We start from the raw sequence: 121,055 nt of genomic DNA on the forward strand, positions 1-121,055 counted from the left end.
TTGTTTGATCCCCTTTGGTTTCTCATTATAAACGCAAAATATTGTTCTATGTGTGAAAAATGAACGAAGCTGAAATGGCTCAGTATTAATGTCAGGAGAGAGACAGTAACGCAAGGAAAGGGAGTCAGACATAGATTTTTAAATCCACAGCTGATTTACTTTAGAATTCAGGCAAATCACTTTCTGTTCATTTCCATATTTGTAAGATCCAAGTCTTCTACAGGAGAATTAATTTTTAAAGCAAAATTTGAAGTACTGTCTAAAACCGATGGCTCTGCACACATTACTCTAAGGAACCTCCTGCTCCTCCTCCTACAGAGTTACCTGTTTATTGTGAAAGGACCATAACACTAGCTCTGTACCTTCCTAAATCATTTGGAATTGTATTCGTTTGGAATTGTCTTCGCTCTGTTCTTCGATCTTAGGATGCCTTCACAGCTCAGAGTCCGAAATCTTCCTCACCATGATTCCTGCTTCACCATTTAAAGAGATTAGCCAAGTATTTGGTGAAAAATCCATGTGCTGAATTGCATGTGCCTCTAAAGCAGTTTTTGCTTTCTGGTTTCTAGAACAAGAAGACAGACAGACAGCTTGGGGCTATACTAAGAAAGATGGAAGGAAGAAAAATACCTGCTTTAGCACAGTAGAGTCACTAACCTTATCAGCACAGAACTTGTCTCCAATCTGTTTGAAAACCAGACCTCAGCCACATCCTATTGCAGGAGACACAGGCTAGAGCATATGATTGGTGACAAGGACTCACCCCCAGCCCTAAGGAACAAACTGACTCAGAGACAGAGAGCAAGATAGGACTGTACAGGATATTAGCTAGTCTCATGCTGCATGCCGGAGGGAAGGCTCTGTGGCTGGGACAGAAGATGGCAACTCAGCTGATAAGAGGAAATAGTAGAGACACATACACAAAGCAATTTTATGAGGGAACCTATGAAGACACCAAGTTCACAGCTAGAGGCAAAACCAAATAGTAAACAAGTTTGCTTAGGTCTAGGGCTGCTGTGCTTTGGCATATGCAATTGCAATCCTTCTTTTTCAGTTTGATTACTTTGTGTTTCCTGCCCATGTGACTTTTTTCCCCATGGGCTGCATTTCTTTCACTGAAGACAGCTTTTTCCTGGCAGAGCACTGTATTGTGAAGTCTTTGGTGGCTCCTACAATTTAAACACGGTGTATTACAGACTGTCACCAAACACCTCCAGCAGACAGATGGGATGCGAGAGCACAGTGATACTACAAGCACTTACAATTGGTTTACCCTTCCCTCCCCTCCCCTCCCCTCCCCTCCTTTTTTCATATCAAGGAGCTAATCTCCTCTTCAAGTACAAGCCATTATGTTGTGGATTTGAAGTGCTTCTTCCTGATCTAAAATGCAGTATAGACTGAAGGTTGCTGGAGCCAGAATCCAGATTAACTATCAAAAAAGAATATTTACTTCTACTCCATTAACAGTTATTCACAGACAGAATTAAGCATCAAGCTGAAAACCAGCCATGCTGGAAGAAGAGGTTTTGCAGCAAACTGAGTGGCTCAGTCATTTGATTTTTGACGCAGATTACCACAGCAAGAATTGTTTCACCAAACGTCTCAACTCAATACCTTAAACTCATAACAAAGCTCTGGTTTGCAAATATTCACATACTTGTCCAAGTTTCCTAATATAAGTAAAAGAGCTGTCATATACAGCCATATAAAAGAACTGGCAACTGTCAGGCATGTGCACTGGTAGAATCAAGTTCATAGAACTTGGATCAGTTGGAAGACACTTCTGGAGGTCATCTACACCAAAGTCCTGCTCAAAACAGGACAAATTACACCAGGTGGCTCAGAGCCACATCCAGTCGAGTTTTCATTGTCTTCAAGGATTGGAGATACCACAACCTCCCTCAACTCCTGTTCTAATTTCTGACTACTTGTACAGTGATAATTTTTTCCTAAAGTCGTCAGAATTTTCTACACACCAATTTTTCTCTGTTGTCCCTTTCCTATCCCTGTGCCCTCTGAGAAGGGTCTAGCTCCGTCTTCTATATACCCTCACATTAGATAGTTTAAGACAGCAGAAAGGTCTACCTTAGCTTTCTCTTCGTAAAGCTAAGCAAAACCAATTCTCTCCTCTCCTACCCCTTGTGCTCCAGCCCCTGATCTTGGAGGCATCTGCTAGACTCACTCCAGCATGCCAATGTCTTTCTTCTACTGGGATGTCCAAAACAGGACTCAAAACTCCAGATGCAGTCTTATAATTACTGAATATAAGGGAAGAGTTACTTCCTCAACCTGCTGGCTTCATTTTGGTAATGCAGCCCCAGGTGCAGCTGGCTGCCTTTGCCACACAGGCACACTTCTGGCTCCTGGTCAACCTGGTTTTGAACAGAATGCCTATCCCCTTTTCTGCAAAATGTTTTTTCAGCCAGTACTACTGCATGGGGTTATTCCAACCCAGATGGAATACCCACTCACACTTGCCCTTGTTAACGAGGTTTAGTTTAGTTCATTTTTCTTGCTGTCAAGGCACCTCTGAGCAGCACCTGTGTCCTCCAGCATAACAAAACCTACCTGGTAATCTACACTACTCTTGATGGAAGCAGCTATTCTGAAAAATCAGGCACCTTACCTTTGTAGGCAGATTTTACAAAATGTACTGCTTCATTCCCTTTGCTCTGAACATGTTACATGCTTACATTAGCAGCTTTCTGAATGTCTTTTGGATACAGAAGTGTTGCCTCTATTTTCTTCTATGGGTTTGAGCTCCTTCTGGCATCACCCAGGCTGTATTGGCCCTCCATCTGACTGGTTTAGTCAGTGCCAGAGGGTAACATCAAGAAGTACCTAGGCCACAGAAGAGAACTTAAGACACACACTTGGACTAAAAACATCACAAGGCAAAGAGACAGTGCAGAAGGACACAGACTGATATTGAACTGAGACAACAGGAAATGTTACAATTCAGTTCAACAAATGCTGATGAGGTTCAGATTAGGAATGTTTAACTATTTTACATTAATAAGAAATCCTGGGACAAAGCATCATAATGGAAATCCTTTCCAAAACTTTGTTCCATTACAGATCAACATTTTTGTCTGACACTGGATGGAAACAACTTTTCTTGAAATAAGTTTCTCATCAAATGAGAATTCTTCTCTAGAGACTATCAAGAATAGTGTAATTCATTGTCAAGAAACATTTACCATGATTTCTCATGAGAGCTAAAAAGAGAACAAAAGTTTTGTCACAGAGTAATTCAAACAGATAAATCTTGTGACACATTTCAAAGGCTGACATCAAAGCAATTTTATGTAGACATTCTTTATACAGTAAATAGTTACATATAATATGCATGACAAAATATGACAGTTTCAGTATTTAATATCAAATCTAAACATAAGTATTCAATATTTTTACACCATTTCAGTAGTCACTTAGCTCAGTAGTTGGTTGCAATAATCCTTACTGTTTTCAGGAACTGGATGAAGCTATAAGCACAAAAACTCCCATTAAAGTTAATGCATGATAAAGTTCCACTGCAACCCTCTGAAAAGCAAAGAGTTATATTAAAAGAAATTCAGACACTGAAGTACATTGAAAGGTATTGTGTCCTACAGTAGAGTTTGATACAGAAACATGATGGTAACTTCAAAAGGCACTCTGAGTTAAACTACAGTAACTCCGGTTACAAGCATTTTAGAATCTTGGTATTGTAGAGTAGAAAAAAACCCCTATATTTATTCAATATAAATTGCTTTAATCTCTGTCCTAGCCTAGAGAGTCTAATCATATTGCACTTTTAAAATATTGTGTAGGCTGTGATAAAAATCTAATATTTACATGTTGTGTTTGTTAAAGAACAATGCATTACTTTGTAAAATATTTTAAGAACCAAGTTTTAACACTTACTCTTGTATTATTAATATAACCAGAGGCTACATCAAATATATATTTTTTTTTTTTATTAGCTCCTATTCTAGGAACATTTTTGGTCCTTCAAAAAATTTGTTATGCTGCACTTGATGATCACAACTGGTATCAATGTTTGCCTGAAACTGCAGTAGTTATAATATTTAAATAAATAAATACACCATTTCTAAAGAAGTAACTGCCTTGAAGTTTTGTAAACAAACTGCTGTGGAAAGTCTGTAACAAGACTCAGTTTGGCATGTTATGACTTTAATTGGCAATACTTTACAGTTATACAACCTCTGCCAGGGTAGAAAAGAGTTTGGTAGGCACATCTTATAAATCAGTCTGTAAAAAAGACCCCAAAAAATACTGATTGTTCCTTAGGTTGTATGAATAAATAAAAATTATCAAAGAGTAACATGATCCACTGAAATCAAAATTGACATTTATGTGATCCATAAGTGGAAAAAAAGAAAAGCAACTCTATTCTTTTTTAAATACAACCTAAAGGAAATCAACAAGCCATAAATGAGTATGTGATAACCAAGATGTACAGGACACAAAGGTTGGCAGAATAAAACAAGCATTATAAATTTATAGAAATACTGCTCTAGAAAGAACTGGTATCTAAGCTGCATCTCACCAGAAGACAATCATAATTAATTTTTCAATCCAAATTCAAAGAAACATTCAAAATCTGTGTCATCTAAAACAAATTCAGTGCAAAGCACTAGCTCTGATGAAATTTTGCTGACATCTAGGTTGTCCTACATTCCTGTTAAAATATGAGTGGTACCATAAAAGAAACATAACTACAGATATTCAGTTATTCCATTTACATATAAATACATGTATATGCATGTTCCAGAAATTCAAATGATGTCAGGAGGTCCATAGGCTGTATTGGATATGTTTTATATAGTACAGTTGTAGTTTACATGTTCAATTTCATGACATACCCAAAAGGCTCTACGCATGCATCCCTCTGCTTCTCTAGAGTTTTTTATTCCATATAAAATAGCTTTCTTTTGGTGTTCATCACAAAAACTGATGGTTTGAGAGAGCAAGGAAAAGCTACTCGCAGGCTTTTGTGGAAAACACAGGATTTGCTCTTTAAGATTGTTATTGATTGATGAAATGATTAAATGTTTCTGTTAAAAACCAAGAATCATATTGGTCAGCTTCCTGTTAGTAGAGATGAAGAGCTGTCACAACATCTAATCTAAAAGCCTAGTTTGTGTAGTTAATGGAGGCTTCAACAGGCAATTGAAAATCCTTCAATTCAAGAAGCCTACCCTTTCTCATTGCCCATAGGCATGTTTCTAAATGTGGTAATGAAACTTCCTTTCCTTCCCCTCCCTCCCCTCCAAAGTAGAGAATTAGAGGGATATCCAGTGCTATACCAAATTAAACCTCTGTCCCATCACTAATAAACTGCATACCTTACAAGCAAAGGTCAATGTTGTTTGAAAGGAAAAGAACAAAAATTAGCATCAAGAATTAATACAGTTCATTAAATAACTACACAATGTGATTTGCCCATAAGTTAAACAGTTAAGCTGCAACTGTACTATACTTTAGCATATACCTTACACTTAACCGTAACTGAGTTAACAGCCACATTTGCCTTTTTCTTGCTCCTCATTCAGCTGTTCTGTAGAGCTGTGCCCATTGGAGCGCACTACCCCTTCTGGGATCCAGGATTTATCCACACACCGTTCCATGCGCTTCATAATGAGGTCAAGCAGAGTTTCAATGGCTTTGCTTACATTATTTCCATTAGCTGCACTGGTTTCAAAATACGGTATCCTGCAGAAGACAAAAACCACAAACTTACATCACACAGTTTATATTCATAGGAGAAAAACAATATATGATTACTGCCACATAGTTAGAAATCACACAAATGCTGCTACTGCATAGCAGAAAGACATTAAGTGCTCAGTGGTCTGAAATGCAAAAGAACTTGACAAAATGGCTGGCTCTGTAGGTAGGGCAGAAGGGTAAGTCTTACTTTACACCATGGAGTCCACAATTTACAGAGGCATTGGTCAGTATGAATTCCCAAAGTTAGGTTCCTGAGGTCTGTTTTTTTCAATTCCATTCCCCACAAGAGATGCAACTACTGTATATGGCCTTGTGCACGTAAGTGTTCTCCTTACTGATTTCTATCTACATCAGCGAGGGTGTCATTGCAAGAGAGGGAATGCTAGTATGGATGTTCCCCTTCAAGCAGGGCAGTAAAGTCTCCTAATGTGGTACTCTCATTGCTACAACAAGCGACTGTTTCTTCTGTTGACACCCCAACTATAAACTCTCTTACATTAAAAACAAAAACAAAACCAAACTCACAACCACCCCTCAGCACTCAGATCACCTATGTCTTTGTTAACAAAAGTTTCTGAGCACCTTGGTATTGAAAATACATCACTAGTTTTCACGATTGTGGTGGACCAGGATGTTTCAATGGCGGGTCTGCAGGCTTTGACCTTCTGCACTGGGTGCTACCCACAGGGTGGTGCTGGAGTGGCTACATTAGTGTTACTTCCCAAGTGACTGATGTAATCACTTCATAGTTTTAAGTATTTCTTACTTAACTTGAAGATTCAATGAGTGGTCAAAAATATTATCATTCACCTACCTCTCCAGCTAAATGTCTGTGAAAATTTACTTTGTTTACTGCCAAGGAAAGACTAACCAATCTCCAGTGCAAGATTATTGCAATATTAAGTATGAGTTTTTAGGCAATGCAGCAAACATTAATCTCTGACAGGAAAAAGAGATATCACTCTGGCCTTTTAAGTGTTCTAAAATGCTTATTCTCACAATAATCTTTCAGTATACAGAAGAGGCATTACAGAAAGCATTTCATTCTGCTTCAAACACAGCAACAACTGGAAGGAAGTTACTTACCCATATTTTTCCGCAAGTTCCTTAGCCTCTTCTTCTTTCACCATTCTTTGGTCTTCCAGATCGCTCTTGTTTCCGCATAATACAATGTCAGGGTTTTCACAATATGCATGCATTTGTAGCTGACCTACCAGCAACAACATGAATAGGTGTCACAACTTAGTGTCACACATAAGGCTCACTACGAACACCACCACATTTCAGGGGACACAAAGTCCTTCAGGAAAGCGACTCTTTAAAAGACAAGAAATGTTCTCTGTTATCTCACGGGACTTCTGCTATTGCACTGAGGAGCCAGAGAACAGGTACCCATTCACTATCATGTTCCCAGTGAGTACACAGAAGCTGTGTATTTGGAGCTTAAGGAGTTTTGCTTGCCAAGCATCTTCAGTGAGCTGCCAGGAAAGGATATACTTCCCTCTTCTGATGGACGATGCGGTTTAGGAACTCCTTCGCCTACATACATCAGCCTAGTAACATTTGTCTTCCATTAAGTTTTGCTGACAAAGCTTCAGATGAGTTAAAATAGAGTTTTGCATAGGCTTTCCACATGCTTAAATTACTGAATATCACCAGAGTCAGGGATATGATGTTCTCTCAGCTTCCTTTATATAGGTTAAGATTCAAGTTCAGTAGGCAAAGCTGAATTTCAGGTAAGCACTAGAAGTCACCATTAGAAGCTATTACAATTATGAATGCAACATTTATTTTCTTTTACTGAGAAAGCTATAAAACCCAGTATTTTCAGTTCTATTTCTCAGTGACACTCTGTATTTACAAACATAGCCCCCTCCCCACCCGTGCAAAGAAAGAAAAAAAAAAAAAAATAAAGAAATGCCATACTTATCCAGTTCCTGACATTCAGAAAGCTTTGCTCATTTGTCAAATCAAAGAGTAGCAGAAACCCCATGGCATCTCTGAAGAAAGCTGTTGTCAAGCTACGAAACCTAGAACAGCAAAGTGAAATTAGGTGGCTCATCTGACAAGTTACTTTGAAAATATAATTACATACAGTCATAAAACTGAGGTAACTTAAGACTGAATTAACTAGAATGAAACATTCATCATAATTGTTTTGCTGATGTAGACTGGATAACAAGAATTGCTAACATTCCTATGGCCTAATGAAGGCCTAAGGAAGTCAAGGAGATATTTCACTCTCATGTGAGAGATTTAGATAAAGTCTTCTGCTATAAAGCATGACTGGAATTTCATTCTTATTTTAATTTCTGAATCTTGATCAAACTTTGACCAGAAATTTGTCCCCTATACACATCAGCTCTTGATTTTAAGACTATCAACCACTAGGGTGCAAGTCTTTTGATAAACAAATAGGAAAGAATCGTTTGAGGTGATTTCACCTGTCTGACTGTCGCAAGACCTCAACATATTTACAGAAATGTAAGGAAAACTGAATAAAGAAAAGATTTAAAAACATCTATATGCATTGGCTGTGAAAAAATAAACTGAAAGTTTCCAAAAGACAAAAAGCAACAATTACAGTTTTAATGATCTACAGTTATAAATCCCACTTGTATTTCAATGGATACTCATAGGAAACCTTCCATCACCGTTAAAATAAAAGTAAGTGCATTTTCCCATCGAGTTGTACAATTAAAATACAGCAATCAATGAAGAGAATTCACATACTCGGTTCCATTTGATTCTAGCTTGATAACAACTGCCTTACTTGCTAGGTGGGGGGTGGAACGTACCTTTCCTGCCCTGCAGTATCCCAGAGCTGAAGATGTATCCTCTGTCCTCGACCACCAACGCCATCTGGCCCATTAGGTCTATACACCTGTAAAAGGTAAATTGGCAAGACTGAGCGTTAGCAGCCCAGCCTCTACAGAACACAAAATAACTGACATCTGAAGTCATTAAACGCAGCCAAACTAGCACTGCTGATGCAAAGATCCCAAGTACAACTCAATCCCTCTGCTTTATAAGACAAAAGTAATATGGGTTGCATTTTAATTTTGCATCCAATTGAATATTTAAAAATAAGGGTAAAAGTGAAACTGGAAAAACAGTATCCAATAGAGTATGGACTCCAAAAAGATATTTAGAGCAGCCATTAAGTTTCCTTAGGCAAGCTTAATTTTAGTATTTTGATTTTCTATTTTTTGCTATTATCTTGTATCGAGTTCAAATTAAAATGTAATTATAAAAAAGCAACAATCGGATTATGCAATCTGGCAATATACCACTAACAGAACCTCATTAGTAAACAGAATATACTCATAAAGATAATGATATCTCGTCTTAGCTGCCAAAAGATTGCTGAAAAAGAGCTGAGGGTAGATCTTATCATATCATAACTAAAAAGCAAAATTGGATGACAATAATAAAAGCTGAAGAGTTTATTCAGCTTGAAAATAACAGATGCTTTGGAAGGATCAGATAAAAATAGATTCATTTATTGTTTAGAACACTTCATGTTAGGTTGTCTTCTTTAACTTCAACTGTCATTGTACCTAAGATTATCAGAGTTACAAACATCTTTAGAGACACGTAAACTTGCTGAATTTGTGGATTATATGATTCAGGTTGTGAAACCTGTATCTTATCCTGAGTTATCAAACATGCAGATCAAGTAAACCTACCATGTTTACTATGCCACAAAAAGCACACTGACTTATTCAAGAGACTAGTTTCACATTTCACTAAGATATTTACTCCTTCCACTACTGTGCTGCATGTCATCCATCAAAAGCCAGTCCGCACAATGCCCATTACACCAACCAGACTTCTGGACACAGGAAATCATCAGACTACTGAAATGTATTTAATACTTCTACATAAGAATGAAAAAAACTTGTGCCAGCTCAGTTTCTCAGTGCAGTAAGGACCAGCATCCAACTGGTTATCATAATGCAGTGCTCAGCTCTGCATCAAAAGTATGTTTGCCTAGTTTAATAATAATTCAGGGGTTCAAAAAACCCCTCTACCTTATTTTCCCCACTTCTCTGGTAGTGGTAACTGCTTAGGAAGCCAGATCAGCTCCATGTATCATGCTATCCCATTTCATTAACATGTTTTAAAACAGTTTTAAAATCAACACTGCAGTCTTTGTTCACTAGCCATTTCAGTTTACAAACAGCAAAAACATTTTTACTACAGCCCAATCCTTCCTTGTGAAGGGAGTTCAACAATAAAAGTGCTACTCCAGCTACTGTGTGCACAACTCACGGAGTAGGTACGCCCATCAACGCTTGCTGAGCAGTTAGAAGTGGTCGCTTACAATCAGCTCTTCTTACTTGAACTTTGGGGGAAATGAGGGTGACAACACACAACAACGATAAAAATAACCAGGTAAAACGAGATCGTTTCCCTGTCACAAGATTAAGTGCCCAGTAACTACTGACTGCACGCCTATACATAAGGATTGGCAGGTTAGATTTTTAAAAGACAGATTCTAGCCATCACTAAGACAGATACCATTTTAAAGTAGCACATGGTTTGTGAAAACTCACCACTCTCTTTTCCCGAAAGTCAATGCCCACTGTTGTGATAAATTTGGAATTAAATTTGCCATCTGTATATTGGTAAAGAAGGCTGGTCTTTCCTACTCCAGAATCACCAAGTGCTAGAAATTTTATGAGGTAATCATAGTCCCCATCAGACATAGTGAGAATTCAGGAGACACCTTAAAAAGCAAAGCAAAACAGATTAGTTAGTAAACAACTCTGACAAGGCTTCTTTTGACAAATGTTTAAAACACAAATCATTATTTGAACTACAAAGCATCCAGCAGTGGGACCAATTCTGTACTCTTTTATACTGGTTTCACCTTAAACTTTCAATTAAGTCAGTTATCAATATCAAATTCAGCTGTGAATAAAAAAAAACCACAGTTAATTTTATCACATTCCTCTTATTACAAAGAGAAGGCAAGACAATTTTAACTTCTTCAGGAAAGACTGAAAAATCAAGGTCAAAGTATTCAAGATATGTGGAACATGAACTGTAGAACTGTTTTTGATCTGCATGGAAATTGACAAAAGCTACTAAAATGTACCAGCAATGCTATTCTGACCTCACACTCACTGTGACATTATTAACATATGCCAATAATTTTTTTTTCCAGACTGCCCTCTATATTTGAATAAAAATTACAATAATTTTCTATCAATAGCTATTTTTCAGTCTTGAAAAAGTTTTTTCGTACCAGGAGGAAAAATAACAAAGCAACATTTTGTCATTGTTGGGGTTTGTTCTGTTTTTGTTTAGAGGACCAATATCAAAGTTTTTGAAGTTTTTATCATGATACTAGTTAATCATTTAAACTAAATCTTGATTCTGAATTGCCATTAAACACCACGCGCATTTTCCCATAGCCCATACACATTTAGGAAATTTCTCTCTCTTTTTCGTGCCTTTGAAAAGATAATCATATTAGATGTAGCCCGATCAAAGTGCAGTAAGTCAGAACATATAACAAAAATCACTGGCAAATGTCATATAGACTAGAAAGAAAAATTTAAGTGCAGTAGTACTTTCCTGTTGAGTAGCTACTGAGCCTCTCTTTCTCCAAAACAAACAGTAGAGAGTTGCCTTATGTTGTTTTCAAAGAAATGCACATGAAAAGATAAGCCTAAAATAACCATTGTAAAAGCAACAAAAAACTGGCATTAAATAGCCTCTTATGAAGGAGGGAAATAGATACCAAAATACAAAAAACAAGATAGATGATGAAATAAAATACAAAAAAAAAAGTAAAATCTGCTGTTTCAACTGTAAGTCAGTCTTTTCGGAACTACTTGTAGCTTGAACTAGATAGAATTATTCATTTCAAGTCAAACATTGCAGTAGTTTGCATCAATGGCAAAACACCAATTCATTTCTTGAACAGCAACTCACAGCTTGAGGTTTGGAACAAACTCGGTATCTCAAGTATGTGGGTGTCAATCACCATCATTAAGCTAAAACCGTAACAATCTTTAAAGCTTCAACTGTATGTATATACTGCTCTGGGTTACAAGCCAGAACTGTGCTCAGTAGGCTTAGCCATGACTGGACTGACCACAATCGAACGCAGACAACGGTCAGAGCTACACCCAGATACTCTCCAACTGAAGAGTCAGTGGAAAACCTCTAACGCTTTTTTGCCATTTCCAGGTTTGAAGTCTCCCTTTCCCCAGCCAAAGCATATTTCACATTATGCTCTCAACAACAGTAAAACCTTGCAGGAAAGGGGTTTTAGTTGACAGAGTTCATGCTCACCAGCACACCACAGACAGCTAATTCACTTTCCACTGTTACGTTTTAATACAAAGTTTTACAATAGAGTAAAAGATTGAAACAAGAAACCCCACAGAAAGAGTTATCAGTGAGCATTTTATATAAATTCACGACAACTGCAGGCCTGCATCAACCACGCAAGTCTGAAAGAGCAGAATTTTCAAGTAAGCAAGTTGAACAGGCAGCCACTCACTGACATAAGAATATTTTTAGAAGAAATAAAAAGCCCTGATCCATTAGACACACTCATATATACCAGCAAAAGGAGCGCTGGGGTTTTTGTTTCATTTTTTAAATCCTTCCACCTGATGGGGAAGGGAAAAAAAAGTAAAATCGGATCATCTACCTTGTAGCTTTTACAAAGGGTCTTTTCATTAAAATGCACTAGAAGAAAGGGAAAACATTTTGAAAAGAAAACTCAGAGGTTTTTACTAAAGACTGAATTTGATTTAGACTTCCATCTCTTCTATGGTGTTTCTTTTGCCCTCAGATGTTCTCCAAAGGCAAAGGGCTGTGTAAGCTCCCCCTCTACTGAAGTACATGTTCTTTCAGCTTCAATACCCTAAATTAATCGTTGCTTAAAAAGGCTTAAATGCAAATCTTAGGGCCAGTATTTTCTACAAAGACAAGCTAGCTTCATGTCTTTCACTGTGCTATTCCACTTGTACAGTATTTGCCTTGTCTAGTTGGTATTTTGTTAGCTAGCTATAGGTATGCAGAACATTTTTAATAAAAGATACAAATGATAATGCCACCCAAGCACTGCTAATTTGTGTTACGAGAAAGCTAATTAATCTTATGCCCTGTGCAAGGCCTTATGGAGGAAGAAACGGCGCTACAGCTCTTACTTGGAGCTCTGAGAAACGTGTTACAGTTCAGCTGCACCCTTCTGCTGGACAGAGCTGGCTGAAAGCTCTGGTTAAAACAGAAGGGTCAAGGTTAGACCCTGGGGAAGTAAAACCCCAAGGTATTCCTAGTGCCATACTTGATTTGTAGAGTATCTGTTTGGACAAACACACCGCATCATTCGGACCACTTAAACCTCGATTCTCCATATGGCTGGTGACAAACACAATTTGCAAATGACTCATAGAGGACTAGGAGCCCTTCACAGAAAGGGCATAAAATGCCTTCTAAAGGATTCGCTTGAGAAGGAAATTTTCTCCTTAGGCTTTTGAAATGCACACACCTTTCACTGCACCCCATAATGTCAATCTATTATTCAAATATCTCCAGGGAGTGGCTCTTGTGAAACCCTGCACAGTTAACCTATCCTTGGAGACATGCGAAGAGCTATTTTCAAAGCAGTTTCAAGCCTTGTCCTCCTCCCTGTACAAATATTTAGAAAGTGATCTCCACCCTCCACTTCCGAGACCTGCAGTCCTAGAGCCCAGAGAGATCCAGCTCCACACAACAGAAATAAGAATATATTCACAGCAAAGCATATTCATAGCAAAAACTGCTGGGGAGTTTTTAGAAGTCATGGCCCTGTTACTATAAACCCATCCCTTTTTTTCCTTACAATTTTACCTTTTTTTTTTTTTAATTAGGCTTTATAGCTTCACACCTTCCAGTCTTTCCTTCCACATTTCTATACATCGTATATCAGGAGAGTGGGAGGTAGAAAAGGAAAAATCAGAGAAAATTGATGATACAATTAGAAATCATCAGGTCATCAAAAGAAAAAAAAAAATCTGAATTCATTTTAGAATGATCATTCTCAAATCTTGCTTCTAAGAGCAAGAACTTCTCAGCTGAAAAAAAAATCACTGATGGTCACCAGTTTAGGCTCTGCATCAAGCCCTTCAGGGTTTTGCCTTTTGTAAATTCCTTCTTGAAGCCCGTTCAGCTCTGGCTTTGCACTTCACCTAGGATGCAGATGGACAGGGCTAGGAACAAGTGCTGGGAAAACTCCACTCCTTTTCCATTGCTGACAGGACCCCCACAGCCATCACTTAAGCTATGCCTGTAAGGCTGCCGCTCTGAAGCCTCCACATACACACGTCCGGATCGCGGCTTGCCAAGAAGGGATGCTCTGCAAAGCAAGTGCTGCTCTTGCCCAGTGGATTTCCTAGTCCAAGGTACTTCTACATTAACAGGCATCAACGTTAACAGGCTCATATTTTTGCCTCCAGGATACAGATATCACAACCCTATTCAAGACTATGGCAGTGTTGTTCCCAAATAAATTAAGGAAATTGGCTTGGCATGCAAGACTTCCCCTGTGCAGTATGGGGACAGGGAATATGGTTTCTGAAGAAACTGGCCTTGCGCAAAACTATGGTTGCTCCAGAGCTGATGGAGGGGAGAAAGAAGGTGGCACAAAGAGATGAAAAAATTAAAACACAAGCCAAAAAAAAAAAAAAAGCACTGAGCTGCAAATAAAAATGTGTACACACACACACAGAGTGTAAATTCAGGAAATCTGAACATGTTCTTAATCCAACAGTCCTCAAGCACATCAATTTAAAGCAAAGTATACCACTTACCCCAAACTCTGCCAAAGGAATACTTAGGGCACACTGGAGATAGTATTTCCAGTAGGGTTTTTCTAGCGCCACCTCTTCAGCACGCAGCCAAGAGGCTACGTGTCACCTGTTTGCATTCATGTTGATGGGTGCTCAGAGATAAAGGGGTGTGCCTCACGTCCCTACGTCTAAGGAGGGTGCTGCCTGACAGCATGGCTGAGAAACAAGTGCACAGTTCACATGTCCCATTTACTCCTAGAGGCATTTCAGAAGAGATTTGTGCATGACCTACCTAGGAGCCAATGCAAAGTATCTGCCAAATCACCCACACACCTTAATACAATTACACTGTTCCTAACAAGTGTCTTCCCACAAAAATGTATTAACAATGGAGTATATGGATCGCAGCTGTTCAGTTCCTTTCACAGCTTTAAAGCCTTCTCCCTGAGGTGCAAGGAGGATACAGCAGTCTCTAAGGCAAACTGCTGTTTTCTTTCTTTCTCTCTTAGAGTTGAGGACACCGTGCTGCCCATGGGTACCATGGTGAAAGCCATACTTACCATAGATTTCTAAAGAAGAGAAAAATTATTCTTTGGCAAAAATTAGATCATAAGGTATTGCGTCTGACATGATTTCAGACCACACCTGCAACACCACCCCATTTCACAAGGAAGCAATGCATATTTAATAGAGGAAGCTTTTTGGGGGTGGGGGGACTTCTCCCCACATTACACCACCTGGCCAGCCTTCCCAAGAGTGAAAAAGCCAAGTATTCTGTATGAAACTACTGAAGTAAAATAATTTGACTCAACCCACTCTTCACCCTCATACCAAGCGAAATGACTCTCTGTACAACTCAGACATCACCCCAGCATCCCAGATCTGCAGCATAGCCAGGCATAAAGCCAGTGACTACCATGGTAGGATATATCACACAACTATAAAAAGACATACTAATAGGAATTTGCCAAAACACAAATACTAGACCAATAATTAATTCATATTTTAAGATACCACAGGATTTCATCACATTATCCTTTTGGGGATGGACAGCAGATGCTTAAGGGCTATGGTTAACTTTTAACAGTGTCATTAAGTGTCACTCAGCTTCCAGGTAGATCTTACAGACAAAGACAGACGAGTTGTGTCTTGGCCTTGCCTTCTTTGCTTGGGAGAACCAGACCCCACTACAACAGGGGACATTCACTAAGCTGTGTCGTAGAGGTAGCAGCCAAACTGCAATGAAGTCTTCACATTCTCCCTGCAATGGAGCCCCAGCCCTCAATGGACGGAGGGAGCGTGGTGAAGGGGTGACACCCCTTGGCATCTATCATAGCATGAGCAGTGTACAATAGGCAAGACAGCTGGAGTCTGCTTAAGAAGGTTCCACTGTATTCATATATGATCACGCCATATTTGTAAATACACCGTGAAAAAGTCAATGCTATTTAGAGTTCAAAAACGCTTTTCAAATTGTTTCCCCAAATACCGTTTTATTCTTAAAAATCAAGATGAGGCTGCGTGCTTATGATTAAAGAGTTGACATGGGCATCCGGGGAAGAGGAGTCCAAATCCCACACAGAGAGGAAAGGAAAATACTGCAGGTGTTTTGATGGACAACATGTAAATACAGGTACCTGGTACATGCATTTGTACAGGTCTGATCCTTCTGCAAAGGCAAGGACATTCATACTAAAAAAGCTTCTCACCAGGACACTACACAGACTTAACTTCAATAGCTGTTTTACGTGTCACTTGATCTGCTACAGCAGAAGCACTGAGAAAGTGATCTGGACCTTGAAGGAACACATTCACTAATCCTGTCATACCAGCACTCCCATAACACTACAGCGAAGCAATAACCACATTCCTGCCTAGTGTGGGTGAGGCGTAGTGAACAGCCTCACCCTGCTCTAAGGCTTCAGCAGCACCTTAATGCTTGTGAAAGTGGTCACCTTCAGACGCTTGCCAGCTCTGTCGAAACAAGGGACAGAGCGTTAAACAATGTTCCTGCCTAGTCCACACTTTATTAGAAGTGCCTTTGGCTAAAAGCTGCCACATATGTACAAACAAAATATAAAAAAATTATGACAGCAATTTTTTATAAACTCAAGTAACTGCTATGCTGACAGAAGAGATTTAATAAATAAGCACTATTTTTTTCCTTAGGAAAATATATGACCTGGCTTGAATTTTGGCCAAAATGACACTTTCTGCAACTTCTGGGACTTTTCTGTAACACAGATAACAAGGAGGAAAACACTGCTTCCTCTCATGAATGAGAGGAAGAGATTCAGTTGCTCTGAGCATTTAATCTTTTGGTTACTCTTTACTTGACATTTCACTGTTATGACCTTTTTAATTTCAACCACAGAGGAATTCTCAGGAATTGTACGATCAATGTCTAAGGATTGTTTCTTTCTTGGAAGGATCCAAGTTGTTTTAAGGGTGTTTGGGATACATACAGGAGTCTGCAAAAATACATGCAAACGAATAGGCTATGAGGCTTTAGCTTCCAAATGCTGATGTCACTTCTCTCTCAGCTGAAGATGCTCTAGGACACTTTGTCAGCTGTCAGCATTGCTAGAACTGCAGAATTTTGCAGAGCAAGAAGAACTGACAGGCACACAAAGCACTCAGAGAATGAGTTATAATGGGAGGCGCCAGGCATAAAATCATGATCCTACCCAGAAAAGGAGCACAAAAGGGGTAAGTGAAGCAACGGGTCTGCAGATGTGGCAAGAACCTTGCACAACAGGCCAGGCAAGGAAACAGCAGATTCTGGATTTTGTTTCCACAGAGCCGGGGAAACTGGGAATGGAGAAGCCAGGAAAGGAAACAACAGTTAGTTTTGCAACTACATCTGCATTTCAGCACAACCAAATCAATGAAAAGGAGGCTGAATTTCAAAGGATGGCTCAGTTACATAAAGGAATGAAAGGCAGCATGGAACTGGAAAAAAATGGAAGATAAAAACGGGAATGTTGCAGGTGATACTGCAACATCACCCATACAGAAGGATCTCTGTGCAGTTTCAACTTCTCTGCAAAAAGCACAGCACCATCTCTTTTCCCTCATCAGTTTCTAACATTTTCATGCTTCGTGGTAAGAAAATACTGTAGATAAATAAAGATTTGCAACAATATCTGACGAAAACAGTTCAACTCCCTGAGAGGACCTGTCCCCTTCCTGGGAACAAGAGCGATTCATAGATTCATAGATTTCTAGGTTGGAAAAGACCTTAGAGATCATCGAGTCCAACCATCCCTAATCCCCATTAAACCATATCCTCAAGTAGATCATCCACCCTAGTCTTAAACACATCCAGAGATGGAGACTCAACCACCTCCCTGGGCAGCCTATTCCAGTGGCTGACAATACTTTTAGAGAAGAAATACTTCCTAACATCCAACCTGAATCTCCCCTGACTAAGCTTATGTCCATTTCCTCTAGTTCTATCACCCATCACTAATGTAAAGAGTCCCTCCCCTACCTCCCCACCATCTTTTCTCAAGTATTTATAGGCCGTAATCAGGTCTCCCCTCAGCCTCCTCTTCTCCAGGCTAAACAGCCCCAACTCCCTCAGCCTCTCCTCATAAGTTTTATTTTCCAGCCCCTTGACCAGTTTAGTTGCCCTTCTTTGGACTCGCTCCAGGAGCTCAATATCTCTCTTAAAGCGAGGGGCCCAAAACTGGACACAATATTCCAGGTGCGGCCTCACCAGTGCCGAGTACAGGGGCAGGATCACTTCCCTGCTCCTGCTGGTCACACTATTCTTGATACACGCCAGTATCCCATTGGCCTTTTTGGCCACCTGGGCACACTGCTGGCTCATATCAAGCCGGTAGTCAACCAACACCCCCAGGTCCTTCTCCGCCAGGCAGCTCTCCAGCCACTCTTCCCCGAGCCTGTAGCGATGCTTGGGGTTTTTACATCCCAAGTGAAGGACTCTGCACTTGGCCTTATTAAAGCTCATGCCATTGGCCTCAGCCCAACGGTCCAGTCTGTTCAAATCCCTCTGAAGGGCCTCCCTACCCTCGAGCAGATCGACACAGCCTCCCAGCTTGGTGTCGTCCGCAAATTTACTGAGGGTACATTCAATTCCCACATCCGGGTCATTGATAAAGATGTTAAACAGAACTGGACCCAGCACTGAGCCCTGGGGAACCCCACTGGTGACCGGCCTCCAGCCGGATTTAGCCCCATTTACCACCACTCTTTGGGCCCAGCCATCCAGCCAGTTTTTAACCCAAAGGAGGGTGTGCCTATCCAGGCCAGCAGTTATCAGTTTCTCAACCAGAACACTATGAGAAACTGTATCAAAGGCTTTACTGAGATCAAGGAAAACTACATCCACAGCTCTTCCCTCGTCAACTAGGCGGGTCACCCTGTCATAGAAGGTGATCAGGTTTGATTGGCAAGACCTGCCTTTCATAAACCCATGTTGACTGGGCCTGATCACCCGGTTAACCTGTATGTGCTCATTAATAGCACTCAAGATAACCTGTTCCATGACTTTGCCCGTCACCGAGGTCAGACTGACAGGCCTGTAGTTCCCCAGATCCTCCTTCCGCCCTTTTTTGTAAATGGGGGTAACATCCGCCAGCCTCCAGTCCAGCGGAACTTCCCCAGTGAGCCAAGACTGCTCAAAGATAATGGACAGGGGTTTGGCAATGACATCCGCCAGCTCTCTCAGGACTCTCGGGTGGATACCATCAGGCCCCATAGACTTGTGGGCATCCAGCCGGAGGAGCAGATCCTTGACCCGTTCCTCTGGGATCACAGGAGCTTCGATTTGCTCTCCCTCCCTGCTCTCAGACACCGAAGGCCAGCTCACCTGGGAACTACTAACCTTATTATTAAAGACTGAGGCAAAGAAGGCATTAAGGACCTCAGCCTTGTCCTCATCCCTAGTGACTAACGTACCCCCTGAGTCCAGTAGGGGCTGGAGGTGATCTTTAGCCCTCCTTTTGTTATTAATATATTTATAGAAAGACTTTTTGTTGTCCCTTACGGAGCAGGCTAGTCTAAGTTCCAATTGGGCTTTTGCCCCCCTGATTATCTCCCTACATGTCCTAACTTCCTCCCTGTATTGATTCCTGGATGCCTGCCCATTCTTCCAAGACTTATAGACATCCCTTTTTCTTTTGAGATGTTCCCAAATCTCCTTTGTCATCCAAGCTGGTTTTCTACCCCGGCGGCTCGACTTCCGGCACACAGGGACAGCTCGCTCCTGTGCCTCCAGAATTTCCTTTTTGAATAGTAACCAACCCTCCTGCGCCCCCTTACCCTTGAGAGCTATCTCCCATTGGACTTTGTTAATCAGACTTCTAAACAGCCCAAAGTCAGCTCTCCCAAAGTCCAGCTTGGCCGTTTTAGTGTTCCCCCTTCTAACTTCCCCTAGAATTGAGAATTCTATTATCTCGTGGTCACTATGCCCCAGGCGTCCTCCAACCTTCACATCTCCCACAAGACCTTCTCTGTTCACAAACAGCAGGTCTAGGGGAGCACCTTCTCTAGTCGGTTCACTGACCAGTTGTGATAGGAAGTTGTCCTCCACACTCTGCAGAAACCGCCTAGACTGTTTCCTGACTGCCATGTTATACTTCCAACAAACATCAGGTAGGTTAAAGTCGCCCATAAGGACAAGGGCTAGTGAGCGCGAGACTTCCCCCAGTTGTTTAAAGAATAGCTCATCAGTTTCACTGTCCTGACTGGGTGGCCTGTAGCAGATTCCCACTACAATATCCGCCTTCATAGGCCCCCCTTTGATTTTCACCCACAGACATTCTACTAGGTCATCCCCAACATTTAACTCTAAACAGTTTAGACCTTCCCTTACATACAGGGCAACCCCACCACCCCTTCTACCTCTCCTATCCCTCCTGAAGAGTTTGTAGCCATCCATGGTAGCACTCCAGTTATACGAGTCATCCCACCATGTTTCAGTGATGGCAACTATATCATAGTTTCCCCGGATAACAAGAGCTTCCAGTTCCTCTTGTTTATTGCCCATACTGCGTGCGTTCATATAGAAGCACGATTTTGCCTCCCACCATACCTCTTTGGTTGCTTTCAATTTGCAACAGTGAAGCAAACATCTATACCATGTGAGTAAACTCCAAAGTGGAAAAAATAAAATAATTTTGGGGTTTTGTTTTGTTTTGTTTTTAAAAAAAAAAAAACAGCTCCATACTACTTACTCCTTCCTCAAGCATTCGACTGTTCCTCTAACAAATTAACATTAAGCCACAATGCCTTGCAAGTTAACATGCCATGCATTTTCACTTACTTATAAACAGGAAATTCAAAGCAATGCCCAGCACTGTTCCTTGATGTGACAATTCTGACCGTTTTGGGACCCAGCTCATAGCTTACCCACAGCCTAACCTCAACATTTGTAGCTCATGACTACACTGTACCTACCCTTTACCATATCAAGGAATTATGAATGACAGTGTTACATGGATTTACACAGTTTCCAACTCTTTCAGTCTACTCAGGAGCCACCAGGATTTCACCCACAAAGCTGGTCGTATTCACAGGAGGAGGGAAACACCCAGAAGTTTGCCCACCCATCCATTCATCAACACTTCCAACTCCAGAAGGGCAAGGAAAGAGTACACTTCTATTTCTGCCCTCAGAAATAGCCCCTGAAAGATAAAGGAGAAGATAATAAGAATCACATAGGATCATAAGAATTGAGCATTTCTTTGGTTGAATTTTCCTGGAGATAATGAAAATCTCCAGCAGACAGCTAGAATAAGGAGACACACGAAGAAGCAGAAGAAGAGGAGTAAGAAAAGGTTAAAAAAATCCAAAAACTAAAAAAGGAAGCAATTTTATATGTTCAGTCAGAATATGAATGAAGCGACATCTCAGGGAAAACACGTGCATGTAGTCATGCTAAAGAAAGTATTACATTTTATTCTCTGCCTGTGTGGGTGGTTCAGTAGGCTGCAATACACATTAGTCAGGCCAGGTTCTTTGTCTAAGCCCGTTGAAGCACACACTGTAAACAGCCAGAGGAAAATATTTGCAGCAGCTTTAAAATTATTTTTTTTTCCTCTCCTCCAGGGCAGGAAAGTTCTCGGCTGCCTTCCACCTTGTTTTGTAGGACAGATACCTGGAATATAGACAATGCTCCTCCAAGAGGTCACACCGCCAAGCTCATGAAGGATACAAGATACATGCTGCATTAGAGGGAAGAAATCTGGCAAAAAAAAGATATCATTATTAAGTCAATTAAAAGTCTATGGAGAAGGTCAGGCAACAGACAACCTGGAGATACCTCCTAGTCACTGTTAGATAAAAGTGAAACCCACACGAGCATCATACAAACTATAAACCAAAACTGCATCGTTGATATAACAAGATGTGGGCAAGCGTATAAAGGGGTGAGGCAGCAAAGAATTTCAGCGCAGAATTTAATCCACCTTTTCACCCTTTGGATTGGGAAATATGTGCTTCTCTTGTTCTTTATAGGAGGTAAACTCTTCCTTGCTAACTCTGTTTTTTGATTGGAAGATGCAACAAAAGTTACTCTTTTTTAGCAGCTGCTACCATTCTTTAGCGTTATCGCTTTTCAATAATATTGTGATCTGTCCTTATTTTTGGTGCAAGTTATTTGATTTAGTTCAATAATAAATAACAGGGGGTCACAATATATAGAATTTCCTACATTTTGTTCTGGCTATTTATTCCTCAGGAAGTTAAAAGTTTCCTCATTACTTAGATGACACTGAAATATCCAAAGATTTTTAAGTCCATCAGAAGTTAGTCTGTCCACACCTGCCAAATGAAAACAGCTAACCACAAGGCATCACAGCCTTCTGGAGCAGGACTGATGTGTCAGACCACACTTCCAGCCACCAGTGAAAACATCCTGTTCCTCAGAAAACTGTCCTGGTTTTCACTAGGACAAAGTGAGTTTTTCTTTTTAGCAGCTAGAAGAGCTCTGTGTTTTGGATTTAGCCTGGGATTCCTTATGAGAAGAACATTGACAGTGCACTGATGTTTACAGTTGGTCCTGAGACATTGAGGACCTTTCAGCTTCCTGTCTTTTTGCCAGTGTGCAGGAGCACAACGGGCTGGGGGGGGAGCATGGCTGGGACAAAGGGTCTACAACTGCCCTTATGATTTGAACTTAGACTTAGGATTGAGGGCCAGATTGGCCAATGAAGTATTCTATATCATGCAACGTCATGCTCAGTGTATAGATGAGGGTTGACCGGGAAGAAGGGCTCTTGCTCTTCCAGGAACTCTCTTCTAAGGGCTCTCTCGGACTCTTGGAGTGCTCTCGTTCTCTTTTCAGTCCTCTTGTTCATCCAGGATTGCGGTGTTGGGACTAATCTGTTTTGGAATCGTTTACCAAGACAGGACAGGCGTTGGTCACTGGTTGGTGAGCAATTATGCTGTGCATCATTTGGTTGTATATATTATATTATACACATATATTCACATATTATTATTATTATATCATTAATACTTTAAATTTTATATTATTGTTATTATTAAATTGTACTTATCTCAACCCATGAGTTTCCTTCCCTTTTCCCCTTTAATTCTCTTCCCCATTCCCTGAGGCTGAGGGAGGGCGAGCGAGCGGCTGTGTGGCATTTAGTTGCCAGCTGGGCTAAACCACAACAAAGACTTACTGGTTACCAAAGTTATTGATTGAACAACTAATCAATATCTATTTCTAATGAGCTGGAAAATCTCTATGATCTATGAGTATCAGGCATGACATTAAGAATAATAAGTTATTTGTGGAAATATTTAATCAGAAGGGATTCTTAAATGGATCTAGCAAAAAGGGCAAAATAAATTTACAGTTACCTGTAGCAAAACAAGGGAAACTGACAGTTGAGAAAAACCCTGTCTAGTAACTAGAAAAGGTTATTCCTCCTACTCCTTAATCTCAAATCCAATGTGATTGGACTTGAAATACAAGCTACAGTCAGAGATGCTAAGCAGGGAAGTGGTGCACATGGATGGAGATGGAACAACGTATCTAGATTGATAAAACTGAGGCTCACAGCTAGCATTCACCTCTCCCAAACTTTTAAAGATCATAAAATCTTGACAGAAGCATCCTTGCAGGTGCCAAGCTCACTGGGTCTACTCCAGATCACGCTGGCAACCACTGCAAAGTGGAGACAGACAGAGCACTGCAGGCTGGCAGTGTGACGCTTCAAAGAAATGGAGAGACGGGTCGGTTGCGAATAATCTGCTCTTAAGAGGTCTCAAAAAGGGACTGAGCCTCTGATTGCAGAGTCTGTAATAGCTGCAGTCTGAGAGAGACATTTTCAGCTAGTACTGGACAGGAATTTTTACTAAATGTGTCTGGAAATAGTAAGCACATGTGATGTTTTCATGTTTCATAAATGCTAGGAAAAGGTTAGAAATAACTTGCTGAGAATACTCCAGGTGTAATTTGGCTTGTCCATTACATAGTAAAACATCTCTTCTGCCTGAAATAGAGCCAGGTGGTATTCAATAGGCCATGACCTGTTCTCTTCAGGAAGTTACTAATGTGTGACAGCAAAACAGAAATCTTGATCTGCGACAGCAAGACACAGTTATTTTGGAGCACGCTTGTGGCTCAGAAGTACCACTCAAACTCTTCTAAAAAAGCAAAGCTAAAAACTACATGTTGTTTGGGTTTTTTTTTTCAAGAATTGAAAAGTAAGCCCATACTTTCAACTAGTCACTGAATCTTCCACTTGAACAGCTCCAGAACTGCAGCATGTATTAATACCATCCAAGCTTTCTGTTGAGGCTCTGCAGTCTGCCAAAATATTGAGACGATGCTTTGGCAAAATGTTTGCTTCAGTTTGTATCCTAGCACAGCTTCTCTTCCAGAGCCTGAGGGAAAGGAATAATTCAGAAGAAGCACCGATAAAGCGGGCTGAACTGCACAACACAGCTTCCATTCAAAAAGACTGCTCAGATAAACGGCACAGCAAATTAGGATTTCTTATACTAATTCTGATCATGGAGGTACGCATGAGCCCTGCAAGGAAAGCAAAAAGAATCACAAGTCTAACGCTGCAGTTGGCCCATACTATTCATTTCAGTTATTCCCGGACTGAGGGAGGGCCTCAAGATGGCTGTAGAGTAACACCCTGGCTGAAACCTGGCAGCTCTTGTCAGCTTCTTATGCCGCAGATGCCTTCCTGCAGAATTCTTTCTTAACATTTCATGAAGACATACAGTGCCCTCAAGTTTCACTTTAACTGACCTGCAATAACAGGCAATTTCCTACTTCTCCCACTTCGTTTCAAGTGAAATCATTATTCAGAACGTTTCTGCTATTGCTAAGAAATGGCTTAGCAGCAGCGAGCTTACAGAACAACCACCTCTATAACCCAAGTTCCACAAAAAAAATATCAAGTTATTCTAAGAAAATAAATTGCCAGTCAGACTGCTCTAATTGATCCAAGCAGTGTAAGTTCCCTGTAGAAAACGGCGTCAAGGGAATGCATACGCAGTTTTCATACCACAGAGGATTCAGACTGCTTTCTTGACTTAACACTAAGTGTAAAGCTTTGCATACTTATGAAGAATCCAAAAATCTCTCATGAACCGACAAACCAACTTCACATAACGATTTGCAATGTTTTATGTTCTACGTTATGACTGAGAAAGGCATCGAACCTCTGAAACGAAAAATGAGATATAAAGGGTGAGTAGATATGAAAGAATCTATTCAGCTACGCACTTCTGTGCACAAGTCACAAGAAACTGGGAGTATGTGATGATACCGTCCGACAGGAGTTTCTATCTGAAAAGACTCATTAAAGTAGGCACTGCTGTTTCATCTTCTATCAAAAGACTGACTTTGGCTTGCAGTGGTTGTTTTGATTTCAAACCAGTGCATATATTTTCCTAGAGAAAGAAATAAAAATCCAGTAATGAGATTCCAGTAAAACAAACTCAGTATGTGAAAAAAGAAAATCTCAGTTAGCACTAATCAGTACAGCTGCAGTGCCTATAGTGGAGCTATGCTAACATACACCAACTCACTCACTCCCAGAGAATTCCCACCTCACCAAGATCCCAGTTCTGCTTCTGTTTATACCAACAGTTGCACCATAATGCATCAAAATGGAATTTTTGTAAAGAAACTTTATCCCTATGACACAGTGTTTACACAAAATTCAGAAGCAGAAGCTATATTATTTACTAGTTACGAAGCCAAACATTTTAGAACAAAGAAAGTTACTCTTAATTTTTGCTCCTTAAAAAGTTATTTCTACTTCCCTTTGACTAGAGCTTATTCCACTAGGATGTGTTCCAGGTCTTTTTCCATTAACTGCTTTTAAGATTTTTTTTTTTAGTTCATTCTTTAAATTTTGTATAGTTTCAGAATTTGTTGGTCTTTTTTTTCAATCTGTTTTTTTAAAGTAAAAAAATTACAATTTGTCTTTGATGCCACTCTTAGTGACATGTTTAAAGGATTCCATCTGAATTAGATTCCCAGTTTGTCTTTACCAGGCTTAATTAGTAAGGGCCTTTTGTTTAAGATAGTGTCATAAATGAAAGAGATGCTGGGAAAGAGCAAATATACTGAAACCCACTAGGAGTAGGGTGAGGGAAAGGGGGGCAGCACCACATGCTACAATATTGGTTTACACTGTATGACAAAATCCCAACATGATCAAAATTTAATCCTCAAACAACTCAGGCTATTAGCAATCACTACCCTAAAACGTGCTAGAAATTGTTTCTGCAACACACATTCAAAATGTACATGCAATGCAATAACTGAAAGGCATTATATTACAGTAAATTACAATGAAGCAATTAGGACAACCAATCCATCCAGCACTGCACAGAAAAAACACTCAAACATTAAGTCAAGCATCAATGTCTACAAAATTCCTGCCTCCTGGTTATTTTATATAAGCTTTTTCATACGCTGAAAGTGACTACAAGAAAATAGCACAAAAACATATTTGTCACTTCTTTCTCATAAACACAAGTCAAGGGGTGATAATCAGGACTAGAAAAATCATCTTAAGATACTCTATGCTAGACAACAATTAAAACCCTGGGAAAGCCTTGTGACCTTCCCACAGAAGTGGAGGAGAATACTGTTTTCTGTTCTCTGAACAACTCATCCTTGGTTATTTACAGTCTACAAAAACTGGAGTTTTGGACCATGATTAGAAAAACACTGGCAAACACATGGGCTAGAAAGGATGCCTGATTACAAATAAATGCTTGGGGTGGCAAGGAATGACCTAGTCAGATGGGCACGTACATTTTGAGTTTCTTCCAGAGGAGATAAAAAACACAGTAGTAACATCCCACCTCCATACTGCCTTTACCATAATTAGTTCAAACATTCAAACCATTACTATATGATTGAACAACGAATGTGAGCTAGATGAGCTCTCATGGTTCCTTGCAGTCCAATTTCTTTTGCTAATTAAAAATAACAGCCTGTGCAACACACCATTTTTATTCCTTTTATCATCAATACATTTAGCATACATGAGAACAAACACATTGGTGCACAATCAGGTTTAAAAAAAAAAATCCAAAACATTCTAAAGGACTGTTTTAGTAAGTATAATTTATCTTTATACGTTAATGAGAACATGGGAATAAATAGAGGTGGAAGAAGTTCGAGTAGTACAACATTTTAAAATAATGAGTTACTTTGTTCTGTATCACGAAATGTTATTTGCACAGTGCTCTTTAAAGTTCTAATTCCACCTTCTAACTGTAGAACAAGTTTGACTCAACATAGAAGGAAACACAGGCTGATGACTTGGGACTAGAAAGCACATCTTACGGTTAACGAATTCAGACGCTGGTCACTGCAGTCATTTATGATTATATAATAATATTATAATATTATTTAATCATATCGCTAAACTTACACAGGTTTGTCTTTAAATCTGGCTGAGATCTTTGTGAAAAGCAAACCAAAGACATACCAAAAAGCAGCAGTTCTGTCATTTAAACCCAAAGCCTATGTTTTACATAAGCCAGTATACTTCCCAGTTTTAAGTCTGCTTTTCCCTCCAGAACGTGAAGATACAGCAATGCTGAACTGTCTCTCAAAACATTTCAGGTAGTTTGTCAAAAGAACAGCAACATTGTTTCAAAGCTCTTAAGAGAGGAACAGCTGGCATACCACAACTGTCAGCTCAAGGAAAACAATGTAATAAATCTTATGGAAACAAAAAAAGAGAAAGCGTTTACATACCTATGCTTAACAGCTGCAAATGGATCTGTAGTTTTCCAACAGTACTTCAGTGACAAGTTTCCTGACACAGTTCGGATCTCTTGAACACCATAGTCATGGAAAAAGGGCCGTTTCTCATCTACAAGTAGCACCAGCAGAGAAAGAAAATAAAATCAAAATAGTGTAGCCCAGAATAAAAGCTCTAAAATTCGCACTGACATGCAAATCTGCCAGCCCCACACAAGCACCCTAATTACATTCAGCTGCTTGTCATGTGGTCTTGCTGACTGATCAAGTGATCTTTTTCCTCCTTTTAAAACTAAGCAAGGTAGTTAACCGGAGCTCCCCAAACCAGGTAACAGACATTGAGCCCTTGCTTAAACTACTGACCCTCCCCTCCCTTGACACAGGGAGAGGAAGCTGCAGTGTGTTTCATTACAAAAAATAGAAAAAAATACTGCAAACACAGTAGTCTACTACAGTGAAACACGGTGAGCACTAAACACTTGCAAAACCTAATGGAGAATTTCAGTTTTGAGCCTGGTTTTATTTTAAGCCTTTACAGGTAGCAGAAAAAAAGTTATTGTAACAAAATTGATGAAGACATCTGAGTGAGACCATATGAGAAGGAGCTGGAAGGATTCGGGTGGGCCATGGCAGTCGTACCCAGCGTTTTGAGGGCATCCATATCCAGCCCCTTCCTCTGAACCACTTCTGATGGCAGCAAGCTCCAATGAAAGACCAGAGTTACAATGTTGCCAGAAATTCTCTGAACCACTGCAGGCAAATCTGCAAGCCTCCCCCTCAATCCTGAGACATGTGCAGACATACACTAAACACATCTTAACAATTTCAAGGAAATAAAGTTACTGATTTAACACGTAAACCACCTCTTCCTCAACAAGGAGTCCATTCACCAGACACCCAACAAGCAAGGTTCCCGTTCCTGGCCACGTTACGGCACTGGTGTCTGCACCAAGGCACTCGCTGGACACAAGTCCCTGCACTGGGTCCAAGGGATGAGAGAAGATCTACACAGCCACCTGCAGTCACCAGGAGGCCTCATCCCCTCTCACAAACGCCCTTGACAGTACAGATGCTAACAGCAGGGGACTGAAAGGTATGGACAAAGCGAGTTTTGCATTCGCTATGTAAGATTTAGCAGACGTAAGCTTCTACAGAAGACGGGTTGCCTTGCACAACCCTTTCTTGTCTCAGTCTCTTTCCTCAACAGTGTTCAAGAGCAGAGAAGTAAGAAAAGAAATTAAGAAAGTTTCTAAGACTATTCTCCAGTCTTATGATTTAAGAAGTGCAGCAGACAGCCTGCTAAAACATTTAATGTATCCTTAATGCATTCGTCTACCAGTAAGGAAAACAACTGCAAAAGCATCTTAATTCACTTGTCTCAATTCTCTTTCTGCAAATCAAGGGAATTTTTATTGCCCATTCCCCAGTGAACATCTAAGTTCTGTTACACAGAGCTGGCAAACAGCTGTCTGTAGGGGAACACTTTTTCATGCCCTGCCATAGCGTTTGCCCAGATTTAACTAAAATCTGTTTCTTTGACATTTTGTTACAGGTTATAATTTTTAAAACTCTACCGATTCTCAGCTCATTCCATTCTTCTATAAATTTCACCACAGTTTCAGAAGAACATAGAAGTCCCTTTTTTGCTCCCACATGCAATAAAAAAGTTTGTGTTGAATCTTCAGCGACGTGAACATTTTTCATCTTTAACTGCTTCCCTGATCGATACCAGCACATCTGCTTACTGTGAGGAAATACTCAGACCTCAAGCACCCGAGAATTTATGGTAACTGCTCCAGAATGCAAAAGGAGGAACAGGATAAGAAGTGTTGACAGACAAAGCAACAACTCTGTTGCTGTGTTGCAAACAGCGCTTTGAGGATGACTACACACACTGAACACAAACTGCCTGTCTGGAAGTCTCAACCAGCAATGTAAATGGAGTTCAGGCTCTTCCACACAGTAAGATTTTTGCCATCTTTAAGGGGAAACCAATTAATAATTTCCAGACTACAGCTTCTGATTTCAAGACAAAATGAGGCTTCTTAACTTTCCTCTTGCCAACCTAGTGTGAGGAATAGCAACCCATCTCCACTTCCCCTTTCCAGGAAAGGGTTTTATCCGAAACAGCAAGACATCACTAGAAAGGTACAGCTGAAATAAAGCTTATTTTCTGAGGGTGAAGTTATGCTGATTTCAAACCGCAGAGTTAGTACCAAAACAGAGGGCCTCAGTTTAAAAACCGGGAGGACATCAATGTTTGGTTATTTAAAGTCTCTGGTTTTAAACAAATACATTTGCAGCTCTCAGCAGACGCTGCACAAACAGCTGAGCCAACCCTGCTGCAGTGGCAGGAAGCACACGCAAAGTGTACGGCAGCAGCTGGAACACGAACCGCTGCAGCCAGCCCAAGGTAAGCCTTCCTGTCGCTGCTACCTGAATCTTAGAGCCTTGGACATTTTCTCAGTTATGTACGGGATCAAAATTACAGCACTAAAGTCCTGAAACTGTTAAACGTGGTTTTGAAGCTACAGCTCTACAAAGGAATGGCCATCTATTTAGTTATTAAATGTTCCACTGTTCTTATGAACAAGATAACCTGAATGTATGGAATTTATGGCCTTCCTGTAAAATTGATCTATGCTATACAGATGTAGGAGTTTAGGAGGAAATTTGAGGAGAGTCAATCAGAGTGGACAGTGCGGAGCATTCTTCATCACAAGCATCAGAATATTTGCTTTCACACATTCCACGCTCTTGAGAAAAGCTGCAAATGTCCAAACTGTCCTGCAGCAGGTGTTTCCCCTAGAAGAAAATGCTGGATTGTTACCTGTCTGACCATAGCTCTTGCAGGAATTAAGACATCTGCTACTTGAGACAGAAATAGGGGAAGAAGAGGATCTAGCAACACTCCATTTCAGATAATGCTACAGAACAACTCATCTCTGTTTTCAAAGCCAACAGCTGTGAATTTGTCTAACATCAATGTCAACTGCCTCCACTCTCCCCACTCCCCAATTACCCAGTTCTACTGGAAGTCTTCTCTTCAGCACTCTCACCAGTTAATGTTTTTTTCCAACACACACAAAAAACCTCACCATGCCCTTACCAACAGTCACCGTTTACACATATGCATTCAACCAATGACTTGCAAGTCTACGGAATGAAAACCAAGCAGCAGGTAGCCAAGGGTAATGTTACTTGTCAGCCTCCACAAATCTTATCTGTGCCACAAAACCTCTACCGGCAATCAAAGAGGAAACTTAAAAAATGCAAGATGGGCAAAAGCAGCCACTGGGACACGCTGCCTATGAACTGATTCACATATATGGTGGCAAACTTCAAGAAGAGCCAGAGCACATGCTATACTGCAATTATTTCATAGTGAGAGAAATACTGTACAAGATACAAAAAGAAGAGGTGAGAAAAAAGTAAATAGGAAAAATATGAACACATTAATCAGTACAGGCAGATTCCTGCAACTGTAAAACAGAACTGTAGTTGTTGCCTTGGAAGAAAACCAGCTTCTCACGAAAAGACACTCTGGAAAAAATTAAAGGGGCTGATGGGATGTGCTGCAAAGGAAAATTGACCAGCTGTCATGTGAATGAGCTTGCTACTTACTGCTGCAGCAGTCCATAAATGCAGTAACACGCCACTACCTCAAGAGAGAACTAAAAAGACCTGAAAAGAGGACACAAAATCCTTTATATTGAATTTTTTCTGCTCTCCTCTCACCCATATCCCTCCAAGTTAAAAAGCAAGAAAAGACAACCCACACTCAGTATCCAATCAGCTTTCACACCAGAAATGTAATAGCTGAACTTTGCCAGCATCAAATCATGAAATACCCCTTCAGTGACTAAAATGAAAGTAGGTCAGGCAGGCCTTCCTGCTCACCAAAGGCACAGCTGCTAAATATTTAGTAATACTATAGATTAAAGTAAAACTTTCTTGTTTTGTTCTTTCAACTATAAGCTAATCTAAGCAGTTTCTAGCAATGGTGACAGTTTTCTTTTTGCATTGCAAGAGATAAAGTACTGGTATGTTTAAGGTCAGTAGCATTTTAAACAGAAAAGAGCTTCTTAAAAAGAGTCCCCTCCAAGCGCCGCTCTAGATGAGTAACTTGCAAGAGTTACTAGGGTCTCTTCAAGAATAAAAAAAAAAGTTAACACTAAAATAATCGACAAATTAAAAGCATCAATTTTGTTTTTATGGAACATTACACTGCCTAAAGACAGCAATCCTTCCCAGACACTGGAAACTCAGTATCAACACTATGGAAAACTTTACATCCAGAATCTGTCATTTTTTCACAGGAAAAACATCAAAATATTACTTTGCAAAATAAAAATTGCTGGTATCCGAAGAACCTGTTAGTATCTCAGAAAAGACTAGTAAAATTATCTCAAACAAACAGACCTAACTGACCTGTCAGTTCTGTTGAACTAAAAGCTCCCTGCCTCCACGCAACTTTCTATTAATGTCGGTGTAGGCACAGTTATCCTGAGGAAAGCCAAGATTGTAGGTGCTCGCTCTGAATGAAAATGGAAAAAAAAAAAAATCCTGAATTAAGTTCTCATTCGCTCAAAGTTCCGAAATATTATAAAGAAAATAATAGAAAAAAAATAGTGTCCATGTACAAGGTGTAAGATACAAAGAAACGGTGAATAAAAAGTTCTCTGTTTAAAATGGCAATAAAAGGTACTAGTGTAAGAACAAACATGATTATCTTGACTGAAATGAACAAATTTGATCCTTCTGCATGTAGGAAATGGTATTTTGGCAACAACCACGCTATTCAGATTGCATCATCCATACTTAAAAGAGGAATATTTAACCTAAAGATGGACGAATTACTCAACACGCTACAGCTCTTCTGTGAGACTTATGTTGGTTCCACGTTTCGTAACACTTACGAGGTGGGTGCCCGACTGCACGAAGACAGCACCTAGCACAGGAATGCATGCAGGTGGAGGTGTCCCTGCTTTCTGGTAAGACACTGTAGGAGCACGCAAATAATCTGATGTCTCTACCACCAGTCTGAAGAGCTACAAATCTCATTTTAGATCAATGATCTTTATCTATATACTAAAAGAGTTGATGAGTAAGTGTATTTTTTTCAATTAAAAACCACCGTAACTTTACAGGAAGCTGTTGTACCAATGTAAAGGAACATGTGCACTACAGCTTCCTTAGAAAGGACTTTCGATGTTTTACAATCCTATAATATTAATACAGTTTTGAAAGTTGCTTTGATACTTTTATTCATTCTTAAGCTTAATCGATATGCATTTGTTCTTTGCACTACATGATCCAGTATGTCATTGCCAAGTAAATGACACTGCTTTTCTTTAAAACTGATCTCAGCAGAGTTCCAATTTGGATGCAGCTGGGTTTTCTTTCCAGCACAAGACGACCCTGTTTGCATCTTTTGTAACTCTACTTAGTAGGACAAGTGGTCTTTCATTCTCCTCATAAGCTGACAACAGTGTCTTTTACACAAATTGAAAGACCAGTTATTTGCATTATTTGACTTATACAGAAGTATACCTCTTCTGAGGTACAGCAAAGTATTCCTTTTGTCCTATATTATCGTTTGATCTTCCATGTAATGAAGCACCGGAAACCTAACAAAACATCTGTGATGCCTATTTTTCTCCTCTACCATTTCTTCAACCATGAACATCACTAACATTAGAGCTCCTTCATTTTCACATTGATTCAGTGACTCCCTAAGTTAACTGACTGTTGATTTTATTTTCTCCAGAGTGAGCGAGAGGAATGGGTGGGCTTGTGAAGGTGGTGATTCTTGAGCACACTACCAAAGCAGGTCTTTCAGTTCCACTGGCCTTATTCCACTCCCTATGCAGATCCCAATTATGAAAAATGTTACCGCTCCCATTATTCATGATCCCTCAAGATGCTAGGCTGAAGAAAAACTCCCTGAGGCTCAACACACCACACTGGAGATTGCAAATGCAATAATGACTTCTTGGAGCAAAGCTCCGAATTTGCTACGCAAAAAACAAAGCTGAAATGAGGACATGCCTCTCAACCCGATTTCCTGAGGAAAAAAGCTTATTAGAGAAAGGAGCAGAGACATTGAATTTCTTTCATTTCTGACTTCTCCGCCTCAACATTTGAATCTGTTGATCGGTTCTCTGTTGATCAGTTCTAACGTTCCTTCACAGAGAGGAAGAAGCCACAAAGATATGAAGTTCCTATACACTTTGTGCAAAATCAGCAGCTGGATAAAGCAGTCAGATGCATGCATCATTAAAACATGGCAGTTACAGTTTTTCAGTTCTTTAAGGGGCACCCACTCGCTGGCCAAGTTGCACATGCATTGCTCCAGACTAGCTGCAGCACATACTGTGACAATCATTCAATTTTACATTTACTTTCAATTTGGATTTAAATACATTTTTTATTTAAAAGCAAATTAAATTTAAGCACGTCGATTATTGAAAAAATAAAATATTAAAAGAATAAAAACTCGTTGAGTTTTTAATCGTTTGATTAAAAAACCTACTATAACAACTCCAACTCAGGTCTACATTTATCCAAACTAAAATTATGAGAGTTTTGCTATCAAATTCAGAAGAAATACAAGTAAACTCAGACAGTGCTGTCTTCACACTTGGATGACATCATCTGTGTACACAGATGTCTATCCTGACACCATTCTAATGCAAGAAAGAATATGGAAAAATAAAGTATAGCCAGACTGCTCATGCCTCAGAAAAAAGACCTGTCAAGTTAAATCATTGTTAGAGGAGAAAGTCAGTGGAGCATGTGCTATTACCCACACAGGATCTTAAAGTGTCAGATGAGAAACACTCTGCTGCAAATGGATGATACCAGCAGAGCTAAAACCTAACCTGATACCTGTATTTTGGGTCAATTCAGTCATGCATAAAGTTTGGTTTGGAACCAAACTAGTAGGGGGAGGGCAATTATGATTAACATTTGCAATTGAAAAAAAAAAAAAAACCAACAACATAAAGAAAGCTATCCTACTTTTTGCTATAATCCACACTCTGAATGTTAGCTAGGCTTCTAAGTAGACTTGGAATAATAGATAATACCTATAGCAGCATTAATTAATCTCTCACACAAACCTTGCATAAAACAGCTTCACAGCACAAGTAACTCCCACAACTGCTAGCTTTGAGTGATACCCTGAAGTTTTTAAAATGCATCACACTCCATGTTAGTCATGCAATTATCAGCAGGGATTTGCAGGAGGAATGCAATTTCCCTCAGAAACTATTAATACAAAACACTATACTTGCAAGATTGGCAGACACCCACAAGAAAACCAGAAAACAACTTGCATTTTTTTAATCATAAAAATGAATCAACTTCTCTTTTGCTCCTACTCAACATACATGCTTTATTAGTCCTTATCAGTAACAGCAGCCTTTGGTCTATCCTAATATTCCCATTCCTCAAGGATGTTACTGGAACGAACTGTCTTCTTCCTTTTCAGTTCATAGAGCAACCTTTTTCATCATAGCTCTTTGGCTGAGCAGCTAAGAGACCTGAATGAAATACCCAACAGTTACAAAAATAATGAGTTAGGGCCTCAGAGTGAAACTTAGTTGACTTTGGAGAGCACATGATGTTCTGCGCAGCAGCTACCATGACTGCTGCCATTTTGAAGCGCTTAATTAGAAATGAAAGGATGCCTTTAAAACAGTAGCACTTCTGCAAGAGAACCTTCATCATCTTCTAATGACATATGCTGCCCCATGGGTTGATGAGCTTAACAGAAGTACTATAAAAATAATCTATCAATTGTTTTCAATTTTGTTTTGTATTCTGCTGTTTCTAATTCAAACCTGAAAGGGGCTTACATACCTGGAAGCTCATCTACCCTTTCCAACAATGTAAGCTGATCTAATAAAAGGCATTACTTCTACCCATGGAGCTCAACTTACCTACATCTTGAGTAATACTTAACTATTTTGCTATTTATTCTTTCATCCTTTTATCACCTTTTCAACTGATAGCTGTGCAGTTGTACTGCTGTACACAAGCAGTAAGATGGCCAGCTAAAAAAGCTGCAACCACAAACTCCAGAGTTAATCTGGAATCAGCTACTTGATTTGTGTAGCAGTTGCCCTTATATCCATCCACAGTTTTATCTGTATGTAAAATATTTCAGCCAGGTATACTCCTTACAGTCCTTTCATTCACGTACCTCTTTACACAAAGAATCACTGCAGAAGTGTAGAGTGATTTTCAAAATACTATTCGCAAGTGCCCACAAATCTCATTTAAAAACATTGTTCATGTATCTATCAGCTCTTTTTTTCCACTGCAAACCACAAATTTCTAGAAAAGCTGTACTCCTCCTCCTAAGCTTGCATCTTCATTGCTGCTTCCTGCCTCTTTCCTACGTTACTACCAGTTTTCACATTGACTTCCAGAAGTGTCTTTATCTAATATACTCATCAGTAGAAGCATCAGACATACAGAAAGGGAGTAGCTATGGGAAATGCGTTTGCAGACTCAGGAAAATAGCACTGCGTTGGTTTACGCTTTCAGAGCTGTAAAAGCAAAGACATTTGCCTTTTTTTTTCTCCCCTGCAGTAGTTTAAAATACTGAAGAACTTGTCAGGTTAGCTCCAAAATGCTGGCCAGTACATGAAGAGGATTCCAATGCCCGGTACTATGCAAAACTGCCATACACATATCAGAGTGTTTTCAACCTCTTGAAGCCACAGCAACATCACAGGAAAAAATTATGCTGGTTATATGTCATATTTTAATCTATATGCCATAACTTAATCTTCAAAGCTTGTTAGATTGGAAAATAAATCACAGGCCTTGAGACTACTTATTACAATAATCAAAAGTAAATTGTGTTGTATTATGTATGAAAATGAAACAATATAAGGATGTTCCAGGAAAGAAATTAGGGGCTAAGACTTCTCATTCACTATGGCTTTACCTCCACTGGAGATAAAAGGGCACGATCTCAGCTGATTTAATGTGTTTCAAGTTAGTCTTGCCTCCTGACAGGGATGCAGTTTTCAGACTAAGACAATCGAAAAATAAACGAGGAAAAGAAACCTCATAACCAGATGCTATTCCCAGAGGAAGACTGGTTGGGAATATTTTTGTATAAATAGAAAAAAAAAGGTGTTGCTGCTATAAAAAGCTGCCTTTTATCTAAGTATTTCTTAAACCATGCTGTACTAGAACAACTTTTCAGCCATGTTTTAAGTCAGTTCTGTAAAAAAGATTGTATCGCCAGTGTGAGTGGTACCTGCAAGACAAGAGGAGTAAGAGAAAGCCCTTGAGCACTTGACATGCTCAGCCCAGCAAATGCACAGCTAGAAAGATGTAAGTAACCCTTTGAAATTACTGAAGAACAAACACAACTATCTGCAGTGGAGTACAATAGCACAGCTTTAATACAGAACAGAGCATCTGATGATTAACTATTTAAATCAGAAGTTTTAAAAATTTTAAAAGCGCCTCGTTGTAATTATTTGCTGAGACATTAACAGGAGAAAAAGAGTTGTCATTCCGCATATTCCATCTCTAGTGCCAATTTTGCCCGTTTCTAAATTAAATTCTTACTAGCCCACTGTTGACTATGACAGGCTGCTCTCAGTAGTGGCGTTGATCTGCAAGTCCAGGGTTATATTGAAAACTGACAGACTAATCGATGGTCATTATGCCAGCACAGCAGATACCTGGCCGTAACAGAACAACCAAGACTCCAAAGAAGACACACAAGGATCACTGCTCATAATACTTGTTTCTTTAAAAGCCAAAAGCTACTTAAAAATTCTTTTATCTCACCAATCTTCTCTTTGACAGAAAAGGAAATGTGCAGCCAAGTGATAAAATGTGTTCCCACGTTTAATGATGGTGATGAAAACAAACTTACAGTCTGGTTTTAGATATCTGGTTGCAGATGAGAAATTTTATAAACTGTTTTATTTTTACAGTTTAAGTTGTAGCACGTTTCCCCCACCCGGAACTCCTCTGTGAAAGAGATTAAGTAGACGTAAAACTAGAACCCTGAACTAGAAACACAGGTACATGCTGTTCTTTCTTCCATCTTTTTAACCATGCTTTTGAGACATCCATTTAGCATTACAAATACTATTCCTACAATTATGCATCAACATTTGAAATGCAGGTTGTATTATGTGCCTTTCCCTGGCTGGAAAATACTTGGAACAGTCACAAAAGTAGTATAACTCTATGAAAAGAAACAAGGCCTGAGAAGACAAGTCTACGTAAGAATAAATTTCCAAGAAAAGAAAGGCAAAATAGATTTTAGAAACTGATTAGTGCTGCTAATGCATTTTATGCATGGAAAACAATAAACATTTTGTATTCAATAAAAACTCTTAGTATAGAGAAACACCACCTTGCCAACAGCACCTAGCAGAACGCCTAACTCCAAACATGCCTATGCGTTATCCCGATGAAACACTCACAAGCACTAATCATTAGGGAAAGCGTTTGAGGAGTCATATAATCAGAAAGCTCAAAATACACCTGATGCATCTCTACAGAAAGATAAAAATTAAAGTTGGGTGGTTTTGACAGTTGTAAGCATGTCCTTTATACTTTGCTAGTGCTTTAAAAAACCTACTACTTATCTATTAATATAATCTAGTTACTTATGGAGCTAGAAAAAACACAACATTTTTCTGATGGATTGAGCTTGCTTTAGATCCAAGATTATCAAAGCATTAGTTTAGCCCCAAGCATTGCAAATCAGGTTGAAGAGACCTCCTGAACCCTCTCAGCAAGCAGACTGTCAGACAAACATGCAGTGTTCAGAAAGAAGCAACAGATCTGTTGATACTCAAGTACAAGACTTAAATTCTGTCTAAACAGATAAAACACACTCATTTTTCTCCCTCAATAATTTACCATTTTAAAGGCCTTTTTTTTTTTTCAAAAAATCTGACATGCAAACCACTTTTTTACAAGAGAAATGCATGTCTCGAGCTGTGGGAAACTCGCAGGTCGTACAGCTGCTGCACACGAAGGCCTGAGAGGGATTATTTGTGACTTTGTGCTCACGGCAGCAGCTGGAAAGTTAAGCACACGCACGGGCAGCCAAAAGGCTGAGCCTTCAAACTCTTCCTCACGAAAAAAATACTTTCTCCGAACTTTAACCTCACGAATGAGACCCTCTTGTTAAGAACCAGACGTAGTCAGGTAGGAGAGGCGGCAGGTGGGCAGGAGGCCGCGGATGCAGAGCACAGCTGCCCAGGTGTGCCCTCTGAACTCCCGCCGGGTGCGAAGACCGGTGCCCGCAGCCCGCGGGCTGTAACACTGGCCGGCTCCCCAGGCCCTGCAGCCCAGGGAGATCACCTTTTTTCCCCAGTATTTCGCGTTCCCTGCCCAAACCACTCGCCCTGAGATTATTCACGAACTCCTTCTGCAGCGGAGACGTTTCTCCCAAAGCCTCCCCGCGCCTCCCGCAGGTGCAGCGGCCCCCTCGGAGGGTGACGGGGCGGCGAGAGCCCCACCGCCCCCCAGCCCGGCTCGCTGCCCTCCTACCTGCTCGCCTCCCCCGGCCGCCGGGGCTCCCGCCGCACCTGCCCTTTTTTGGGCTGCAAGCATGCGTTTTCCGTCAAGGCAACATCACTTCCCGTAAGGGCCGAGGTAGGGGCGGGCCGGTCCCTCCCGGCCCCGGGGCAGCCCCGCCCCGGCGGGGCTCCGCTCGGCCGCCGCTTCCCCGCGCCGACACGGCAGCGCCCGGCGGGCGGGGCGGGGGGGGGGCACGGCCCCGGCCGCGGGCAGCGGCGCACCGCGGCGATGCGATGGCTCCGGCCCTGCCTCCTGCTGCTCGCTTCGCTCAAATGCAGAATGCCGTTTTTAATGGAGCAGGCTGGCTCTTTAGCCGGACTCCTCCTCGCTTTTCTGAATGACCACACGCCGTTTAATAAGAATTTGAGAGGCAAAACAGGGTTTGAAGAGAAAATATGTGGAGCCACGTTACATCCACCACTGTGGACCTCCCGAGTTGTTTCTGCCGCCTGCTGGGTACCTTCCCTCTCAAGTGGAAAGGACTTCCTCTTCGCTCTCTCGATAGCTGCTCAATAAACCCACTTTAAATGCAGCAGTCTCAAGAATTCAGCAAGCAGAGTCTTAAGCTCAGTTGCATCAATAATCCCTTCTGTCCACATCAGTTCGGACATCCTCTTCTTGAGACTTTAAAATTAACTGCCATCTTTATGGACAAACTTCCAGCAACTATGCTTAAAAAGAAAGTGCCTACTAGATTTCAGTTAGGTCTTTTTAAAATAGCCTTTTCAATATATAGTGGTCTTGTAAACAAAGGCAGCTGCTGGAGTCACAACAGCTCTTTTGTGTTTGCACTCATCACTGACTTGTATGTCCATCACAGACTTGTCTTCATGACCAAACCAGATTTATCACACACTCAACTTCATCTCCCAGTCTACTTTCTACTGCTGTCCTCTCATCTTAGCTTCTGTAAAGTCCATCCACTGCCTCCAGCTGTTATGTCATTCCTGGCTTTAAATAAAAGCACATCCAGGGAAAGGATTTCTTCCCTCATGTTGTCCAAACAAGATTCTGGCTTAAAACCAAAATCTAAAAGTTCCTCCCAAGTTCTTCAGGTTTTGGTTTCTTTCTAGACTTACTGAAGTCTTAAAATATCTACTGATCTCCTTTCCCTGAGTCTCAGATTCTGTTCTCGTTGTCAGACTGATCCACACCTATTGCAAGGTTAATGCTGTCCTATTGACCTACACACTGAAGCACTTCACCAAGTACAACTTTTCAGGCAACCTTACCTATTAAATAGCCACTCTAGCCTCCTTCTTTCAGGAATGAGAGATGCATATATGCATGTGTCGTACATGTGTGTATGTGTATATATATACATATATGTGTGCATATATATATATATATATGCAGGCACAAGTGTAAGTCAAGGACACTGAAGCTGGGTGCAGTTCCCTTCTCAGCCATCAGCACAACTGCATTCCCAACAGAACTGAGGTATTAAGAACCAAAACTGTGACAAGCTGATTAAACCAGTATTCATCACTTGGAGGATCAGATCAGAGGCAATCCAAAAAAACCCTGTAGTGTAACAGTACGACGGTGACTTTCTTTTTCCAGTTCCCTGGTGGTTATCTAAACTTAGACGTGACGACATACGTTTAAATATTCAGAATTTTATGCGAATTTCGACATCCATGTCCCTACAGGCCGGTACCGAACAGACATACGCAGTTACACCTTCTGACAGGGGAGCGCTTCAGAGCACGGCCGGGCTGCAGAGGCGGCCGCTCGGGACCGCCACGGCTGGCGCGGGGCGCGGAGGGGACGTTCCTCGGCAGGCGACGAACGCTCCGGCTTCGTGAGAGGCGCGGGCGCCATGTCCTGCGCCGGCAGGCGCGGCGGCCCGGGCTCCGCGGCGGTGCCAGGAACGGCGGCGGCGCGGCTCACGCGACGCCCTCAGGACCTCTTCTCCGGCGCGGCGCCCGCCGGCGGCCCCACCGCGCCCTCGGGGGGCTGCTGGGGCGCGGGCGGCTGGAAGACGGGCCGGTAGATGTAGAGCCCGCTGGCCACGCCGAGCGCCACGGCCAGCGCCACCTGCGGCAGCGGCAGCCGCCCCCACATGCCGGCAGGCGGCGCTGCTGCGCCCGCGGACACGGGCACGGACACGCGCGTGAGGCGCCGCGCGCTCCTCGGCGGCACCTTCCCCCGCGGCGGGGAAAGGCGGCGGGGGCAGAAAGCTTCGCCCGCGGCCCCGAGCGGCGCCGTGCCAGACCCGCCGCCCCTCACCTGAAGGACGGCAAGCCACAGAGCGGAGGCCTCCCGCTCGCTAGAGCGACCGGAAGGAAGTGCCGGCGGTGCCCCCGCGGCCGTGAGGTCGCGCACGCGCCGCCGGCGCAGGCCCGCCCCGCGGATGGAGGCGGCCGGCGGGCTGCTGGCGCGGGCCCGCGCGCGGAGGCCGGAGGCGGTGCGGCTGCGCAGGCGGCGGTCGGTGCGGTACAGCGCAGCCGCCGGGCAGCGAGGCGCCGGTAAGCGGGGCGAGGCGGGGCGGGGGGGCGGCGCCCCTCGGAGCGGCCTTTCCCGGACAGCCGTCCCTTCCGCAGGCGCTGCCGGCGGGCCGGCGCCGCTGCTCGCGCTCACCGTGGCGCTGCGGACGCTCAACTGCTTCCTCGTGCAGACCAGCTTCGTCCCGGACGAGCACTGGCAGTCGCTGGAAGTGGCGCATCGCATGGTCTTCAAATATCCTTCGCGGTGCCGCCCGCCCGCCCGGCCCCCTCGCTGCCGCCGTCGCGTTCCGCGGGACGGCGGGGACGCGGCCCCGCTTCCCGGGTTTTCCACCGCCCCTGCGTGACCGGGGAGTCGCGGCCGCAGTGTCGCGAGTGGGAGGCGTGCTCGGGGAGAGGTTCCCACGGCAGCAGGAACAGGGATCCCGCTGCTTTTGGCCACAAGGGTAAACGTCTCGACTAGACACGTCTGAGATTAACACCGCTCGAGTGAAACTCTGCTTCAGTTGCTCATGATCTGTCCTTAATATTATTAATTATGGTTACCTGACTTGGGAGTGGGCCAACGGCTTAAGGGGCTACTCGTACCCACTGATCTTTGCAAGCATTTACAAAGCTTTACAGCTGCTGGAGAAGGACGATGTTCAGCTGCTGGTGAGTGCAACCAGAAGAACGCATCTGCTACTAAATTCAGTTTAGCAGCATCGTATTTAAATTCAGTGTATTTTTATCATTCAGCTGCCTTGAATCCGGCAGCTAGAAGTGTACGAGCAGAGACCTCACTGCAGCGTTTTGCACGGGTGCAGAACTCGTCCTTAGATCTCCAGTCACAGTACTGATGCCTGCGACTGCAGAGGGTTATTCTTGGCCTCTGTCCGTCTCCTGGAGTTTCATACTGATATCATTTGCCACTACATCATAATTGCTCAGTGGTTCATTTTTCCAAAGTGTTTAACAATACATATTTGTACTAAACTCAGTAACAACAGCCCCTTGTGACTTCAATTGCAGATGAACGGCAAAGAATTCTATTTTCAATTTCTGAACACTTTGAACTGAACTTTAGAGTTGCTTTGTTCTGGCAGAAATATTCTCTTGCTTAAGGACGTTAATATTAAAAAAAAATCATAAAAAGCTATAGAGACTACTCACTAATTCACTTGCTATTTTCATGTCTGAACAGTCATTTGCTAATTCAGTAGTCCTCTCCAAACTTGGAATTTAACAGGTTTGTGGCAAGTAGAATTTTCTCTCTGCTTACATAGATATGGGTCCCCAGACTTGCACAGGCAGTGCTGGCAGCTTTTGCTGATGTGAAGCTTTACTCATTAGTGCAACACCTTGAAAATGCAGAAACAGCAAAGTGTGTGGTGAGTCTCAGCCTTCAAAAACCTTTATGCATGTTAATAAACACTGTTGCAGTGTAAACAACAGCAAAATGACAGTAAGTCACACTTTGAAGAATAATCACCTTCATTTAAAACTACAAAATTTAACATTTCTCCCTATGCATCCTGTTGTTCGTAATTATTTTCAGTACTTCTGCCAGCTGTGTTCCTGGTTTACATGGTATTCCTGTACCAGAACTCTAACAAACACCATGGAAACTCTCCTTACCATTTTTGCTCTTTCCTACTATCCGATAAAAGGTTCCAAGATGGGGAGCAGGTGAGAAACTCTCTACTAACAGTACTGATGATTTTTGGCTTGGGATAACACCAGTCTACTGATACTGTTTAAAATGCTAACTTTTATCTTAAAATATAAGGCAACCAAAACCACCTCATTCGTGTAGCAACAGCTCCAGATCTTGGAAGGAACAGCGTTGTGATGTTTTCTCTAAAAATTTTTTTGAAGCCGTGATACAGCTGGTATATAAAATTACTGTTCTCCAGTTCCCTTACACAAAGTACCACTTTATGGGAAACTTTAATTTAAAGGACTGGAATTTGTGGTAACTTGGGAAAAGATAACAAAAGCTTGTTTGGTTTTGGAAATAGGTGAATTTGTGGTCACAACTTTTTTCACCAGCTATCTATTTACAAGCAAGTATGTGCTTCTAGTTAGCAACTCCATTGCTAATAAAGCAATTACATAGTTGGCAGCCTTCCAAGCAAAACAGAGTACCTGTACTGAGACAAAGTTATCTGCAGTATGAAGAACTTTTGGTCAGAGACATGACAGTATTTAAATTGTTGAAATGCCACTGTCTGCAAAAAAATTGACCAAACCCTTTGATAAACTTCTGTTTTTCTTATGTTCCCTCCCTCTAGTTGCAAATATTTATCTTTGGTAGCACTTGCAATTGTTATTCGTCCCACTGCTGTTATCCCATGGATACCTTTGGTCTTTAGTCATTTTTTGCAAGAACAGAGGAAAGCAGACCTTATCCTACGCAACTGCATTCCAATTGGGTAAGTTCTTTCTGAATTTAAACTCTTCAGTGCGTAGCTATACCTTAAGATTGATTTTACCACCGCAAAGGCAGACAATCCAAAAAAGCTGACTTCATGTGGGGGAAAAAAAAAAATATAGAGTCCTTTTGCAAAAGTTCAAAGGAGGGACACGCTTCCTTTAAATTAACATACATGCTGGAAAAAAGCACTAGGGATGATTTCATGAAGATATGAGGATAAGACATGAACAGCATTCCAGCGTAATGTGGGATTGTGCCAAGAATGCCAGATGATGGCAACTGGCCACTGTAAGACAGCCATGAGTATGGATACTCTCAAAAAAAGATTAGGAATAACTATTCAGGGAGTTTTGACCACTATTTGGAGAAGAGTAGAATCTGATACAAAAGTAATCCAGGCAATATCAGTGCAACTAATTTTCCATTTTTGCAGACTGGTCACAGTAGGAACCTCTTTAATAATTGACCGTGTGTTTTTTGGTGAGGTAAGTTGCTTTAAACTTGACTTACAAGAAAAAGGTTGGATTTTAGCATGGACGGATGTCCATCTCTAACTTCTGTTATTTCTGTGTCTGGCCTATGATCTCTAAACATATCCTAAGCCATAAATCCTTAAACACTGACTTCTCGGTTATTTTAAATGTCAGACTGTTACTTAAAATCAGTATGCTCAGCTCTCAGTAAATCAAGTTATCAACAAACAACAAAACTTAAACTGTGTGTAATTGCTAAATATAGCAAGTCTGTGATGAGTCTTAGTAGAAAAAAACGTAAGTATCAATAAAGATGCTGTATTATGTAAGGCCAGTGATGACTCTGTAATTAAATTTAGCTGCTGGTTTTCACTTTGGATTTGTATTTAACTTTTTCTAACCCCCTCCCCCTTAAATCTCCCAGTGGGTACTAGTTCAGCTGAACTTCTTGAAATTCAACGTGCTGCAGAATTTGGGAACGTTTTATGGATCTCATCCTTGGCATTGGTACTTCACCCAGGGACTACCAGTCATCTTGGGTACCCATCTGCCTTTCTTTATTCATGGCTGTGTGCTGACACCGAAAAGGTATCGCATCTTTCTAATGGCAGTGATTTGGACAGTGGTGGTATACAGGTAATTTCTCTTAAGCATAACTACTCCCTTTCATTGGTTGTGTTCTTTTTAAACCTCATGTCCTCTCTAGAACAAAAAAGCATAGTATTCAGGTTAAGTGATAGAAGACTTTAAACTATTCAAATACTCCAAGAAATGAAGTCAATTGTACAATAGTTTCTAGAATTTCATGTAATACTACTACTTGTATTATTACCGTACACATTTTTATAATTTATTCGACCCTTAAAGAATAAAATAATTCAGCATGAAATTCAATGGAAAAGGTAAAAAAAACCAAACACTTCGTCACCTAACAAGTGTTTAAGCAACAACAGAACTAGTTTGAAAACTGTGTTTACTGGGTGCTTATTAATGAAAATATCATTTCCTTTGGTTCTTTAATACATCCCCAGTAAGATGAGAGGGTCTTAGGCCTCTGAAACTTACTCCATTCACAAGTCTAAACACAGCTCTCAAAATTTATCATAGGACTGTATGTCTTATTTTAAGCTGAGAAGTAGAAGAGAAGGTAAGCTGTTTCTAAAGCATCAGAATTAATGGCAGATTAAACGAGATACTTTCAGGCAAGAAAAGATAAAGCAAATTAATAAATACTACAGTAATAACAGAATACAGCAAAACAGTAGCAAGGCCACAAATGCCATCTCTTCTTTCAGTCCAACTCAAAACTGGATATAGCTCTTTTGGTTTTAGGCCTTTTTTGTCTCCCTTAGTCTAGTAAGAACCTGTTTCACTCCCATGACACAAGTCTTGCAGTCATCCCAAAAAGGCCCCAGAAGTTGTCATGGGAAATTGTGTACATTTGTATTAGCAGAGGTGAATGTTACTTTGTTAGATACAAACATGTACTTCAATCTTAGCTTACTATCCACACTTTTTGTTCTATTACAGAAAACAAATCGGTGAAGCACTACCTAAGTTATATTTAGTAGTCATAGAACCAGACCACTTAATTGCTAGAGCAGTAGGCAGGTACTTTTATTAGTGCTTGGTATAAACTGAGCAAATAATCTTAATTTGAATGTACTTATTATGCTCTTAAAAAGTGACAATTGGCATTTTTACTCTAAACTGCTTCAATGCCAAAAGATTTTTAGGACATGCAAGTGCTTTTCTTCTAGTCCTCCATGCCCTAAAATATATTTTGTCAACAGAACTGATGCATTTAACTTTCTCACTGTAGTATTATATTTGTTTTATTACAGCATGCTGAGCCATAAAGAATTCAGGTTCATCTATCCAGTACTACCATTTTGCATGGTTTTTTGTGGTAAGCATTGGTTTCAAACATCTTGCAACCTTCCCTGTGTATGACTTTTACTGAAAGAGAGACTGTTAATCATCAATATAGGTATTTGACAAAAGATTCTTAGAACTAGCCTAACCTTTTATTATTGCTGGGGCGTACAGGAAGATGAGGAACACCAGGTCACTGATGTACAGCTGGAGAATCTTTAGCATGGATCAAAGTACTTCATGCAAAAAAATAGGAAAATTGCCTGAGTGACTCTAACTTTTCAGCAATGCCACCCTTACACTGAAGTTTGTTCCTTGGCTCCTTTGTAGTATTTTTTCACCTGCTTCTGCCAAATATGCTTGATGAATGCAATAAAAAAATTAAAGTATTCAAAACCTAAAATTATCCTTTTCTAGATTCAGGTATGTTAGTAGATAATGCTAGTTTTCTGTCTGCTTTTGACCAACCACTAGCTGGAGGCTACTTCCCACAGAAGTTTTACAGCAGTTCATGTGATGGCTTTTTCCTTCAGGCATAGTACAGCGAATTTGTTAAACAAGAATAAGGTCCCTAAACTAATGTGGTTAACTCAAAAATTTAATAGAGACAATCTGTCCACAGTTTGAACTAGAAAGCATATTGCTTATGCCAATTAAGATTTTTCTGATACTTTAACAGAAACTTTTAAAGTATTTACCTATTTTTCTGGGTTTTTTGTATGTTTTTTTCTCTGTAACACAGAAAAGAGCCTAATAAGGAAGTATTTTACATGTTACAAAACTAGCTATTAACTACACTAGTATATCTATAGGAAAAGTAAAATCATGATGTAAAGTCTAGCATGCTGAAAAGTTACAAAGGAAAGATTAACACTTCTAGAACAATGAAGCTGTATAGTTTTAGTTTAAATGCAAGTTCAAAACAGATGAATCAATGAAAATTGTCATTTTCTTTAATCTGTTTTGCTAGTCCGAACAGAAGCAAATCTTATTTCAATAATTTTGCTGTCTGCTGAGACCAAACATGTAGCATGTCTTGGCATAGTTCAACGTTCAGTTCAATAGCAGATTTAAGATCAATCAGTTCTCTCACATGAAGAAAAATTCCAATCAGATCACTTCCTTTATTTAATAATCCCTCTTAACTATCATGTCTATAAGGGAATGAGGTCACCTCCTCAATTTATCAACAGCTCATTATCATCTGTTTGGATACTTTAGTAAAGAAAAAAATGACAAAAGTTATTTCTGGTAACTCAGTGATTACAAATTGGTCTTTAAATTGCTCAAAACATTATAAATAAAACAAAAAAAAACCCACATGAATTTCACAGTCATTTCCAAGCACACTTAAAATTAAGCTAAGAGTGTCTCACAAAAGCAGTTAAAAAAAAAAAAGCTTATAATAGAATGTTTCCACCCGTGTTTAAACCACAGACTGATTAGTGGACTTTGTTCTCATCTGAGATAAAGATCTGCAATTTGTCAGAACAGACCAACTGAAGACTAATTTAACTTACTCATTACTGACTTCTGAAGCAGGCCTATTCTAACTTGTTCCTTGTGATTCAATAAAGGTGGTCACAGAGACAGGCTGCATAAAATATTTTTATCTCCTAATACTGACAAAGCACCTGACTTAATAAGGGTTTCCAGACTGGCTGCAACATGAAGCTGTGTTCTGTGCCAGGTTCATCTAAGTTGTGGTTGTGAGAAACAGGTTTATACAGCTATCTCTCACCAGGAGAAATGTCTCTTCCTATTACTGGCTCATTCAAGAAAAGCAGGGTAGGAGATGGGAAACAATGAAGGAGTAAGCTTTTCCAAGGATAGTAGCTCAAAAATTAGTAACAGTAAGGGAATGCTGTAGCTACCAGCATGTTGGAGAAAAAGAGTAACATAGCCATACCAAAGCACATGTAGTTATCATTTATTCTGGCTCTACTTGGACACGCATGAATCAGAACACATCAGTAATTTGCCACATATCATTCATCCAAACTACTGAATGGACAATTTTTTTCCCCCCACAAGACATTAAAATTAAGCTCTAAATTAGAGACAAAGCACTGGCTTTGAAATTGTACTTCTATACTTCAAAAGACAGGTATGGGGTTAACATTTACACTGTTAAATCCAAGAGTTAATAAGGGTAAAGTCTAACTTTTGAATTTCCATTTAAAGAGTAAAGATTGAAAGAACACTGTATTAAAATTCCTCAAAGCAAGGTTCTGCTATCAACTGAATAATAGTTTTCCAGTAGGTTATGGTACTTTCAAAAATACTGTGTGGAACTGTTATTATTTATCTCTAAAACTTACTGAAACATCTCTTCAGGATACTCTTTGAAACACCTGAAAGCATGGAAGAAATCTGCAGCAAGTTTTCTGCTTTTATCAAACTTACTCCCAGCCCTGTATACAGGCTTGATTCACCAGCGAGGCTCTCTTGATGTTATGAGTCACGTACAGCAACTCTGTGATACCTCTTACCAGTCACAAGCTTTTGTCTTCATCATGATGCCGTGCCACTCTACTCCATTTTACAGGTATTAAAAGTTAACAGTGTACTACATTAAAATCCATGCACTTAAGCAAAATTAATTTTTTTTTTCCCTAAGCTCAATAAATTGAGATGCATGGATGTATACAGGAAGAGTTTTGATTTTTCATACAGTTAATACAAAATGAATACGGGAAATAAGCCAAATGCTTACACCACAGAATAAAATTCAGCATCTAAGCTTTATTCAGTTTTTGTCAAACAGCTTTGTATGAGGATTTGCAGTAAGTCTTATGACTTCTGAAAGAATTCATACTGCTTCATTATGGTAACTTTTGTAGCAAAACTAAAGACTAATTGTTACAGTCAAAATGCATTAATTTTACCTTTACTTCTGCTGCTAGAGAGTAAAAAAATGTATTTACAGTATACAATGACTGAAGTCACTATTCCAAAAAGTTTGTAACAGATCCTGGCAAGTAAACAAAACGTTAAAGCAGATATAAACAGTGAGGCTGGTATGGAAAAGTACCTTTTCAAGAAACTCGTGTTACACAGATGGTATTTTTATTAAGATAAATCTGCTTTCTGTGAACTGCTAACAACAGTCACAGCAGTTTGGAGCCAACTCCACTTGTTCCACTTTTGCTTTCATGTGAAGTACAGAAGGGAAGAAAATACAACTCTGGGGGGAAGAAAAGTAATTATTCACTTTTGCTTTTGACAGAGGTATCTAAGTGATGAATGATTTCAAATCTTAGCTACTGTTCAGTTTATCCTGAAGTGTTTGTTTTGGTTTTCTCCTTAGTCATGTTCACTGTCCTCTAAAAATGAGATTCCTTCAGTGTCCCCCAGACCTAACTGGAAACGGAAGCTATATCGATGAAGCTGATGTGTTTTACTCTAATCCGCTTGGCTGGCTTAATAAGGAGTTTTACAATGATACGTTATTGCCCAGTCACTTGATCTTCTTCAGTGTGCTAGAACAGGTATGGTAACTGCAAGATGGAACAAACTATTTTTCAGGTCAAGTTACAAAACAAATTAAGGGAGAGTTATAGTTAAGATTGTTGAAAATTGTTGTCCATAACTTTTTAAAGCTTAAATGAAAATTGGACCTTCTAGCCCATAATATAGTATAGATACCATTCCAGTGATATATAGGCTTAGTGTTCAGGTATACCCTCTCCTCTGTGTGACTTCTACACGCCATAAAGTAATGTTTGATGGAATTCTGAAGCCATATTAGAACAAAAGTGTGGTCTGTTTCCAGAACCATATGCTTAAGCAACAATTACAAGCAAAAACACCTGCAGACAGAGTACCTTTTCATCTCAATTCTTTTATGAAGTCCATGTACTCAAACAACAGTGTCTGGTGAACATCCCCTCTGGACAGGATCAAACAGGATAGGTACCTCTTTTTCTAGCAGTCTTTCCTAAAATAAAGGATAAAACTTCCAGGGACAGTTGAACTGATGGTTTTCAGAAGACTGTTCTTATGCTCCCAACTACACTTTCTGACTAGAAACTAATGTATGTTCATTTACAGGAAATATCATCATTTCTAGCTTTAAGGGGCTATGAGAAAACAGCCACTATCTTTCACACTCATGTACCTCAAGGACGAGTTGGAAGCCATATCTACGTCTACAGGAAAAATAAATGAAATGAATCATACCTGAAGATCAGTTTCTAGACTTAAGACCTAATGAGATCAGTTTTGCACAGCATTGCTATGCTTAGAAGATCTTGTACTGAAGAAAGGAGAGAGTAGTGAGTCTGAAACAGGGTAAGTCAAATGGGGAGGTCTAATTGGACAGCCACTGGGTGCCTGGAAACACCGACACCTCTTCCTGAAGGCAGCTTCAGTAGCAGTATGGCAGGGTGGGGGTGTTGACTTACTTTACAACACCAGAAAACATCAGGAAGACCAAAGCTGCTATGTGACTACTTAAACAATAAGAAATTAGACAAGACTGGACCATTTTTATAGAACTGTACAGCTATGCTAGGTTTGTTTTATAAATAAAGACTTTTACCAACAATGTCTCTTTATTTTTCTTCTACAATATGCAGATATGCAAGATATTTCAAGTGCTTAAATCAGCAAGCTGATTAGAATGCAGCACAGCAAATTCTTCACAATTCAACAGGCTCTTGAACCCCACCCCAAAAACAAGCAGCAAGTATAGGATTACAAAACACTAACAAATACATTACCATAATATAGGCCTATTTTTTGAAGGATGAGATGAAGTTAGTCTATCAAACACTGGAGTTAATTATTGGTACATTGTGCATGACTCAAGCTTGAGCTACGCTAATGGAATGCAATTAAGCATATTTTTCATACACGAGTCATTGCATGCTTAGTTTCTGCAACAATACTGCTGGCACCCAAACTACCATCATTTCCAAAGAACAGTTAAAGCAACAGTACAGAATATGCAAATTAGAAAGCTTGACTTCTGCCATTTAACAAAAAGGTGTAAAAATCAAATTATTTAGAGAAAAAACTTGCATCTTGCTGCTTTGCTGAAAAACAGTTAGTTTCCGGAGAGGACGTGAATTATTAATTCTAATCTTATTTTTACCATAAATTACTCAGTATTTTGGATCAAAGGGTAATTGCCCCAATTCTATTTCAAGGTTTGCCATGTGTCTTCCATTAGTGCGACCATGTTTATGCCATTTACCTTCTCTTTTATTGCGGTGGTGGTACTTCTGAGCTTGTTTTTCATGTCTGGAATTTTCAGTTTGTGTAAAAGAAGGCCTTTTGGGTCGACTGCAAGGAGGAAACAAAAGCTTATTACTACTCTTATGAAAGCATCTCTCTAAAAGCATTTTGAAACACAACTACATTGTCAAGAACAGCTTTTAACATGCTGAGGTTGACTGAAAAGAAAACAGAATTAAGTCGTCCTTTCTCTTCTAAGCAAAATGGAGGTGGGGTTTATTTGTTTGTTTAAATCATCAGTAAGGTGAAATATTTGAAGTACAGCCTTTCTAAAAATAAAAATGCTTTGTAGCTAGTTGCCCAAAGTTCTTTTTAGAATAAAGCCAAGTAAACAGCTGTTTGATTATCCCTACTGTGACACTTGAGTGAGATCTCAGTCTATTTTTCAGTTATTCTATTACATTCTGCTCTATAAAAATAGTCAAAACTTTACAGACCCTTGCTTTGTGTAAACATGGGCACTTCAGAGGTTTTCATGTATACATTTACACAGAGAGAGGGTGCACTGACAAAGCACTGTTGCTCACTTGTTTCAGTTTTTGATGCAACCAGTCCCATTATGCTACATGCTGTTACCTTAGGACTAGGGTTTCTAGCCTTCTGCTAAGCTGAGTTAACGCTATTTTCATCCTCAGTATGATACAAACTTCTGTATAATACCATCATTAAATGAATTTGAAATTCTTGTTTTCTGCAAGCTGAATTAAAGCACTCAAAAATTAAGTAATTTTTTAAAAAGTTCATTTTAGTAACAATTGAGTAAGAAGTACTTGCACTATAAATAAAACCATAAAACCTATGTCATGTGTTTGCCAAAACTACACATTATGAAAGCTACTTGGTAGCTGATAATTGGAGTTATCATCCTTGTGGTTCAACTTTTAGTAAGAGAAAGTACTACCTCAGATAATATTTAGTAACCCCATTAAAGTATTCAGACTTCCCGCTGCAATAAAACACATGAAATAATAAACAATACAAGTCCAAAAGAAAAACTTGACTGAAGAACTGCATGCACCTTGATCTAAATACTAAATATGCTCTGCACTCAATACCAGCACAGGGAAAATTTCTGTTATGTCTACAAGGACAACTTCTTGTGTATTATAAACTAGTTAATATATCACACTTTTTCTTACCTGATCAGAATAAACATTAGTACAAGGGACTATACAGCCAATTTTGTAACAGCAATGATATTACAAGCCACATAAAATATAATCATAAGCTTTACAGAAAGAGCAAGTTCCACACAATATATTAAGGCTGCTTGCTTAATTTTCTTTCACCAAAGTCTGCGCAGTAGAAACAGTCCAACATATCTAGCTCCATTGGGCCAACCAGGCAGCATACCACAACCACTGCAGAATCCCTGAAAATGCCATTAGATACAGGAAAGTAACGTAGGAAACAATTCGTGCCAAGAACCTTTGTAAGCAGGTCTGAACCAAACGTAGTCAGGGTTAGGATGTGAACTAGTCTGCCATCTCAGCAGCTCCGCCTTGGGCATACAGACTCAGTATTACACTAAGCTAGAAGGGAGCAGGGAAATTCCTGAAAAGCCAGTAGCGAATACACGAGCCGAACAAGACGTTAGAAACTGCTCAAATACATCCCAAAACCTTCTCATTCAGGGAAGGACAACAAGGAAGTCACAGTTAATGCTCCTTCTGAGCCAGTTATTCATTCTATCAGATGGGCAATCATAGCTGTTCAGTCTAAAGTAATCCTTGCAGTTATGCAGTTTTCTAAAGAACTCGGTAGAAATACTAATTGTGCTATGTGCAGTGGGTCTGTAGTGCCTCCCAAACTAACATGGCACACACACAAAATGTATATAGAAGGTAGTACAGATCTACTTTTATATATATAAAACAATCTAGTATTTCCCTTGAGTCCTTCAGAAAGTCTTCTAACGTAGATATATGCGTATACACAAACGCATACACACCAGAAGACCACCTACTAGAACAAGGACACTAGCTGTCTTTACAAAATCTACTTCATTGCGTTGACAAGTTCAGGAAACATGGAAACAAACCTGGGTCCATACTGGGGTAGATTATCATAATGAAAGTAGTATCTGTAGATGTATTTGTCCAAATCCTCAAAAACCTTTTCATTATTATTTTGGTATTCCTTCATATCTTCCAGGTAATCCTTGACATCATTAACAAAATCAGTGAACAGCATCTGGTCGTGTATAAATACCCCATTATGAAAAAACTTATCGATGAAATTTTCTAGTTCTCTCCAGTGATGAAAGTTATGTACAACTTGTTGCAAATACTTTTTCATGAGCCGATGAAATTCATCCACCCTGATAGGATCCGACACTCTGTTAAAGAGACTAATGAATTCTTGATGAGCACATTCAAAAATACCAGAGCAGCCCTTTAGGACAAACTGATGTTTTCTATTACACAAGGGATCATTGAGACATTTCTGTGAATCTGTATCTTTTGAAAAAGCTGTAAACTGATGTTTTCTTCCATCTTTGAATTCTTTTGGCATGTTAGGTCCCCTGTAGTGCATGTGCTTCAGATTCTCATAAGAGTTATGTTCTCGGTAAAAAGTTCGAGCTTTTTTGTTTGCCTCATGTCTTTTACCATTTGACTTTTTTTCATCAAAGATGGTTTTTGTGCTATCTTTGAAGTGTCTGAATGTAGATTTTACGGAATCAGAGAATTTTTTCAGGTTTTCTTTCACTGCTTCTTTAGCCTGCTTAATCTTTTCTTTATGGTGCCTTACAAACTCTTTTGTGGAATTTTTCATGGCATCAAAAGTTTCTTTAACAGAACCAAAAAATGATTCCTTAGATTTCTTTTTCGTCTTACTTTGCCCTTTAGCACCTTTCTTTTGTCCCTTTTCATTCATTTCCTGTTTTTCAGTTTGGTCTTTCACTTCAACATACAGCTTCTCCCATAAGTCAGAGCGCTGTTGCTCAAAGTTTAGCTTTTTTTCTAGTTCTACTAGTCTTTCTCGCAGAGTTTCTATTTCTTGATTTTCTCTTAATGTATCACCATCAGCACTGTCAGGTGTTTGGCGAGAACTTAACCGTTCCAGTTCTTTTTTCAGAGCTTCTGTAACATGACGTTCTTTGTCCAGTTCTCTCCTTAACATCTGTGCCTCTGCAAAGAGTGTTTCCTTTTGCCTGAGAAAGTTGTGGTTTCTTTGCTTTTCCTCCTCCAAATGTTCCCTCAGTTTCTGATTTTCCATCACAATAGACTCAGCGCTAGTACCTTTATCTTCTAAGTTTCTAATTTGTTGTCTTAGCTTCCTTAATTCTTCCTGAAGTGAGGCCAAAGCTTTTTCTTCCTTCTCTAGAGATTCTCTTAAGTGCTGATTTTCTGCAGTAAGACTTTTTTTTTGAGATTCAAAGGATTTCTTCTCCACCTCAGTAGAGGTCAAACATGTGGCAAGATCTCCCTTGAGTGACTAATACAAACAAAAAAAACCCAAGCAAAAATACAGTTAGAATTGTTACAATTTCAGCTAGAAAGATGAAAGACCACAGTATCCCAGACAGAGTTTACTTATCATTTTGTATGCAGTGACACATGTTGCAGCAAGATGCAAAAATAGACCTAGTTTGTTTATCTCAGATATACACACCAACGCTTTCTTGGCAACAAAGACCATGTGAGAGGCTCCCCCTTCCAGCCAGAGGTCATCACTCCTCGCTTGTATTGGTTTAACTAGCTGAAAGATAGCACACTGGGTACGTGAATTGATCCATCTTAAAAGGAAGTGAAAATGTGCGTGTTTGCTGTTGATTTATGTTCAGCAAACTGGGTTACAGATTACGAAACCAAATACATTAGCAGAAGCAATGGCATTCAACAGTTCGGGCAGAAATTTAGAAACTGATTTTGAACTAAATTTGCTGCTGAAAATACATGTTCATGTAACTATATCCTAGCACAAAAGGATCTCCCCAGTCTCTTGGCATGCTTGACAAACTCTAGAACTAAACATACTGAATTATGTATAAATGCTGCTATCAGCAACACAAAAGAAATCTTAAAAAAAAAAGAGACACACACAGCATTCCCTAATCTCCTCTCAATGATCAAACAGTAAAAAACTAAAAGTACAGGTTAAGTATGTAAAAAATTAATAACCATTGACAATTTCAAAAGCGAATTCATAAAAGCTGTAGATTCAACCTGGAATAGTTTTTACCAGAATGTTCTACTTCAGCTGTTATGACAGCTGGCGTTGTCATAGGGAGAGAGAGTCTCTGTGTCCAGATAACTCCTAGACTACATACATGAAAACTGGTATGTTTAAACACATTCCAGTAACAAAATGGATCAAAATACAAAATCTTTGTCAAGAACTGAGGAGAAAGAAAAGTGACATTCTCAGAAATAACTTACTAAAGAAAAAAATGTAATGGATTTGTGTGATAAATTAATTTCACTTTGTGTAAATTACACACATAATGACAGAATCTAACACAGTGACTTCCAGCTAAATTCACACCTACCCCCACTTTATGATGCACTTCATCTCCTTGCTCTTGTTGGCACTGGTAAAGGTCATCTTTCATATCCTTTAATTCATGCGTCTTCATCACCAGCTGCTGACGTTTCTGGATCTGTATTGTACCTACAAAGACAAAAACCTTCTTTTGATAGTCTGACTTACATTAAGTAGTTAGAGGAATAGATGAACTTAAACATCACCTTCATTTTCTCTGCAAATTCAAAACCATTCTTACCTTGCAATTTCTGCCCAGTACTTACTATTAACTGTTCAGCTGTAACAAAATAAAGGTTATAAAACCAGATTGTTACACGCTATTCTATTTCTTCTGATGATAAACAATTTCTCGAACAGACACAAAAATTCACTGTCTTTTATTTGATGATAATAAATGAAGGAATTTTGGAACACTACATAGAAATAAGTTACATACAAACCAAACAGAAGTTATGCAGGAAAGGATACATGTGATTTCTTTGGTTTTTTTTAGTAACATGCAAGCCATTGAGCGTAAAAGGGAGACTATTACAGCATTTAAACTTTCATGCAAAAACATAATTATTACACATTGCTTGCAAAGCAGCAAGTATTTGCAGGCCCTATCTATTCGTATTTGCAGGCCCTATTCGTATCCACGAATATCCTATCTTTCAATTGTCAGAGAAAGACTGAGACACACTATTTTTCTGAAAAAAAATCTTCACTGTACTAGCCACTATTTTTTTCCATCAAGTAAAACCTCTTTACTGGTAATTCCCTACCTATACACGTTCTGTAAATCCTAACACTGATGTAGTTTTTATTTTTTTGCTTTTAAGATTCTCTTGAATTGACTCTACAGCAGATGGTAACAGCAAGTTTTAAGTATTTCTTCAAAAACTAATGCAGCATATGCATAGTTGTATTTCCATATTTAAGGGGGGGTACTATTAAACAGAAGCAATTCTATAAATACTATTATACTGATAAATTTTTTGTGCTCTCTTAATTTCTATTTAACGTATTGTCAAGAATGAACTTAAAACCAGACAATGCTCTGTTAAACCAAGTTGGACCTCAATAGTTCAATTCAGCTAAAGGGAAAACAATGTTTTTACAACAATGACTTAAGTTTGCAGAGTCCTAATGAACACTTAATGAGCACATATCCCTGCATACATGAATTTAAGGATACTGACAGTAAATTTGTTTTTCATACTTATGTTTCATACTTTTGAACTAAGTTCATTAATCCTAAGAATCTGAAGACTGCCTCTGAAAAATCATCATTTAGTGTAAAGTTTTCATATTAAGAGGAACCTGAGTTACAGAAAACACACACTTAAACTCTGTTTCTCTCCTTATCAAGAATCATAATTTAGATACAGTAAGGAAAAATTATATTTAGCAACACATAAAAGGATAGCAAAGACACTGAAAATGCACATAATGAGGTACCATTCCTCAGTAATTGGTTTGCGTTTCCAGCTGGTACTCTAAGTCACAGTATCCTTCAGATTCTTTAAATATCTGTTCAAAGCCCTAGCATTACAGCAATGTTCCCCTTTGATTTGGTTAAAGAAAAAAAATAAATATCTGAATGTCCACAAGGAGACACTCTTCTGGCAAGGGCTTCCTAACTTTAGCTTTTCCAGTTACCTATCTTCCTGGAAAGCTTGCCCTCTGTCAAATCTCTTTCCTACAGCATCATAAAGCCAGCTAACTCAGTTTAATACTGACTAGGATACAGTTATTGATTAAAATCTAATCCTAGTTACTTTCTACATCTTTCGAAGTCTTAAAGGGGACCTGGAGCTCTAGCTAACAGGAAAACACTATCCTGATACTGATGCAAAAAAAGTAATTTCATAAAAAGTAACCCTTTCCAATCCTCTAACACAACAATCAGCCTAGCATTAAAAGGCTGTTGCGGAAAACATTCATTCCGGGCTGAATCACAAAAATGCAAAGTAGTCCTCTAGGGAGTTGGATTTCTCCTTGCAAGTTTGTTGTTTTTTAAAAAAAAAAAAAAAATTGAAGAGGAAGATGGAAAGCAGAGTTTGATTTCCTTTCTAGTGGTAGAAAGATTAGTTATCACATAACCATGAAGAACTTTCACTTGAAGAAGCAAAAACCAAAGCCACACAATTGCTTTCTTTCTGCTGAGAATGCTGTCATCACTGTCATCAGTGATGACAATTTTTATTTAGAAATATAGATTCAATGAGTGAACGAGTCAAAGCGAATCCCTTAATAAAGATATGACACAGAGTACATTTCTAAAATCTATTTCTCATCTGTAGATCTCAATGTTCTTTACAAGGATAGCATTTATCATTAAATCCAATTTAAACACAGTAAAAAGATGAACAGAATTGAAACCTCAAGTTACCATCACAAAGCACTATCAAGGATTGGTCTAGCCATTGTGCTCCTCTCTGCTTCTGGCATGCCAATATACATCAGTCAGTTATTACACCAGCTACTACAAGCTGCAGCTGCTAAATAAAAAGTATTTTACATAACTAGATTAGTCATTCCTATAATCCTGCATACACTAGCAATTCTTCAGATTTTTTTTTAATGTAAGTATGCATACATATAGGGATGCATGTGCACACACACTATTTAAAAAGTAAATCTGAATGCAAGCACAGCATCCACAATACATCACTCATGACTCTTACCTTCATGTTTACCTAAGAACAAAAATAAAACAAAATCAGGGTTGAGCAAAAATTAGTATAGATCTCAAAATAAGTGTCAAATTTTAGACCCCTAACAGTCAGTCAAAACCAAATCCAATTAGAATCATACTCTCAGTCTCAAACTGAATCACGAGTCTTCTTATGAAGACACATTTTCATATAAAATTACTCAGGAAAAATTAGTATTAAAAATACACGCACTCTATCATGTAACACATGTATCTTAGAAGATCAGGATTGCACTACATAGATTTAGATCTGTAATTATTTCTGCTATTCTGTTAAACATAGTAACTATCTGTGTAATACTTAACTTTAGGCAACACACTGAACACATAAAAATGCTGCTATCCTGGATCCCCTAAACCACTCTGGAATTGCAAGGACAGCTACAGTGCATCTTTCTCCACTGAAGTTTTCAAAAAATATTGATACTATAAACTCCTGTAAAAAACGTCTTACATTTACCAGATGAATACATATGGGACAAAAGCCTGAAATAACTCTGAATGCTGCTGGGAATGATCAGTGCTATCACAAATTTTTTTTAAAAGAAAAGATGTGAAAAACTAAGAGTACACACTGCATTATAAGAACAAGAAATTTCCATCTGGAAGGACAATCAAAATTAATTTCTTTTTATTTACTTTAAAATTAAAGTAGTCTATATTAAATACAATTGCACCACTGAAAGGCCTCTCTATATTATCCATGTATTAGCAGTTGCTGTTTCTCATTTTTAAGTATAGATTGTTAGCAGAGAACAAGAGGGGAAAAAAAAAATAATCAGAGTCACAGTACAATGGTATTTGTTATGTAAGATACCGATTCTGTGTATTCTGTTTTCTATACACTCACCGTAGAAGTGTCCAAAGCCCATGCTGATTGCAATCACCAAAGCCAGTATGATGCATCTGTTAAGGCCGCTACTGAACTGGCGTTTGTGCTGCTCTTCTCTGGGAGGTTCAGACTCTGGTTCAGCAGGTGACCCACCCTCAGCCTCAGAGCTAGAGATCAGCCTCTTCTTAGCCCGACGTTTTCGTACTGCGGGACTGGACTGATCACTAGTTTCATCACTACTCGATTCTTCATTGCTAGCCTGAGATGAAAAAACTGAAAACCAACATACAACAGTCTTTAAAATGCATTTATTTTTTGCTTTAAAAATCAATTTGAGTTCTAAAATCCATCACATTTATGCAAAACATATTTGGCATTTATCTTAGAGAACATTAATTAAAAAAAAAAATCTCAATGTGACAGTTTATGCTGGATATTACACAAGGAATGCTTTATCTCCAAAGTTAAAAATTAATTTTTAAAAGGAAAAGATAGAGAATCAAGAAATTATCAGCAAAAAAAACGTATGGCGTTTCCCCATACCTTATCATTCATTCATTACAAAGTTTTTCTCTCAGACAGTCTTGCCTCTTAAAGCACCTACATGTACTGCCTCTGCAAATTCTTGTGAAGCAGAAAAGTTAAGAATTCAGTTTTCCTTCCCTTACAGATACTGAGACTGAACTATTTAACAACAAAAGAGCAACAGAAAGGCTTGCTAAATGAAAACCTCCTAAAAGACAGACATGATTTTATTATATGATCTCGAAAAACAGTGATTTACATGCAGCTGCAGACAAAATTCCATTAAAGTTCCATTAATGTAGGTATTACAAATACCCAAAAAAAGCCTTGCTTTACATATTTAAATAAATCTGCAGTTTGGTTTACTTTTAGTATCTACCCTATACTACCTATTAACATCTTTACCTACCTTTCAAAAAAATAATTTTCAACCACTACTGTACAGGAAAAGAACCACTCAGGTGCTTCTGTGTTTGTCCCTCTCTAACCCTCTGAATACAAAACACTTCTATCACCTGACCGAAAGGTAATAATAAGGTTGAATCAGCCACAATTTGAGAGAAGAACAAATTCTAATCATACATAAATATCTTCTAAATAGCATTTTACAGAAATGCTATATGATACCACTTTTATGTTCATGTTCCTGTGACCCAAAAGCCATGTATTATAATTGGGAAAACAACAGAGCTGTAATTGCTTATTGCTATTAGCGGTACGCATGCTTGCTGCATGTACTGTAAATAAATTTATATAATCCAGTACGTAAGTAACGATTATTTAATCTCCCTCCTTTGAAAGCATCATTTTCAAGCATAAGACAAACATCAAGGGGAAGCAGTAGCACTGCAAAAAAAGCAGCTTTCAAATATCTATGCTCATGTACCTAATTCACATGCCTGAAATAGATTCAACGTGACCAATGAAGCCTCCAGCACATGACAAAGTGCTCTTGCTCAGATCGCTCTAAATTTGATGCCTGCAATTACACAATGCTAATGCCCCTGCTAGAAATACGGTTCATTCCCATATCAGAGATCACCACTCAAATGTAAAAATATAAATACAGAGTTACTGTCCTTGAACATTTCACAACTGAAGATCATCTGTTGAGCAAAGCCGTGCACACATCACTGAATAGACAAGAATGCCAAGCAGTGCTAGCCATTACCTACAAAAAGCATTACCAGAAAAGATTCTTCTCTGAAAATAAATTCCAACTTCACAGAAGTGATTGCATCAACCCCAGAAAAGATTACCAATTAGTATCTGGAACACATGTCTAATTTCTGACTCCATGGACAAGCAACAGCTCTGCAATAAAGGTAACTTGCCCTCTTAGTCAAAAAAAACCCAACATTTTAGTCAGTTAATCAAAACAGACTGACCAAGCAGACATTGCAATAAAGACAAACCACTTAAACAGCTACTTGACATGCAGATTCTTAAATTAATTTATACAGCTTGGCAGAAAAGGACACTATTTTATAATCAGTCATTTCAGCAGATGTATACCTCCTCAACCCTGGACAATGAGAAATTAGTCAGGAGAGAGGTATTTTTACTAGAAGGTAGAGGTCAGACATTATAAGTGATTACATAGAACATAATTAATAAGACAGGTGTTACTATTGCTTATTTGGTTTGTAGGGTTTTTTCAACAACCAAAGAATCTTACACATATGGAATACCAAAGTGGTTAAGGAACAAGCTGCTTCCAGCCAAATGAGAAATTCTTTGATATACACTGGACAGCAAAGTATAAGAAACGGGGGGGGGGAACCAACACAACAAACCAGACAATCAAAAAGCAAAGAGAAAAAACTGTAAGACACTTGGAGCCATTCATAAGCACTTAATGGCAAGTTGTCTGGCATTACACTTTCAGGCAAGAATGACGTTACCTTACAGCTGCTCTAAGAATTCAGTACAAAGCTGTACTCTAACATTCACAGGATGAAAAGGAGGATAAATGACACAAAGCATGACTGCAGTAGCAGCCAAAAATTCTGGCTTCATCTACGATTCTGAAGTGTCAGATCTACACTAGAAACCAGATGAAGTAACAACGTCAGTTAGAATGTCATTTGCTTTGACGTTTCTGCACAGACATGTCTCAAGCCTAGATGCAGTTTATTTCAGTATGTGAGTGCTCCCACTAGTTAACTTCATTCATGAAGCAATACTGCAACATTTCTGTTTGCATGGTGAAGACAGCCTGAAGAGAAATTGGTTTGCAAGTAAAAGTGGTAGAAAACCCTTGTAGAATGTTTTAGTATGTACATTAGGAAATCTGAAGCTCATACTTTTCCAACAATAGAAAACTCAACAAGAAGTTGACGGCAAAGATTTCCTTGCCAAAAAGTGGCATGAAAATTTTGACTGCTAAAACTTTAGCATTTAAAATAAATGCAAAAGTACTTCAGACATTTTCTGTAAAGACAATCAAACACACAGCGCTGAAGACCATGCTGAAATCAGCTTAAGTTAGAAGGAAGAAATTCTTTTAGCCAGTCACACAGATTTGGAATCCAACAGCACCCATTCATTTAAACGGTCAAGCACACATATTAAGATGTACTACCAAAGCTTACTGATGCCCATTCCAAATTTACATGTAAGTGTAACATTTTCATCTCAAAAAAGCAAATAAAACACTGACAGCTTTGCCAAATTCTTCAGTGAGGACTGGCTTTCAGCATCTGTTTGGAATATCACTACTATAAGATCAAGTCAGATCACTACTGATAATTTTAAGAACACTCCATGCAAGCCATAAGCAATCAGCTTTACACAAGCTGATCAAATTTAATCACACCACCTTGGAAAGGAAGACTGCGAGACACATGCTCTTTCACCTCATTTCCCCATCCCCTTACACAACCAGGAATCTTCCTCAGCTTCTCCAGCCAACTGACTTTTGTGTGAAAAAAAACATGAGGGGAGGGGAGGGAAAAACAAAAAATAAACACCATTTTTAGAACTCAGCCCTGAAAGAAAACAGTCAACTACGTTTTAAATTAAAAATTAAGTCAAGTCATTCAGAAGACTTAAAGAATGCAACAGCTTTGTTACGAATCATCACTGGTCATAATTAGATGCTAAGCTGTCATTTTCTGATTCCAATGGATTGTAATATTTGAAATTACAAATAAGCAGCTAAACAGAATTAAAAGGAAGACTAGGGAACTACAGAAGAGTAACACAACATTAAGTTTTTTTTATTCAGGTTTGTTGGGGTTTTGTTGGTTTTTGTTTGGCCAAATATTCATATCCTTCCTCCTGAATATTATGTGTTGCATTTCTGCCAAGTACTGGAAGTATCATTAAAAAAAAAAAATATATATATATATATAGGTATTCTACATAGCTATGAATATAAGCAAAAAGATTTCATAGTCATGCTGCTATTAGTCCTCATGGACTCAATAATCGATTCTCTCCCAGCTGTTAGTTATTTATGCCAACTCTATAAAAGCCAAAAAAACTGTCAAGAGAAAACCTACAATTATTCTATGAACTAAAAGTAATTTTAATTCTCCAAAATATGCTAGAAGTTTACTTCCAATGTAAATAGTAAACACTTAACGGCAGAGAACGTTTTCGGATAAAAAGATTGCAGACGTACATTTGGACAATGTTTTAGAGTTAAGGCAACTAGAGTTGTCCTAGAGACTGCAAATACTGGGACACGTACTCAACAAGACCAATTCTCCCCCCTCAGCGGTGACATTTCTGCACATGGTTGCTTAGTAATTTATAGCTCTTACCAGTTTCTAGATGGGAAAACGCATATTGACTGCTAGAGGAGGAACCCATGTTAAAGTCCTCTGAACTTTGAGCTTCTTCACCGTCAGCTGGAGCTTCCTCCTGACTCTGAGTTTCTTCTGGTTTTGGAGCTTCAAGTGTAACAATGTCAGAATCATCACTAGCAGTTCCAATGCAGGATCCATCATCAGGGACTTTTTCCTTTTTTCCCTAGGGAAATGGACAATGTAAAAATTATTAAGACACACACAACAAAGTATTTTTTTTAAAAAAGAGCAAGAATTCTTAACACTTTAAAGAAAGGAAAAAATCAGTATCTTTATTTGAACGCCTTCAAAATGTTGATTGGCATTGTCAGATAGGGCTTACAGAAGCTTCTGAGTAGCAGTGTTGTTTACCTCTGGAATTGTCTGAGTTTCCTCAAAAGTAGAGAGACTATTATCTACCACTGGTATCTCTCCATCATTGCTGCACTGAGCTGTATGAATAAAAAGAAGAAAAAACACACAAACATGGGATTAAAACCAATAACTCCACAAATTATGCCTACTTTCACATAATGTATTAGTATGTGTAATCGTGACAGATTTCTACTATCTCCTCATACCAGGGAAGGTTTTCTAAAAACACACTAAATCTCATTTTTAGTGTCCCTCTAATAAACATCAGAATCCAATTTGTCATTATGTAATACAATGTTTTGGAAGATACTGAAATTCAAACGCTCACACTGATCATAATGCAAGTAACCTGTAGATGAAAAGCACAGTTAGATAAAACCAACACTATACTGTAAGTCGATACCACAGTGCATTTGTATGCTAGAATAATTAAAATATTTCCCAGATAGTCATCGGAGTTTGAGAGTCTAGTCCTGCTTCTACAGTGAGAGGTTATGAATTGGGAAACGTAGCCAAGCTCAAATTTAGTCAACTGCACACAGAATCTGTCAAGTCTGTGTTCTCATACCAATATTAACGAATTACTACATTTAGTAATTAAGTAAAAGAATTTTCATTATACTAATACGCACCAGACTTACATTTCCAACACAAGAAATGCTAACCCAATGCCACAATGTTATTTTTTAGGTGTAAATGCATTGAAGGTTCCTTCCAAATTACTGTTATTTGATCTATGACATTATTAAGAAATGTTTAATATAGTAAATTTATTTTATTAACAGCACTTCCATAAACTATCTTCTAGCAACGCCAGTGTGTACTATCCTATAACACATCTAAAGTATTGACAAAATGAGACATTCTACTTATCTATTTCAAGAAAAAATACTTTTATAAAGCTGATGACTGGGTATTTTCCATAACACTGGTGAAGCACGTACTTTGACAACGGCCTACAATGTATAAAAACTCTAGTAAAATTACTAATTTTGTACCAATGCTACAATACACATCTTTTTTATGGAACTGCTCCTCTTACCTTGTAAATCAATTGGTTGCTCCTCTTCTTGCAAAGAAACGTATTCTTCCGAAACAAACTCCTGGTTGTCATTTGTGCTTCCATTTTCTGAAGCCACAGTCTCTATGTCAGAACCCTGGAGTGGAAGAGTTTTAAATGAATGTTACAGTTATTGAGGTTTCCATCAGTAAAGCAGAAGGAAACAGTTACAAAGCAAACAGGACACTAATAACAAAAACAGAAGAGAAGAATAATAGCCTTTAAAACTGAAGACTTTAAGCAAAGAAAAGCAAGAGAAATACAAAGTAATTAACTAGAGAGAAACAACTGTTAGCGTGCAATACTTAGGATCATGATTGAAAAAAGGCAGAGGAGGACAATTTCAGGAAAAAAAAGGCAATTTAGGCATCAATAACTATGCTAATAACTATTTCAAATAACTGTTTTCTATTAGCTTTATTAGACCTATTTATTAAATAGAATTTAGAGAAACAGAGGAGGTTGTGAAAGGAATTTCAAATACGGAAACTAGTTCTTGCACACATGTCCATGTATTTTATGTAAACACACCCACGCTCCACCTCAAAAATGGAACTTCAAGAGTACTGTCATAAACTCGGGTAAGTACCAGTACCAGATAAAAACATGTATAACTCTACTCCATCTCAATTTCTGTCAGCATATTTGAATGGCTGTTTTAATAGTACATCTCTGACATCAGGAAAACAAATATTTATACAATCTCTAAATTGGATTTCTCCCTCTAATCCAGAAAGGAGTCTTAGTTATTTAGTCGGCTGCCAGTCAGCAACAATGTCAGAGCAAAACAGGAACTGATGATAAACAACGCTCAGAGACCACAGGGCACTAAAGGCAAGCAATGTGGTTGACAACTCTAAATATTTTATCTTCATACTGTAACTTTTGTTTAAAAGAACTGATGGAACACAAGTAAGGTTGTCAGAAAACTATGAACATGCAAAATGTAACTAAGTCACTCTGATCCATAAATAACTTGAGCTGTTTTTGTAAACAGAGAGAGTTATTTTTGCAACAGCAGGTGTGAAATTACAGTAGTAGTAATACTTCCAGATCAGCTTCCCTAGATGCCTCATTTCAGGACTCACGCAAACATGTATGTTTTTGTTTTTAAGAGGAGACTGAACTTCAGGAAGATTAGATACCTCAAAGAGAGTTGCGTAACATAACTTTGTAATGTGATTGTAGAATGTATGTTGCTTTTTAAATGGCTTCAATAGTTAACTCCTTTAGTAACTTGACAAGTACTTTGTATTTTTTTCTTTTGACTAGGTAAGTATCACAAGTTTAACTTCAAATGTTTTGCAGAAATTTGCCACTCAATTATAAGTAACTTACTACAATCCGAGTGAAATCTCACGAAATAAAATACTAAATTATTTGGGGTTTTTGGTTTGGTTGGGTTTTACAGATAGGTATATAGATTTATTATGTGACAATTGTTCTCTGGAGTAATAGAACCATTACTTTCATTCCTCAAATTGTTAAGAAGAAAAAGAATAACAAAAATTTAGTTTGCTCAGAATCAACAACAAGACAAACATCAGAAATATAGCTTAAAACAGACTAAAATTTTAGCTAAAATATCAAGAAATTGGGCTAGCTGAGTACCAGGTAAGCCATCCTTTTTTAAACACATGCAGTCTGGTGTGGACGTCTGAACTCTTGATTCACTTCATCTGTTGCTAGATGTCCACCACCCTTCCATTTCATCAACAGCAGAGGTTGAGAAAGGATATCATCTCCTCACTGCACCCCTTTTCCTACAGTTCCACACAAAATTAGCAAGTCCTTTCTTAAGGGTAGTCCAATGATAAACACCACCACTCCTCTGTTCGAAGCAGGTATTACATTCAGCACACACAGCTGTCAGTTCCCTGCAGTCACAATCTAGCCAATTGTCATTTCTTGCCCCTCTTAACCTGGTGCTTTTGTAAACGGCAAAACAAACCCAGAAACTGATTCTGCTGTGTCACCATCAATACAGGTCACAATACGTGAGAAAGTAATACTATAGTATGCTAAATTTGTCTGATCCTTAGCTCTATCCCTTTCCTTAATATCTAAATCATTTCCTCGCAGTATACAGTAGCCCACGTCATCCCTTCCCTGGATAACAAGTGTGTGAAGGCTATCTAGTCATCCCATTCATTCTACTTTCTTCTTGCTCAGATTCAAAGCTGCCTTGCCAGGAGAACACCAATGATGGGAGATCTTAAACACCCCAAACAGAATGATTTTCTTTCTTTTAATCAGGGAAGAATAATTGGGAACAGAAAACCTTTACACTAGAGAAATTTGTTCTGCTTTGTCTAGACAAATCCTTGCTTTCCTATAATCTTGAATTATGCTAATTTATTTAGACTGCATAATAACTTTTCAGTTACAGTGTAAAATAACTATCCCAAGTATGAAAACAAAGCCTGTAATTCACAGCTGAGTAACTCAGCTGTTGGTTAACTCTTAAATCCTTTCACTTTTATTAGACATCTGTAATTCCGGCAGGTTGTGCACTCCTTTATCCCATTTGGTCTTGGGGACTGGAGTGAGTGGGTTTTCTGTTTCTCTTTTGGTGACAGGATTCCCAACTTGCCATCCAACCCAAAACAAGGAAAAGAAGTTTTAATCATCTCTTAAATACCACCTTGCTGCTAAGAGAAATGAAACCATGGCTGAACATTAATAAGCCACAAACTGTATCTCTTGCTTTTGAAAATGAACTGAGCTTTCAAAACTCACGTACAACCACAAGCCAGTAAAGGCTTGCCTTTTGAATTACCTGGGTTTTCACCATAATTTGCAAATAGGGGAGTGTGCAGCAAGGGAGAAATAGCTGTAGCCATGATCTTTTTCCATTATTTCCTATTTTCGTCCTCTGAATGAAAAATCTCAAGTACTGTTCCTTGAAAATGTTTTGGGGTAGGCAACAGGAAGATACAGACAGCCAATATGCAAGCATCACTTCAGGAAAATAGTTACCCCATTTGCACTGAGGATTCTGGCTCAATAACCTGCTCAGTTTACAAGACAATGCTAAATACTTGAAACCCAAAAGAATCATAGGGCAGGGACACCTTCCCCTAGATCAGATTGCTCAAAGCCCCATCCAAGCTGCCCTTGAACGCTTCCAGGGATGGGGCAGCTACAGCTTCTCTGGGCAACCTGTTCCAGTGCCTCACCACCCTCAGAGTGAAGAATTTCTTCCTTGTATCTAATTTAAATCTCCCCTCTTTCAGTTTAAATCCATTGCCCCTTGTCCTATCACTACATGTCCTTGTAAAAAGTCCCTCTCCAGCTTTCTTGTAGGCTCCCTTTAACAAAGAAAAAGAAAGAAATTGGGGGGGGGGGGGGGGGGACACGGGACAGGAACAACATACTACACCCACACATCAGCCAAGATCTGAAGAGATACAAAAAATCCTCAGGATTAAAGGAGAAAAGTATATTGGAGGTCCACGCTAATACGTAGGGCCCCTCAAGAGTTTCTGAGCAACTTAGGCCTGCCTTGTTCACCACTAGGGGAAAGTAAGACAAGACATCAATTTTATCGAACTTCAAGTGTCCACACCTGAGAAAACTGTTGAAGGCACCTTTACAATCAATAGAGACAGCAGAGTAAAGACAGCAAGTCATTTGATCCACTGTAAGCGCTGACCTTAGCTAAGAATCACCATTCTCCAGACTCCGTTGATTGTGTTCATTTAATCTATACAATGCAAACTTGGAAACCAGCATCAGGTTCAGACGCCTACCCTGTAGACATCTAGGCAACAAAAATCCCATCCCAACAGACCTTTAATTGCTTCACTTTTTTCCCTTTGTCTCAAGCTTTATTTTACTAGGAATAAATTTTTTTTTTCACTTTATACAACCAGTCAAAGACCAGAAGACAGGAAACAAACACACAAATTAAACCAGGGCTACACAGACATAATAGTGACTTGACAATGAGCTATATACCAAGACTTGACCAAAGAATGAGGGAATTCTACCATTTCATCCCAAATAAAAGTATGCCTAATAAACAAAGCTATAGCGGAGATCAAAAGACAAAGAGAAACATAACTGAAGCCATACAAATTTGACAGACCTCCACGCATCAACTGAACAGGTTTTAAAAGATAACAACTATTTTAAACCGAGAACAGTTTTTGCCTTGCACATCTGTTCGCTCTTTCCATCCACTGCCACACAGTTACCATCGTAACTTCCTTACACAATCATTAGATTGCTTTTGTATATTTCCTTATGGAAGATATCTCTTCAGTGACAGTTTGCCTAATAGTAAAAAAAACCTCACATTCTCTTAGTTGCTGCCCTAGCTCAGTCCTGCACTGCCATATGAATTCCTCCTCCACAAGGTGCCAACATCCAGGTTATTTCTGCATATTTTATGCCTTGCCCTTTCCTGCCTGAACAACAGGACCAAGGAAATCCACAATACCAGTGTGAATTGCAAAGAACTTGTCGTAAAAGCTGCTTAAAGTCTCCAGAAAACAGAAAAGAAAGTCAAAACTCAATGCTTCTCAGAGAAGAATCTCTTACCACCTCCAAGGTTCTTTCAGGCTGTTAAGAGTTTTCAAGACCCTCCAAGCATAAGCATGGCAAGCTCTCACCAAACATCATTTTAAGCTCTGAGAAGGCTATACTCGTTCCTGACCTTACAGCACAGGTGCAAGTTGAGCTGCCCTGCCCTCTTATCACCTTCATTTCCCAATAAACCTAATAAAATGGTGGCATTCCTTTACTCCCTGTAGCTTCCCCTCGATTCCACTTGAGGCAAGAAAGCCTGGGAGAACCTCAGCATCTTGGATATGGAACATATACCTACATACTCACTGTAACATAACCCTCTCCACGGGACTTCCAACCAGACCTTGCAACACTATTGATTTCTGTAGGCCCCAGACCCTCTCAACTCCCTGCATCTTTCCTTCTCAATGCAGAACAGCATTCCACACAAATGAAAGTGTTCAAAAGTGTGCAAATAAAACCTGATAGGCCTATGTGGATCTTTCTCCAAACTGTCCAAGCATCCTGTAAGCAGAGTCAGGCAATACAAAAGATCAGAGGCAGCACATCTCGCAGATGTCTTTATGCCAGTCCTCAATCTCTTGAGCTAAGGCTCAACTCAAAGACAGAGACTGTTCCAGTCAGGAACAAAGGCAGTGGGTTATACACAAATAAAAATTACAAAGATAATGGCTATGGCATTTGCATAAGCCTTAAAAACATCTTCTACTATTCTAGCCACTGAGTGTAAACTTGTCTCTATCCTATTTTTCATAAAAAGAAAGGCAGAACGTAAGGACAGAGAGCTGTTCCTAAACAGTAACTGTTGAAGCTAGGATCAGCTAGTTTAGCAGTAGAAAACACTTGGAGAAATCATGGAATTATTTCCTTCTGCATGAGATGTTTTTCCTGCCCATTATTCTCAATTTTTTTTTTTTTTTTGGCAGGGGGAGAGAGGGTGGTAGAAGGCAATTTGAAAGGAAAACAAGAAATATATTCCCAACAACAGACAAGTTACATCAAATGTCCATGTTTTCAGGAAAGATGGAAGAAAGGAGAGCATATCACTAAAATCCTAGCAATTCTTCAAAGTAAAACCTTTGAAGAAAAAAAATTATTCTTTTAAATAACAAAATTTATATCCGTTATAGTAAAGGATACTCTTTTTAAACAGTAGTTTTATGTTTTCTTATTTATAAATCTCTCTTCTGTATTGCTGTTGACATGTAAGATCCATACAAAACAAAAACTGCAAAGTTGAAATAATACTTTACTGCATTTGGCTAGTCTTAAACTGACAGAACTTTACTAATCTGAGATTAGGTACCTCATGATTGATGACAGTCCAGCCACAAGATGAATCACTGTCACTGGAATTTTCAGACATTTTCAAAGCAGTCTGCAAGTAAAAGTAGATTCTTTTAACATGCAAGATTTTACTGCTCTCTTGAAAAAAATAAAGAAAACAGAAGAATTCAAATCATGACGTTACAGAACAGTAAACTAACTCAAACTGTTATTCTGGAATTGGGAAAAAAAAAAATAGAATAAAATTTAGAAAGAAAATATACTCCTTTGTACGTATTTCCTATTATCTTTCTCATACTCAGAGCAAATACAGCTTTGCTAGGTACATACCTATTTTACCCAGTCAAACATCTCTTAGATTTTAGCTAAAAACACACACACCCACAGCTAGCCAATAAATCAATACTTAAATTTAAAATTTTTCTGTAGCATCATTGTTTAAGACATGTTTCAGTAGGTGAAGTAATTTCTGAATTATTACATGCACAGGAACTACAGTTTATTCAAGAAAAACACTGGGGTTTTTTGAAAAGACACAAATTAAGACCTTTTGGAACTAAATCTCTTCAACTACTGGGCAAAATAATGTTTCAGGTTTCTTGCACTCCTTTCAAGTACTCTTAAATTAAGATACTGATTCTGAAGAAAACTGATAGATTACCTGGAGAGTACAAAGACAGAATGAAAAAAATTGAAGTAGAAATTATACTTGTTACAATACTATCAGATGACTTTGGTAGTTATTTTCAGAAGAGAGTTGTCTGGCTGCAGCTGCCTGTTTATTTTTTTTCCTGTACCAGGAATACAGAGTATTCATTATTGTTACACTTTCACATTATTTTTTAAAGTTCTTAAAAAGAAATTTAATGCATTTGTTGTTCCTTAAAATAAAAATATATCAAATTGTTAAATGAAATCTACTATAGATTTATCTTGGATAAAAAAAAAATTCCAAAAATAGAACAATTTACAATTAATTGTGTGTTGCATTATGCATCCAAGGTAATAAAACAGCAAAAGAAACCATGGTCAATAAAGCTGTCATATATAATTTTCATTTTATAGGAAAGTAGAGAGTTCCAAGAACTTCAGACATCTGCTTTATTTCCCACACCTAGATACTTCCAGTATGAACACAGGGAAAAGCACCATTTGTTTAAATTTATTTACTCTCTACTCTACTATCCTATCTTTACTCACAGTTTGTTAACACAGAAAATATACACAAACCTTGATTTAGAGCATCTAAATATGCCACTGTGGCTAGAAATCTGCACAACAACATATGAAACTTCCAATTCCATTTAGGTTTCTTGAAAAAAATACAGTAAGCTTTTGTCTCATATCTCTGCACTACTGTAGTTATCACAGGTTTTTCTAATATAATGCTTTTTCCTCATCAACTTCAGCTAATATATTTGGGGTTCCTCTGTAAAAAAGGCAATGGTGACAATCACAACCACAGTTTATAAAGCAGAAATATTCACTAACAATCAACTTAGGTATCAAACTTACAGAGAAACTGGACTTCTATTTATTTTAAGGCTCTACTTTGAATATGGTTGTCATTTTCCTTTTAGATCTTCGTGCTTTTCCTGGAACCTCAGCTAGGGAGTATCGGGGTGAATTGGGTTGGTGTTTTGGTTGGTTTGTTTGGGTTTTTTTCAAATCATACAGTGTTCAGCCATGAAAAAAAAAAAATTTAATCATACTTCTTCAATCATCAAAGTAATAAATGCCCATATGGTAAAGACTGTGTTCCAGACTTCTCACGAGAAGATAACATCTGTTTGCTGTCATTAAATTATTTTTAATTTGACCAGGCATTCAGCAGCAGCATTCCTTTCAGAGGAAGGTAACTACCAGAACTTGCCACCTATCAGAAACATCGCTGGCTACATTGCAAAAACTGTACTGGTGATCTGAAGCTATCTTTTAAGAATCCGCTTCAGCATCAAAACATTCCCATTTAATTATTCTACAGTTCAGTGAAAAAGCAATCATTAGAGTATCAAATTTATTGTCATTGCAAACTAAGCCATTTGTGTAACCACAAAAAAAAAACCAACCAACCAAAACAAAACAAAACAAACACAGTTTGGGGCAAAAATAGTACAGGTGGCTACCCAGTTCTTACTAGCAAGTCTGATCTCCACTGTGAAAGAAAATCAGACTGTGGTTTCATAACACAGTAATTCCAGTTTCAGTGCATCTCAGCGCTAGACAAAAAACAACGAAGTCACATAATGCAAATCCTTTAACAGGCAAAAAGAAAAAAATAAAATCTGTTGATACTAGTGCATTTATAAATTTTGAAAGGGCAAGTTTTAACAGCAGACTCTGTGCTGGACATTGTCATGTCTGTCTTCCTCCAGCTAACTCAATATTTCATCATGGGCCCTGGCTAACTCAATGTAAATGCTATCGTGTTCTCCCTCTCCACCCAGACCACAGACTGACAGGTAATTGAGCACTGCCTAAAAACCATTCTATTAAATACACAACCGTGGACAAAGCATTAAAGATCTGTCTTCCCCTCCCAAACAAAAGTTTCAGGACCTAACTATGTGGGTATCAGCATAATCAAAAATAAAAAAAAATTCACAGAGGAACAATCAGACAAACAATCATTATCTTCTATTACTTGGTGGCTTTGATAAATGGCCTTGAGTTACAAGTTACTTATCGTGCATTCAACCAGAATATTATAATAATATTGCATATGTAAAGGCATACAGGTGATCAAGCTCCAAAATAGAAAAGTTTTTAGTATTAGGAAAAAGAATGGAATAAAAAAGAATAATTACAAAATCACTGAGGTTGGGTAAAACTGATAAATTTATCAAAGATGATAGATAGGTAGCATGGCATCCGACTGAAGGGCATCTCTAAGGTCACTATGTTCCTACAAGCACTTTCAGCAAACATACATGTGTAAAACAGTTATCAAAAGCAAAGGATTTTATTAATTATAATTAATTAGCTCTAAAAGAGCTAAACAGCCTAAAAAGGGAATCAGAAGCATGAACTACATTCCCAAACTTAGTGAAATGCAAACCAGAAGCATAAGGTGTATAAGTTTATAGTCATATGTATTGTTGATAACATAACACCAAGTTATCCCATATATCTATATAAAAATGAGACACCACATTCTATTTATCCACTGTGAAGCAGAATACCAGTCTCAGAAAGAATAATCATTCCAGTCTAAACAAACCCCTAAGTTCTTCCATCTTAAAAGAGGATTTCCTAGACTAAAAAAACCTCAGTAAGTATTGACAAAGACGAATAACAAGGCACCGACAGGAATCAGCGTTTACTTTAGCATCTGCTGTGCTGTCATTCCAAGAAAAAACTCACGGTTCTCTTCTACGGTAGCTTCTTTGCTGCACAGCAGAAATAAAACCCCCTAACAGCGGCGTTACACTTCAGGGTTTTCTCGCAATTTTATTATTTCTACTAAGCGGTGTAATTTCTTCACTAAAGTAACGTTCTTCTTCACGAACATATTTAGCAACCCATGGACGCTATTTCCCTGCTGCGATTTCCAGCCAGGCCAAACGCAGCCCCCAAAAGCCACCGCCGCCCGCCGCCGGGCGCCCCGCTCAGCCCCCGCCGCTGCCCTCTCACAGGTGTCACCGCACCTGCCACGGGCGCGGCCCCTGCCAGAGCGGCCCAAGCAACAATAGCGCCATTTATGACACGGAACACCTTGCATCAGCCAGAGGGACAGGGGCAGACGGTGAAGGAGAAGGAAGTTGGCAAACGCCAGCGGCCAGAGCCACGGCCGGCAACGCCGGCCGCGGAGGCCGAGGCACGGCCGCCCCGCAGCGCCCTGGGCACCGACTCCCCGCGAACAAGCCTTGGCCCCCGCGCCGCCGGGCTGTGCCCCGTCCCAGCTAGCCCCTCCGCACCCCCCGCCGCCGCGCTCTCCCCGAGAGGCTGCGCACCGAGACCAGGCGGGAAGGTGGCAGCCCCCCGCGGGCCGGTCCCGCCGCCCGCCGCCTACCTGAGCGCGGCGCCAAGCGCGGCCCGGCACAGCGCAGGGGCCGCCGGCTGCAGCCACCCGTGACGCCGTCAAAAACAACACCGACCCGCCCGGGCCGCGCCTGCGCACAGCGGCGGCGCCCCGCGGCACCTCGGCGAGCGTAGTCCGCGCCCCGCCGCCGCCCGCCGGCCCGTGCGGCTCGTGAACTACAGCGCCCAGGGTGCACCGCGGCGAGCGGCACGCCCCGCCCCCGCCGGGCTCCCGCCGCCATGGCAACGCCGCGCCGCGCGCCGGTGGCGGAGCTGCTCCGCCGAGCTCGGCGCCGAGCGGCCGCGCCGCCCCCGGACGGCGACACAGGTAGGGCCGGGCCTGCCGCAGCCGGGGCCGGCAGCGGGGCCGCGGCGGGAGCGAGCGTGGTGCGGAGGCGGGGCGGGAGGAGCAGGGCGGGCCGCGGGCCGCCCGCGGGCCGCCCGGTAACGGTGCGTGGCGCTGGGGGCGGGAGCTCAGAGCCGCCGGCAGTGCGCGGAGCGTGTTCCAGAGAGAAGGACAGGATAACCGGGCAAAGGGACAACGAGCGCTGAAGGGACCGCACTCCGTTACGGGCGAATAACACTTGTATTAAAGGAAAGAAACAAACAAAAACCCAAAACAAAACCAAAAAAGTCCCACTAAAGAACAGCTCTCCCCCACCCCCCCCCCCAAAAAAAAAAAGTGTGCAGCATATGGACTAGAAGTATTTAATCCTTCTAGTCTTAGGTGGAAAAACTCTGATGAGTGAATTAACTCATTGGGAAAATCTCCCAACAGCACAGGCTCGGAATCAGACGCCTGCGGCCGTTCTGCCCCAGGAGAAGCCGCCCGCGACTGGGGTAAGGCAGCTCCTACAGCCGCCCCGCACCCGGAGCGCTTCACATCATCGGGCACAGCACGCACAGAGCAGATCCTGAAGCCCAGAGATCTAGGCTGCACCAGTGCTCTAATACTGGTGCAAAAAACAAACGGGAGAAAACAACAGGACTCATTAATAAACAAAGTAAAGGAAAAGTAAGAATTTCTTACTTGAGCTTTATCTAAGCTAGCAGCTTAAATGTTTTCTTCATCTCTTACATGATTGAGAAACACAGAAAAAAGATTTCATCACACCTCAGAAGAACAGCAGGTTTTGAACGCTCAGCAAAACTGAGAGGTACCTTATTCAGTGCAGTTTTTCCACATGCTCATCAACACACCATGAGAGCACTTTCCATGAATGTACTGAGAAGTAAATGTCATATACTAATTCTCTCCCTACAGAGAGGGACAAAAAAAAATGCATGCATGTGAACGTGAGTGAGGAAGTACAGGCCTTTGGAGGTTTGTGTAGGGCTCTATTTTAGCATGCATATTTCTATACATTAGAAAAGGAAAAGTTAAAACTAAAACAAACCATCCACAAAGCTTCATTGTATTCTTAGTCTCATTCATATTTTCATTATCCATACTAATTATTTGTGCCACACATACTGAGATATTTTCTATGCTCAAGATTATCACTAATGCAGTAATTGATGCAGGTTCCGATTTTTACAATACTTCATAATCAACATGAGTCTATTTATCACTGTCCACAGTTTACTAAACAAGGTCAAAAGTCGGCAGTGTTAAGTTCCTCACTCTCCACTGTGTATGTATTTCAATACACATCTTGAGCAACATTTGCTCTGACCACAAACATTTAGCAAATTTGAAATTCTTTGCCCTGTTGTCTGAAAGACTGAATTAAAATCCATCTCCTTAGCAGGGAAAGAAGATGACTTCCACCAAGAAACTGCCATCGAGTCCAAATACTGAGCAAACTCAGCCTCCTCATCTGCTTCCCTGTGTAAATCCTGGCAATCCAGTGTTTTCCTGTATGATGGACCCCAAAACACTCATGACCAATGGTTCTTTGACAAAGCCTCAGGTTTTGCTGTTTAAAACAACTTCAAGTGAATATGGTGCTATACCACCTGTCTCACAGATGGTACCCCGTACGTATCACCCAGTGGATCAATCCTTTTCTAAACACTTACTCACTTGTGGGCCATTTCAAGACAGTTATTTAAACACTGCCATTGATAGAAGTAGGGTATATGACCACCCCAATTTACAGCATACTCTGTAGAAATGCGTCTCCATCTTTTTGTCATAGACTTAGTCTAGGCACTTAGCTTTAAGAAAACTATTCTGTTACTGACAGTTACTCTCAGAATGACTGAAATATCTGATTTATTTTGGTTTTGCTGGGTTGAATAAGATGTATCAAAAAGGATTTAGCCCATTCAATGATACACTTCACTCAATCAGACCTAAACTTATAAAACTTTCAAAACTGGTTTCATAGATGAAAGTGTTAAGTGCAAAAAACATTGACCTTAAGGTTTATTTGTTTTCATTAAAGTATTTGCTGGTTTTAAAACTTAAGAGCCAGTCTTCGCATTCCTACATCTCAGGACACTAATACCAACATAGTGCATGTGACTTTGATATGGTGTACACGCTGTCTGCTCAAGTACTGAAGTCAGAAGTTTAACATCCATTTGCTCCCAATATAATCAGATGAAACAGGCAGATATTGGTCATGCCACCAAACACATTTTCTTCACTAACCTTTAAAGAGGGCACTCTCTCTATGTCGTAGCAGCAGGAAAAGGTGCCTGTCGACATCAAAAATAGCCTTGAGTAGCTATAACAAATCACTACAACACAAAGAGCCCACATAGATGCATACAGACTGTTCTAATAGGCTCTGGAACCAACGCATAAAATCAGGAACTTAGAACCAGCATCTGCTTCTTTGCATGTTCTTTTTCCCATTTGCAGTGTCTCTCCTCCTTAGCACCCACTTCCCCTCAGTAATTACCTGAAAGAAAATAGCTGTATTTTGGCAAGTACAACATTGTTATACTGAGGCACTAAAGCTCCCGCACTGCCCGCCTTCCAACTGCTATAAATAAAGTACTTTCACCCCATACCATTGCAATGCAGTAGGTATCTGTAGGAAAGAAGGAACAGCAGCTACTCCAGACACTTCTGGCTCACCTCAGCACTCCTCTCAAGGCTCTGAGTAAAGCAACTGGAAGCAACACCTGCCACCTTTTCCCTATTCCAAGAGTATAAAATTTACACAGAATTACATATATCTGCATAATAAATATTTTCTCCTAAAGACAGAAATCAGTCATAAATGGTATTCAGGAAACAGACTGATGTGGAAAATTCACAAGCCTGCTAAAACTGCTCCTGAAAGGAGTGTAGTTGAAACGGTCCCAATTTGGATAGAATGCCTAACAAAACAGAACCCCTTCAAGTCCAGTGTTTCAGGTTGTCACAATAATAAAAATGTGCAGGACTTCAGAACACAGTGCCATTTTACAACACTTATAACTCACCAAGATGGTCCCCTTTATTGAGGATCTTTAATCACACCAGTATTCCTGAGATATTGGCTGATGTCAGAGTATAAATTAAAATGCCAGCTCAAGAAAAATATATGTCCTCATATAAATAACAATGGGTTTGATTTAGAATATGCTTTACGGCTGCACTGTAAGATTACTAATTGTAGTAGGATGGAAGAAGTCAGTCATATTCATTGATAGGACAATGTATCACAGGATTAATTTACCACTACACTACAATACAATGCTACAGGTTTATAATTTTTCCAATTATCTTGTTCGGTCAGCCCAAATAAATGTTTCAAAATAGTCTGAAAATATTCAATGTACGTTACTTAATGTTAAAAAGAATGTTCTGAATTAAATAAAAAATCTACCTCTATGCTTGCAGGTGGAGGTTTTCCAAATTGGATGCCTGAATTAGAGTATCTAAATTCACTGTCTTATTTTCAGATGTGCCAGACACTACGAACAAGAAAAGAAGGAAGCATATAACGATAACCATGTAATACATAACTATTTCAGCTTTGGTGGAGAACAGAAAAAGAAGTTGTTAACAGCTGTTGACTAATACGGAGCTATTAACGTTGATGGAAAACCCATTGTCTAGATTCAGTAGATATGTCCAGACAAATATTTCATTTAGTTATGTGTAACTTCAAATCAAGTACCAAAAGCATGTTTTAATATCTGGCCCACCAATATTTCACAAAAAGAAGAAATATTACCACTTTGTATCAAAATGATATAAAATAAATCTAATCATATTTGTTATAATAATGCATTTTCCAAAAATAGTAATTCATATATCCAATCTTTTACCAATTGCGTAGGTGTTCTGAGTGAAACAGAAAAATATCTAGTTGACAACACAGTGAAGAGAACTAACATTCCTTCTGATGCCCTCAAAGGTCATCCCTCTCGAAGCTGGATTTTTTTTAATTAAGAATCTTGTGTTGTTCCTTGAATTAGGTGTCGAATCTTCTCAGCATCTTTTTCTACAGTTTTATTTTTAGGATCAATCTTGAGAGCTGCTTCATAATCCTGCAGACCTAATACAGATACATTAATAAGAATGTCAATCAATAATGCAAGAGCATTCTCCTTAGCAACTAACTGAAAGTAACTGCTCCAAAGTATTGATCTTGAGTTTTGCTATTGAGCAAGATGGAACCACAGTGACATTATGTTTAATGTTTGTCAACAAATAAATCTATATTTTGCTTATATTATTTTACAAAATATTTTAGTGGAAGCTCTCTACCACACAAAAACATTTTCAGGTAGTGAAACATGACAACAGATATATATATATCTGCACACATGCAAGAGGGGAACGTTCAAAAGTGTTCTGCAGAAGAAAGACAAAATGATTAACAATGAAAGTGCAAGAAATCAAGAAAAAAAGACATGAACTGTGACTATGAGAACTTGGGGGAAAAAATGAAAACCATGAGTAGAGGAAGTAAAATAAAAGTTTGAAAAGGAGGCTGAGGGGAGACCTGATTACGGCCTACAAATACTTGAGAAGCGATGGTGGGGAGGTGGGGGAAGGGCTCTTTACATTAGTGATGGGTGATAGGACAAGAGGAAACGGGCATAAGCTTAGTCAGGGGAGATTCACGTTGGATGTTACAAAGTATTTCTTCTCTGAAAGGGTTGTCAGCCACTAGAATAGGCTGCCCAGGGAGGTGGTTGAGTCCCCATCCCTGGATGTGTTTAAGAAAAGGGTGGATGAACTACTTAAGGATACGGTTTAATGGGAGATTAGGGACGGTTGGACTGGATGATCTCTAAGGTCTTTTCCAACCTAGAAATCTATGAAAAATCTGGTTTAATTGTCCTTTTTTATAAGATTTCCAAGTGAAAATGAAGCTGTAAGGTAATGACAAAGAGATTCATAGGTAGAAAAAGGTAACTGATGTGAAAAGTTTAGCATTTCAACACTGATGTTTTGAATATTCTTCACCTTCTATTATCAACTTTCACTTGTAAATTTGCCTTACAAAACTAAACTGATACTCTTGGAGAACTCAGTAGGGATGCCATTAATTGAGAAATTTTCACACAAATCACATTACTTGATGAAACATTTTGCTCATTAATATGGGTTTGTGATATATTACTAAGCACTTAAAAAGCAAACATTTTAGAAATATTTCGAGTAATTTTAAGTTAATTTGTTCTATAGTTGGAAATACTGTAAATATAATCTCAAAACCAATAAAACATTGCTTCATGAACAGTAAAACTAGTGCAACCTAGTTATGTATCAGTTTGCATCCTACATTTGAATGCTTCCCAATGGAAACACCTCACCTCTGACCTCTCCTTCACTCCTCACTAATACCTTCCATGGCCACCAAGCTGCTGTGGTCAATAGCTGGCCATTATGCACAGAAAGACTGACTACCCACTAGACCAAGCAGGATACACAACTCACTAAAGCCTCTTCCTCAATGGAGAAACTAATTTTTACTGCTTAAATTAGGACTACGATCAATTTTCTTAAAACTTGTAAAGATTTTTCAAGTGAAATTGCAATTAGTCAGCAAATTAAAAAATAAAATATAAATTTAGAAATGTGGTATAAAGGTTCATAGCAAAAATATACCTAGATTGTATAGGCCTCCATTAACATCCCTCCTGAAGAAATAAAGGTGTGAGCAGTCTCACTGAACTAAACAGAATTACTTGCGTGTCACTATACATCCACATGCATGTTTTCATAAAATCAAGGTCTCACCTTCAGTATATAATTCCAGTTGACAAAACGCTGTTCCTCGTCTCACATATGCTTTTACTCGAGCACTCTCATTAGCAGGAACAGGTGGTGTCAGTAGTTCTAGTGCCTGTACAAATGAAAACACCCAAAATATTCAGAGGTAGATTTTCCATAATTTTCATTTTTTTCCTCATTTACACACCTAATTGCTATTATTATACACTAACATAATAACTATTCAAAGAGAAATAGAAAATAACTATTCTAATTTAACTATATGGTTTGTGAATCCAGTCATTAAGATTTGTATCTGTCACTCCACAGTTTGTTAAATACAGTTTCATTGCCATGGCTAAAAACTGACAAATACTGTGTTAAATGTTTATTACAGTCAAACAATGTATTCTATTTTCATACATAATGTTACATATCATGCTACACAAAAAAAAAAAGCAGCCCTATGAAAGCACATCTGTTGTAGCAGTAGTTACTAGAAAAACAAGTTTCAAGTCTCAAGTAGTTATTAGTTAAAAAAATAATAATTCTGAGACAACTTTCTCCAATTTATTCGGTTGCCATTTGAGATCACTCCTCTCTCATTGCATAAATAACAGCTGCTAAAACATCGAGATGATACAGCCCTTTTTTAAAAATATCTGGTTTGTTGGGTTTTTTTTGAAGTATCCTCCTCGCTACCACCACCTTTTTTTTTTTTTCCCCTTTCCACGAAATGAAGAGCACCACAATATAATACAAAAGGTATCTTTGTATATTTTCCTTTTTTCCTGCTCAAAGTTGTCTTTTTTTCAAGTGTATATATTGCTACAATATTTTACTTGTAAAGAAACATGTACTGAGTCAACACACGGCCATTCAGCCCAAATGTGAGGAAGCACGGTTTGGGGGTTCTCTTTGTTGTTGGTTTGGTTTGGTTTATATTTCTAAAAGTTCATATATCAATCGCTATTAAATTTTAATATTTCACCATGGCTTCACTATACCAATTTTGAATTTAATTATTTTTAATCACACTAACAAGCACTTACGGATCTGCTTGAAACAGAAGCATCACAGTAATAAACCGCAATCATGTATAAGCTGACAGTCTGAGAACCTATATATCTATACCTTAGAGGAATCTTCAATAGCTTTATGTAAATTTCTCAGTTTAAGGTGGCAAGCAGCACGATTCAGATACAGTAGGGGAAGCTTATTGTTTAGCCGCACTGCGAGGTTATAGGCATTTACAGCTGCAAGATAGTTTCCCGTTGCAAACATTTTGCTAAGTATAAAACAAAAAGTGAAACATGTATTTTAAACATGGTGATACATCACAAAATACATATCTACTTATTAACAACACCTACTGTTAACAATTCATTTTCAGAAATTCGAAGTTTAGAATCATAGAATCGTCTGGTTGGAAGAGACCTTCAAGATCATCAAGTCCAACCATTCACCCTGCACTGTCAGGGTCCCTAAACCATGTTGCTCAACACCAAATCTACACATTTTTTAAACACCTCCAGGGATGGGGACTCCACCACCTCCCAGGTTTTAGCAGTTTTTCCTTAGAAATGGCCATTTTATAGCCTTTCCTAAGAACAACATAGCTGAAGTTCAGTCAAACTTTATGCTGACAATACAGCATATGGACACACAAAAAATGTAAAAATGTCCTTAAAAGCAAGGACGAGCAGTAAGACGCAGACACATCTATGCAGACACAGGACTGATTTTGAAAGCTGTGTATCTGATTATGATTGCCTACTCAAACCTTTCTGTATAACACAGCAATACAAACAGACCAATACTTTTATCAAATTTCTAAAGTTTGTTTTACACAGATGTTTAACCTCTCAATAAAAAGCACAAATGAAAGGAAATCCACCTAGGTATAACATTGTGCTGAGTTAACTGTCATCATAGAAGAATACGCATTATGCATTCACAATGATTTTGTTCATCATGAGCTTCAGCAATTGCATCTTATGACTTCATCAGACTCAAACCCCATAAAGTATCAATAAATTCTCTATTATGTAGACATTCACCATCTGTGTCAAGGATAAATAGAAAAAATCAAAACTAAACAATAGACAAACACTATGTAACCAATATTTCATTTCAAATACATCTTCAAATGCAATCTAACTTACTTTCCTTTGTCCTTTAACCAATCTGGATTCTTCTCCTCTTCTTTTAAATCTTCCAGCTCGGACATATCAGCACTTATCGTTCTCTGAGCTTCTGCTTGTTTACGTAACCACTGTAAACATACAATGTGCAAGTATTTTTGGATTTGAATTTTCCTTCAGAAATAAAAGTATTTTGCTTTCATCTATTCACTTATTCCTATCAAATAAAATTTATTTGCCACATATTTTGGATAGAGATAAATATTTAACAATGTCAGATATTAAAAACTTTCAAGTGTCCCCAAATATTTTATTACTGTGTGAGAAGTAAGGTTACTGCATTACTAATACATTTTTGTTTCCATTTGTTTTGGAACTTCCAAAGTGATTCTTGGTGTTCATTCAAACTCTGTGAGCTTCTTTTTAAGATGATAGATCTTAAAGAACCTTAAATATAAGAGTAAAGGTATTTCAAATCTTGTATTTCAAGGAATTAAATTAATATCGCTGCCTTCCCCTCCCCCCCCCCCCAAAAAAAAAAGGAACATGCTATTTATTAATCTGCACAATTACACACTTGGTAAAAATAATTTTTACATAAAAGTGTTTCTTTAAATCTTAATTTAAATAAGACTGCCTTATTTGGAAGAAAAGATATTGCACAGGTAGCATTCCTTGGCACAGGTAACATTTTTGTCAACTTACTGAATAAACAGCAGATAATTCACTACCTTGGAAGACAGTATAAGCACCATATTAAACCAGAGAGCAATCCTTACCTCCTCCTCTTCTGCAATGCGAGATTCTCGCAGAGCTGTAGGAAAAACTCGTGATGTAAAGTTGATTTTAATTGTAGCAGCAGATCGAGGAGCTGGTAACTGTTCTTCCTTTAAGTTTTCTGAAAATATACTAGAGGAACCATGACCTATGAAAAGAATCAGAGTACTGGAAGTGAAAAAATGAAGCAAAAGAGATTTTTCTGGTTTTCCACCAAACTCCAAAGTACACCTAATCTAGAAATTCTGCACATTAGAACTAAACCTCTAATAGCTCGAGAGAGGTTTAGACTTGTTCTTTTGAAGGGAAGGGTCAAAAAATGTTTGTTCTTGCTATATCATGCCATCTATTTACTGGCTAAATCATCTGTCACAAATGAAATTCTTCTCACACCACCATCTCTGCCACTCATATGATTCTCTGACAGGGCAACTGCAAAAGCTAAAGCTAACCTTACCAAAACAAACAAAACAAACCAAAAATGAAATATTTTCTGTTGGTTTAGTTCCCTGAATTGGCTCTCTGTTGGGCCAAGACATGAGATAGAGTGAAAGGAGATTGCATATTTCTGTGAAAACCATCAGTTTGGGTAACAGGAACTCCACCCTCAGAAAGCCTGCATTACACTGTCAGAAAGGCTTTCTGTTTTACTTTTCTAAAGCTTCAAACAAAACCTGCCCTTATATTTCCAAAGACTTAAACAAGAGCTAAGTACTCACATGCTTTATCTTCATAAATTGCCTGAAAATAAAGTCGCTAAAATAACTGCAAACTAAAACAATTATTTCAGTATGATGGAGACAAAGATAAATGATGAATTAGAAACACGTAGGAATAAAGTTATACCTACACTTTAAAAAATATTAAAATACACTCCAAAAATACAACCTTTAGTAGGTTTGACTCCGGTCTTAGAATTTCTTTCATTAGGAATCCTAGTTTTGTTCATTTTTTGCTTTTTCTCCTCCTTTAACTGCTCTACTTCTTGATGTACTTTCCCTTCTTTTTGTAGCCTCTTTTGTTTCTCAGCATCTTTTTGCTGTTTTTTCCACAACTCCAACTCCTCAGTGACCTTCTGCCGCTCCTTTTCTTTCAGATCTTCAATTCTTTTTCTTTCTGCTTCTTCTAGCTGTTTGAACGATAAACTTACGAGATATGCAACATCTGATACTAGTAAGATGACTAACTAAAATTTACCATTATCTTCCCAGTTTCATATCCCAAGCATAACATCATCATTAATGTGATCATACAAGCAGAGTTATGAAAGATGCTTAAAAACGAGCATTGGGAGACTAAAGATTTCTGATTAGCTTTTAAAAATTGTATCTTTTAACTATTTTACTACCACTACTAAGGTATGATCCAGAGACATTCAGAAATAAGTTTTACTTGTAAAGAATTAGAATCCTAGCCATATTCCAATGCAGATCTCTGGAATATACACGAATGTGAAATATATGGCTTCATTTTAATACACTATTTCTCATTTCTCTTCTTCTCTTTTGAGGTTATTACATAGGCAGAATAGGTACAACATCGCTACTAAGAAAGTCACTAACTGCAGTTCATTTTGGTCCAAATTGCATATGAAATCTTAAAATTTCACTGTATACTTTTAAAAATCCTTGTTAACACAAATGAAGCAACTAGACTTTTTATACATCTAAAAATTTTGAAGAAAATGTATCTCAAAATACACATAAAACGCAGAACGACAAAGATATATACACACAAAAGGCAACGAACAGCAAGTCTGATAAAAAATATAACAATGAATACTTCTGATTCTTTTAAAAATTCGTATTTTTGATAGTGCCAAATGACTAAACACTTGCGCTGATGCAAAGGCCACAAGAGTACAGTTTTGCCATATTATTGTAGTCTCCTTTCAACTCACAAAAATCTGAGCTCCTCACCAAAGATTTTCATTAGTATTAATAATGGAAAACTGCAACTTCTAAGTATTTTTTCTGTATCATTTTCATATTTGGTAATGGATATGTTCTAAGTACAATGAAATAACAAGGTTCTCCACCACTGCAATGAGTACTTTTCATATTTTTAAGGTATGTTTAAGCAAGCAGCTGCCAGATTAGCTGGTAATTGTTTACATGTTTATGTCTTGCAGAGTTCCCTCTAAGCTTACCTTCATTGTGGCCTCCAAAGCGTATTTTTTATGTTCCTGTTTTGTAACTTTTTTTGCTTCTGTCTCCTCTTTTGCTTTCTCATGGGCTTTTATAACAGCATTCTCTCTTAGATATTGCAGTTTCTCCTTGTTAGCTTAAAAAAAACAAACACTATTTTAGTAATTTAGGCCTGAAGTTCTACTGCTATGCACCATATTCATAAAAAACAGGATTCCTTTTGCTACTTTGTCTCAGAAAATGCAACATGACTCAAATTCCACAAAGCAGTTTCTATCAAGCCCATCTCTAAAAAGGAAAAAATGAGATTTGCTTGCACACAAAACCTAAATTCTACAAGAAACAGTTTTGGTTTGTGCACACTAAAGCCAGTAATGTTCTTTGTGTTTTCATACACTTTCTGTTTTTGACAATGAACAACAAGGTTTAACCTACCAGATATCTAGCTGCAGAAGTTTCACATTGCTTATTATAGTTTGTGAAGTTTTAGCACAGTTTGGGTTTCCTACATGCAACCTACTTTTCAGAGTCGAGAACTTACCATTTGCTAGAATTAGAGAATCCCACATGGCCACTTCTTTTTTATACAGAGTGAAGAAAATCATTCCATTTTGAATCTTTGCTGTGCTATTTGTGTCATCAATAGGAGCATATAAAATGGCTTCAAATAAAAAGGGAGGGATGCTTACCTACAAAAACATAATTAATTTTTACTAATGTTTACAAATTTTAATTAAATCTCACATATCCAAAATACTTAGTACAAGCATACAGTAAACCTCAAGAAACATTTGTTACTGACAAAACTGATTTGTTTAGTATGCAGTACGGAAGTTATAGACTTTATTAGACCTGATAGAAAAGTTTGAAAAAGTTGGTTCTTCAGCACTGCAACAGAAGCCGTGGAGCTCAAATTCAGAATTATTATTCAGATGTGCATAATTGAAGTAATTTCCAAAATAAAAGGCAGCTGGCACCTACTGAGCAGCAAGAGCATTAGTACAGAGAACGAACAGCCGTTATCTCTAGTGGGATAGCTATTGAACAGCCTGCAGCATACAAAGGGAGATCAGAAATTAAATATTATAAATATTATAAACTTGACGGCGCTGCCCTGGTGTACTCAGCGTGTGCTCTGTAGTCGGGCAACAAAGTAACGCCGAGCCCCAGGCCCAGGCTGCCCGCACGTCTCAGGGCCGCGGCACCCACGACAACAGCCCCGCGAGACGCGCGATGGCGCGGCCGCCCCACCTTCAGGTACTGGTCGGTGCAGAAGATGTTGGCCGGTGTGACCCGCACGCCGCGCAACGGCAGCGAGAGGTAGACGGCGGAGCCGGTCTGCCGCCAGCTGTACTCCCGCAGCCACACCGGCATGGCGCCGCCGTTGCTACGGGCGCGCCGCCGCCGTTGCTAGGGGCACGGGCTTCCGGTGCCCTCCGAGAGCGCTTCCGGCGCCCTCCGCGCCTCCCACGGAATATACACACACACACTTTTTTAATATATAATATATAAATAATATATTTTATATATTGTATTATATATTTTATATATTATATTATATATATATCCGTAAACATTTCCGTCAGAAGACAAACTATTAGTTTGAGAATCTCTGGTAAAAGCTATGAAAAGCTGAAGACTGATGCCACAACCCACCGAAACTTCCAGCAGTCCCCTAAAACCCATCGGGTCACACTGGCACCTCCATGCCATCGCCTCACCGTATCGCCTATTTCCCTGTCTGTGCCAACCCCTCCGGAGGGGATTCGCACATTGCACTTCCACCTTCCTCAGCCTAACAGTAACGCTGTCTCTGGCAAAACAAAGCCCAGTATATCTGCTTCTGGGGAACACGGGTCAAAAGGCAAGCCGAACACATTTGGATAAACATTCGGGTACATTTAAGTTCCTCAGAAGTATACAATTACTTAGAAGTATTAGAGAAAATCCAGAACCAAAAATATCTAGTCTTCTCCTTTTTTTAAAAAATATGACCAAGAAAAATTGCATTTAACGTTGCACACACTAGCTAAGATTTCTGATGTGTATCACTGAAGATTTAATTTTTATGTTCTATTATCTATATTCCAAAACAATGTTCGAATGGTAGTGGTTACTATTAAGTAGTATATATAAAAATATATATATATAAAAGTAGATATCGCAGAGGTTTACAACTTTTTCAGAGCAAGAAATCCATCGTAACTCATACAATTTCTGGGTTATTCTTCACCTTCACCCACATCAATATCTGGACTGATGCTTGCATGATGCGTGGATGAATGCTTGCATGGACTGGAATCCAAGAACTTAATTCCTCCTTGCAAAAGCATTCAAAAATACAAGAGGAAAGAGACTTAATTGAAAGTCGAAATACTTTAGGTATTTTTGGCACATATGAGGGTTTTTTTTCCTTTTTTTTTTTTAAACCTTGCATGATACATATTTTCAGACTTATGGTAGGATCTGCACCATGGCAAAGGAGCCTTGCTGTCAGCTGCACCAGATGAGGCTTCTGTGGTTTATAGTTCTGAACCTAAACTTAAACCATGACATCTCTATCAAGAGTCTGATATCAGTCTAAGAAACTGTAACAGAAAATAAATAAGTAAATAAAAGCTGAGGAGAGATTCTCCCTGTGAGAACAGAACTACTGTTTGTTTTAAGCGTGTCTCGCATTACCTTTATTTAATATCTCTTAGTTGTCTGTATTGCAAGACAAACTTCAGGCAAGAGCAGACAAGGATGAAACAAGAAAGTTCTAAACATCCCTTCTGCATCATTCAGTTTGTTATAGACCTTTCTCCACTCTAAGAGATGTTCTTTTTTTCCTAAAAAGACTCTTAGCTTGCTTACATTTGTTTTACATAGCTTTATCTTCCTTGCTGACCTCTGAAACTTTCCCAGTTCTACTATATTGAAAATGGAGAGGCCAAAACTGCACATTGTAGTCAGAATCCTATTCGCCTGCTTCTTAGATGAAGTAAGGGAAGAGTTGGGGGTTAGAGGGGATAGCATTTTGGTTTTTTTTTAAATCAGGTTGTTCCAATAGCAGCATTGCCTAGAATGATTATAATGTAGTAGTAACTCAAAATCTCCTACCACTCCAGAATGCAGCTGTAGTCATCCAGAATGCGTCCTTCAGTTTTGGAGAGTTCATTCACGGACAAGAGAAGCCTTGGCTTTGTTGAGTGCCAGTCTTCTGCCTTGGTCATCCAGGTGTCATTTTTAATTTAATGACAGGGAACATACTGAAATGAAGCAGCTTATTATTTATTCCTGCCAGAAACAACATACTGTGTTTAGACACTTTAGAAGACAGGACATAGTTACGGTTACCTATATCTGGTGTTGTCAAGTTACACAAAATAGCTCCAATACATTAACAAAGAAGTCTGCTTACTTAAAAGCTGTATCTCCAATGCAAAGCTATGTATTTCACTCATAGAAGAGACAGTAAATGTCACTAACATTTCTAAGTCAAAGTGGCAGATTTAGCTGCTAAAAGACACAAAAGGGACTGAGCAAGGTCTTGGATCAACCTTTAAAGTCTTGTATGGATGTGCATCTGCAGAAACACCACCTATGTCATACACTTTCGATGTTGCTAGCTTACTAGGACAAATGACCGAGCTCTCGCTATGACACTTTCACAAAACAAACCGAGAGAGAGGTCCATTCAGGATCTTTCTTCTGTTGGCACTAACTTATCAGTCAAAAGTGCAAGAAACTTTGTAGTGAAAGGAGATAAAATTTTCCCTGGAATACTATTCTTAAATTCCCATCTCCTGTGCTATGAAGGATGGAGATTTATATTCCAGTCAAATCTTAATAATATGACTAATACTCTGGACCTTCCACTTGCTAATACATATATACATCTCTTCCAGGGGTTATTTCACTTCTAATGGCTTCAGCAACTTTAATATATGGGGGGAAAAAATATGTTACATAGTTTACATTTTCTTATCTTTAATTTAATAAACTTTTTTTCTCCCATCCTTTCTAAGTTCTCTGTCATTTCACTCATCCCTCCATATTTTTTAAGAAGAGCAGGAACATTTTATGAGATGCTATTTATTCCAACGAACTGTTTTGAACGTGTGGCTTGCAGCCACCCATATCAATTGCTTTTAAAAATTATTGGTAAGGGACCGATTTGATATATGCTAGCTCTGGCATTTCAACAAACAGGAATAGCTTAGTAATAATTTTATAAATTAGAGTAAATAATTCTTTGCATAATCTCTTCCCAAGTGCAGAAAGCTCAAAAAAAAAAAAAATCTATTCAGCCAATTGGTGCTTGAGCCTTCCCTCCCATCCTGTAAGAAAGAAACAGGGCTTACGGTGCAAGACCTCTTCTAATCTGCTTTGAACTTACTTCTGATTAATGTCTTTACAGAACAGCAGACCTCTCCAAGAGAGGCAGGAGCTGTCTCTTCTGATTAATATGACCTCATACTGTTTCTTGCAGGATCATGCCTAATCCAAATGCATTTTCACGGACAAAACATTAGAAGAGTTAATCTAGGCATTACATCATCTTCATAAAATCAACAGGCAACTTCCCTGCAAAAATTATCTTTATTTTAAAAGAAACTGAAACCAGACAACAGAAAGCAACAAAGTTACATACAGTGCTGGACAAAATCTACCATGTACATTTTTCAAGAACGCTTGAATCAGATGCTGATACATGTTCTTCTAAAAGGTAAAATGTCACATCATTATTAACAAAAACCCAAAATGTCAACAATCTTAATCATCTTATATTTTGCATTGTTTGGATGGCAGTAGATTGGTAACTTGCCTTTTTCAACTCATCTTTCATGCTGAAAGGAGAATGTGGACAAAAAATTCCAAGCTGCTGGGCCCTGAAGAAGGCAGTGTCTGCTCTAAAGGCCATATACAAAAGCTTGGAGGAGAGACTGTCTTAAGTAAAAATCCCTCAACAACTCCATATTATTTCACATTTCAGAAAAAAAAATATCAAGCAAGGCAAAAAAAAAAAAAAGAAGTAGTATATTAAAAGCTTGCCTTCCTTAAGTAATACGGAATTTCGGATTTAGACCATCCTTTGGAAGACGAGATGAGTGTCTAGGAATAGACACAACATCTCTAGTAACTCCAATCCCAAACTGTCTCCAGTACAACAATTCCTGAATTACAGTGCACAAACCTCGGAGTAAAAAGGTGGGGTTGGATCAAAAACTCATTTTGAGACAAGTAGTATGTTTGAACAGGAAAAGCAAAATTAATCATGTATGGCAAACGATACAAAAATAGGTACACACTATGATGTTGGGATAAGCCATTTCTGAACAGGAAACTAAGGGCAACATTGAATGCTTTAAGCAGCGCTTCTAAGGGATTCAACACCATTCAGAATTAATTACCTCAGAACTGATGACACACTACACTAAAGAGACCCTTTATTTCCATATAAAGCTTAAGCCAACAAGAAATCAGAGGAGTTCCATACAAGGAAGTGAACATGACTCAAGATGTAGTGCAGGATAGTTATATTGCCTTAAGAGTTCTGCTAAGTACACTTAACTTTCCAATTTTAACGAAGAGTCTCTTCTAACATAGAAAGCTTCAGACAAAACTCAGTAATTGCAGAATAACTTTAAAATACATCCGGTTCTACATCCTCCTGCATGTATCCAATCACATCCAATAGATTAAAAAAATTACATGATTTGTAAACCAAGTAAAGAGTTTTGGAATAGGATTTTCACACCCATGAGCTTATCATCAAATGTTCACCCATTTGTCAGTGGATAATACTAAGAAATTCATACTAACAAGATGACAATGCACATGAAGTGCTGTGTGTTCTGAAATGGAGTCAGTTTTAATTACCATGAATTGCTACCACCTATCATACCTCATTCTATGCAAGATACCACACCAGCTACCAATCCATAAACAATATTGTTTCACATACTTCATAGAACAGCTTAAAACACATCATGATATGAAATAATTTGTATTACATAGTAATTTAATCCCTGGCCACAGGGTTAATGTTGGACAAAGTCTGGAAACTTTTTTCCAATTTGAATTACATACATTAACTTTGCCACACACCACAGCACTAATGCATGTATTACTTCAGACATGCTCTAATTTAAAATAGAAACAAAAAAGTTGTTGCAAAAATACATGTCACCAATGTGGAACACATTCAAGATTGTATAAAAAGTACTGAACTGATATCCCAAAACAGGTATATTTAAGCAGTACATAAGGAAAGATTAGTTTTAATATGAAACAGTCATTTAAGTCACATACAACATGATAAGAAGCACGACTTCCTTTCTTAAAAATATTACACCAATACTTTTACTGCCAGGCAATGTTTATTTATAAAATGAAAGGGATATATTTAATGCAGATGCTTTATCATATTAAGTTGGAACAAAGATAAATGTTAAAAAGGTGCTACATTTGAACACCATTGATTTTGTAAAAATCTCAAACCGTAAAAAGCATTTCGCTTGCAAATATCATAGGCCCTGAACTGCAAACACTTCCAAACATTTGGGACTGTGTGCCTGCAGTTCCACTGACTTCGTCAATTCTCACGCGCTTGAACTTAAGCCTGAAAGACGTGACTACAAAACCAGTTCTTAGATGAAAGACTTCAGAGGTCACAAAGTATATTTGTCTTTGAGCAGCCTCCAAAGTTGTATTTTTTTGTTTTAAACAGAGCAAGCTTTATTACTGTCCTCCAGTCTCTTGCACATGAAGATATCAAATAATAACTAGGCCTCTAAACACCCTCGGGAAGTAAGTCTTGGTTCCATCTCCTGAAAGAGGAGATTGAGGCACAAACAGTTAACCTGCTTGTCTCAAGCTGTAGAAGAGTTCAGTAAAACAGCACCTAACACGATTTTTGATACCTACCCTCTAGCCTGTATGCAGCACTGCCACTTACCCCGACATCAATAAAACAAGTATTTTCAAGAGCAAATTACTTATTTTCTCATTTAAAACTGGTCTCTGGCAAAAAAGCTAAGTATTAAGGACAGTTTGATATAGTTGATACCTATTTATTTCAGCCTAGGGAGAAGGAAAAAAAAAAAAGAACATTTTGGGCAATAAAGGTTTCATTTCTGATGACAAGGAGCTATTTAAAAAGGACACAGACATTTCCCACAAAAATGTTAAGGTTTGTAAGATTTACAAAATCTTTGCAATATTTTTGGTGTGCAGCACCAGTACAGTCTAAATCACTAGTAACGAAAGAAGCACATGATAGTTCAGTACAAATTCTTTCATGTAGAGTATTACAAAAAAAGTCACCTATTCTAATCAACCCTCCCTCCCACCCACCCTTCTATAACTATTTTCTAATTCTAACCAGCTGACGTTTTCCTAGTACCTTACTAACAAAACATGATTTTTTTTTTTCCTGTGCATACTTGAACTACTACTAGTCAATACATGCAGAGAAAAACAAAGTATAACCCTCTCTAGATAAAGAGTCCAGGTATGCCAAGAGTGTACCAGTAGGGCAAGTGTATTGGCTGGGTGACTTTTGGAGATCCTCATCAGCCATATCTCTACGAACAGTGTGATAACAACTTTGGTTTTGTTGTTCATTTGTTTTCGTTTGATATAATTGCCATTTGCCAATGTCTTAAATGTGTAGGTTAATAAACACAGAAAATTTACTGGGTTACAAACCCAATACAGTACTAGTTTAGAAAAACTGAAATAAACTGTTCAGAGTGTTTCACAAATACACAATTTAAGGCCTTATAAAACAATACTCCAGTTGATCTTAAGTTTGTAACACCACTATATTTAAATTCTAATGTCTTGCTAGGTAATATAGAAAACACCTGCCTAACTTCATGTAGGGTTGAGGAAGAGCCTAAGAAATACATGAGCAATATTTTAAATACAATGTCTATTCCAAAATGTTAAAACATTAATTGGACTTCTGAGAACAAACACTCCAAACATCATCTCCCAACAAGAATGCAGTGTGGGAGTGGGAGAAGTATTGCGAACAGCACGCTTGGATAACAATATCATCATTGGAGCTTTTGTTGAATTTTCACTAAGCAAAATTTTTCCTTTAATTTATATTGCTGTAAATCTGAACCAGCTCCACTACCTTCACAGTGAAAATTGTTGCAGAGATTAAACTGATTCCCAGAAGAACAAATCAATCTAAACAAGGTTTGGTTTAGTTTCTACTTCAGATGTCAAAAGCAAGTTCTAACAGTCAGTCAGTCATTAGGAAAACTACTGAAGAATAAATCTCTCTAACAGAGGTTGTTGCTTGGTTGTTTTTTGGGGTTTTTTGTTGTTTTTTTTTTAAGTATCACACCTCTAAAAAAAAAAAACAAGATTAAGTTTAGTGTCTATATTAAATAAAGCAAACAGTGATGACAACAGAAGCCCTGCATATGCCTTACATTTTCTTTACATGTCCATGCAGGAAATCCTCAAGATATGAATTGTGTCATTTACACTTGAGACATCATTTCCTTTTTCCTGATGAGAGGGAAGACAAAAAAGGAGAGTAATACTGCACTTCTCCAGTAAAAGAGTATATAAAACTTTTCACTTCAAAAATAAACCAAGGACAGTTACGTAGATCTGCACAGTATTTTCCAGGAAAGTACCACAGTAAAGCCCATTTAAAATCAAACCTAACGGTGAACTAGCAACAGGCCCCACTTTTCACTCATTAGCATAGCTTACCATAAAAAATACCTCTTTATATAGATGACTGTGTTCTACATAGGCTCCTACATCACTCGTCACCACAGACCTGAACAATTTATCGCATTAAGGAACATGACTAGTACCTGTAATGCCTGACATATGCTTCAACTGCTGATTGCTTATAAGTTTCCAGCACAGTGGTGAGTATTACAAGCATAATCTGTAATTGCAGTGCCACCTTTTATTAAATTAAAGCAACACTTCTCTCAACAGAAACACTTGTTTTCAGTTGCATAGGCAACTTTATCATACTGCTAAGGCTGAAGTCTTCAAGGCTAGATGTCTCCCCACATTAAAAAAATAGGAGGGTTATTTTTGAGGTCAAGAATAAGATCAAATTACTCATATTAAAATAGAATTCTTAGCATCACGCATGAAGCTCTAGTGCTATTCATACTTGTCAGTAGGATATCAAGTTTAGCAAAGAAGCTAAACTTCTAATTACTTGCTCCTGATGTGAGCTAAACTCCTCTGAAGTGAAAGCTGTATTTTTCTTCACCCTAGATTTCCCACCCCCTCACTGCAAGATCCACTGAGGCAGTGGTGGGAATTCAGTTTTAAGACTTTGCTGGCCAAATTATCTTGCAAGTCAGAGCCTGTGCTGAGCACATTCTGTTGCCTTGCAACCTCCTTCATGCCAAGTGGACTGTGTAAACTCAGGACAACTGAGCAGGCTCTAGTTGAAAGCCCTAGAAGATGGGCAGGACTTTCCCTGCACTAGTTCATTCACAATTCTCAGGCAGCACTGAGGTGGGAAACTAGAACCATCAATGAGAAAGGATGAGAAAGAGGTGCATGATTGCACAACCGTGACAGACGCGGAGACTGTATACTAATGCATGTGTTTAAGATAAAAGAATTAAGGTTACATATGCAACCCCAGTTTTGGTATTCTCTAGATTTAAAGCACTGGACTTCATAAACTTGACATGTTCTTTTTCCAATGTAATCATATTTTGTAACTATTTCCAAATACTGCCAAGACCTAGCAAGAGTCTTCAGCAAGTATTTGCTGAGAAGTCAAAAGAGACCATTGCCTTTTCAAGGAAATACAAATGAGTAAGAGTTAGCAGATTTCATTGTGTTACTAAGCATGAAGTCATTCATTTTTGAATAGCGTGCTAATGCTTTAAATCAAAAACAGGAAAAAGCACATATGAAATTCTCCATATTTACCCTAAAATAAAAACTATCAGTACTGCACATTCTGCCATGTAATCTCCACTATATTCAAAGAAAGGAGAGCAAGAACATCAGTAATCGAGATTCACCCCCCCCAAAAAAAAATGTAATGAGTACTTCCAAATACAGTACCATTACCACTGAGCACTAAATGCTAGTGTTAGTTAACACTTTAACAGTAGCAAATTAGGGGCTACTCACACAGGCACGTTTTTGCCTTCAATAAATTTGTCAATGTACATCCCACTCCTGATAAGTTGTCAGTTATGTTTTAGTTTAATCAAAACCAAAAAACATTCCATCCTGTAAAACATTTGCACATACAAAACTAAGAGTACAAAAGCTGAGATGGAAGTTTATGAATGAAAACCGATGAGGGGAAAAAAGACGACAGCAACCAAACACAACTGATTGTCTGCAGAAAGCGAAGTACCCAATTTGTAACCAAATTTTCATAGCAAGTGTTTCAACCACTACTGCCAATTTGCGCTGTTAGCCATCCGTATTCAATGCAGGGGGTCCTGCAGTCTCTCTTGTGCGCATTAACTGGACATCTTTGTCAGCCATGCAAGTATCACAACCCCACACCGCTGATGCTTCTGCTGTAAGAAGGCCATAAGCTGACTCAGTCATGCCTGTACAGATCCGATGAAACCATTTTTGGCAAGAGGCTTCACACAAGATGGCATCCTGGTCATCATTAACTTCATGTGTACAAATTCCACATGGATAGACGGGTTCAGAGGACGAGTGACCATGACGACTGGGATGAAGAGGTGTTTTGCTGCTCTTTTCAGAGTTGCATCCTTCAGCAGCACCTCGGGGCTGGCGGGACTTACTCTGCGTCCCATTTGAATGACCAGCATTAGTGTTATCAGCACTATTAGAATGGCTATTATCCTGATTTACCACACTGTTTCGAGTAACATTTTTTAGGTCACTGTTACCTTGACTCACAATGTCCTCTGTCCTGTGATGATGCTGATGAGCAGCAGTGTTCTGGCTAGATGCTTTGCTTGCACCTTGACTAAAGTCTTGCTTTTGTGCTGATGACTTTGTCTGGTTGTATGTGTTTGGTGGAGGAACAAAAGAATGGTTTGGCTCTAGCTGAGAACTTGGGAAATTTGGATTGTTTCCGGGACCAAAGTTAGATGGCACATCAGGGTGAGGTATCTGACCAGAATGGCCGAAGTTCTCACCAGGATTTGGTCTGAAATGCTGACCAGGCATATTGACATTTTGATTTATCTGACCGCTACTATAAGGTGGTTGATTCCCAAAGCCTGGATTATCGTGTGGACCGAAGCTGAAAGAGTGGGGTCGACTAAAACCCATTCCCACAGGGTTTTGAGGAAGGGGATGCGGTTGGTTTCTGAGGGAGTAAGAACCACCATACGGTGAGGACACCCTGGGCAGCATGTGAGGTGGCATTCTGAAAGTGTTATAGCCTCCAAAGCCAGGATAACCAGGATTACTAAAATATGGATTTCCTGAAGGAAGTGGTTTATAAGACACAGTATTATAGTTGTCATCAAATGGATTTGCAGCTACAAGGTGGTCAGAGCTTGGATTCGGCGGTGGAGCATATTCAGATGGAGGAGGAAATGATGATCCCTGAAAATATTTTAAATACAACATTTAAATTAGTTTTAGTATTTCCCTGCAAGACAGACCAACCACAAAGGTCCTGGATTAGCAGCAGCACTGCTAAAAGAACTGTTCAGCTGTTGTGTAAAGCTCACCCGCTGTACCCTGCCAGGCTGTCTGAAATTTCAGTACAGAGGCTAGAGAGGAGTTTGGGCCCCAGATAACACAGTGATTTATAGTAATTCCAACGTTTTAAAAATTGTGCAGTTGCACAGCCATGCTTCTGAAAATACTACTTGATATGTGACTTCTATTTCTTATTTTTTTACATAAGAAAAGCAACAATACAGAAAGCCATGTGTCACTTAAACACACGCACAAAATATTTCCAAATGAAGAGCAGACTTGAAGCGTTTCCTTAGTTTCATTTTGGATTCATTTTACTGGATATACGTGTCTCAAGACACCCCACTTCTATGAGGATACACAAATCTAATGTTACTACAACCTTAAAAAAGGTATATAGCATATAGGAGTCTGCATATAGGAATTTTCTATATTCTGTGTACCAAACAGAGGTGTCCCTTATGAGCACTCAGTGACAGTATACAGCCTGCAAAGCATAGACAGTAGGTATAAAATACAAGGATTTCTGGTTACGGAACATAACGAAGTGTTTAATGGAGCCCAGAGGCTGTTTAAATGTCATCAGAGTGGCTATACAATTGAATTCATCCTAGGCTAGCCTGTGGGGAACATCTAGCTGGTTCACCCTCACGCTAACTGTGCTCACAGAAAGCATTTCCTCCTAAATACTAATAAACTAAGATTGAATTTTTTTTCCCCCTCATTTCTTTCCCTCCCTTATATTTTTCCTGCTGTGCTGCAAATCTTGAACCTGGTAAGAAAAGAGAAGAAACTAACCTGCATGCCCTCTACAGTTATCACCACTTCAAAGCACAAGGAAAGCTCCACCAAGAAAAGAGGTCTGAAACCCTTAAATTAAGTGAGTATTTCTCAGAGCAGGTTTCATCGTGACTACTTTAAAACAAACCAAAAATTAAGAAAACAGATCCACATCTCAATGGAATCTGGATAGGTCTAACAGAAAGTGATTGTTTGACCTACATAAATAAACTTACTCTCACTGGGCAGTATCAAATTAACAGACACTCTCATCCAAAGCTGAATGAACACACAAAGGCAAATTCTGCACTACAGATATCTAATTGCTTTGGATGTTTTGTATTCAGGCTTCCTTTTCTGGAAACAGAAACTGTATTGAAATGCCAAATTGCAAGGATTCACTGGAAAGGAGCTGAACCTGCCTCACGGCTTTGGTGTGAAAATCACTTGGGGAATATACCAAGAGTTTGGTTAAAGCATTAACAAACTGCATTGATCCATTAGCCCACAAACCTATACATATAGGAATAACAGTAAGAAGAAAAATAGTCTCATGGCAACTACTCATGCTGTACAGATTTCTACCAATGGCTACGAAGTCATTAAAAGAAAGTCTGTCTCAGAACGAAATCCATATGGTAAAATGCAAGTTGTTGCAGTCTCACTGTGCTCCTCTCTTTATAGGTCTTTGGCAACTTACAGAGATTAAAATAACTGGTATTATGAAGATTTCAACTTCACTGTACAACTGAAATATTTTTTATGTAGCTGCTATTTGTGAGAATAGATGGATATTCTGAACAATGCGAGATAGTCGTACCAGCAAACAGCATCTGATTACACTATTTATTAAGAAATCAAAAGAACCAAAGGGAATTTACCTGTGTATTTGCTTTGCGCTTTTTCTTATCGGGGCTTCCGAGTTGTACTCCTGGTCCTCCTAACCCATCCAATCCACTGTCACCACCTATAAAATTTCAATCAGTGCAATGCTGCATTAGTTTTCTTACAGACTGTATTTCAAGTTTGCCTCTGTCTGTCGTAGCAACAGGCATCTGTTACAAACACAGAACTTGCATTAGTTCTGGTGCCTTACATTGCAAGTCCTTAAGGAGCAACCATCTGGAGGTGAGAGTATCTTCATATACAGCTATCTCACTGTATCATCACTTTAATGCCTGATTCATGCTCATTACAGTTGGAATAGACATTTCCATTTATTTTATATTTATCTGTCCCTTGGTTCTTAACATCCCCACCAGTTAGAGGTATTTCTTGTTTGCATAATGCATAAAACTTTCAAAAGAACTGCTTAAAACCACGCCTAAGATTCACCTCCCATTTAACTTACACAGACACAGCATTTATCAAACTCACTGTACTAATATACAACAGTACATTACAATATGCCATGAAGGAAAAAGCAAACAGCAGTAGATCCATCAGCGAAAACCACTGAAAACTTGCCATGTTGTTTAGACATATCTCCAGTTTACCAGATCTAAATTTCATTAAATGCAAGACTTGATCAAACAAAAAGACACATGCCAAAAACCAGAGGGGCTCTAAGTGAACCTGCCCTACTCTGCAGAAACCTCATAGAATAACGGAGCGTGGCTGCTCTGACACAAAAAGAAGTAAAGAACGTTCATTGCATTGATCACTCAATCAGACTTGACTCAGAGCAATACAAAGAGATGTCTCTACCTCATCTGGGATGATTCTTCTCCGTTCATAACAGTGGTACAAGGTCTTAAACTTGTATAAATCCTGGCTTTAATTTTTAAAACCCTAGGCAGACCATAGACAAGCAAAAATAATAAAAAAAATTCTAGTGCATTCCTTATTATCCCAGTCAGTCGCTCTTCAAGGGGCTCAAGTGGATTTGCCATCATATAGGAATCCAAAGAAAACCCTGAGCTGAAGTTATGAAAAAAATAATTTTTGGGTGATATGAGAGCAACACATGTTAAGATATTAATGTCATTACATTAAGAAACTGAACATTAATTCCTTTTTTCCCAGGTTGATTAAGATAATAGCTTATTTGCTCTTTTAAAAAAAATAACAGTGTAGAACAGTAAGAAGTGGGCAATCCAACCTAAAAACTTTACTGTTATTTGTTTAAAACTTGTATTTGGAATACAAGTCCAGCTTTACGAAGATGCAAGCATACAGCTGAACACACAGGTTTGTCTTTATTACCAAAAGCAACCTGAAGATAACTGTGAATTATCAATAGTATTATGCAAAGAAGCATAATGTACAACATTACACCGCTCTACATTAGACAAGTATTCCCAGCAGACAGCTAAACCAGCTTTAAACTATTCAGTAAAGTAACACAAAATCTCTTCTCACAGAGAAGAAGTCAATCTGCTGTATACAGACTAAAATATTCAACAGTTATTTCAAATACTCTGGATCAAAGGAGGCCTGACAAATTTTCACTCCTAGCACTTCCTTCCTCTCCCCTCGTTTTTGAGGTTTCAGGGAATTTACCAGTCCTACCTCAAGTAAGAATTAAGTTCTGCCTCTGCTTTAATAAGTACCTTTTGGCTTTGGCTGTCACTGTTGAAATTTAATTTCATTTTTCATTATATGTAAGGAAGATACTGGACATTCCAAATCAATGTCTATCAAATTAAATCTGAATTTCAAAGCCTAGGGCACAAAGTCATTCTACCCTCAGAGTAAGTAGAGATTACTCTCTTAAAAAACAAAAAACAAACAAACAAAAAAACCCCCACAAAACAGACTCTTTGCCTTGATTTATAACATAAAATTCTGCATATACTTAGTGTGCTATAAAGCACTGCCACTGCATTAACTGCAGATACTAAATAATCACAGCATAAAGTTTTACATGACAAACCTCCCTTAAATTCCAACTTGATAAATTATTTGCTCAAAACTGTCCCTGCACTTGCCCTTAGCACCTTCTCCAGCATTCCTATATGTTTACCACAAATTCAGTAGGAGATTGTACTGTGAACACCATTCCTCACAACTGCAGAAAATACACTCCTGTTCATGGTCCTGTACTCTTAACACATAAATGACACCAATCACTGACAGCAAAATATTACAAATATCCAGATTTCTTTAATAAATTCAACAACTAGCAGCAGATATTAGTAAATCTGTTATCAAGTAGAACACTGAGGATCACATGCAAGTGCTGTTTTACAGTAGCATACGTTAAAACTTCACAAAATTATGTACAAATTGCCTCTCTGGGATACCACTGTTCAAAAACATAAACATATGAATATTAGAATTCCTGTGACCAGTTGCACTGATTTCTACACAAATTACTTACATAGGTGAAGCCATTCACATGCCTAGGTTTGTAACACTGACTCCTACACCTGGGAAGGTACAAAGCTTTCGTATTTTCAGTTCTTGCTGTGAGGCAAATGATTTAATTTAGCCTTACGAATCCCTATTTTCCCCTGTGGATTTTATAATGATTTAATTTATACACGAAAGGAAACAGAATGTTAGTCCTAGCATACCTCCAAAAAAGAGTGAATAAGGGTCATTTTCATGCAGCCAAAATAAACTTTCCAGAAGTCACTTTTGGTACCTACCACACAGACTTTCATTAAAAAGCATACTGAGCGTTTTGGAATGCTGCACTAAGGGTGCAAAAAATTATTTCACTGTCTGAGACTAATTTTCCAGGAAAATATACAATCATTTTGACTGGGACATCATATACGTAATAGATCTGGAGATATAAATACATATCGGATAACTATTCCCTTATTAAGAAACAGACAATGTATTGCAGCCATTTACATTTGGGAAAAGGAGAAGTCCCGTACTCTTTTTTACTTCATACATAGACAAGGTAGACATTTTCAGTGTTGGTCACGAGAACTACAACTTGTAGTTTTGGTTACACATTAAGAGAGTATGACTGCATGCAATTTATGCCATGTTTCACATATTGCAAGTACACTACAGAGTATTTTCATACTCACTGACAAATGTCTGCCTAGGTTTTTACAGGATGGATGCCAGAGTCTTTTTAAACAGTGCTTTATCTCTGTAAGAACGTTCTCCCAAGAAACATAAATGAATGAATAAACTTTTTATTATAGGGAGAAAACTGAAAAGAGTTTAATTTCAACCAGATTTGGTGAGCCTATTCTGTGGCCCTGCTACTGTAAACAGTTTTGATATTAAGCAGTAATCGCATGGAACTCAGTGGGTAAATCAGGCATGTGAAACTGCATGTGCTTAAATATTTGCAGAATCAGGGGCTGAGAGTGAAGGAGTCTAATGAATCCCAGTCTCCTTTGTAATGCTGCTGCATATTTTCATTCTCAAGGTTGCAACCCAGCTGTTACTAGAACAGTTTCAGAAAAGCAAACTGTAAATCAATGACAATACGCATAGCAGAATCCACACCTTTCCCCACTTACCCAACCACAAAAAAACTTGAAAAATCAAGAACAATAGAATTCCAGGGTAAAACAGGAGGCAAGGAAAAGAGAAGCAATAAACTGCAGATCTTACCATTTTGCCATGATTTTCACCCAACTTGGTCACCCTACTGTCTTTCGTTATTTCATTCAGAAACGTGTTTCTGTTTTTAAGGACTACAAGGACACAACTACCAATATGTAGATCAACGTGCTATTGCCATTAAAGTCAGTTGCTCAAACAAAGTCGGAAGAGATACCGTATTTCGACCCTTCTCCTTACACATTTCAAAGAAAAGCATACTTCAAATCTCACTAGAGCCATGTGCCAGTGCTATTAATAAAGAATTTCGATAAATCTGTCATTTTTCGAAAACAGAAAAACAAGCCCCCAACTAGAATCAAGCACAAGAGCAAGACCAGGGGTAGAAGAGCAGACGCTCAAGTGTAATTTATGGGCTCTGCATCAACACTAACTCGGACATGTGGCACTGCCGACGTATTCCCTTGCACCAACACTATGCACGCTGCATACTAATGGACAGCACATCCAGAAAAACACAGGAGACATAACCACGCACCCGCACGCCTCTGCTCCCGGTCACACCTGCGCGCAGAGCGAGCCCCGAGTTTTGCATTTCAAGGCCCGGAGGCTGCGGGAGCCCGCCGGGCCGGGCCCCACCGCGGAAACTTATCGCGGCTCCCGCGCCGCCCGGTCCCACCGCCGCCACCAGCCGCAGGGAGGGACCGCGGCGGCGGCGCGGGAGGCCCGGCCCGGGCAGCGCAGCGGCCGGCTGGGAGCCCGGCGGGCAGCGGCGGTCGGGGTCCGGCCGGTACGCGCATCCCCCGGCACCGCCAGCTCTCCTCGTGGGAGTTAGGCCCCAGCAGCGGCCGCCCCCCCGGCCCTCCCGGTACCTCGGGATCTCTTCAGCGCGATGGAGTCCTTCTCCTGTTCCGCTGACATTACAGACCGCAGCGCATGGCTCCCAGGGAGGCAAGAATCGGGACTCTTTGATGCTGCTGCTGCCGCCGCCGCCGCCGCCGCCGGCCCGCACCCCGCCCCCTCCGCCCCCGCCTCCTCCGCCGCTGCCGCCCCCGCCCGCCGCTGCTGTAGCCGCCGCCGCCCCAGCAGCGGAGCTGCCAGACTTTGCAAAGTTTGAGCGCGGGGGGGCTCTACGGCGGCCCGCGGCGGGGGCCGGGCGAGGCGGCCCGCGGCGAGCGGCGGCCCGCTGCCCGGGAGCTGCGCGGGGGTCCGCGGAGCGCCGAGCCGCGCCGGGCACGGCCCCCGCCAGCTGCGGGCGCCCGCCTCGCTCGGCGCCCGCCGCCGGGGCTGCCAGGCCCCGCGGCCCCGCACAGCGCCCCCGCCGGCCACCAGCGCCGCTCACCGCGCCGTGCCCCGGCCGCCGTTGCCAGCGGGCTCCCGAGCCCCCAGGGGCGGCGGCGGCGGCAGTTCCCGCGGCGGCGGGGCTCCCGCCATGAGCGCAGCGGGACGCGGCGCTCCCCCGCGGGGCTGCCCGCGCCGGCCGCGCCCCCGCTCGGGGCTGCCGCTCCGAACAAAGGCGCCGCGCTGAGGCGCCGGCTCGCGGCCGGCCGCGCGCGGCGGCGGAGGGGCGGCGGGGCGGGCGCCCGGCGCGCGGCCGTGGGGACTGTTAGTGCGCGCGGGGGCGGGTGCCCGGGCACGGGCGGCCGCTGCCCTGACTGGAAGGGGCAGGGAGAGGCGGGAGCGGCGGCCGGAGCCAGCGCGCGGCTCCTCCTGGGCATTCCTTGGCCACGGTCATCCCCGTCAAGCGCCGAACGGGTAACTGCTAGTCGGATCTGTCCAGGCTGCGCGCCCCGGGTTTGTGATGGCTTCACCTCTTACCTCCGAAGCGACACGTACTCAACACATGTTTCTTGCTTCCAGGCTGCAGTTCCTGCTCCTCCTGGCCCGCGCAGGCATTCCGCTGAAGCGCCGTGCTCCAGCGGCTCACGGGCAGGTAGGTCCGCACTTGCTGGAGGACCCCCCTCAGGGAGGGGCTCCCGCCACACAGGGGTCACCCTCAGTCCGGGCTCTGGCCTGCGGGTAGCACAGAGGAGGCGCGACCCACGGACCCCAGCTGGTGGCCCTCCCGGTGTCCGTAAACCGTTCCGAACCCTTGAAAAACACACAAGATGATCGGTAAATCTCTGCAGGTGTCATGGTAATTTTTGTGGAAATACATTCTGCCACGGTTTCCCATCTGCTGAAGTGGCTGCATTTCAGAGATGTTACATATGGAGTCCTCATCCTTGATCAAAACTGTTAATCAACTGTATTAAAAATAATTGTCTTTTGAATGAGGATTTATCCTCCCTTAACTGGGATAAAAACGCCCAGCTGTAAAGTATGGGTGCTGCTCACATACCTGATCTGACAATACCTAGCAGTGCTATTTCTTTACATACCTTCTTGTCAGATGCATAGTTGGTACCTTTCCAACTATCCATCTGATATTTGGAACACTTTTTCTGAGAGTAAAGAAGTGATGCCTGTATAAAGGTTATCAGTATTACTTAGGTTTTGCTTTTACATTTAGCATGTCTAACTAAATAAAATGGAGAAAATAATTCAATTTATGTCGATTTTTGTCCTTCCCTAGACATCGTTTTTAGTTGTCCACAGTCTCTTACTTTGCAGCAATCCCAGAATGCATGTACCTCAAAGTATAGCATATTGCCAATATTCTTGTGGGATCTGCTGGTTAATTTTGTGTAATCTTGCTGAAGAGAAGTATAGCCTGTTATTAGCAAGGTGGGTGTGCGCTAGTCTATATTTGGAGGAAGATGTGTCTTATCTGTGAAGAGATTTGCATTTTCTGTGATGGAGCTCGCTGTAGGCCTAGATGATTCTCCCAGGACTGCACGAGCTTTTATGCAAGGCTGCCTTATAATAGCATGTAGACTGTAATTATGGATGTGCAGATTGATGTCACTGAGTCTATAAAGGTTCCTAGGGGGAGATTGTCTGCATCAGAAATGTGAGCAGGGAATTCAGATTTAACCCAGTGCTCCAGTTGCAAAAGATTATGTCTGTTTTGCTATTCATCCAAATTCAGCTTTAATGTCTGCTTGGGTCTTTAGTGAGTAGTCTGTGAGAATCCTGTTGGACTGACCTTACGCTTCTAAACCTACATTGGAAATGGCTGATCCAGTGTCTGAAGGGAATTAATTCACTTGCTCAGGTGCCTACACCAGCATCTCAAATATTCCCCGAAAGTCTATGAAAGTTCTCATTATCACACATCATTCACCACCTGATAGCCTCACTGCTCATTGGTTGTCCTTAAAATTACTCCAATATTTCTTCCTCTCAAAAGTTGGCATTAATTAAGAAAGCTTAGGGATGCCTAGTAGCAACCTTCCAGCACGGAAGTGCAGGTTACCAAGAAGATAGAGACAAGCTCTTTACTGAAGTGCATAACAGGAAAATGAGACTTAGGGGTCATAATTTGAAACGAGGTTCTAACTGGCTATGAGGAGGAGGCAGGGAATTGTTTTGAGGCTAAGCAAGCACTGGAACAAGAAACTAAAGAAACCAGAGAATCCCAATCTGAGAGGTTTTCAAGACGTGACTGGGCTAAGCACAGGATAGCCCGGCCCAAGTTCAGCGTTAACCCTGCTTTATGCAGGAGGTTGGACTCAAAGTCAAGACCTCCCGAGGTCCCTTTGAACTGTAATGATTCTGTCATTCTGAAGTGATTTTCTCCTTCCACAATAACCAGCCACACAGAAAGCTTGTGCTCCCTGCCAGAGTACTCAATGGTGAACAAATACTATTTAAGTATAGAAGAGCTGGTTTTTGTAACTTGTAGGTTGGTTTCCTTTTGAATTCAGGTTAAAAAGAAAGCTACGAAAAGTGTCTTTCTGTTAAATTACCAGTAGGTGAAGAAAGTTCTTTTACTAATCATTGTCACAGCGTCTGAACATTCAACACTGCATTACGTTGTCAGGAGAGAAACATCAATGAGACATGGATCCACAACAGAGCATTAACATCTAAAGGGTTTTTACTGCATCTTTTCACATGTATCTACTGTGTATCTTCAGGAGCAGAGCAGTATAGAAGCCCATTTTGACAGCATATGAACGTATGCAAATGGGCTAATAGAAATTTACTGACATTAAAGGAATTCAAAAAAGGAAAAAGTGAAAGATTTGTTCTGTTTGATTTTATGGGGGTCAAGATTTCATCCCAGAAGAATAAGATTAGGAAAGAAAGAAGAAAGCCTGACATAAGAAGGCAAAAAGCTGGAAGCAGGCTGAACTGTGTAACTGCCACTTCCAGTAGTGGGGGAAAACAAAAAAGTTTTCCTCTCATGTAAGCTATATATGTTCTAAAGTAAAGCACACAGAGCTTTAACCTGTCAAGTTACTGTGATTTATCAGCTCCTCACAGAAGCTACCCTACACAGCGAGACAGAAATGGACCCTGGTGCAATGGACATGGACCTGGGGGTCCAGCAGGCTCATGCAGAAGGGCAGTACATCTAGCCTGCCTGGGCAGTGCCAAGGTATGGCATGTGCACAGCAAGATCTGGCAGCACCTGTGCAGGTTTTCTGGCATGTGGACACACAAGCCAAGCAGCCAGTAGTCTCTGCCACCTGGACAGAAAGTGTAGAGCTGGAGAAAAAGGACACTTAAGGAAATTTGGATCGTCATAGCCTTAGCTCGTAACAGTCTTTTAGCATCAGTAGATTTTATCCCCCACCTGCCATGAGGGAAAAAAATAAAATCAATAATTCATTTTTCTAAAAGGCCCTTTGTCATGTTATACAAATTAAAGTGCTAGTTTACAAACTTGTACATTTTTCAGAATACTACTGTGATAAATAGGCCTATTTATCAAGGCTGGAGGAAGCTTCTGTCAGGCCTGAGACAACACTAAAGGTCTGGATTCGTTGTTACAGTAGAGTTACACCTCCTGCAAACTCATTTGTTCTCCTCTTCCACATCTCCCTTTTTCAGGGTAGTAAAACTAAGCACATGCATGTCTGTAAGTTACACAGAGATGTGCTTTTTATGCCTTTTTAGTCTAGCTGGTTATGCAGCTGGTATTGCTCTGGAAAAAAGTGTTAACCATGTCCCTTCTAGGTCTATCAGATGTAGAGCCTCTCTCTGCCAATCTCAGAGATTGTAACTGTAACTGAACCCGTTTGAGCACCAGTCATTGAAGCTATTTTAGTGCAAGTTGCTTGCCTACTGGTGAAAGATACATCTGTTATGGTGATGTAAACCAGGTCTCACTAGCCCATGTCTGTTTCATTTCTGCTTTTAATCAACAAAAATTAAGACTGTCCAAACTTCTGCATTAACCATTCATCCACATAATATAAAGTACAAAACAAAATCTAATTAATTGTCCATGTTTCAACTTTAATCTGCAATGAATGCAAAACTCTTTGTAGGATTGCTTTACAAGTTAGTCCATGAAAGAATGTAATATTTTTTTCTGTAGTTCCTTGTGTTAATTTTCTTCTATATGATGCATGATATATCTTGAAATCAAATAAAAAGCATGAGAATGATCATAGAGTCACGGAATGGTTTGGGTAGGAAGGGACCTTCAAGATCATCTAGTTCCAACCCCCCTGCCATGGGCAGGGACACCTTCCCCTAGATCAGGTTGCGCAAAGCCCCATCCAAGCTGCCCTTGAACACTTCCAGGGATGGGGCATCCACAGTTTCTCTGGGCAACCTGTTCCAGTGCCTCACCACCCTCAGAGTGAAGAATTTATTCCTTATATCTAATCTACATCTCCCCTCTTTCAGTTTAAAGCCCTTACCCCTTGTCCTATCACTACACACCCTTGTAAAAAGTCCCTCTCCAGCTTTCTTATAGGCCTCCTTTAGGTACTGGAAGGCTGCTAGGTGGTCTCCATGCCTTTGTCTAATCACACAGCAAATCACTGGCTGATGAAACACATTTTTCTAAGCTTTGCAAGACAAGTTACTAGTGGACCAATCAAAATATGTCTCAGAAATGTGTACAAAGGGCACTCTAGTGTCGTATCTATACTGGAACAAAATTTTTAAAAGTCAAAAGCAATATCTTCAACAGTCCTGAAACTCTGCGAGACTAAATTGATTTATTTTGAGTGCATGCTTACCTTGTCAACTTACAGTTAAAATACAGCCATGCTCAAGTATTTCAAGAAAAAAAAACTGATGCATCAGATTCTCTTGCCAACACCACATATGACTTACAAAGTTAAAACCTACGATTTACCAACAGTTTTAAACTATATAATATTATAGCTGATAAGTAAAAATTAATAAGTATAGTACCTAAACATTTAAAATATGAAGACAGACATTGATTCTAGGAACTTCAGTTTCAGTGCTGTATTTATTTATATACCAAAGTACAAGTTTTTACAAGAAATCCAGTGGGGGTGTGTGTATATATGCATTTAAAAACCCTCATTTGATCTTCAAGTCACCAAGGAACATAAGATTTCATTCTCCTTTACCTCTAGGATAGTAAAAGAGAACTTTCAGTTTGCCATGTTGACATTATCAATAGAACAATTTTAAAAAGGGACAAATACACGTTTAACAAACCTCTTTGGGCTCCTCTGCAAAATGGACTACTACCTGCTCAAAGAAGTGGTCGCCTGTTGAGAAATGAATAGTGAAATGGGGACACTCTGTGGGGAAATGAAAGCAATGCAATTTTTTGCTCCTTCTGGATTATCATCTTTAATCCTTTACATTTTCCTGTTTATCACGATTTGATGAAAAGAGAGGGAAGCGTTTAATTCCTGCTCTTAACTCAGTTCTCTCAAGAGCCCTTTCTAGTTTTCTGCAAAGGCCACACTGATCTTTGCAATAATTGGTTATGAATCTGCTCTTGTATCCAGACTCTCAAGGACTTTGCTCAAACTTACAAAGTTTGTTGCTTGTAAAAACACAAGGAGGCCTTGTCCCAGGCTGTCCTATGCATCAGTGCATTTGTAAGTAAATAAATTTAGGCTAAGACTCTTCTGAGATTCACGTTGCAGAACTGGCAAAGTGAAATCTTTGCCATAAAACTAAAGGAGTGGTAAAGCTAACTCTAGAGGTAGCAGAGCCTCTGGCAGAAACAGCTCTCCAGGCTTCAGCACTGTTGTGTGCCTACCCTCTCCCCTCAGCCTGCGCTTCAGTGAGAGCCTGGGGCAGGCACAGAGCGTCCTGAGCCATACGTACCTGCCTGCTTGCACTAGAGGGAATCTTCCTGGACATGCTACCACCAACAACTTTACAAAGTTTTTCAAGTCATATTCATTTAACAAGATCTATATGTTACAGAAACTTCCACACACAAAGATGCATTTGTTTTGTGGTCTGCTTTTTATGGTTTTGGAGAGTGCAGTTCACAAGGCGCTGCCTCTGGGATGGATGAGGCCTGTCGAACATTGCTGACTGAAGTCCTTGAATTTCAAGTGCTAGGACTGCTTGTCGGGTCAGAGTTACGAACACATGGAATCTGCAGCTCAGAGAATTGGGCAGAGTCACTGAGAGAATAGCAGAGCCACCCTTAGTACCTCTGTAGACTGTTCTGGATTATGTGCAATGTCCACTTCGTGCAACTTGTAGCCACACCACATTTGCTCTACCCCTAGTTACAGATTGGTAAATAACAGCTTTTTGCACTAAGGAAGACAATCAGTACCGCTTTGCTATAGTCAAAGAGCACACGAAAGAACAGATTTAATCCATTCATTTGTGATTCACTGTCTTCCATTAAAATCGACATGTATTAGTAGAGACAAAATACTGAAGCTCAATTCATGGTTACAAAACTCCAAGTCAGATTTAGAGGCCAGCTGTTTTTGATGTTGCTGTACTAGTTTCTCTTTGGAGGACTCTGTATTGGGGTTTATGGGGTACACCTGATCTCTCTAAAAAAGACATGGATAGTCAAGAATGGGGACAGATTTTAGCAAGAACATGTCTGTCAAGAGGAACAATTAATCCTCAGTCAAATTATATCACTTGCCCTTCCCTCTGTCTGGATCAGTAATTGAGTTTTTCAACAATAATTATGTTTCTTTGAAATTAAGAAACAGGATGCTCAGAAGCAAGCTCTATATTAAACAGCAAACAGCACCAATCTCTTAGGACAAAAATATGATTAATGTTTGCATTGGGTGTAGGTGGCGTGGTTTTGGTAGCACAGGGGCAGCAGGAGTCGCCTCTGTGAGTACAGATGAGGAGCAATAAATTAATCTTCCCCAAGTCAAGTCTGTTTTGCCTGTGATGGTAGTTGGTAAGTGATCTCCCTGTCTTTATCTTGATCCATGAGCTTTTTCATTTTATTTTATCCCCATCCTGTTGAGGAGGGGGAGTGAGAGAGCAGCTTGGTGGGCATCTGGCAGCCAGCCAAGGTTAACCCACTATAATGTTACAGACCTTCTTACAGTAAGACCTCATGTATTTGCAGTAATTATCAAGCATTTCCACAATTAGCAAGTAACAAGGAAATGTAGTTAGTAGACGATCAAGTGGACTGCTACATAACAGTACATGCTATGTCTTTTTTGGTTTGTTTTTTTTTTCGGCAACTATAGCTTAGTCTTCATTTTTACGGAAAATATTTACTGGAATGCAGTAACAAACCCTCTATTTTGAACAAGTAACTATGTCTGAGTAATAGGAGATCTGCTGGGAAGCAGGAACCAACTAGTGTCTGAATTTAGAAGTTTGCAGACTGTGAAAGGAAAATGCAGCTAAACCAGAAAAAAAAAATCAAAGCAAACCAAAAGATATCACGAACATACCATTGTCAGAAAACGCAGTAAAAAAAAACCCACTATGAAATCTCAGAATTCTGCCATCCTTTAAGAGGAGATAACGAATCAAACTTAATTACCTCTTTTGTTTTTTGTGCAACAAAAGTAGGGAAGAACACAAGAACAGATAACTAACTATGCCTAAGTACACTGTGACCTAGTTACATAGATGCTGCACTCACCCATTACGTCTGAGAGCAGCTTCCCTAATCTGCAGGCTAAAATTCACATGAAATCCAGGATTTCAAGAAAAGAATGTGGAACTAATTATTTAAAATATATGCACTATCTGTCCGCAAACACCAAACTGGATTAAATTGCTTGACATGTATTATGCCTAGTGGGTACGATTCAAAATCTGAAATTTACAGACAGACACGTTAGGGTGCTATGCATCTGTTCCTACGGGAACCCTGTCATTTAGGCATCTGCAACTGCAGGGCTGGGCTATAAGTTTTGGCCCAGCTGAGCTACAGAAGAGAAACATAAACCCTTAAAACCCTGTTGAACACTAAACGAAGTTGTGGAGCGCTCCTATTAAAACGCTGTTTCCAGTCAACCCAACTACAAAAGGCAACCTCGTCACTTGGGCTGAGACTTCTAAATCCCAGGCTCTGACGCAAGCCAGCACGCTCTTCTGGGTGCCAGGGTGCCCATGCCATCTCCACCCACTGCACAAAAGCTAATCGCACAGGGGGGTCCGTGCTGTTGTAAGCCTCGAAGCCTTTACGATGGCAGAAGTGGGCTCTTGGGTACTGACTGTGATTCTAGGCTGTGCTACAATGGCTGCTAATATGCAGACCTTCTTCACAAATTTCTTCTTACCATGTGTAGATCACAAAGCTAGAGATCCCATGTATAAAAAATAAGAGGGTGCTTTCCTCTTTAGTATAGTAATTTTTCTGTGAAGTGTTGTAAAAGCCAGTATCAGAATTCTTTTCTGTTATGTTATGTTTCTGGTTGTCTTGCTTTTGATTTTGCAGAAGAATTTTAATTGAAATACTTAGAAGTCAAGCTTGGAGTTAACTTATCCTTTGAAGTTGGAAATCTTGATCTCAAGGGATTCATTCTGCCTTGACTGTGGGTTTTGCGTAAAGCAAAGCCAGATTGTTTTATTTGGTAGAGACTGAGCAAGCTGTTACTGACTTTTAAATATTCAGGATCTATTCCAAAGCATGATGGTTGCCAACATGAATGATACAGTTTTTAATGGAGATTACTTTTTTTTTTTAATTTTACAGTCTGTGCTGTAAACTATCTTACTTCCAACTTCAATTTCATGACCTAATATAAGGAAGGGTATGAGTACGTAGTTCAGTAGGATTGTTTTAAGCGAGTATGACTGTAAACTGCAAAAAGTGAGAGGGCAGCATATATTAAGCTCTGCTACTCATCCCCCGGTGATAGCTTTCAGCAAACCAGAGGGGTTAATTTCCTAGACCAGCACACCAAAATGCAAATTGTTAAAGGCTGGAGCGAGCTGTAGTGTGAGCAACACTTTTCCTGCTTTCATGTGGTGCAACCGCCTGGCAGCCTAGCCAGAAATCTACCGCTTCACTCATGAAAATCTTTATTTTTTCCCCAGTGTACTGCCGTGCAGATAAAAGGAAATTCAAAACCATTCTATTAACATGACCTCTGGGGAGTCCCCAGTCTATTTCCAGCTAAAGCAGAATCCAGTGTTTTAAGCACTGATTTAAAACTTCCCATGGAGCAGTATAATAAGAAGCATACCTCCAGTCACCCACAGAAATTCACTTTCAGCCTTCAAAACTGCAGTTGATGCTTACAGTATCTAGCATCTCCTGGACCCACCTGGAATTTTGGTCAGCTTCCAGTGATGCTTGAGTCATTTCCCAGAGAAACCCTGAGGAACCTGGACCACTTTGCAGCACTGCTGGAAAACCATCTCAGCTGGTTCTTGCAGGCCAAATGGGGATTCATGCCCGACAGTAAGGGCAGAAGTCTCTGGGGGGGCAGCTGGCACCCAGATGTTTGCCAGCCCCCAGACCTCTATTGCCAGCCAACAGAGCTCCTACAGACTAGGGATATCTGTGCATGTTGTATCTTTCACTGAGGCAGAGCTAGATTCTGAATTATTTACATTTTCTGCATGTCTTAATGGTGCATTCCTGTGTAAACAGGATTAAGATGATGGGATTTAAATAAAGCTTACACTCCACTTTCAGGCAGAAACAATATGGGATCGCTTTGTCAAATCTGAGCTTGTTTACCTGGGGCTCTAGCATGCAGGTATGTGCAGAGCGAAGGGTTCAAATCCCATCCTCTGCACTGTGTGGGGAGGAAAAGGTGAAGCCAACACTTAGTACATTAATTCTAGAAAGAGTAGGACACTGCAATGTGGAGAGCAAAAGCATTAGCACCTACAGTTTCTCTCTTACTGACAGAGGATACACTCTACTGTCCAGCACCAATCCTGCTGTAGATGAAGGAAAAAGGGGAGACAGACGGGACTGCACAGTGCCAACGTGTATTACAAATGAGATACGGCATAGGTTATTCCTGCTGGTAACAAATGCTTATGCATCCCCAAACAGAAAACCTAACTGGATTTACTTGTAAATATTCAGCGAAATAACTTGAGGAATAAATGAAAGGACAGCAGATTTTTTTTATTTTTTTTTTCATATATAACAACATGCGAAGTCTGGCTTTAGGTGCAAAGGAGATTCCAAATCTGCAGTCACCAGATCTCCAGATTTGGTGACAAACTGGGCTGGTTTTCAAGATACATGTTCCCAGTTTAGACCTTGGGGCAGCCACTTCCCTTAATGTGTAGTGCTCTGCACAACATTAGCAGCCAAATACTGGCACAGACCCTGCTTCTCAGCAGAAATGCCAATTTTACCTCCCGAGTGAAAGGATGAGGACAGGGAGAGGAATTAACCCATGAAGAACTGCTGCTCACCTGTTGTAGTGCCAGGGGTGTTTCACATACCGCAGTCCTGATGCATTGCCACAACTGCACAGAGTCCTTTCCCTCCCTACTCCCTGCTTTCCTGCTTGCTGCAGGCCGAGCAACCTGCAAAGCATGGCAGAAAGCTGGCCTTCGTATTCCAAGGTATTGGTACTTTTATCCAAAAAACAGATAAGCAAAGACTTATGTCACTGATAAACTAAACTATTAGTTTTAGTTTGTTATGCTGTTATTTCGATTAATGCTGTTATTTCAATTAATGTGGCCATTCAACGTAAGTGGCCCACAGAGCTCACCTGCCTGAAGCTCGGACACACAGGTTGGTGGCAGATTGCAGACAGGTAGCACAGCATCAGGTCACAAACCAGGGCTGTTTTAGAGCTTTCCTTTGCAGTAACAACTCCGTGAAGGATGGGGCTTTACTATTTATTTATTGCTATTGAGAATGAGGATTCTGGACTGTAAAATTTACCCGTACTCATCAATAGTAACGTAATGAGGAACTGCAGTTGGTTCCTGTTCTCACCTAGAGAATGAACAGCATCTCTGGTGGACTACACTGGTAGAGCTTTTGTATCACTAGACAGTCCAAAATTGACTGCTCCCTAGCTATTTGAAATTCTTTGTTATCTTTTTAAATTTAATTTATTTTCTATATTTAAGATGATGCATTTTTTACAAATACTCTGTTAAAATACTTCATTATTTTTTCAGCATTGGTTTAATTTTCTTAATTACCTCTGAATAATAATTGCTTTCAAGTGGCAATTGGTAATCAACCTGCTGTCAATAGAAACCTTTAATCCCTATAGAACATAATTTCCCCACCAATTTAACCTGACTGAATTTCATCTAGGATATAGTCATTTATAAATAGCAACTTGCCTTTTGACCAACAGCAACTGCATTTTCATAGTCTTGTCAGACATTGAAATACTGGGTTCAATGGTTAGCAGGCATTAAAATGCTGGGAAAAACTCAGTAGTGCAGCTCTGTCAGCAGCTTTCCAGGCTTTAGAGAACAACTGTGCCGAGAACCACATCTTCCACACCCAATGAAAATAAACCAAAACAGAGATCTTGCACGGGCGTTGGACAGTAGTGGGACACCGATGGACTTTTCAGGTGGGAAATAATTCCAAGTACATAAATCATACATGAATACATGTTTGGGAAAGTTCTGTGAATTTCAGTGATGAGCCATATACGGTTTACCTCTTTTTATGACTTTAAGTGCCAACATCTCCCTAGCTGCTCAGCCTAAAATGAGGCCCTGTTTTACATCTTCCTTGTTTTGAGCCACTCGTCAGAGACACTGAAAATAAAACATTTATCAAGTAGCACTTTTACTAAGGAAAACTTTTATTTCAACTGTGCAATCAATCAGTATTTAGACAGCAGTTTCATAAACATTTGGCATTTAAACTTCTATTACTTTTTGGCATGACCTTGGGGTAGTATATAAACAACCCTGGAGGGGTAAAATGAACCAACACACTAGGTAACATTTACTAGAATGCTAGAAAAAGAAAAACAAATCCACATTATTAAACAAAATAGTTTTTAAAAGACATTAAAAAGTTACATTCAAATCAGGGCAAACATTAGCTTCCCTTATGCAATGGAATTCACAGAGCTGATCCCCTGAGACAAATATAAAATTAATACAATTCAGCTCCATCCTCCATTAGCCAGTCAGCCATTGCTGCCCTTAGAAGAAAATGGCACACAGAGTGAAAGGATCCAGAACACCACAATATGAGATACGTACCTGGCTCCCACACTAGCAATTCATTCACAACTTTAAAAATACCCAAAAGCCAAACAATCAAAAAGCAACATTTGTATAAGTCAGTTTTTCATATACAGTCAGTCTTTACCGAAAACACACCAGGCAGATGCAATGCGGGTATATGCAACGATGAAAAGCTGAGAACTTCCAGGAGCACAGCTTGCAATGGAGCCAGAGGGTCCAACACAGCAAAACCTTAAGCATGTGTTCACATCCCTTTTGAGTCCATTAGAACCAGTTTCAGTGTATATCTAGAGGAATTCCACAGAAATCAACTTACTTGCATTTGAGCTAAATTGAATTTGTGTTCTTTTCATACGAGCCTCTATTGACAGAATGCGATTCGGTTTTGGACTTGTATTGGAGCATAGTATTGTTTTGAAACACATGTTCCAAAATACACAGTTACACAAATAATACATTTTTAATTTAACTTAGGTTATTATAGAAAGGTGCTCAATATTTCCTGCAGACAGTCAAATTCCTCTGCTTTAGAAATTGCTTGCTATTAGCAGAGCTGCAGTTGCAGTAACTAGTAAGTGTGTAACAATTGTTCGAGCCAAGAACTACCTCCTTAGCAATTACTAGGTGTAATTCTGCTTTCAGTTTTACCAGAATAACTTCAGTAAATTGATTTCTGTGAAATACCACCAGAGTTACACCTGTGCAGCTCTCTTGTCAGTTGGTGTAAATGAGATTATCGGCTAAACATGGAGTGCACTACAGAACCTACCAACATTTCCCATGTTAGGAGATAGACCTTTCCCTGCATTAACTTCATTCTGTAACAAATAAAATGAGGAAGAGCTCCTGGTCTTAGGGTTTACATGTTTGCTCAGAGCAGCACATTACTGAGACGCACTAGCCCATGGTAACTATTCTTGTGTATGCTCGGGTTGCCGCAAATGGTAAGTCATTCAAGTTGACTTAGTTTGCAATGAAAACGAGGTAAACTGACTTGAAACACTCAGTATTTACTACAGCCTAAGACTGGCTGTGTGGAGAGTTACAGTGGACTCTGATGCATTGGAACTTGTCATCTTACAAAAATCCATTTGCCAATGGGCATTTTAACCACATAAGAATTCTATCCTTTAAAAATAATAATACTGTGAAGATTTAAAAAACAACCAACCACCAACAAAAAAAGCTGATTTTGTCTGTCCAGACCATGAAAACAGAAATAAAAATTAATTCTCCCATTGACTTAAAAAGAAACAGGATGAGGACCGTGATTTGAATAGGGCTTAAACAAGATTTAGCTCATAGTTTAAAGCAAGGGAATAAAACCAGAGAAAATGAACTATGAAGAATAATAAAAACAGGTAAAGAAATCTCTCAGTACTCTTTGCTGTTAAAATCTCTTAAGGTATACAGAAAACGCACAGCTAATATTGGAAATTATTAGAAGTGATACGTAGATTTTTCAGTTTTTAAGTTTCTCTTATAAAAGCAGGCTATTAAAAACAACAACAACAAAAAAATCAACCCTGTTCTACGCAGCATACACATTCCCAATTATCCTAGGTAACTCCTGAAAGACAGGAATACTTTTTATTTGTTAAATATGAAGAAAGCACACAAGTGTAACTGCGGGCAGATTGAGCATTCAGTGTTGGATCCAGGTCCTGCAGAACTGGCATTGCTGTTGCAATTGAAGGTCAGAGTCCTCCACTGGAAACACAATTAGCCTGGTAAGCCAGTTTCAAGATTTCCTCTAAAAGTTTTGATACTTTTCAAGTCACATCAACTGTAATGTTTTTGCTTTCTTTTTACAAAGGTTGCATATACTCTCATTATACCAGCCATGGCTCCTTAGTTCTTAATACACTTAAAATTAATTCACATAGTGTAACACTAAATTCCACATTTATGTTCATCTTCCAGAACATATTTAGTAAAATTCATAATTGAAAAATGATAATTTTTGTCTCCAGGACTCAGTTTCTACACACATAACCAAGAAAAAAATACTGGTAAACCTGAAATCATTCTGCCTGCTGTGTTCTGCCAAGCTTTTCTAGGCAAATGGAATGAGCAAAGTTTACATATGAAAAACTGATTTCCTTAGACAGCCACAGGTATAAACTTTTAAGAAAATTAGTATCTGTAATATCATAATTACATGCATTGGCTTCAAGGATATGAAGCACAAACTTTGAACCCAGTTTTGCACTGTTACCATCATGAAGGATTGATTCTGCTATTGAGTTCAATAAAGTATCAAGTTCTATGCAATTTTTCTGGAGGTTCCTTTGCTTACATTGGTGGAGTTTTCAATCATAAGATAAATTTCTCTCACAAGATCTTGTGATATATTAGTAACAGGCCATGAATTTGAGGAAAACATATTTTTGTTCTGTACTAATCACAACTGTGACAAAGTAAAGGGAAGCACATGAATGTAGACTGGGTTCTGGAGAAACTTATTATATTTGGTTAACATAAAAATAAAGAAAAAGACAGAATAATTAATATCTAACTAAGCTTGCCTATATGCTGAGGTAACCTTAAATATCTTTGGTTTTCTTTATTTGCTGATAAAAAGTACCTTAATAAAACATTAAGCGATGAATAGAGTTCTGGATGCACTGCTCTTAATACATGGAATATTTTCATCTCTTTAGCTATTGAAGTTAGAGCATCTATATTAGACTGACAAATTTTCTATGAAGTCTGTTTCTCTCAAATTAGCTATGGGTTAAACTTCCAGTGAATCTCTGGAAGAAAGAGTTTAGGATTTAAAGTATTTATGTGTAACAAAGGTCATAAAATTACATCTGATTATCAGTACTTACAGCAAACAAGTCTTTGGAGAAGCAAACAGTTACCATCTGCATATCAGCTCTTTCTGAATGAAACTAACAAAAGAGGCTACTCTGAAAGATGGAAGTGTGAAACTTCATGCTACAGTTACACATTCTTAATCTAGTTTCGATTAATTCACACTTTACCTAACTAGAAACAGTACTCTGCTGTACACTAAATATTCTGCCTGACGAGACCAAAAATAAATCTTTGGTGAAAAGGTTTTCTTTTTCTTCAGCAAGTAGATAAAAAACTGTTCAAAAATATTATTTCTTTTTTAATACTGTAATGTTGATGAACTACATGCTGGAGAAAAAAATTACACTTGGAAATCTTTGGAGATATCTGTTGGTATTATAATAACTTTCTTTAAAGGCTCTTGTAACAACAAGGTAGTTAAATTTGTAGAAGCATACAACTCATCTATGCAATCAACTACTACAATCAAGAAGCCCTATTGTTTTTGTTAGTAACTACTCATACAATAAAATGTATTCAGCTCTTCAAACCTATAGCTTTTAACTAGTTCAATTATTTTTGGACAATATGTGGCTTCCTTCTCTTCTACGGAAAAGTCTTTGGTACGAGATTATTTTTAAAGCATTTGACTCAATACTGCAATGAAACGGTGAATGTGTACTGTCGGGTTCAGAGCTAGCAAACAGGTACAAGGTAAAGACCTATGGGAACTAGAGGCCGATTCACCAGCACAGAAGAGACACAACAGTAGGGCTTATTGATGACTTCTGACCACCTTTTGGTATATAAGGAACAATACAAAGGTCAGCCTGGCCTACCTTAGGGGTGTCATCTTGGCCCCAGTAAATGGGAGTTTGGACAGACTTAAATAGAGCCAGGAGTTCCTATGGTTGCTTTCTCACAGCATTACATTTTAAACATTTTTTTTAAAGTAGAAACATATGCCTAATTTTTATTTCTCTTTTTTTTTTTTTTTTTTGTTTAAAGTAAAACAAGGAAAGAGGAGTGGAGAAGAGGACTGGATAGAGATACAGGCAAGTTTATAACATTGGATGATTCCAACCTCCTCCCTCTCTCTCCCTCTCTCCTACTAAAAACAAAACATGATACCCTGTCAGTTTGCTCCACGTTTCTGTGAGGCAGCTCAAAAGTAACAAACTGTTCCCTGAGTACAGGAAAAAACCAACAAAACAACAACAACAAAAAAAACCCAAAAAACACTAGAATAACTTTTAAAGGAGGTAGTATAAAACAGGAATTGCATGGGTTCAAGGCAGTAGCAGTACTCACCTCTTTCAACAGACTCTTCAACTAAA

General features: G+C 39.4%; 6 protein-coding genes across 11 annotated transcripts; 2 read left to right on the top strand and 4 right to left on the bottom strand.

The window, feature by feature from the left end:
• Positions 1-3,046: 3,046 nt before the first annotated feature.
• Positions 3,047-50,448, bottom strand: RAB27A (RAB27A, member RAS oncogene family). 3 transcript variants are annotated; one of them, XM_086619970.1, is made up of 8 exons: positions 50,375-50,448; positions 27,754-27,871; positions 10,296-10,468; positions 8,535-8,620; positions 7,663-7,766; positions 6,823-6,946; positions 5,498-5,718; positions 3,522-3,543 (listed from the first exon to the last, which is right to left on the bottom strand). In XM_086619970.1, the coding sequence occupies exons 3-7, from the start codon at positions 10,446-10,448 to the stop codon at positions 5,520-5,522; spliced, it is 666 nt and encodes a 221-aa protein (XP_086476096.1). In that variant the 5' UTR covers positions 10,449-10,468; positions 27,754-27,871; positions 50,375-50,448; the 3' UTR covers positions 3,522-3,543; positions 5,498-5,519. The 3 variants fall into 3 exon arrangements, with proteins under 3 accessions (XP_086476094.1, XP_086476095.1, XP_086476096.1); XM_086619968.1 differs by having other exon boundaries at positions 3,047-5,718; XM_086619969.1 differs by lacking the exon at positions 50,375-50,448 and adding an exon at positions 41,569-41,608 and having other exon boundaries at positions 3,047-5,718.
• Positions 41,693-50,734, top strand: PIGB (phosphatidylinositol glycan anchor biosynthesis class B). The gene is made up of 12 exons (XM_086620570.1): positions 41,693-41,807; positions 41,883-42,014; positions 42,316-42,437; positions 43,049-43,153; positions 43,321-43,451; positions 44,057-44,197; positions 44,633-44,684; positions 45,097-45,308; positions 46,517-46,581; positions 48,885-49,095; positions 49,858-50,038; positions 50,601-50,734. Exons 1-12 carry the CDS (start codon positions 41,693-41,695, stop codon positions 50,715-50,717), a joined length of 1,584 nt encoding a protein of 527 aa, XP_086476696.1. The 3' UTR covers positions 50,718-50,734.
• A 918-nt stretch (positions 50,735-51,652) lies between these two features.
• On the bottom strand, positions 51,653-75,465 carry CCPG1 (cell cycle progression 1). 4 transcript variants are annotated; one of them, XM_086619963.1, is made up of 11 exons: positions 75,393-75,465; positions 71,400-71,471; positions 65,543-65,657; positions 64,498-64,577; positions 64,102-64,309; positions 63,153-63,248; positions 59,825-60,079; positions 58,946-58,957; positions 56,281-56,402; positions 53,830-55,226; positions 51,653-51,836 (listed from the first exon to the last, which is right to left on the bottom strand). In XM_086619963.1, exons 2-11 carry the CDS (start codon positions 71,457-71,459, stop codon positions 51,656-51,658), a joined length of 2,526 nt encoding a protein of 841 aa, XP_086476089.1. In that variant the 5' UTR covers positions 71,460-71,471; positions 75,393-75,465; the 3' UTR covers positions 51,653-51,655. The 4 variants fall into 4 exon arrangements, with proteins under 4 accessions (XP_086476089.1, XP_086476092.1, XP_086476090.1 ...); XM_086619966.1 differs by lacking the exon at positions 63,153-63,248; XM_086619964.1 differs by lacking the exon at positions 58,946-58,957.
• A 1,695-nt stretch (positions 75,466-77,160) lies between these two features.
• Positions 77,161-77,514, top strand: PIERCE2 (piercer of microtubule wall 2). Its single transcript, XM_009982656.2, has one exon. It carries the CDS (start codon positions 77,161-77,163, stop codon positions 77,512-77,514), a length of 354 nt encoding a protein of 117 aa, XP_009980958.1.
• Positions 77,515-79,680: 2,166 nt separating this feature from the next.
• Positions 79,681-87,951, bottom strand: DNAAF4 (dynein axonemal assembly factor 4). Its single transcript, XM_086620473.1, has 9 exons — positions 87,829-87,951; positions 87,119-87,266; positions 86,580-86,713; positions 85,319-85,559; positions 84,433-84,578; positions 83,675-83,784; positions 82,644-82,797; positions 81,537-81,642; positions 79,681-79,842 (listed from the first exon to the last, which is right to left on the bottom strand). The coding sequence occupies exons 1-9, from the start codon at positions 87,949-87,951 to the stop codon at positions 79,733-79,735; spliced, it is 1,272 nt and encodes a 423-aa protein (XP_086476599.1). The 3' UTR covers positions 79,681-79,732.
• A 9,048-nt stretch (positions 87,952-96,999) lies between these two features.
• Positions 97,000-104,397, bottom strand: PYGO1 (pygopus family PHD finger 1). The gene is made up of 3 exons (XM_086620503.1): positions 104,349-104,397; positions 99,882-99,967; positions 97,000-98,121 (listed from the first exon to the last, which is right to left on the bottom strand). Exons 1-3 carry the CDS (start codon positions 104,395-104,397, stop codon positions 97,000-97,002), a joined length of 1,257 nt encoding a protein of 418 aa, XP_086476629.1.
• Positions 104,398-121,055: the final 16,658 nt, after the last annotated feature.

Source organism: Tauraco erythrolophus, chromosome 14 (genome assembly GCF_009769465.1).
Source record: "Tauraco erythrolophus isolate bTauEry1 chromosome 14, bTauEry1.pri, whole genome shotgun sequence".
Lineage (NCBI taxonomy): Eukaryota > Metazoa > Chordata > Aves > Musophagiformes > Musophagidae > Tauraco > Tauraco erythrolophus.

Excerpts from the sequence above, each read along its gene's own strand:
- RAB27A (XM_086619968.1), bottom strand. The coding sequence starts at position 10,448 with ATGTCTGATGGGGACTATGATTACCTCATAAAATTTCTAGCACTTGGT. Across the intron at positions 7,767-8,534 it reads GATACTGCAGGGCAGGAAAG|GTTTCGTAGCTTGACAACAG; the intron begins GTACGTTCCACC and ends TTGCTGTTCTAG. Across the intron at positions 6,947-7,662 it reads GAATGTCAGGAACTGGATAA|GTCAGCTACAAATGCATGCA; the intron begins GTATGGCATTTC and ends TGTTGCTGGTAG.
- PIGB (XM_086620570.1), top strand. The coding sequence starts at position 41,693 with ATGGAGGCGGCCGGCGGGCTGCTGGCGCGGGCCCGCGCGCGGAGGCCG. Across the intron at positions 43,452-44,056 it reads GGTTCCAAGATGGGGAGCAG|TTGCAAATATTTATCTTTGG; the intron begins GTGAGAAACTCT and ends CCCTCCCTCTAG. Across the intron at positions 50,039-50,600 it reads TCTTCAGTGTGCTAGAACAG|GAAATATCATCATTTCTAGC; the intron begins GTATGGTAACTG and ends GTTCATTTACAG.
- CCPG1 (XM_086619963.1), bottom strand. The coding sequence starts at position 71,459 with ATGTCTGAAAATTCCAGTGACAGTGATTCATCTTGTGGCTGGACTGTC. Across the intron at positions 64,578-65,542 it reads GCAACCAATTGATTTACAAG|CTCAGTGCAGCAATGATGGA; the intron begins GTAAGAGGAGCA and ends TTATTCATACAG. Across the intron at positions 51,837-53,829 it reads CTACCCCAGTATGGACCCAG|TCGACCCAAAAGGCCTTCTT; the intron begins GTTTGTTTCCAT and ends TCCTCCTTGCAG.
- PIERCE2 (XM_009982656.2), top strand. The coding sequence starts at position 77,161 with ATGACTTCCACCAAGAAACTGCCATCGAGTCCAAATACTGAGCAAACT.
- DNAAF4 (XM_086620473.1), bottom strand. The coding sequence starts at position 87,951 with ATGCCGGTGTGGCTGCGGGAGTACAGCTGGCGGCAGACCGGCTCCGCC. Across the intron at positions 86,714-87,118 it reads TTCTCTAATTCTAGCAAATG|CTAACAAGGAGAAACTGCAA; the intron begins GTAAGTTCTCGA and ends GTTTTTTTTAAG. Across the intron at positions 84,579-85,318 it reads CGGAGTCAAACCTACTAAAG|GTCATGGTTCCTCTAGTATA; the intron begins GTTGTATTTTTG and ends TTCTTTTCATAG.
- PYGO1 (XM_086620503.1), bottom strand. The coding sequence starts at position 104,397 with ATGTCAGCGGAACAGGAGAAGGACTCCATCGCGCTGAAGAGATCCCGA. Across the intron at positions 99,968-104,348 it reads CGCGCTGAAGAGATCCCGAG|GTGGTGACAGTGGATTGGAT; the intron begins GTACCGGGAGGG and ends GAAATTTTATAG. Across the intron at positions 98,122-99,881 it reads AGCGCAAAGCAAATACACAG|GGATCATCATTTCCTCCTCC; the intron begins GTAAATTCCCTT and ends AAATATTTTCAG.